The 121896-nt window shown below is 41.7% G+C and overlaps 3 protein-coding genes across 14 annotated transcripts; all 3 read right to left on the minus strand.

Annotated features, from left to right (window-relative positions):
• Nucleotides 1-30107: 30107 nt before the first annotated feature.
• Nucleotides 30108-40528, minus strand: LOC121180416 (retinoblastoma-like protein 2). Of its 4 annotated transcripts, XM_041035831.1 has the most exons (15): nt 40348-40528; nt 40066-40130; nt 36706-36828; nt 36062-36168; nt 35542-35645; nt 35169-35306; nt 34818-34982; nt 34510-34579; nt 34250-34359; nt 33948-34124; nt 33310-33381; nt 32964-33024; nt 32311-32471; nt 31991-32155; nt 30108-31903 (listed from the first exon to the last, which is right to left on the minus strand). In XM_041035831.1, exons 3-15 carry the CDS (start codon nt 36777-36779, stop codon nt 31670-31672), a joined length of 1638 nt encoding a protein of 545 aa, XP_040891765.1. In that variant the 5' UTR covers nt 36780-36828; nt 40066-40130; nt 40348-40528; the 3' UTR covers nt 30108-31669. The 4 variants fall into 4 exon arrangements, with proteins under 4 accessions (XP_040891765.1, XP_040891747.1, XP_040891755.1 ...); XM_041035813.1 differs by lacking the exon at nt 40066-40130 and having other exon boundaries at nt 40348-40527; XM_041035821.1 differs by lacking the exons at nt 40066-40130; nt 40348-40528 and adding an exon at nt 37688-40048.
• Nucleotides 40529-41220: 692 nt separating this feature from the next.
• Nucleotides 41221-109876, minus strand: chd9 (chromodomain helicase DNA binding protein 9). Of its 7 annotated transcripts, none has more exons than XM_041035751.1 (39): nt 109775-109876; nt 103985-105691; nt 86638-87047; nt 75075-75183; nt 72675-72821; nt 71787-71855; nt 71427-71482; nt 70411-70528; nt 69961-70047; nt 69563-69700; nt 68894-69015; nt 67505-67748; nt 64316-64492; nt 63958-64101; nt 63086-63341; nt 62285-62495; nt 60121-60316; nt 59573-59755; nt 58310-58495; nt 57986-58096; nt 57601-57800; nt 57133-57332; nt 56839-56998; nt 53831-53920; nt 52839-52942; nt 52364-52481; nt 52186-52243; nt 51940-51988; nt 51500-51752; nt 51129-51334; nt 49756-50631; nt 49434-49603; nt 49014-49244; nt 47936-48113; nt 47445-47593; nt 47041-47271; nt 46447-46596; nt 46253-46357; nt 41221-45388 (listed from the first exon to the last, which is right to left on the minus strand). In XM_041035751.1, the coding sequence occupies exons 2-39, from the start codon at nt 105581-105583 to the stop codon at nt 44390-44392; spliced, it is 9090 nt and encodes a 3029-aa protein (XP_040891685.1). In that variant the 5' UTR covers nt 105584-105691; nt 109775-109876; the 3' UTR covers nt 41221-44389. The 7 variants fall into 7 exon arrangements, with proteins under 7 accessions (XP_040891685.1, XP_040891693.1, XP_040891720.1 ...); XM_041035759.1 differs by having other exon boundaries at nt 109786-109872; XM_041035786.1 differs by lacking the exon at nt 109775-109876 and having other exon boundaries at nt 47936-48110; nt 49065-49244.
• Nucleotides 109877-111420: 1544 nt separating this feature from the next.
• Nucleotides 111421-117483, minus strand: LOC121184509 (akt interacting protein). Of its 3 annotated transcripts, none has more exons than XM_041042237.1 (10): nt 117327-117483; nt 116462-116585; nt 115042-115250; nt 114720-114784; nt 114403-114503; nt 114040-114128; nt 113541-113639; nt 112703-112810; nt 112465-112525; nt 111421-112282 (listed from the first exon to the last, which is right to left on the minus strand). In XM_041042237.1, the coding sequence occupies exons 2-10, from the start codon at nt 116507-116509 to the stop codon at nt 112175-112177; spliced, it is 888 nt and encodes a 295-aa protein (XP_040898171.1). In that variant the 5' UTR covers nt 116510-116585; nt 117327-117483; the 3' UTR covers nt 111421-112174. The 3 variants fall into 3 exon arrangements, with proteins under 3 accessions (XP_040898171.1, XP_040898154.1, XP_040898162.1); XM_041042220.1 differs by having other exon boundaries at nt 115042-115253; XM_041042228.1 differs by having other exon boundaries at nt 115042-115253; nt 116462-116588; nt 117327-117482.
• Nucleotides 117484-121896: the final 4413 nt, after the last annotated feature.

The following is a 121896-nucleotide window of genomic DNA, read 5'->3' on the forward strand; positions in this document are numbered from 1 at the left end:
ATTTAAGCTTTTTCTTAATTAACCTTGTTCTTTAATTCCCTCCCCTACTAATTTCCAGGAGAGACAATGGACTGCTCGCGGGACTGGGGCCTATTCTGACGACAGGGTGACAGAGATTTTGGTGTATCTGACTGTGTGCACATTAACCAAGTCAATATGAGAGAGATGGAGAAGATAATCTTAAATCATTAATCTCAGTAAATGTAAGTGAGTCTTTTGGTTCTGTAGAGTTCAGTAGGTAGACCCTGGCACTGGGTTTTCTGGATGGGGGCTTCTTTCCTATAGGGCAGTTACTACCAAGACTGAGCTGTTTATATGCACACTCTACTGCAACTACAGTATATATATGGAGATGTTAGACAGAACAAACCCTTGATGTCTAATGGATATCTCGATCTGGGTCTCTTAGTTTAAAGTCTGGCTCGCCACTCTTTTTTTTTTTTTCCTAGGCTAAGTCTATCAGGGCCATTGATTTTCACTGAAGTGGTATAGTAACCTCTGCCTGCTTAATATACACCAACTTGCAGTCTCTTGTTCCAAAAAACATTTATCTCTGCAGTGGCAGGCGGTTGAGCAGAAGAAAAATGGAGGGGGAGTGGCCAGTTAAATACCAAGACCATGTAGTGGCTGTCTGTTCATGAGAGGAGCTCTGTGCTCAACGATTCTGGGCTGAATAGCTGGAGGCAGGGCATCAGAATCAGGTCAGTCTGTTTACTGATCAGCCCTGAGCCTCCGGAGAGCCACTGGCCGAATAGTGCTGTGCAGCAGAGTGAGGAGTGGATACCCACCGCCCCGGGCCAAACTCAGCAGCATAATTTCTAAATGCAGTGACCGTGAGTCAGAAAACTTGATATTTGTGGGTAAAACTAGCAAAGCTGTAAGTATTCATGGTGTGCAATACATAGTATGAGTGGTGCTCATAGCTTTAGTGTGTCAGTGCTTCAGGGTACCATCCATCCATCCATTTTCTATACCACTCGTCCACTTGCAAACAAATTACTAGTACATTATTAAAAAGTTATGTGCTGTGGCTGCACAGCCTGTTGAATGGAGTAAGTGTTTAACAGTCAAAGTATTCTTGTCCTCCTGGGCCCTGAGCTCCTGTGACACAACACGCATGTTAAATCTCTGCCAAGTAACTTTTTTTATAGTGACCTTAAATCAGTACTTCCTGCACCGTGAAGCATGAGATCAAACTGTGGGAAGTCACTCATAGTATACAGGCTCAGGCCCATTGTAGGCTATGCATAAGAGCAGAGACCTAAAATAACAGGTGAAAAAACATTTAAGATCAGCAAACCTGCGGAAAACAAATGAGTGGAATGTTACAGTCACAGTGAAATGAAATATTCATTTTCCAAGTTCTAATCCTGTTTCCCGCTGTTAACTGCTCACTTATCTCTTGTTACATGCTAAATATGTATTTAAAAAAAATAATATTTTTTTCCTGTGGAAAGGCACATTAACATTGTATTGAACCACTCTGTGTGTAATTATGTTTTAGATATCTGTAATAGTGTTTCTTAATTCTTAAGTCAAACATCACTTCTGAAATTATTTTTTTTTAAAACACACAATGAAAATATTTTGGAGTGCAAGTATTTTGGTGATGTGCTCCTCTAACTGAAGGTATTAACAGACATATTAATAAGGAATAAATCCTTTGACACTCCCTCAGGTCCATGTTTTTGCCTGATCATTTTTCTCATCAGGTCCACCAAATGCACTTACATGACCCTACACACCAGACCACATTTCATTTCAGAAGGAGAGGACTGTGGGGCTTGGGGGCATTCTAGTGGCTGATGCGATCTGTGGATACAGATGAAGGCTTTACAGTTCCACCTGTAGATATCAGTAAGACAAGAAAGTGACGGTCTTTTGAAATTTAATGAATCCATACCTCCATTACTTCCACACGGGGCGATGCGTAGAGCCTGCTTTTTCCCACAGACTTTTCTCTGCTTTCTCACAGAGCCTGTAGCTTTTGAAGCTTGCAGCCCTTGTCTGCTCTTGCCATCTCAAACCCAATCAAATTTAGACTTATTAGAGGATAGCATGGGCAAATGAAATTATTTAAGTCAGACAGTGTCCAATTTAATTCTGCCATAGAATTTTCTCCGTCCACTGGTGACGTGTGTGCTGGTCTGCCTAAAAGAAACACAGGAAAAGAAATATGCACATTAGTAACATTTCCACAAGTAATAATAAAAAATACCCACTCGCTCATAGCTCTGACAGGCTGACTGAACATGATTTAGGGCCCGCTGCTCAGTGCTTTAATTATTTGATTCTTTTGGAAACAGCTTTAATGAATGATACATACGCTTCAGATGTCACCGTGTCTTGGCCCAACAACCTGCCTATTACAAAACAACCAATGGAAAAAAAAAAGTCCATCATAGGGAGCAGAGTTTAATTTAATGCCATTAACCACAGAGTTATCCTGTAATGCTCAGCACTTACAGTACAAATAAATATGACTGGGTAGTACAGATGAAACCTACTGAAAAATTACTGTATGAATATGGTAAATTTTAATAGTTGCTGTATTCCATTATATAGTTCAATCTTCTTCTTCAATCTAACGTTTACATGATCCATGACCGGCAAACTGCTGCAGATCAGCTGCAGAAGGGAGAATATGAAAATGCAGGCCAGGAAGGAGAAAGAGTCTCGGCTGTCAGGCAGACCCTAACAAACACCAAGTGTACATACAGAAGCTCTCACTTGTTCTTTGAATATTTTTACTTATGCAAATGGTGAACATCTTCAACTTACATGGACTGTGAAAAGAACAAACTGTTGAAGGCGCAAGCTACACTATAGGGAAATAGATGACATACAGTACACTAGCATTTGAATTCATTTATTCCAACACTTGCAGACTGCAAGGCATTTCTAATTTTGTTCCATGCAGCTGTGGTTTGGGGAGACTATCTAGCCCTGCCTGCCATATTTAGCTGTATGTGGATGCTAGTGGATAGTTAGCAGAGCAATATCACAGTAAGAGGCGTTTGTTTGGATTTCAGCTATTAAACCTGTGAAAACAAGGAATGTGGTTGAGATCTGTTCTGTTACTCTAACCCTTATCCTCCTCCTCCTCCTGGTCTAACAACTTAGGAGTGATGTGTGTATGGGCGTTAACAGCTATTTCTCTTCAGCTCCCTATCGCGCTGCCATGTTAAGGATTTCATTTAAATCCCTCTCGTAACTAAACCCCACCCACATATCCCGTTTCACATTACAGTACATAAAGATGATCTACCCTCCATTTCACTGACTCTAAAAAAAAAAAAAATAGAAAGAGAATTTGAATGGTATGCCCATGCTGTTCTATTTCTGTTTGATGTGTGTGTGTGTGTGTGTGTGTGTGTGTGTGTGTGTGTATACATTTTTTCCTAGTCTGTCTCAACAGTATTTGGCCGCTGCATCTGTTTCCACTTTTACTGTTTCCAGATTGAAGCTAATGAGATGGCCAACAAAATACACAGTCCTCATTCTGTGCAAAAATAAATTCTAAACTTTGACAGACTGACTAAACCAAATCAAGTGTTTTTAAAGTTACAGTGTTTTTAACCCAGCAAGGAAACACTGTCACACAGGAAAACACAAAGATGGAATTTGGTACTAAGACGGCAACACCACTTGATTAGCCAAACTCAGGCTGCTAAAGCCTCGTAGTGGCTTCGGCTGAACTTAATGATGCCTTTTGGTACAGAACGACTACTGTGTCTTTTGTCTACCATTTCTTATAATGAAACTGCATCAGGAGGAGATTTTTTCACAGCCACTGTGGACAGGAGGAATGATTACAGAAACCAATTACTGTGTCAGTGTACTACAGGGAATGTAAATATTATTTTACAACTGGCTTGTAGAAGTGCGAACCTGTCATTTACCGTGTTTTTATCCTCTCCCCTGCGACCATTTTGTAACTCAAAGGTACAGCAATGATATTTCAGCATGGTTACTTAAATGGTTTTACCACTGAAATGCTGTGACAGTGATTATTATGTAAAAGCAGGGAACTGCTATCTTCCCACACCTGCTGTGTCATATCAAGAATCTATGGCCATGAGAGCCCTCACAGTCCTAATTACTCTTTCAGGTGAGAGGAGCTGTGACTCATTGTCACGATAAAGATTTAAAATGTACATTTTTCTTTAAGCTCTATTTAGGGATTAGTTCATACTGGAACAACCCTACCTGGTAAAACAGTTTTCATCAACTAATCGGCTGAAAGTATGGATGTGTAAGTGTGTGTGTCCCTGCCCTGCAAGAAGGTGCTGATTATTCCTATTAGAATCGTGTTGTGTTTCAGGCACAGTAACAGCAGTGTCATCTGCCAATGTTATTTCATGCTCGGTTGGGTGTGAATCAATTTCATTCCGGGGAACAATTACTGAAGATTGCAGATTTTTTTTTTTTTCCATCCTTCCAATCATAACATTTGAATCAAATCATTGTGCGCTGCTCGACATACAGTGCCAGAATCAAATCACATCAGCTGCTCAGTGCTTTGATCATGTGATGTCTTTGACAGGACGATTTCCAAGAGAAAACCAGCTGTTTGCAAACCACTACGTTTGCTTTGGTCTCCCTCAATTTAAAACCATGGCAAAATATTCCTCCTAGGTTTTGTTTTTCTCCCTCTTCTTTTCTCTGGGTCAGTAAATACAACTCATGACCTTGGTGAACTCTGACTCAGAGCGTTTACATTGCTGGGGCAGGGTTGTCAAACAATACGCGGGATGGATGGGAGATAAAGCCTCACACATTCTCCCATTACTCACATAAAGAATGTCGACCCCTCAGCGATGGACAGAGAGTCTGGATTCCAGGAGCCTAGTTGGGCCGATGCTGACAGTTATTTCTGGCCTCAGACTCAGAATGAGGCAGGCTGGAAGAAGGGAAAGGGAAGGCTGAACGAGGAGCCATGCTTCAGCAGTTAAAGAGGCTGATCAGTTTGAGGTTGTGCAGGTTTCACTAACGTGGAGGTGTCATTCAAACCCGGCTACCTCTAACTGGAGGAAAGGGTCCATCCATGGATCACTAAACAACAGAGACAGGCCCTCTCCAATTAGACCTGGCTGCAATGTATCCTCTCCATCTTCCACTGGCTTTTAGTTAGACATGGATAGGTATACTGTTAAGGGTTAAAATCACGGTGAATATAATTAAACTGGCAACACTTTGAAAGAGCATCCATGTTTAAAGTTAGTTTAATTTTGTTCTAAAATAAGATGCCCACCTGTTTCCTGGCAGGGTGAAAACTAAAGTAACAGCGGTACACCTGGTAACGTACTTTGAGTTAAATTCTCGGTTGGTAAAACTTTCATAGAATGGATTATTTATATTTTAGCTATATTAAATGTTGCTTCACCATAGCTTTCAGTCAGATAGTGTTCAATTTTACAGTTGAGAGATAAAATGTCTGCAATGAAACGTTTACTGAAATCGAGTGAGGAGCCAATAATTGTCACAGTCCCTGCCAAAAAGATTATCTGTTTTAGCATCTTGTCTTCCCTTTGTCACAGAGAAACACCTGGGAGAGGGTGTGCACACGGCATGCACAGATTTCCCTCTTTCATGCCTTGTGAACTACTCATCCCTTTCCTGTCCATATCGCACAGATACCCGACTGCTTTCAACAAGGCTGCAATCATCAGGCCCTGATTTTTCACTCAGATCTCCACAATATCAAATTGACAAAAGAAGAAGAAGCTATTTCTGAAAGAGGCACAGGAGCATAAAAAGCACACAAATAGTAGAAGAACAAGGATCGATAGAGATTTTCTTTTTGCAGCATTGGGGATGTGCGATGTGGTGTATTGTACGGTACATCAACCTTCCACCCACACTTTGCAGATCTAAACAGACACCGCGCTTGTTGTTCGTCGTGTTGCCACAGCAATATTTCTATTTATCCTGTGAGACAGCTATACAAATAGATGAAGTGCAACAACATGACATTTTCTGTACTTCAATTACTTTGCGGGGCTGGGCCACGTGGGTTAAAAGCCAACAAACCATAACTTTCCCTGACATTTCCTCCCCCCACAGTGACCGTTGATGGATTCTCCCTGACAAAGCATTCATTATCACGGAGAACAGGGAGTGCACTAAAATCTCTTCTCTTTTCTTCTCCCCTCCATCCTCTGCCTCCCTGTCCAAATCGAGATGAACTCAGCTGCAGAGGGAGAATGGACTCCACACACACACACACACACACACACACACCGTCAGAAGGGAAAAGCGTCGATTCGCTGCAGGATATTCACTGGCAATCAAAAAGTATATCCTTATTGCGAGGCAGCCATTATGGTGCAGTGGGCAGAGGGGCATATCAAATGGAAACAACTGTTCTGTGCCAGCTCAGATTTGATCCTGCTACAATGAGAGAGGCTGCTATGGAAATGAGCTATGATGGCATGCCATTGAAGATTAGCTCCCTTTTATCATTTATCTCAGAGTTCAGTGCACGGAGGCTCAGCGGTCCAAGATGCATCGAGTCACCATACATGGCAGTGCCCCAGCCTCAGCTCCACTGGCCAAAAGCTCTCTGGAAGAATGTAACTATCAAATGTAATACTCCGCTCAATCAGTGGCACAGTTTGAACAGACGTGTGTAAAGAAGGAGAATCAGCTGTGGGTCAAAAGTAAAATCTGTGCTGCTTTTTTTTTTAACTATTTCACAATAAAGGATGCATAAGGGATCAATTTACATGCCATGAGTTTAATCTTAATCACATCTCTCTTACATGGATACAAAATACACAAACACACAGCTCAGACACACACACGTGTGTCTTATCCACCCACCGGCAGGGGACTGATTGTCTGATAGCATTAGCATTCCTGTCCAAGCCTGATAGAGGCAACACAGGAATCAGGCTCACTTCAAGAGGTTCACATCACAGACAGAAACGCATCCATTCACTGTGGACAGGCTAATAAATAAAAGAGTAACCCTGTGGCAGTAACAAGCCTATAAAGTATAGCTATGTTTTACAAGTGAATGAGATGGACGGCCGAGAAAGATGGTTACCTTGCGAGAGCCGGGCACTCTGTACTTTACAAGGCTGAGAGGAGTGTGTGACTCTATCCAATACTACACTCTGCTGCAGATTGACTCTGCTTCATCATGATATGAAAATCTCAGAGTGTCACACCATGAGTTATCATGTTTACACTGGAGAGAAGATAAACTGCATGTCTCCAAAGGTGACGTGCATTTTTCTAACATATGAATTGGAGCAGAAATAAACTGTGGTTTTAAAAAACACATTCAAACATTTTAATAAATTAGCTGCTCCTTTGCAATTTACACAAATTTTGTATGATGCATAGCAATGTATATATACATATGTATATATATATATATACATATATATATACATATACATATACACACACACACATTCTGACTGCCTTAACAATCAACAATCGGATGATTACTTGGATTCCTGGCATGTCAGAAATTTTGGTTGGCTGGCTTGCAGTCTGAGAAGGTCCACAGTTCAATTTCCCACATGGCCTCTGTCAAAATCATCCATTATGAAATATAGTGAGCTTGTTTAATGTTTTACATGTTGTGTCTGAAAGTATAGTCTCGAGACTGCTGTAACATAAAACTCAACTTCACTGCACATCTGACAGACCATGTTGTCTGCATCTTCCAAACATCCCTAGCTCCATTTTTTTTTCAGCTATCTCATTGTAATAAACTTTATTGGAATTGTCACTGGACTAAACGGGCAGTGGGTTCAGTGTTTACGTTTAGCGTGAGCACCACATTGTGGCCGGTCAATTGAACCGTACAGTGTTAGCATAAAAGCTGCAGATTCTGTCTGTGCAGGAGGGGAGATTAAAACGTGTAGTGGGAGTTAACACAGTGTACAAAATCAATAAAAACCCATAGTGTCTTTTACATTTTTGCTTAAAAAGTAACTTAAATAATTAATCAGTTATCAAAAGGACTTAATTTTCTGTAATTTGACTAATTGATTTATCATCTAATCATTTGAGCTCTACCAGTAACAAAGTACAGTATTGATCTGTCTGTCCTAGAGAAATAAATAAATACCTATTAAACAGATTTCAATTAAACTGAAATGTTGGTGTTGCAAGTGATTACTTTGACCAGTTTTCTGTTTTAAATCCTGTATTTAATCCTGTATTTAATGTAACACAGATCCAAACAGTTTATTGCCACACTAGGTGCAATTGTAGACAGAAAATAACTAAACCAGAAGTGGATACAAAATTGCTGTGAGGCTCCTGTCTGGCTGTCATGCCATATCCACGCCTGGTGGACACAGCAGCAGTGAATAAAATGACTCCATGTCAGCTCCAACATATGCACATCAAATACTGGATCAAAATCGCATCTGGTGGACACAGGCTTTTATATTTACACACCGTCTGTTTTACACGAAGAACCAAAAGCCAACCAATTATAGCAAGCTAACTCAGCAGCCTCAATTACAGGGAATGTCTGAGCAGCCAGAACAGTGGCCTCATCATGTCAGCGTTAGCCCTACGCCAGTCCACCGAGACTGCAATCAGCAACACACAACACAAATATAAACACATTAGCTTCAATTAGATTGTGGCCAGCGCTTTGACTCCATCAAATCTAATACATATTATTCTGGATGTAATCCAGCTGGTTGCTATGGTATTTTTGCCTGTGCAGAAGGGGGAGGGGGGAGGGGGGAGTGGAGGGGGAGGGGGGGTTACTGAGAGAATTTGTGCTGCTGGGGAAACAGTGATTTGTTTAACTGGAGACTGAGATGCGAGCATGCAAGTCTCTGCTGTGTGCGTTTATAGGTTGGTAGCAGTGTTTTTTGTGTTTGTGTGCACGCATGCAAGTATGTGTGTTAGTGGTTTTTTCCAGGTGGTTTAGAGAGTGTGTGGGTGTGGTTAGGGAGACAGGGGGTTGCTTTTATTTATTTATTTATTCTTACTTGTTTATTTATTTTTAAAATAATTTTTCTGCTTTTCTGTGGAGATAGTAGAGAGTCATATGAAAGGCAGGGGAGAGAGAGGGGATGACATGCAGCAAAAGGCCCGACCCAGCAAGGACTCAGGCTTGTTAATGGCATGCGCTCTACCAGGTGAGCTACTGGGACGCCCCAGGGGGTTGCTGTTTGTATAAATGCATGGCTACGCACATGTGTGTCAGTGCAACCATGTGTCACATCCAACATATGCTCCCCTGCAGCTCTCCCTTCGGAGGGAGGCTGAGCTGTGGCACACAGCAGGACACTCCCTGAGATGATCCAGCAGGACAACATGGAGCATGGAGCTCAGCCTGGGGGCGGACTTGAGAAGGCTGGAGATCTGTTTGTGTCCTTTCTGTCACTGTCTTGTCTGCTCACTGCCTGTGTGAGCAGAGACATGGTAAAAGCCACCCAGTGACCCAGATCTGCACCACACATATGGACACATGCAATCATGTCTACTACATATTAAAATGTTTGCACACTACTTAAATGCACATACACATGGTGATCTGTCTGATGGACTGTGTGACTATGTGCTTTCATTCAGTGTTACTTTTAGCATATAGGTTTTTGGGTTAACAACTTTCATGTTGTGTGAATATATGAACATGCTAAAAATCCATGTTTACAAACATTACTGTTAAAAAAATCTATATTAATACATGCTTACAGATGCACATGCTCAAGCAAAGCTGCATAGGCACATGTGCACATATACACATAATGTCTATGCACCCAAATAAATTAATGCATCAGTTAGCAAATACTATTTAGGGCTGCAACTAATGACTATTTACATTACTGATTAATATGTCAATTAATTTTGACTGTAAACACATACATAGTCATGTTTTATCCTGCCAACTTTTCAGAACCTGAAGACACTCCAGTGTATGACAAAGGAATGAATCAAATCCTTAGAGAAGCTCAAATTAGTTGCAGATTTTGTGGTTTCTGCTGATTTACTAATCGATTGATCGGGTTCACTGTGAAAGTGTTGCGTGCAGATCATCCTCTCATAACTCATAATTTTTAAACAACACTCAATAAATACATAGCAGGGTAGAGCCATTAAACAGTGACACCCTCATCAGTGACAGCTCAGCTTAGTGATGATAGGGCTCTGTAACCATATCCTGCATCTGCCACTGTTAACTTTACACAACACTGGGCAGTCTAACTGCTGCAGAGCTACCGCTGCTGACACTGACCAGCGGCTCTCCTGCCCCCATTAGAATAGAAGAGCCCTACGGACATCTCAGTCCTCTGTGTCTGCAATTTATTAAGACACCTCAGCCCGGCCTGTCCACAGCTCTGGTCATCCTTCTTATCCATTAGGACTTGCGGGAAAAACCTGTGTCCGGTTTAAATCTCACGGTCTGTGACTGCGTTATAATGCCATCGCTGTCACCACAACTCTGATTTTGCTTACATGGTGATTTAATACAATCAGCCATTAGTTACTTTTCCACTTTGACATGTTCTGTATTTTCAGTCTCTGTTATACAGTGAGTTGGACTTTCGACTTCTATGAAAGGGACATAAATAATTCATGTTAAAGATGCTGCACGTTGCATTTTGTGTTTCTTAAAATAAACAGTTTGCCCATTAAGCTGTTGCTGTCTGAGCAGGAAGAAGGAAACAAAGTCATTAATAACAGCAAATAACCTATTTACTGAAGCCTGTTACCCACTGTATGTTCTGCGTCTCCATCCTCTATCGTCTTACCAAGATTTTTCGTTTTATTGTCATTTAACATAATTCACAGAAACAATCCAGCTGCACTGAAAGCAGTTTCAAGGATAAAACTTCTTGGCCAAAAAGGGGGAAAGACTTTAAGGCTTAAGATGATCTTTTTGTAGTTTGGAATGAAACCTCAAATGTCACAGCCGCAGCCTCAGCAGATCTCTGGCCAATGGACACAATGAGTGACGTGCAGGGCTTTTGCCGCTGTAATGTGCAAACATCACTGTTTGAGCTTTTCTGGCTTTAGTCTACTCTAGTCTCTGTGCCTCTCCAAACTTGGAGAGCAGCACCCAAAGCTGTGTGCAGTTACACGTCTCTAATCCTGTAATTACTGGCCCATCAGCGCCTAGTAAAACCATAATTGGAACCAGCTGTCTATTTGTTTTGTCTTTTCCTCTCCCAATCTGCACCATGACCAATCTGACATTTGCAAACGCATCTCTGGACCTCCAATAGAGCCTATTTTTTAAACAAGTGGGGCCGAGTTTCGTCCAGATTATATTTGTCCAGAACCTTGAGCCAGAGAAGGGGTGGGGGGTGGGTTTCAACTATGGCAGCCTCTTCTCAAATATCCCGTGATTTCATGAGGCACAGTGTTTGGCTGAGTATGAAGCAGACATGGTGTCCAGCTGTACAGCAAACTAAACCTGGCTGAAAAAAAAAAGAAAGAAAGATGAAATCGATGATCAGACAAACAGACAAACACATGGACATGCTTAAAGGGCGATATAAAGGTTACTACAAACCAAACTGACAGAAAAGAAGAAGGCGGGAAGGTAAAATAGTGGTCTGGCAGAGAGAGATTGGAGTTTTATTTATGCTGAAATTTCCCAGAGCCAGCTGCTCTCTGGGCATAAAAAACCAAATTGGTTACTCACTGGTTTTACTGCTTTTATTTGCTTTTACTTTCTATTTGTTTTTATCAACAGATGCATGCCTGCATTCTGTCAACCATTAAAACCACAAATAAATCTTTGTAGATTAATTCATTTTTACTTTAGCTATGTAACCCAATTCGCCCAGTCGTTTTTCACTAATATAGATCACATTTCCTGGTAATAGATGGCTGGGTCTCTCTGCTGGTATGTCTTTGGCACAGCTAGTGTAAATGCCTTGAGCTTTATCCACTGGGTTAATATTAACCATGCCTATGTTTGTGTACTTTGGCCTTTGTCCTTTAAAATATGCAAATATATTATTGTAACCACTTCTAATTCTTTCTTTTCTTTTTTTTAACATAAAAAAACCCTGCGAAAACAGATTTTTTTTGGCCACCTGGGAGCATCAGAAATAAAGCAGACACAGAGCAAAATTTGCTTTCATTTGGAGTCATGCTTCTGACCACCTGATGAACACAAGTCCATTATTCATTATTCTTTTTCTGACACTGCTCTATTCTGGTAGCATAGAACGTTTTGCTGAAAACATCTGCCTGCTGTGGCTGAAAACTGTTGATGATGAGAGCAGTGAGGGTGAACCAAAACAATGAGCTGAAAGATGCTAAAATACAGAGCTGAGGGGAGCTGCAGGATTGGGTAATAACATACAATTCTGGGATCTATAATATATAATAAAAATATTGATAATAGCTGATTCAAATAAGAGCTGGATATGCTAATTTAGGTCTTCTGGAAGAAAAAAAAAGTCTTGATAGCAGTTTATTAGTTACACCTGTACAGTCTAATCCAATCCAGTACCGTTGACCTGTACCTTTGCACTGTTTCTGGAGCCTTCAGAGAGGTGTTGATTCAACCAAGTTAATGTTTTGACGGAGTAGTTAATGGTAGTTTTGGTTTGCTTTATATTGAGACTTATTACCTGTTATTCTGGGCCCCACGTGTAGAGCGTATAAATAAATTGATCCAAGTAAATTTCCTCACAAATAATTTGACTCATACACAAGTAAACATAGCAGCATGGAACTGTACAACCAGTTGATATTTTGGTAGTTATTTCGTGGACAAAGATAAGTGTTTACTAATCCCAGAAGTTTCACACAGCCATGCTAACCTTCATTTTCCTTCTGTTTTCCTTGTGAAGGTCATTGTTTGTTTTCCTCTTTCTGTATACATTACATTTCACAGTCTATTGCTTCATTCTCATCTAATGACTCGCAGGCTCCTCTATCTGATTTGCCAGAAATGAAAGCAGACATGACAGACTAAATGACTTCAATTCTACTGCAGAGCAGAACTACATACCCTCCGTGAAACACACACACGCACTAGATGAAAAACAGAGAAGCAGGCAAAACTATAAAAAATATAATCATGCTGCAATAAAGCTGCACAACAACAGAGAAGACATGATTAAAGTTGTTTATGGAGGCAAAGGAGAAGCAGTCATTATTTTATTTTTGAATTGTGTTTTTTAAAATTGCATCCTGAAGTGCATTTTGTCAAGGACCGTACATGATTATAAAAACTGTGTCTTTGTGCTACTCCTGCAAATGACTATATTTCCTCAAACAGTCACCGGGGCCTTTATTTACCTCAATTGCAGAAGGTAACAGGTTTTTTTTTTAATCTGCTTGATAAATATAAATCATAAATATGATCATATTTTAGTACAAAGGCTCGCTCCCATTTTCCCTGTTAAAGTCACTGCGCTGTGCTGTTAATGGAAACCCGACACTTCCTGTAAATGTTTCAAATTAAAAGCCCTCTTACATTTCAGTGGACAAAAAGCATTTCTTAACAGGGCTTTTATTGTGAAACATTGTACGTTACAAAGTAAAGTTGGCTGACATGTTAACACATATACACCCACGGTGACTGAAATGGGACATCAGTACTTTAGATGAGTAATCCAGAACAACAAAGTGTTGAACATTGTAGGATTATATTGTTGAATTTATTAAATTAAAGTAGTAGAAATGTAAATGATTCTTGATTGGCATATGTATTATGTGACATATCACACACAATTATCACATGTTTCTTCCGGGGGGGCGACCTTTATTTGTTCATGTTGACCACGTCCCCGGCCATTAGTGGAGACCCAGTTTTTAACTGACTACAGGTTTTTATTTGAAGACATATGGTATGTTCAAATGCAGCTGTTTCACACTGGCAAATTACATTTAGGAAGAACTTCACTGTATCAGACAAAACCTTCATAGTGAACATTTTCTTGCTAATGTTATCACTCAGATTGACCTTTGACATCTGCAAGAGGCAACTAATTAACTTACTTTCAGAGCCAGTTTATGAACTTTACATAGATCTAGACATAGAGCAGGATTAAATAAAAACAAATGTGAACCCGAGTGTTTGTCTGTGTGACTGAATTTCTTCTTAAAGGATTGCAAAGTTTGCCTTCTTCAAAGTGGAATCGTCTGTTTTGGAAATGTTAAATATTTTAAATACTTCCCAGCATGAATGTATTAACATTAAAGAAACAACCTTCTCTAATAACCAAATCAGAGCTCTCAAGATAAATGCTTTTCCATTTCGTCTTCTTGGCAAATAAAGTTATTTTGATTCTCGCTTATGATCTTAAGGAGGGTAAATTTGACGATGAAACATTTACCCTGTGATACGATGTTTAAACATTTCTCAGCTCCCCACAATGATGTAGTGTTGTTTTAATGTTCTATAAAACATTAATGTGGGATAATAGTGTTACTTTATCTGAGATTAAATAATAACATCATGTGATAGAGTTTGCAGACTTTCTTCACAGTGTTTGATACTGTACCTTCAGCCAGCGCTGCCTCAGGGCTCATATTTGAAATGCTACAAATGCTGTAGCAACACAGGATAATTTAATAGGCTTCTGACTGCCAATCCCCAGGAGCTAACATGAGACAGGGAAAAAGGCAGCTATTCTAATGTGTGCTTGGCTCTCTTCCTTGACTCGGATGCAACTAGCACTGATAGGAATGATGGTTTTTATATGTATCTCTTTCTGAGTGGCGGCAGATGTTCCGCATTCTCCAGCAGTGCTCTGTTCCGGGGGGAAATCAGGGAAAACTACGCACTATAAAATTAAACCACTGACACTTCACCGGCCCTGAAACCAAATAGCGCCTGCAGCATCGGCAAGCTGGAGCGAATCCATCATTTCTCATTTTTAGAGGGTTCCATCTGTGCTAACTTCTATTAACACTGGCTGTATCTGCAGTGAACCGCTTTATAATAGATAAACACCACACTACTTATTCACCAGGGCCCATTGTGTTTGATATCACATGAAAACATACAGAGTGTACAGGATTAGGAAAACCCCATATGGGTGAAAAAAAAAAAAGCTAATTTTGTCAGAAATCATTATGTACAAAGCAGCTATAATTTTTTTACATTAGTATGTGCCAGAGTTAGACTCTGCCTTACCAAAGAAACATTCACTGCATTCAAGATGTGTGTGTTCCAGTTTGAATCAGATATTTCTGGCTGGTACAGATGGATAAAATGATTTGCTGGATGACTCATTCGAGTTTTATAATAAGCCCACATCCCAGAAATTATTTGATGCTTTTTATAACAGAACCCCCCCCCAAAAAAAGAAAAAGAAACTTCTGGTAGGCAACTGCACTTCACAAAGCACCTTTGTGTGTGTGTGTGTGTGTGTGTGTGTGTGTGTGTCTGTGTGTGTGTGTCTGTGTCTGTTTGTGTGTGTGTGTGTGTATATATATATATATAAATTAATATATATACTTATGTATATCTATCTATCTGTATGTATACATAGTGCTTTGTAGTTTAGTTTTATCTCACTTACTTTTTTACTTTTCAGTTCAGATGTACTCTTCCCTTGTCACTCCATAAAGAGTGCAAAACAGTATAGAAATGTATTTTCATATAGTGCTGTGGGCCAATGTTTTTTTTTAAATATTTCTGTGAATATATAAGATCGGTTTTGCAGTTTAAGCCAATGCTTTTTCTTTATCTGTGCAGTGCACTAGATCTTTTTTTTTTGCGTCATGAATCCTCTACACTGTTAGCTTTCAAAGCTGCCTCCACCAGTAGCTGGTGACACCCAGTTGAACCTGGATAAGGGGATTAGACCTCAGGCATTATGGAAATGGTAAAGATCAGAAGAGGACCAGCAATGGTCATACTGTTCACACAGGTAGACTGGTGGAACAAAGCTTTTTTAATTACCCTTTTAATTGCCCCTTTTAACAGTATGAATTAGCATTTTAATGATGGGTATGTAATTAGGGTGGAAAAGGCTACGAGAGCTGCAGGCTGCTAATAATGCCTCTCAGCTCAGAGATCACAGCAACAGGAGACCAAAGCAGCTGCACCTGAGCACCGGCACACACTGCACCACTCAGCCAAAAATGAACAGATGCTACATGTACACACGCATACAGAGAGGAACTTTCTGCGTGCGCACACACCACACACACACACACAGGTACATCTATGGGTGCATGCACACAAAGATTTAGCAGTCACTGGGGTGAACATTTGGTGGACATCCAGAAACAGAAAAAACACTGTGACAAACATTTTCATAAGCACACACAGACATGCACAGATCCATGCCAGATCTATCCAAAAGGCTGATTAAATCATTAAACTGATCATTAAAACCAATTAAACAGTAAAGTTATTATATCATCAGTCACCACTGTATGTTGGAACTCATACTTTCTGTGGTCATGGCAAACACACACACACACTCACACACACACACACACACACACACACACACAAAGAAATGCCTCTATTACACAAAGACATGCACACTGGCATGATTGTGTGCACCTGGGTGCAGATATACATGCAAACAGACAGCTGACACATACACTTGTGCACAGACACACACACGCATACTCTCACACTGTTCCAAACACACTGGCTATCAGTGTAGCAGCCTCACAGAGGACAGCTTTGAGGACCTTGGCAATTACACCATTTACACCAGGCTCCCCTAACAGCTCGCATGTAGAGATTGAAGGATGGTAAAGGGATGAGAGTAGTTTGGCTAAAGGCTTTCCAGCTAATTAAAAGACTAACGCAGCCTCCAAATGACCATTAGGATTCATTTGGCTCGTATGCAAAAAAGGCAGAGATGTATATCTCATCATGAAATGGGCGCAAGATGAAAGCAGGCAACATCAAATATGCCATTTCTGTGTGCCAATCATTTGTCGTAACAGAAACCTTTATTTGTCTACATCCAAAGCAAATTGTTCAACTGCACAGTAATATCAAAGGTTTTCTAGTAATAGTCTGTTCTCATGAGGCAAACAGTTGTTGTTTTTTTTTTGAATGTGTAAAAACTTAAATAGGCCTAAAGAAAACACAACTTAGGCAGTAATTATGTGACATAATGTCACTATATGAAAACAGCGGTACATATCTCATTATTATCCAGTAATGATATCTGCAGCGTGATAATGGAAATCTTTGCTCATGCAGCCACCTAGAGGCTCATATATTGTGAATTCAAAACATTTTGTTTTGTACGTGATCAAATATAAATGTTCTTCCTGTCTTTGACCCCAGTTTTGTGCTTTATGGCAGTCATTCAGCAGCTTGTAGTATTTATGGTTGAACACTAATAGCATGCCGCAACAATGAGACGTACATTTATGAGCTGTAAAGAGATCAAACCTGACATGTAGCCTTTATTTGTGTGTAACCTGTAATCTGCCTTTGTGTTCAGTCTGAAACCTGCTCTTCTCTTGGCTAATTTTACTCTTCACTGCAGCTGCTCTTTTAACAGGCCACAAACTTCTATTTAGCACCAGCATTAAGATTATTATTATACGCCTATACAGAAATATCAAGGTGGAGCTAATATCTAGAACAGAGGACTGTTTTTGTGCAGTGTTGCTTCTGGGAGAGACGGGGGGGGGCTCTCAGTATACTCTGGACAGCTGTCCTAATTATTTTTTCCCAGAGATGAGGTCACATTCCTCATGGCCCAATCATGGAGAGGGGAGAGTCTGTTATTAACAATCTGCAGACAAACAAACAGGCTGGCCTAAAGGCATTCATTCACCACAAGCCCTCTGAGTTTTTTTTTTTCTATTCATAATGATCATTTCAAACAAACAAATGTAGAAACACAAGACTGTAAACAAATAAAAAATGATGTTTCGGCCATGAGACTTTTAAGTTGGAACAAGAACAGATTTCTCTCTTTTCCCTCGAGGCATGCAAGACTGTGGCATGATGACACAGCGGGCAATAATGCCATTAACAGACTATTACTGTTATTTGATGTGCGTTAAGCAACCCTTCTACAGATGGTTTAGTAATGTTCAGGGGTATTAAGCCTGTTGTCATGGTGAACACAAAGGGCTCCAGCAAACTGTCGGGGAAAATGATTGCGATAATAAGCCATTCTTATCCTAATGGATTTGTTTCGAGTGATGTTAAATGTTGAATACACCAAAGCAGAAAAACATGTGGCCAAACCAAACAGGCACACATTCAGCTAAACATACATTTGCTTTGCGTTCCCTTTGATATCTGGGATACATAAAACACATATGATTGATGATGTATCCTCATCAGGGTATTATCTTTTCTGGTGCTTCTCTTTCAATGGTAGAACAACAGTCACAGAGTTGGTAGGAACTCATATAATTAAGTTAGACGTCTTAGTAGATGACAAACATGAGAGCTTGATCATGTTGAAGGAGTTAAAAGATGATCTCCATGCCTCCAAAACCATCAACAGAAAGCTGCTGACCCTCTGTTAAAGCCTGCTCCCTTCAGCTAATGTTGCTGCAGCTGTCAGGCTTGATAATGGCAGCCAAATCACTACTCGAAATTCTTCACTGGGTCCTTGATTTCAGATGGAGTTAGTCAAGAGTAGCTTATTTCTAGCTGACAACTGTGGATTCTCTCGGCTGAAACGACTGCCGCTAGCAGATTTTACAAGCTATAGCTAGCTAGCTAATAAGCAGTACTTTCATGATTTGGCTGAAAATTCTGTCTCTGGTTAAATTTTTATGTTTTTTTGTTTCTGCTTACTCGTTTTACCATGAGAACCTTGTAAAGGGTGTAGTCTTGATGGCTGCATAATGCTGCAGGACTGAGGCTGAAGCTACATGTCCCAAACAAAAAGTCAGCGTTCTTATCTTCTTATCTTTTTTGTTATTCATCTGCAGTTATTTGTTAGTCTTAGTAATATTAGTGAAAATGTAATTAATGTTATTTTGCTCTAATGTCCATATTTATTTAACCTCTTACTATAGAAAAATATACCTAGTCATGCAACACAGGGCTAAGATTTATGCTTTGTTGTACTTTCACACAGTATGTTTCACTTTTACAACAAGATGTGAGGATGAGGACTGACTTTGGGTGAGGTAACGTTATCTCAGGTAACAAGCTTGGCCAAGGTTGTTGGAGCGAAAACTTCCCGAAACCAAATATAGAGCAGAACAGAGTCGCTATAGTTACTAGCTCTTTAATAGGAGCATCTGCGTGGCTCCCACACAGTAGATGTTTCAGTCCTAAACAGGGCTTTCTCTAACAAACTGTGACCCAGCAAACTGATGTATTTAGATGATAATATGCTGCTTGGCTTTGGAAGTAATGCTGGGTTACTACTGTAGGTAGTGAGCCAGTTGGATATAGCCTATAGATAGAGAAATTGTCAAAAGAACAAGAACAAAATTTAAATTATAACCAGGGCTGCAGAATTGTGGACCTGCAGATGCAGATATTGAATAAAAGTATAAGATACATGCAAGGAAAACATTAGCCATAAATAAAACAGAACAACAACAGTGTTCACATAAAAGAAGAGCATGCTGGTAGAAAACACACTGATGCACAGTGCACAGATAAGGACCAGTGGCATACAGATCAGACATTATGGTGTGCAATTTTAATAAAGGTTGGAGCGCAATAAGAGCTGTGTGAAATGACAGTGTATGATAGATACAGTATGAGTATGATATAGACCCTATGTACAGATTGTGATGCAGCAGTGTGTTCACCTGTCACACTGAGGTGAGCTGTTGTACAGTGTTTTGATGAAGTGCAGGAATGATTTCCTGCAACGTTTTTTTTTAATTAGTCTGTTAGAAAACGAGCGCCGCTGTCTCTGCTTTGCATCGTGGATGGGATGGGATGAATTGTCCATGATGGAAAGCAGTTAGTTCAGTGACCTCTTGCTCCTCACTAACTAACAAACACCTCCAGGTTCTGACCAGCGATGGTCCAGGCCTTGTGAATGAGTTTATTGATCCTGCTGGCATCTCTGGCACAGGTGCTGCTCCGCCCAGCAGATCACAGCACATTAGATGGCATCACAGACTGGTATAGGGTCTCCAGCATCTTAGCTGCATACATAGAAACGTCTGAGCTTCCTCAGAAAGTACAGTCTGTTCAGACAGCTGGTTAGTACATGACTTCAGGACCCTGGGACTGACCCTGGCCTGTTAGCCGTGCATGCTAACATCTGTAGCTTAGCCCTCTTAACTTCTCTTGTGTTTTTGGTTTTTCAAATGATTAAAAAAAAGACACCAGCTTCCAAACATTTGAGATAGAATTTTGCTCTTACTACTGTTCAATGCACACCTCCTAATGCGGTGGAGAAACCCAGAGCTCGACAGGACTGCCATGCTTAGTTATGGTCGTTTCATTTCATGTCACATTGGCAAAAAAGATTTGCATTTATACTACTCTAACCTCCTTGCACTTTGCTTTGTTGTTATATATATATATATATATATATTTTTTTTTTTTTAGTTTGAGCTAAGTGAGCTATATTATAGTTAAAGCTAAAACATCCGACCCAACAAAATTAAACAAAATCTATGTAGTGTATTGATCATCCTAGTTTTCGCAAAGGTTATCTAGGGAACAAACCACAGCAACAGCTGTAATTCACAATAGTATCCTAGATAACAGAGTCACGTCTGAACCCACACTGGCCATACAGTGGCTACCATCACACCGACTTTTTTCTTATCAAATTTGATATTTTACAGAGCCCACTCGTCCACGTTCACAATAGGAAGAGCTGATTCTGCTGAAGGTCACCCCGACACCCGAGCTGAATGAATGACATTTAGAGTACAATTTCCTATTTTTCACCATTTTCTTTGAAAGGCGTTACTCTACATGAACTCACCATGCACACATGGACACATTCATGCACACAGCCACACAGAAGGCTCGCAGCTGCCACTGAGCTCATGTATTACGACTGCAGTGAGTTAAAAGTACAATAATGACTTAGTGGATACCAGAGTGAGTCTCCTCTCACTGTGGAACACATCAGGTGTAGACAAACTGGACTGACGCCTCAAACATTTATCTGTAATTTAAAGATGTTACGCATGAGGATTTGCTAAAAAAAAATTAAAGGACATTGCTGCAGTTCAGATACTTGTAAGTCTTTGGTTATCCACTTAACTGCACTTAGTAATTCAAGTTGATGTGTTTTTAAAAAATGAGATGAGAAAATGATGAGAATTACAAAGATAAGCATTAATTTCTGAAATAATTATTGACCACAGAAACATTTGTATGGTGTGGTTTACATTATCAGAATTCTTTCTTTAGGAATTCATTTACTTATATGAACTAGACATTTATAGCTGGCGCTTTTGTTCTTGTTATTAGAGAATGGTATTTCTTCTAACCCTGTTGCAAAAGGACATGTCTCTTTGTGCTCCCATCCAGGATAATCAAGTCATCCTTGTCCACATGCCTCCCTGTATCTCTCCTCCAGCGCCCTGACCTTTATCTTCAGCTAAATCTTATTTGCCTTCAGGACTTTATAGGGTTTTCCACTCATTCATAATCTATTTGCAGTGTCCTACAGACTTTTCATTGCTATGACATTTGACAAAAAACTTAATGGTAAGATATTTCAGTCCCTGTATTCATTTGCGGTCGACTTGGAGTGAATCCTTTTGGAAGCTGTGGGTAGATAGATTGTGAGCAGCTTTGCTCCAGGGACATTTCCCCCATAGTTCAAGGAGATTACCTTTTTGGATGTGTGCTCCATTAAGCTCCTCCTCAAATCATAAAAATACTCTAGAGCCCCCAAAAAATTATGGAATTACAATTGTTTACCAGTATCTATGGACTACATAACAAACTGATAAATTAACCTCAGTGTTTCATGTTGCTTTTTCTTTCTCTTTAAATGACAGGATGACTTTGCTTTTTTCCTCAGCAGAGAAACTCTGATTGAGGAAAATGCAAAATACAGAATATAAATTGTTAATGATTAATACATGTATGATATATACAGAGTTTGCTGCCCAGGTGTCCATATGATGTTTTGCACTATTTTGCAAGTACTATTGGACATGAGGTCATTGGAGGGTCGTATGGTGTTGATCTGATGCAGCCTTCCATTTTTGGTTTGTTCCATTTTCCCATCATTCCTATCACCAGCTTTAGTCAACACAAGTCAAAAGTCTTGGTTCTAATCTGTTCACACAGCTTACGATAAAACAATTGTCGCATTTCGACAAATTCTGTTATGCATCGCACAATATGATCAGGGAGCCTTCTGATTGGTCTCATTCTGCAGTATGACCCCAAACATACAGCCAGACACGTCTTCAGCAACAAGAGGAACAAGGAGTCCTGCAACAGATGGTGTGTCTCCTGCAGAGCTTTGACCTCAACATCATGGAGTCAGTCTGGGATTACATGAAGAGACAGAAGACAATGAGACATCCTCAATCCTTACTGTCTCTTTACTGTGGCAAGTTCTCCAAGATGCTTGCAACAACCTACCTGCCCTGGCATTATTTTTGGAAGTATTCACACTTTAATTTTATTGCCCTCTGTTTGGACAGAACTGTATATACACATTCTGACCAGTCACTAGGACTTTTACCACTGCAGCATGACCGGCTGATCCCAAAGCAGTGTGGAAGAACTGATCTAGCTAGCAGTCGATGTTTGTCAGACTGCTGTGGATGAAAGTCTCTCATTTTCTTTGCTGCTTTTATAATATCTCACCTTTGACCATCATATGGGGAAACTGGTCAGATAGTTACTAAAATGCTGGTGCAGCGTGGTTACATACAGCTGATGTTAACCTACATGCGACACATTCCTATTTCTGTTACGGACTGGAAGTTAAGACAACAACAACAGAGTCGGAACATTTACTTGCTGCCGAAGGTCACCCTGACACCTGAGCCGGATGAATAGTCTAAACCGTGATATTTATCTTGAAACCAGTTTCTTCAAATCAGTGTCCTGTGTCATTATTGTACTTGGTGATTATAATCATTCTCGTTCATATACCTGTACAAACACATGGCATTAAGCTGACATGTGGTTAACACTTCAGGATCTGATGGTCGTGTCAACTTTTATGAAAATCTTTTTTTTCAACACATAATAAAGAAACCTATACCCTTCTAAACAACCAGAGATGTGTTGCTGTACCGCAGTGTGAATAATAGGACGGTCTCTGTAGCCTGCAGTCGTGGTGGTGGGGGTAGAGAAGGAGGGGGAGGGGAAGGGGGTGTGGTGGATGGGGGTGGGGTGGGGGGGGTGGTATGGTGGTTGGAATCAGTGACATTCTTCAAGGCCAGTGTAAGATTAAAGACCGGGGCTGTCGTGCCTCTGATCATATATTCACAAAAGATACCCTGTGAAGAACATATCTTTAAAGAGAGGCTGGCTGAAAATAAGACCACTACTTGTGAATATTTGTGGCAGCCCATTATACATGTCATATAAATGGTCTATTACTGAGTAAGGAGATTACACCCCAGAGAGTTTTTTTTAGTTGCCCTTCACATTTTCTGTTTGCTCTCTTTTTTTTTTGGCACAATCCGGTGAGCAACTGCCTCCAGTGGCACAAGTTTGTCCTCTGTTATGTTTTTATGTGTGGATCATGGAACATGTATGTGTAGAGCATGGATCCTAGGTTTGGATTTAGCTGGGAGAGCGCTATCTTTTTTTTTTTTTTTTCTTGATCATATTGAATCACTCCAACATTATAACACTGTGGCACTGGGCTCAAAGATTTAAAAAAAAAAAAGAAGAAGAAGAAAAAAAAAACAGCCTTGGGCATAATGTGCAACCAGGAGCATTTATGCACAAATGAAAAATGTCAATAGTACTTCCTTCCATAATATTGCCTATTTCACTGGCACATAACACTGGCCTGTGACTCATGAACATAAATTCAGCACACACAGTACAGTAAAACGAATAATGATTAATATAACTTTCATCCTGGGTTTGCTTCACTTGGTGTGGCCTTGGGTCCCTTAATAGTCGTGGCAGAGTGGAAAATTTTAATAGCTTGCTATTCTGCATGTCCTTCAAATAAAATGTTTCCATAATGAATTCTCATTGGTAGATATATTTATACATATACTGCACCATAAGCCTTGCCCTTTTTGTGTCTTGCACGAGAGAGTTAATCAAAAAAAACTGTGCTAGATCACAGGATTAGAGCCCCTGAAGAAGGACAGCAAATGGCTTAAGCTGCTGAGAAGTATTAATATAATAATCAAGTGTTTCAGGTTGCTCTTAATTCAATTGTCTCTCTTAACATTTCGCAGCTATGTCAATCAATGTGCCTGCCTTGTCTTTAAAGCAACAGAGGAGTTATCCATTCTGGCACCATTAAAACATCAATGTCTCATTTCTGCTAAATGGCAGAGGAAAGATAATTGGCATGTGTGCCTGCATATTAATTAAATGATAATGAGACGATAAGGCCCCCCTCTCTATCTGCAGGTGTGGAACCACTGATCAATTGGCAGTGAAATGGGGTAAAAATGCGCTTCTTTTATCCCACTACTGAAATTAAAAACCTATTTAGTACCACGTTTTCCAACAAAGTGCTTTTCATTTATCTTCTCTAGCACATTATTCAATCACACTTTCCATTTGTATAATGGTAATATTTTCATGTAATTTCCCACTGCCTCTGAGATGGGTATTTTTGATATACTTTGCGAAATGGCTGTTCCATTCCAGCTCCATTCACTGGCTGGTAATAAACTTACAACCTATATTTCAGATTAAATGTCTTCAGCAAATGGAGCCGGGCTCAGATGTTTCACAACAATGTGCAAAGATCACTTCTGCTCCCTGGTGGCGGCAAGAGGGAACTGCTCCAGTGTTTGCCAATGCCCCCTGGTGGCAAAGATTACAAAGTGCTGGAACATTTTTATAACCCTTGGCAGCATTTCATGATTTGCTTTATAAAGCACTCACTGTGTCTGACTGTCCAAATGAACTGCAGTAACAGTCTTCTGATATGCAGAGCATGCTATCTAGCTGGAGAGCTGCAAGGTACCCACAGCTGAAACATAAGCTGACTATCTTAAAGGCTTGCTGCTTTAGCCTGCAGCACAATTGGAAGCATTTGAAAGAGTGTGTTGTAACTATCAGCCCTGACCAGAGGTGTGTGAGCGCTTCAGAGGAGGAGGAGAGGAGAATGAACATATAACAGCTGTGGAAAACAAACAAAGGCAATGCAAAGTACGCCGCGGGGGCCTGTGCAGAGATCTAAATGAGGGCTAAAAAAGAATATGAAGGCAACACAGGTACACGGGAGCACAACACAGTGTTTCAACCAGTATGTTTATCACAAAGTAGTTTCAGGAATATGAACATGAAAGCTGAATTTCTTGAGAAGTTTGTGTGTTTGTGTGTGTGTGTGTGCGTGTGTGTGGCTGGCCCAGATGACACAGAGGTTGATGGACAGTAGTGCAGCGTCGCTCTCCTCCTGCTGACAGGCCCTCCTTCACCCCGGACAGGCCAATCTGTACACACTGCGACACAGACACACAGAGCCCATCTCAGTCACCACACAGCCCATTTGTCATGTCAGATAGCCTCAGAGAGACGTAGCGGTCAAGTTATAGAGGTGATTGTATCAAAGTGACCCCAATGCGATGGTCATAAATTGCTTGCTTTATGGGGAGGTGCTATATCCATGTTTCACAGATAGAATTGAAAAAAAAAAGCATGAGAGGGCATAGTCAACTGATTGAAGGAAAATGGCAAAACATTTTTTTCAAGCAGAATAACATTTAAGATTTTACGAAAACAGTGGAAACAATTTTTCAGGTAATTTATCATATTTCTTACTTTGAGAAGAATGTAGGGTGATGTGTTGATGACTCTCAGCTGGAGGTTTCTGTTTTTTCGTCTTTGTCTGTTGTTCCATTGGGTTCCTCTGCAGACGCCTCCTTGGTGGAAGTGGCTGTCTTTGGCCTTTCCTCTGGCTTTTCAGAGGGATCTGTCGCTGTGGTCCCCCGGCTTGTGTTGCAACCCATGATTTGCCAAAATCCAAGAGTCTGCGGTGCACTGTTCAGCTGATGGGAGTCCAGAGGCGTATAAAGCGTTAAAACACCGGTCATAACCTTAAAACCTGTATGAGTGTTGTGGACTCAGGTGCTTTTGTTCTCTATGGCAACCTTGAGACCTCCTTTTGAGTTTGGGCACCTGATGTGTGTTGGTTTTATTTCACAAGCCTTTGTCTGCTGGTCGTACTTCCTTTTTGTAATTACCTCCTAAGCAACCCAGGTTGAGAATTAACTCAGTAACATGCCAAAACATGGTTACTGATAAACACTGAAGGGGATTGTGTGTCACTCCCATGGCAGCCATGGTTACCAACTTTCCCACAATGGATGTGCTGGGAGTTTCTGATTTCAGGCAGTCAGAGGAATTTGCGCATTTTATTAATCACCACTCACTTTGAGTCAGATCAGAATCTTACTTACAGGCCTACAGAGTTTTAAGTTAACTAGTTTATGGTGACTGTACTGTTCTCACTCCGTGTGCTATACTTCTGGTATGTTTACGAAGTTAAACAGCCAGCCAAACTCGATTTCCATGAGCCAGGAGTTGAGCGTCCTGCTCCTTTATTAACAATCTTCAAATACGTCAGGTGAAAATTGCGAGTGAAACCGAAAAGAAACAAAGAAAGCTTCAGCATAACATTGCAATGAAGCTGAGCTAGCGCTAACTATAATGCTACGTTAACATACATTTACATATAAAGCTAGAAAATTAGCATTTCTCCGTTTTAACATGTACATCTACAGAGAAAAGTCACTCGACTCCACTTTATCACGTTCACACACATTCAATAATAAACACACTTACAGTCATGCTTTCTGTCGGCAAAAGAAGAATATAGGACACTGGAATACACCATAGACTGTATAAGACATGGACGTAGCACCCGTGACGTCACCCATTGGCTTCGGGGAGTCGGTTTTGTGACCAAACCATGGGCATTTGAGCTGCGCCATCTTGGATTTTAGTGGGAGTGTACTTTCCATATTTGGTGTAGAGGCGGTTACTCTACGGGTCAGCCGGGGTCAGCCGGCCGAGAACCCGGCCACTTAGCTCGGAGCAACCGAGCTAGTTTAAGGCTAATCAGCTAGACTAACAAGCTAAGCGGCAGCTACACGCAGCTACATCCACCACACGACAGTCCCCGAGTCCGACCCGACTATCTCGACTCCGTACGACCGCGACACAAAGCATACAACAGAGATCACAATGTTTGCTGCTGTGTTTTAAACATGACTGTTTCAGATAGAGGGGTTTTAGGTGGAGCTGCAGGGTTTGGTGGAGTTGTGGGGGGAAATTTATTTCTAGCCTATTATTTAACTGTGAAACAATCATTATTATTTCATATTGATCAAATATATTAAAAAGTTAAAACATTATTATTATTATTATTATTGTTATTGTCATTATTAATGATAATGATAAAAAAATAATGATAATAATAATATATTAAAATATTTAATATTTACCAGCTTTCACCGCTGCCTCCACCCACTATCCACTTACAGTTACAGCAGCACACAAACAACAGCAGCCGCTTACTGACAGAGCTGCTCTGTCCATGCAATGTCGGACTTTTTAAACAGAAAAATGAGACGAAATAAAATTGTAGCCTAGTATTCCCACAATAAACGGACTCTGAGATGTGCAGCAGCGTTCTTAACATTATCCACTCCGGTCCTCTATCTGTATCAGCAGCAACCATAAATCGGCAATGAAGTCATAAGCCAGCGGCAAAATATGCTGGTACATGCTAAGTAGTGCAAACATCCAGGTAAAATAGTGAGAAATTTACTTACCGAAAAAACTGCAACACAGACTCCTTAGACCAGGGGTGGGCAAACTGTTCCACGAAAGGCCAGTGTGGCTGCAGGTTTTTGTTCCAACCAAGCAGCAGCACACCAGACTTGACTCATTTAATCAACTGATCTCAGTCTTCAGACAGTTGATTGGTGCTCTTCATTGGCCACTCACTCCTTGGAGCTTGGCTCTGTTTTAGTAGCACAACATCTCTAGGTTGCAGATTGTGACGCGGTTCCAGAACTCATTCCCCAGCGCTTGAACTTGTCTCCACTGGCATCTTAGGAGATCCTTTCCTGTGAAGTTTCCAGGTGGGGCAGGTAAGCCTGGCTTCTGGGTCAAGAGCATGTTAGGGGAAAGCAAGATTGAAGAAGAGGGATCAGATGAAACAGGTATCAAGGGCCGTGCATTAATTATAGCTGACACCTCCGCCGTCAAAGTACAAAGCACATCATGTGTTAGACGAGTGTGTTTGTTTTCCAAAAGCATAGAGTCCAGGATTCTGCGTATCACACCAATCATGCGTTCCCACACACCTCCCATGTGGGACGCATGTGGGGGGTTGAACTTCCATGTGCAGCCATTACAACGGAGGTACCTCAGGACTCTGGACTGCTGTTCAGCTGGACATTCCATGCCCAACTCTGAGCTGGCCGCAACAAAGTTGGTACCTCTGTCTGACAAGAGCTGCTTTGCTGGCCCTCTCACTGCAAAGAACCTTCGCAAGGCGTTAATGCAGCTGGTAGCATCCAGAGATTCAGACTTCGATATGAACACCTCTGATGCTCATACACGTGAACAGAATGGCCCACCTTTTGCTTTGCGCTGCACCTCCTCGAGTGCGACGGGTGACCACTGTCCATGGTCCAAACACATCGAGTCCCACAAAGGTGAAAGGTAGGGACGTATCAGGACGCTCTGGTGGGACGTCAGCCATTTTCTGCACTTCTAATTTCCCTCGGAGCTTTCGACACATTACACAGTGATGCAAAACTGAGCTGATTAGCTTTTTGGCTCCAACAATCCACAGTCCAGCTGCTCTGACTGCTCCTTCTGTGAACTTTCACCTTTGGTGTTTCACTTTCATGTGCTAATGCTCTACGAGCAGTCTGGTGACATGACTGTGCTTTGGGAGGATGACTGGATTTTTTACCTCTGATTCAAGAGAGGCGTGTTGCAGGCGTCCCCCAACTCTCAACAGACCTTCACTTAAGAAGGGGTCAAGGTTCAAGATTTGGCTTGAATTAGGAATTTCTCCACTGGATTGGAGAGCAGCAAATTCATCGGGGGTATGCATCCCATTGAACAACCTCAAGGATGAGTTTCTTTGCAGCTGCAAGTTCTTCAGGAGTGTGAGGCTTGCTGCATTGATGCCATCCTTTGCACATGTGTGTTAACTTATCAGTGGAACTCAACTTGTGAGAACGGGCCTGATGAATCAAGAGTGCAACGGCTCTCAGCAAGGAGCAAGTCTCCTCACTTTAATATGGGTGGCAAGAGCAACTACGTGCAGCCTGACTTCCTTATCTTTTTCAGGGTTTATCAGTTCAAAGAGCTCCTCCCTTTCAGGTTGTGAAATCAACAATCCATCATTGGAGGATTGTTGACATGTGGGGAAGGACACTGACTGTATCACCTCCATGGGTCATTTGGTGGCTCAGGTGTGAGTGTATTAGCTGTGTTCATGTGCCCGTTCTTTAAGGGTGGAGAGGTGTACTCTTCTCCTTTGATTATTGGTGATATATTTAGAGTGGGATTCCTCACATGTGGCAATGCACCATTGTGTGCTGGAGGAGGTGGTGCTGTAATGTGTTTGGCACTGCACATATTCTTGAGTCCTCTGCTGGGCTACTTGAGGCAACAAAGTGCTTCTCACACTTTGTGCATCTTCATGTTCCATGGCTGCAGGTGCTTCCTTTTCAATTTCCAAAGCTTCTAGATCTGCTTCTAGTGTGGCCTTTTCTAGATCTAGCCTGGCTTTCTCCTTTTTAATTTGCAGCTGTTTTTTAGAATAGGCTGCTTTGGTGAGTGCAGCTTCAGCTGAGGCTCTAGCTCTGGCGACTGCTTCCATAACTGAGGATCTTGAAGAGAGTTTAGAGCTAGCTCTTGATGCTGACTTAACTGAATACTTGGAAGGAGATGAACTCTTAAGGCTAGCTTCTGACTTAGCTTCCTCATCTTCAACAATAGCTGCGAAGTCAGGGTCCATGGCGGCGACTGTATTTCTCTTTTCACCCACTGACGAACTGGCTTTTCACTGTACTGTTCTCACTCCATGTGCTATACTTCTGGTATGTTTACGAAGTTAAACAGCCAGCCAAACTCGATTTCCACGAGCCAGGAGTTGAGCGTCCTGCTCCTTTATTAACAATCTTCAAATACGTCACGTGAAAATTGCGAGTGAAACTGAAAAGAAACAAAGGAAGCTTCAGCATAACATTGCAATGAAGCTTAGCTAGCGCTAACTATAAAGCTACGTTAACATACATTTACATATAAAGCTAGAAAATTAGCATTTCAACGCCCAAGAATGGCTAGTCGTTAGCCGCTAATTCGCGCTCCGTTTTAACATGTACATCTACAGAGAAAAGTCACTCGACTCCACTTTATCACGTTCACACACATTCAATAATAAACATACTTACAGCCATGCTTTCTGTCGGCAAAAGAAGAATATAGGACACCGGAATACACACATTGATGTTTTAACGTTCTGAGCGCAGAGATCTCTCGTATCCCATAATGCATTTCGTATAACGTCCGCCTTTTCAAAATAAAAGCCCAAATTCAAGTACATGTAAAAATAACATCCATTGAAAAAACTTTAACTACCATTCTAAATATTTGCCCTGAGAATTTATAACAAAACAACTTCTATCATAACGTGAACTAGAGGGCAGAACAGTGACACACAAAGTATTTCAGTTTCAATTCTTTAAAAAGAAAAAGGTAAAATGCAGATTTAATTTAGAGAAACTCAGAAGATGAATAAGAAAACAGTCTTCTGTCATGCAAGACATTGTGTGCATCATTCAGTGAAGGTCAAACATCCAAATGAAGCAGTAACAAGCAAAACACTTTCCTTAGTGGAGGGGGACAGATTTTTTTTTAGTTTCATAAATCTGTCTTTATAATTCAAGCGCCATTGGCTAGCAGGTCTGAATGAAGTTTTAATGCTAACACACAAACTTCATTCCAGTGAAGAAGTGAAAAATCATGTTTCACTCTGTTTTCCACAGTCTCAGCTTAGCTTTTAAAAGTTTTAAATATATTCAACAAAATGTCATGACAGGATAAAAAACATGAAGAACACATTAAAGGTTAATTTAGAGTTGCTTGCACTGAACACTGAGAATTCCCCCACACCACACACAAACACACACACACCTAATCAGAATCAAGTCATTCAGAATAAGGCGTTCATGCAGGTCACAGACACTGGTGAAGCTTGACATATGTGCTCTGAAGGGCAGATAAGCTTGTCCCACACTAACACCAGTTTTAGGTAACATCCTCTCTCAGTCTAGCTTTTATTTATCCACCAGAAAGTCGACTGAGCACTCTGCAATCATGCACCCCTTCAAAGCCATACAACGTCACCCACTTCCACAATCTTCTGCCATTGGTCATTGAGCTGGAGGTCAAGTGTCTCAGTCATGGACAATTCTAGACAGAATTGCTGGGGTTAAAAAACAGTGCGGAGCAAAAGAGCAAAAAGGCGCAATTTCAGCACAGACTGCAGACAGCGCTTCCAGCTGACAAAGAACTTGGCTTGAAGGAATTCTTAACAGACAGGAAGACAAAGCTGCTCTGTGCTTTCCACTGACACCTGACATTGTTGTTACAGTTTCAGAAGTAGAGTGAGACCTCATGCTCCTCTCTGCTCTAGTGCAGGTTAGGCTTAGTAACTGGAGAAGTCTGGTCCTGGGTCTGATTTCTTCTGGTGACGTGATTGTTCCCCACATTCCTTAGTCGTCTCTGCCAGGCTGACTGATAGTCCAAACAAAGCCTTTTGGCTGAAGGACCATCTTCTCCTTCCTCCTGATCCAGTAGCACCTCATAGCATCTCCTGTTGGGCGTCCTGCCCGTTTTGATCATGTTGTTGATCGCACGCAGATGCTGCCAAAACAGGAAGGAAATCTAGATTGTACAAAGTTTAAGCAATATAATTTCAAGAAAACAATGACAAACATTACGTCCACAGACCTCCGGTGGACTTGAGTTGAAGTAGTAGCTCAGCCCGGTTGTACAAGGGGAGGGGGTTTCAGAGCTGTGCAGTGAAACATAGATGGAGGGGCTGCTGGACAGCTTGTGTCTGCGAGGAGATGCTTTCCACTGTTGAGGGTACGGAGACAAAGGAGGAGTATCACCCTGCATAAAAGTTACACAGCATGAGTTAGAGATGAAGTATTACATTATACATCTCCATGAATTGGCTTTTTGGGACCAAAGCATGTTACCCATCCTCTCTTGTTCAGTTTGGTCAAACATCAGCAAAATTCAGACTCCAAAAATGGTTCACTTACCCCAGGGGTCACGGCAAACTGCTTGGCAAAGTGCTGCATCTGTGTTGAGTAAACCTGGTTGTAAAAGTAGATAAGATTGCCCCTCTTCTCCTCACAGGGTCCTGGGTAATGTGCTGATGGTGTGTTGGGAGTCAGGATACTGTTCCCGTGGTCTCCATTATCTGTAATCAACCATATAATAAAATAATATGTGATAAAATAAATCTCTCCTAATCTTAAAATGACATTGTCTTCTCTTACTCTACCGATATCATGCAGGTAATATATTTTGAATTATTGTGGTTACTTATGTGTCTATTTTTTTATGCAGTGAAGAAATGTTATTTATGTAGCTCTCTGATTACATAATACTTGACTTATTGCTGACCCTGGATATGCTGTGTACGGAAGAGGTTCAGTAAAAGGAAACGTGGTGGTAGTGGAGCCAAATGGCAGACATGGGAAAATTTGAATTATTAATCCATCACTTGTTTTCCTGTGGCTGTGAAAGAGGAAGTGTTTCATTCGGGCAAACAGGGTGTGTCTATGTCAGCGCAATAATCTGTTACTAAATTAACTCATTTAAAAATATCAAGTAAAAATCCTTCAGTGACTAAAAGGCTAAGCATACAGGCACAGTTATATTTATGAATTCATACTAAAGGGCTTCTTACTGTTTGTTTCAGTGGGAGAATTTTCCATGTTTTCTCCTGATATCAGCACATTTTTGCAGACCTGAGGACAGAGACAGGCTGTTCATAGATATTGAACCAACGCAGCCATAAAACCTCAAATTAATTAACACGACGCTTAACATCTAGTAGTTTGACGACACAGTGTTAATTTTCAGTAACAACTTTAGGTCTGTGTATGAACCACTCTGTTTTGTTTATTGGTCAAAGGTGACAAGATTGACTGAAGTGGCTTGAGACACAGTTTTTGCAGTCAGGTCACACATGTTACTACAGGTTAAGGAGCTGAGCCGGCTGTGCACTGAAGAGATGGCAGGAATGAACTTACACTTTTTCTGGCATTTGGCTGAGACTTGTAGCACTTCATTATGTGCTTGAAGGGTATCTCCACCTTGGTAATCTGTAAAAGCAGTGCAAAAAGTTGATAACATTAATTTGTAAAGAAAGGTTATTGATCAGCAATAAACTTTCTGTGAGGGGTGGCAGTGTAATAGCAGAATAAGTAAAAGTTAATGTTATTATATTATATTGTTTCACTGAGCTCCTTATTCTGGCAGCTGAGATTTTAATAAATCAACATTATTGCATCATCAATGAAAAAAATATGCAGCAGGTATGTGAGAATATTTAGTCACTTAAGCACAACAAGTGTGTAACATGAACATGTTTTTCTGTGTTTCCAACTCATTGTCAAATAATCACAGTTATTTGTGCTGTTACAATACAACACCAATATTGTCTGCCTTGCCAGAAAAATCTGCCTGGATGAATAAATATTCATGCCGGTGACATTTATCACATCAGGGCAGCACACCACAGCAGCCAGACAGTGTAAAATCGTGAACTGGATTAACCTTTAAAAACCTGTCTGGCTCATTTTTAATACTTCTTGACCTCATAACACAGACAGAGAAGGAAATCCCTGCATATATACCCAAGTGATCTCTCGGTCATATCAAGGCCCACCTTTGCTATGATGTAGATGGCACACATGAGCAGTTGGTCCAGGTGACGGTCCAGCATGAGGAGGGTGCAGTGGACCAGAGAGTACTCAAAACAGGTCCAGATCTTCAACCGCAGCTCATCAGAGATGCCCAGTGTGGAACACATCTCTCTCAGACGTTTGCCCATCAAGCTGTAAACCTGAGGCAAAGAGGAAACATGACCACACCAAACGTATAACAATAAACATCCAATAACTGTTGCCATAGAACAGAAAAATCATTTAATACACTAGCAGACTGTTATGGTGTGGCTGAGCAGCTGACCTTGCGAGCAAACAGATGGAGGGGGTTGCTTCTCTGAGGCTTGTTTGCAGCTGACGGGGAACGCTGTTGGTCAGTGCTGGCAGAAAGGTCAGCTCCCAAACCGACATCCACTGGCAAAAACAGAGCTGACCAGTCAGTTGATAATAACAACACCGAAGCCAATTTGGAATTAAAGTGTCTAATAAATGAAGAAATGTATTATTAATGTGATAAATGTAATAGAATTAGAAAAAAGGAGCCTTAAAACACAGAGTTTATACCTCCTGGTAGGTTTGGATCAGGTTGCAAGTCTGTTTTCTTCGGCTCCTCAAGCTGTGCAGGAGGCATCACCTACATATGACACAAAGCCCTCATTAAAGCCACGTATGTGTAAAGTAACACTGCAGCGCTTCTGATGTTTTGATAGAGATCCATTTTACCTTCATGCCGTTGCAAGGAAAAAGAAAATTAAATCCTATTTCTAATTGAATCCCACTCAGAAATTAATTTCACCTTGAGAGAACCTTGAGTATAAAATCTTAAATAACCCCTGGTGCCAGGTGAAGAATTTTTGTGTGTTATTGCCAACCTGTTGGCAGGTTGGCAGATGGCCCTCGTTGGCTTTGATTTCTTCCCACAGCGGTGAGTCTCTGGTCCAGGCCAAGCTCTCCAGAACTTCCTCTTCCACTCGGGCGAGGTGTTTGACAACAGCATAAGGCAGTCCCACTTCAGCCCGCAGCACCAGCTCAATCACCTGTCACAGCACAGGAAAACAACTGTCAAAGTTAAAAGGGGCAGAGGAGACAAATCCCGGACCAGATGTTAAACTATCTGTAAAAAGGTGTGGTGGAATTTTCTCTTTTAATATGTACACATAGACAGGTATACACTAATTGTAGACATACAATATATATGAGGTTATCATTGCTGGGAAACAAACCCTCCAGAAGTGGTATGGTGCCATCTTTAAGATCTGGAGGAGCAGGGGGAAATCACATGAAAGACAGTTTGAATATATTGAAATCTCCAGGCAGCAGGCCACCAGACAGCACTGGATAAGGTCATTCTCCAAGATGCCCTGTAACAAACACATCACTTGTTTTACTTCAAAACAAGAATGTAAAAAAAATAAAATAAAAAATGAATAGAGATCAATACTTTGATTTTTGATTTTAGATTTTAGGCTCAAGAGGTATATATCATTACAAACTGTTCAAACTGACTGTTCATATAGAGCCCCTAATAGGAACAAAACCTTAATGTGAGACTCAATAGCAGTTCCAGATGTGGCCAGAGGAGGGCGGTACACTCACTGAGATGTCACTGACGCCCAGCCTTTTCCTCTCTTGACTGACCAGGTGCTCTAGGATCCTGTAATACCAGAACCTGGCCTCACAGCAGCACTTTGCTGCCAACTCTGTGAAAAATATCCCATGGATTATATGACATGTGTCAACAGAAAGGGCTTTATTCAGAGTTTGATACCTATCATTAAAAACAGCCTGCTCTGTAATTATGAGGGGATTTAAGGTACTGTAGGTGAGTAGACAGGAGTTTCCTGCCTTGCTAAAAGACTTGCTGTTGCTGATAGAACATGTGAATAGAACATGTGAAAAGTGTTTAGTGACTGGCTGATGCTGGCACTGCCCATTATAAAAATCTGGGCTGTAAACTAGTGATACAGTGAAGGCCATAGTTCTCTGTCCGTTTACTTAATGTAATAATGTTTCCAAAAACTGTAATGAAAGCCATCATTGAACATTTTTCCCCAACATTTAAGTGACCATCCCATCCCCCTGTCCCATATTTGAATCACTTAATATGTTTGTGTACCTTTGGTCTCCTCATTTCCTTCATTGTGCCTGTGGTGTAGCAGAAACTTGTGGAGCATATGTTTCAGCCTCTCTTTAATTGCCTCGGTTGGATCTGTGGAGCAGGCCCTGAATCAGAGGAATCGTGGCAGGATTAGGACCAGATTTTGAAAAAAAATAAAATAAAATGTACTGGAGTTGTTGGTTGGAAAACATTTTAAAAGTAAATAAAAGGCCACACACTGCAATTGTAAAAACTTTTAAAGAATTTAAAGAGTGCCCAGAAACCTCCTCAAATAAACATAATGTTTACACATAGTGAAACAGACCTTTGTCTCGATGCAAACCCCACCCTTTGCACCCTTTACGCACAATACACCAGATGTTAAATACAGTAAGTAAGTAACCCTTGTTAAATTTATGGTTGATGTCAGAAGCCAGCATACGTGCAAGAGTTAGATGGTAGACTGATACTGCAGTGATATTACAGACACAGTGTTCCCAACAAAGACAACGTGACACTGTTAAAATATCTCAGGACTGTTTATTACAACTATCAGTTATAGTGTGTGTGAGCCACTACATGCTGTATAACAACATACAACACACACACACACACACAAAGTGGCCACGGTACGATTAGTACTGTGAGACTGTAGAGCTAACCTAAACATAGCGATCAGGTGGTCACTGGGACCAAACCTCGGCTTTTCCGGGTTGCCTGGAGGCTCTGTTGCCATGGTGACCCTCACACTCGCACAGGATGAGAATCAAAGCAGGAACAGGCACCTACGCACAGATTGAGCACAAAAAAAAAAAAACACTGCAGTACAGTACAATATGTGATCAACTCAAGTCAATAAACTACTGATTTAATTAATAAAAACAGAAATAATCAGATAAGAGGTAAAGTGTGTCATTTTTTCTCTTTATTCAATCTAACACTATTTTATAATAAACTAGGCCTAATGAAAACAGTCAGAACAAGATTTTGTTGCATCAGCTTGCAAAGATCACAGTAGTTTAGCGGTATGGAAAGAAAAACACAAAAAGGTAAAAAATAAATAAAATAACATAAAATAAAATAAAATAAAATAAAAAAATTGGCTACCAGCTCGTCTAAGACTGTAATTTCTCCTACTTGGTCTAGCTTCACGTTTAGAGTAGAGAAATGGGGGCATCTGTCCTCTGATCAAACTCTCAACAAGAAAGTGAGAAGACAAACTGTTCCTTTTAGTCTGGAGTTTAGGTTGATTTCACTGCATATTCTAGAAAAAAAATTAAAATGTAAATGTTTAATGATGCCACTAGCTGTGTTGGTAGCCTTGCCACGAACAGCTACACGTTGCCTCGCTGCTGTTCATTTACCAAAATCATCTGTACTTCCTGTTCTCAGCTAGCAATTCGGTTAAGTCACACATGTTACTGTACATCTTAGATCATGTTAAACTTCACAAACACGGCCGACAACTCCACTCTGGTAGACAATTTACAATGTACAAATATAAAATACAGCTGACATGTTTACTGTTTAGATTAGAAAATGGTGACTGTTGACTGAGTTGCCACGTTGTGTCTAACAAAATGACCATTTTAGATGCCAGAGAACGGTAAACAAATAATATAATGAAACAAAAACCAAGCCTACCGTGACAGTGCACGTTCTAGTATCAGCTCAACAACAGCATTAAGAGAACTTGTCAAACAGCTTGTTTTAGGCTGAACGGACCACGTTATGTTCTTTGTCAGCTTCCGTTTAAGGGGTTTTTGTCCTCGTGCTGTATGACGTGAAAAAAATGATTGCACGTGGCTGCAGAAGTTATGTGTCACCCCCAAAACTTTCACAGAATTACAAAAAAGTATTTTTACAGCTGTACTGGTACTAAGCAAAAGTTTTTAATACTCCTTCTTTCAATGGTAGAGGCCCCCATTCTACCTCAACCATTTCAATCTACGTGTTTGTGTGTGTGTGTGTGTGTGTGTGTGTGTTTGCTGTCCTTCCTGAATGGAGACTCTGTTCCTCTAATCATTCCCACATGTGCTGTTTATCATTCTGAGTAACTGTCCTCACTGAGTCAGACGGACCTCAGTCTCCAGTGTCTGCAGACATGTGGTGATAGGTGTGTGTGTTTGTGTGTGTGTGTGCGTGCCTGAGATACGGAGCTGACACGCTGTAAGGAAGTTGATAGAGTTTGCAGAGTGTGGAGAAAGACTGAATAGTGTGTCTTCATCAAAATTCATGTTTCTTTTTTTTTTTTTTTACAACTGATGTTTTGTTTTTGTGGTTTTGTCCACCAAGCCTCTGTAGTGTCTGTATGGGGTTAGACACCATGTGTGCAAGACACTGCAGAGTTACAGCATGGCATTGTTGCAATGGAACTTGAACATTTTTTTGTGGCAGTTAACAAGATATTTGCCTGTTGTGGCCATTTTGAGTCCATCATTGTTTAAACATAGGAAAAAAAAAAAAAGGATTTTTCCAAATGAAGTCATCTGCCCGCCAGTTATTTTCTTTCTTTAGGAGATACTGGAAAAGTTACATCAGTCTTGTTGTCTGCTGTTAATAGCTAAGTAGACTTTCTTACTGTAAACATGCGTTAGTCCACACACACACAGGCTGGTATCCTAACCAACAACCAAGGAACACCTTAGGAATTACCATTTATGTCGAGGGAAAAAGTGGCCTCAGTGCTGAACTAGTTTCTTGATGACTCACAACTGTACTCTGTTGCATTCAAAACTCCAAGTAGCTTGTGTCTCAGGCTGCACCTATTGATTACTTTGTATCAGCTGCTGATTATTTTCTTGATTAACTGCAAAATTGTTTGGCCTATGAAATGTCAGAAGATAGTGAAAAACGTACTACTAAAGATACTCAGTTATTTATCATGTAAAATGCAGAAAAGCTGAAAGTCCTCGCACAGAAGCTGGTACTGGGTAGTGTTTGGTATTTTTCCTGACTCAAGCGATTAATCGGTTATCAAAATGTTGACAATTATTTTTTTTTTTTTTTTTTTTATGCCGATCAACTAAAGACTAGAATTAGTAGAGTAGCTGCTGACGCCCTAATTCTGACATTCATTTTAATTATTTGCATCATTTTCAGTTCAGATGAGGTGATGGATTTTTCGACTGCTGGTCTAATTCCAGGTTTTTCCACTAAGAAAAGAATTAACTGAGTCACTAAAATAAACAAGGCAGTGCCTGTAGAGAAGAGACACTGGCACTTATATAAAAGATACCTCATCACCAAAGCATCAGTAATTTCCAACAGATTTATCTCACGTAAAACGACAGCGTCTCACACTGAAGAAGTAACCAGTGTCTGTGTGGAAGTTTCCTGACTCGTTTCCACAGCTGCAGGTGTTAGACCAGTTATTTCGCTGTTGCTAGACAACAAATACAACCAAGACAGAGAAACAGGAACTTGGAAGTATCACTATCAGTACGCAGCTCCTCATGCATGTGAATCGTGTCGTGTTCAGCATGAACCTCCAGGCCCTGCCCCCTGCACTACTGCTTCAAAATGCCCTGAAGTGTTTATCCTCCTTTGACACCTGATAGATAAACGTGCTATTACAAAAGAGTTCCAGTGCCAGAAAATGGAGATCGCAGGAAAGTCTGTCAGCAGAGAGTGATAAACTTTACTAAAACAGCAAAAAAATAACTTCCATTGACTTTTTAACTCAACCAAATCTGTGCATGTAATCCTCATGATCTAACTCACTCTGTCTTTTGTCTTTAATATCATATGTAAAGCAGCCCGTCTGTGCTTTACACAAAGGAAACATCTTTTTCTATAATGCTCTACATGTCTGTTTGATGTTTTTGTTTGGCTGGAATCTTGATAATAAATCATAAATCTGAATGCATTGAGAATAATGTATAAACTGCGGCCAATTTATTTGGGTCACACCCACTTCCTGTTTCCTCCAGGCTGGTCTTCACTGACAGAAGTTAAATCAAACTAGGCCTTACTTTCACTTTTAGACACATGGTAGACATTTAAGTGGCACTTTACTTAACTGTGGATTCATTTTGTTGTTTTTGTTCTTCGATAACACTCAGCTGTTCAGGGCATCAAGGCCTGGCTACAACAGAGTTATTTACAATAGTCAGTTATTGAATGTGCAGATTGTCGTGCAGCGTTCAGTTGTAGCTTTTTGCACATGGAGATGATGTCAGTGTTACGTTTTGATTGAAGCTGTCAGCTGACAATTGGTGGCATTTGTCTTGTCACTTCATCTACGCTGAACCTTTGACATACTGTACACACAAGAAAACAAAACTCAGAAACACGTCACCTACCTCGTTACAGTGAGGCTTTAGGAGCCAGACTGAGGGTCTGCTGGTCTAAGACTCCTGCCACGAGCGTGTGTGTGTTCCTCTGATGTCCGGCTGGCAGCTGTGGAGAGGTGCAGCATAGTTCACAGCAGTCAACCTGCTGCTCTGCAGGCTGAGGAAGTTCAGCCCATTGGCCTCTGACAAGCCCCAACTTGTCATCTGTGTGTGGTTGCTATGATAAGCACTGAGCAGCAGTGGTGGTGACTCACACAGGCCACTGAGCGCCACCAAGAGGAGGAATGGAGGACTCGACAGCAGAGAGGAAAAACCTTGTGAACGTTTTGCTTTAACTTTGTAACCGTTTCTGTACCGTTCCTGTACCGACTTCTTACCAAAACACTGTATTTTTCAAGCTTATTAATCAGAGGGAGACTTGCTCCAGTGTTGTAATAATTCTGTTAATATTAACCACGAATGTGACTAGGCACATTTAGTGGATTTAGTGGATCACCAATATTTACAAAACTTTTAGGTCATACTTACGTACTCAATGTGCCATTACAACGGTTATAATTAGCACTGAACAAACCTGTAGTTCCCCTTTTTGCTGCTTGTACTTTGAATATTTATGTTGCATTAGAAACTAGTGTTCTCTGGTTAGATGAGTAGGGAGAAAGGAGGCATAACTGTTATGACTGCCAAAATTTAATTTAAGTACAGGTTATTTTGTGCTACAATGAAGAATTTTTTGCTAAGAAAGGCTCGTTCACTGACCTGAACAAGCAACAAGTGTACAGATGTGTGAAGGAAAAGTGCCACCAAATTCCTGATGTTGATGAACAAGCCCCCCACCCCCCCTCCCCCCAGACAAAGCAACAGGCAAAGGCACGCTTAATGGATAGTCAGAAGAATATGTTTAATAAAAATAATTAAACCTCAATTTCCTCTATAGAACTTCATAGAAAGTAATCCAATAAATTACAAATGACTTTTAAGACGCGTTTTCCTGCACTACATAAAGAATTATTTTGACTACACAGACCACAACTTGCAAATATTACAACTGTCCAATGAAAAAAAAAAAAAAAGAAAAAAGACAAAAACTGACCAGGGTGACATTTAGGATATTATCAAGCTTGAAATAAAAATACAAAACCAATGATGCTAGTTTTGTCATCTCAGTGATTACATGTATGAAAACTGAACGAACCTCCCTGTACAGCAGTAGTGTGTTTTGTCATTCCTCTTGCATATTGGTCATTGTTTACTTGTGTGTGTGTGTGTGTCTGACGCAGGTTTAACACTGCTTCACTAGCTCTACCAGTGCTTTGGGAGTCCTTGTACAGTACAACCTAGAAAAAAATAAAAAATCAAATAATAATAATAATGAAAATAGCAAAATTAAAACAAAACGTCCAAACTTTATGTTTACCATTTTTGCGATTTGTGTCCTAAAGAGGCTCAGCACAGTCATCAATCCATCAACCCATCACTGTGGGGCAACAAAAAGTAGCAAAAGTCGTTAGATCAGTCACCTACAGCAGAAGTAGCAATGGCTGGGTGTTTGCATAAGGGCACTACAAGTTTAAAGAGAGCAGAGGTGCAGATATACAAAATGACAGTGGCATGTTTAAGTTCATTGCTCAGACATAGAAAAATACCGTACTGTTAGCAATAATAAAAAAAAAAAAAAAAAAAAAAAAAAAACACAAAACAAAATAAATGCAATTGCATTGCAAGCAAACCCATGACGAGGTCTATTTATAACAGGCATACAAGAAAACCACTTTAAAGCAAAATCAGAATTCAGACGTGTCTTCAGTCTCTGTGTTAAGACCCCGCGGTTGTTCATGGTTTAACCCACTAGAGAACAATGCTACAGCAAATACTTGAGAACCAACCAGACTGAGTTATTTCAGTGGGTTTCTCCAGCACAGGAGGAGACCCTAACCCTCTGTTGTCCCCCAGTCCAAACAAAGACCTCACCTCAGAAATGATTTTTGAAATGTGTGTCTAACAGTCCACTGTGTAACAGCAGTCCTAGAGCGAGCACTGTTGTGCTAGAGAAAATTACAAAGGTACTTCGGCTTGAGAGAACTCCAGTGTTACAGCTTCAAAATGAACATGTACAGCGATGATGAACACAATGCACGAGCATGGAGCACAAATCTGAGCAGTTTCACTTTGTCAGACAGAAGTTGAATGAAAGAGTGAGGTACAGGATAAGGGCACTTCTACACCTAGCTGAAGCTCCGTTCGTCAGCAGAACAGGAGTCAAGGACGAAGTGAAATTACACACAAAACAACACTGCAAACTTCCAGCGACACAAGCTGCTATTATTGAGCCCTTCCTGAAGCTAGCCCATCTGGCACTGTGAAGAAATTTAATACTCAAAAGATGATGACGGTTACTACAATCCTAGCCAGGGTTTGAACTATTTTGTGCTTGTGCCATGTATTTTCTGTAAGACTTTGGTAGACAGGTGGTCATGCAACACAAAAAATTCCTCCAAATTTGTAATGACTCGTGTTCAAAAGGTCAATAAAACATCTGAAATGTTGTTTTCCGCTAGCCATAGCTTAAAAGGCCCCGTCCTTAATGCACAACATTCAGACTGGAAAGCATATGGAAGCAGTAGATACCAGGTGAGAGGAGCAGTCCAGCCAAACAGAACAACACAGTGGAAGCTCTCAGTGAGAAAAAAAAAAAAAAAAAAGGCCTCTGACACTCACACATTCCAGCAGAGACAAGGATATTGTGCACATGGATGGCGAGAAAACACACCCATGCACGTGTACATTTGCACAGAGAAGCCAATCCATTGAGCACAGTTGAGGTAAGATGCAGTCAAATACGCCGGGGCTGTAGTAATAATATCCATGTCGTCAAGAATCCTGAACTTTTCTACTAAACAGAGACCACAAAACTCTGTCAGGACCTCAGAGGGTCAAAGGGCAGTTTTTGGCACACAGTAAAAGGTTGTTTTGTTTTCTGTCCCCACAGCTCAAGGAGTTTATTAGACTCTGACACTGTAAAAAAAAAAAAAAAATCAAAAAAATCAACAAATGTGCAAGTGACACGTATGCCTACTGTGGGTAACTAAAGTGCGCCTTGGACATGTTGGAACATGTTTATAAGGTGATGTTGAAAACGAAGAGTTTGTAAAAGTAAATATTAATGTGAGAAATGGAACCTTTAAAATATCACAGAATTAAATAATGATCCATTTTAAGCTTACGTTGTTGATTGAATAAAATAATAATACTTCTACAGATCCCGCTCCCCCCTCCCCACCCCCAAAAATCAAAGTGATATCAAAGAAGGGGCTTCGGGTGATTCTGTTTCCAGAGTGGATGAAAACAAATGTAGAAATGAACTCTTCAACGTGACACGGAGCCAAGTGACAGGTAGGTGAGGCTGCGTGAGCTGTGCACTGGGGTGGAACATGGCAGACAGAAAATCTACAGCTTCAGTGACATTCATTAGCTGCCCAAGTTATTGCTGACATATCCAACGTATGATCTGCAAAGCATAAGTGTCAACGAACCTGTAAAAGTACTGAATATTTACAAGAGAAACCAAAGTGTTTGTCAAGTGTCATTCCCCCAACCCCCAACAATCAAAATATATTAATAGTACAGCTCAACGAGCATGTTGATGTAGTTTCACTTTTTTAATAAAATTAAATCCTGACATAATTACAATAATGCCTTTTTTGTTGCAATTGTACATAATCGTGTGGTACAAGTTCACAGAGTCCAGAAATCTACTAAAGTCTGACATGCAAAATGTCTCAAAACAAGACTGTACCTGGTGAACAAACACTGAAATTTTATTTCAGTTCCTTTTAAGTCAGTTTTTCCTGTTTTTTTTTTAAATTATTATTATTATTTTATTTTTTTTTTTTTATTTTTTGTAGTCTTTATTACACAACATTTTAGTTAGTTTTTGTATTTACATGTAAAGAAATCGCAACGTAAGTGCTGGAAAATCCATATATATGTGAATATATGTATACATTTCTAGGCGATACATAAATAAATTTATAATTATATATTCATAGAATCAGTCCTCATCACTGGAGTCTGAATCGTCTGAGGATGAGGAAGAGCTCCCGGACTCTGATGAAGATGACTCGGCTTTCCCCGAACCTTCAGGGCCACTGTTCTCTTTTTGTTCTGCTGACTCCTCCTCTTCCTCCTCTTCTTCTTCTTCGTCCAAAGCCTCTTCTAGCGCTTCGTCCTCCTCCTCGCCGTCCTTCTCTGCCGCCGGCCTCTCTGTCTCCTGTGTTGATGACTTGGAGGCTGCAGACGCAGAAGGAGCTGGAGGAAGGGTGGGGTCACTGTTTGAGCTCTGCGGCTGTGTGGCAGACACAGGAAGGTTAAGGCCTGGAGTGAGAAGCATCCCTGGGTAAAGCATACTGGAGAGTAACAAGGGGTTAAGAGACAGTGGGTGACCGGAGGCTGCAGAGGCAGCTGAAGCACTTTGTGGGGCGGTGGCAGAGGAAGCGGAGCTGGAAGTTGAGGAAGGAGTCGTGTTCGAGCCCTCTGTCCTTTCTCCTTTGGTGTCTGAGGTGTGAGAAGGGGCTTTAGAGGCAGGCGGCTCTCCAGATGCACCACTGGTGGTTCCCTTTGTTTTTTCCTCAGAGCCTCCTGTGCCCTCCTGAGCAGGCTTCCCAAGCAAGCTGCTCATGCTAAGCAGGTTTGGCAATCCAGCCATACCAGACAGCATCATGGGAAACATGGCAGCTAAGTTGCTTGCAGCCAGGTTGCTAGCATCGGACGGCAGCCCCATCAGGCCTGCGGTGAGCTGCAAGGACTGTAAGCTCTGGAGGTTTTGCTGGAAGGCCTGCAGGCTGGTGAGGTCCATTCCAGAGAGGAGGCCGTTGGCCAGCAGGGGGTTCAGACCGAGGGCAGAGGCCGCTGCATTGGGTGCTGCTGCGGCCGCTGCTGCAGCCGCCGCCTTGGCCAGAGGATTCTTAGGTCGACGTCCGCGCCGGCTCACCTCCTCAGGAACGATGGGTCCTGTCAGGATCCTGTCAAACATACTCTCTGGGAGGTAACCCTGGATAAAACATTGAATATATATGCAGGGTTAGCAGTATAGCCATAGATTATTCTTCATTTAAAATATCATAGTGCATATAACAACAGTGGGGTAAACATACAGTGATGAGCCGGAGCATCACAACCAGCATGGGTACGCTGATCATATGCAGCAGGGATGTGCGTTGTGACACATTCGTTCCATAATCATCGTTAAAATTTCCTGCAGCTTGTGTCACAGTCGCCCTTCTGTCCGTTTGGACCAGATTGGATAACATTCATTGGCCTCCGATGACGCACCACGGTTTACCATACTCACCACTGCTGACTGGGAGCACTGTATGGACCTTACTGCTTCGGTGATGCTCTAACTCAGTCATCTGACCACAATGATTTGGCCCTTGTTGTCGATTAGGTCTTTACACCTGCCCATTTCATCCACTATGTTGACTACGAGAACTGACTGTTCGCCTTCTGTCTTCTGTGAATATTTGCATTATCTATGACTGGTCATTAAGTTACTGGCGTACATATTCACCTGGCAAAAACGAATACAACTGGCCTGCAACTAATTCTACATTCATGAAGGGTATAACGTTCAGTTTTTCTTGAAACTGTTAAGCGAGGGGGAACAAAATATTAGAAACACTTATCAATTTAACACAATACTATTCAACAAACTACAGCCTCCAAAATGATCATTAGGTTGAATCAACACCTCTAAAACAGGATATAACTTTTCAAATAGGATTTACTGCTGTTGTTAAGTTATATTCATTGGAGCTAGGAGTACCTAACAAAGTGGCAACTGAGTGTATTATTGACACCCTTCAAAATGGCTTTCCTTCATTTGATCTGATGGGTGTGTTACTTTGCAACTCACCGACTGTTTGACCACATCTGCCCATTCAGGTGGGACTCCATACTCTGGGTTCTCCTGAAGGAACCGACACAGATCCTTCAGAGGAGGAGCGAAGGCTCCACCAACCTACAGGAAAGATGGCAGGCAACGTGAACCAAACGGCACAATGCACACATTTGGGAAGAATAGTTTTTTTTTTTTTTATACTAACACACCTTGCGTGCATTTCTCCTGTTGATGATTTGGACCCTTTCCTCTCCTGTCAGGCTGTTGACATCGATCTTGTTGGGGTTCCTGCAGCGGTGTCTCTTCTGCTTGGGCCGACCGTCTTGGAAGTGGAACTGCATTTGCATCTTATTTACCCCCTGGGTAAGAATGGAAAAATACTAAAGTTAAAAGAAAATTTTCTAACAGCAGGGAAGCTTCTTCACAAACTACTTATTAGTTTACTAGCTTTTGCATCTATTGCATTGTCAAACTGTCACTGTGGGGGGATTTATTTAACCGTCATGTTGTGTAAATCTGTTTAACATTCTGACACATACCCTTCTCAATAAATATTCAGCATATTTAATCCATGAAATCTTAACTTCAACTATCTGTGAACATTATCTCTTGATAACATTAACTGAGCATGGGGATATGGCTTTAACAAAACCATAAAAACAAATCTTTAATTAAAGAATAATGTTTTATTTGGTTAACTTCTGTAACACTACAGGAACCCTGTACCTTTGTTTTTTTTTATAATCTATGAAAATCTGAGGGCAGGACGAAGATGATCGAGAGGACAGAAAAAATGGACTCACAGGAATAAAGGCTCCTGTGTCTGCTACAAAGCCAGGGTGCTCTTTCAGCCACTGCTCTAAATCTTTCCTCCTGGGAGCATCGTCCCCAGCAAGCCGGGTGCCATCTTTAAGGTTAATGACAGGGACTCTGCTCTCTGTGTCTGAGGAGACCTGACTGGAGCTCTGGCTGTAGCCTGGTACAGGTGCCGCAGCCATGCCCACCTGGCCGATACCACCCCACCCTGGAGGCACCTGGAAATACATGGACACAAAGAATTGTTTTACAGTAGGAATACTGTCACTTCCTATAAAATACACAGTTATAGTCATTCATATATAGCAGAATATTTGTGCTTCTTTCTATTATTTTTTCTATTATGTATTCCTGCTATTGCAAAAACAAGGGACAAAAGAAAACTGCTTACCTGATCTGGAACAGCAGGGACTCTATTCCTGTTCATGAAGAGCAGGTCCATCCCCTCTACGTTCTTCCTCCTTCCCCTTCGCTTCTTAACCACCGGCTGGCCGTCCAGTACTCCGTTTAGCCTCATCTGACCAGTGAGCCCTGGAGACACTGCAGAAGAATCAGCCTATTAGCTGTGAACTACCACGTCCTACATAAAGTCTAATTTAAATGAAATGAAGCTTATATTTCAGTCACATTCACTGTCAGACTTAAAGGATTTATTTTTAAAAGCTAAGTGATATATGTCAGAGTGAATACACACATTTTCTATTCCACAAACAAAGCCAGAAGGGCTGCAGGAGATCACTCATGTCTTACTGAGTCAATAAGTCACCAAAATTAATACTTTGCTGCCATCTAGTGGTGGTAAAGTAAAACAGGGCAGCCTCATCTCTAAACGAGGTGCATGCACAGATCTCGAGGTATTAGCTGTATTTTGGGTAAACACACCAGTCTGGAAGCTGCACTGAGGCTTGGTGATATCAGCCAGACCCGTGTCCGAGGCACTCTGCAGCTCATGAAGCCGGGCCAAGTACTGCTGCTGGGCCTGGGGGGCCTCCTCGGACTCCAGGGGCCTCTTCAGAGGTAGACCCTGTTTCTGGAAGGTCAGCTTCAGACCTCCCTCCTGCTAAAAGACAGGCATAAAAGAGTGTCAAGAGGCAAACATACAGATTTATGAACAAGCAGAAAGGTTATGCTTGATTATTTTTTTTAGATCCTTCTCAGACTGTTTATTACACATGGAGGATTTCTCTGCCTGTTTGTTTATGCAGTAGTTAAAGGATCATAAAGTAATTTCAATTTACATAATAAAGTAACATCTCATGTGTAAGAAATTCTTATAATAATAGCAAATACTGTTCAGGTATTTTCTTGTTAGTAGTACTGGGACACATGGACACACAGTGGGTAGTGGCTAGCAGGGCAGTGGGTAAAGTCTGTTTATAGTTTGGAGTGTACTGGGAAGCCATGCCAAAGAGATAGCTGCTGTCAGCATATAAAGTCCAGATTTTAAAGGAAACCAGCAGCAGGTGCGTGAGAGTCTGTGGTGGTTAAAAACCATAAAATTTGGGAAAATGTCCTAATCGAAAAGCAACACAGAAGCAAGGAATAAACTCAAGCAAGTCTCAAGCCTGCCAAGTTAATTGCCACGTTGCCTAGAAGCATATTAGAGAACACCCACAGCCGAGGTCTACATTTCAGTCAGATTATACGAAAGACCCCTTCAGTCTGGAGAGGCTTCAAACTGAACCTTATTATATTCTTATGACTGAGTGATTTGTCCCGATGTAATCACAGCCTCAGAGCCCAATTCAAATCGAGTGTGTGGGAAAAGAGAGGAAGGCTGCTATTAAATTAATCTCTCCTCCAGTCAAAACCACTAATCATACCCAAAGGAAAGACGGAAGAAAACCGGAGAAACATGCTGAACGCGGCAGCTAACACCGGTCATGGCAGCAGAAGTGGTAGGATCCTACGATTAGGGCGAAGCGGAGGGAGGAGGGGAGGAAGGGAGAAATCAACATACATCGTTGAGTTTTACTGAGAACTCCTTGTTTTCTGCAACATGCTTGGTCACCTTTGACCCCTGTGGCGAGGCAGAGGGGTCCTCGCACAGGCTGTTGGCGTTGTCCAGCAGCTTGGTGGTGTAGAAGGAGGCCACTGCACCTCCAGGCTCGTAGACCCGACGTGTTCCTGGCCACTTGCCCTTTAACACTGCCTGGCAAATGCTGTCCAGGCGGTTGATAATAACACGATCCTAAATAAACAACAGCACAGATGATGAAAGATTTCCTTTGTAGCTGAATGCTGGATTTGATGAGCTACAGGGACGATACTGTTGACCAAGCTCATTTGGTTTAATAATGTTTAACATGGTCTTAGAGTGTAGATGCTCCATGTACTATCTTTAACAGTGAATCAATTGCACACATGTACAGCAATTCACCTTCGGCCAGTAGGATGCGGCAAGCATGTATCCTCCTCCCTGGAAAGGATGCGAGGAGTTGTTGGTGATGCCATTCTCAGCCACATGGGTGTCTTGTGTTTCATCCTGTGTAGTGCTCAGAGACGCCACACTGTCCTCATCAAAGCCCTTTACACTTGTTGCTGCAGGCACTGACCAAGTGACAGGACACAGAGACAAGACATTAAGACTTCTTCTCACATACATTTTGATTTCAACAGCCTTGCTGCTTTTTGATTCCCTGAAATGTGACTGTGGCCTGAACAAAACTTTTGATATTGTCTTAGACACATTAAGTGCTCACCTTTCTTCTTCCCTTCCTCTCCCTCGCTTTCGCTGTCATCGGAGGAAGATGAGGAGGACGACGATGATGATGAAGAGCCAGAGGAGCAAGATGAAGAAGAGGAAGAGGAGCTGGACCCGGAATGTGACGAGGAAGAAGAGGAAGATGACGAAGAGGAGGAGGAGCGTGATGAAGAGCTTGAGGAGGAACCATCTGAGTTAGACTCTGAGCCACGCCTGGTCTCCCTACGGCCCCTCTTGCTGGCCTTCTTGGGTTTCCTCTCTGAGGAGTTGGGTGTGAGGGGTTTGGTTCGTGCTGCCACCATCTGCCTCTCATTGTCCCTTGTCTCAGAAACAGGCTTCTCTTCCAGACCTGTGGGAGTAGCTGGTGCTCGAGGAGGACTCCAGCTCTCGCCCTGTTTCTCCCTGCTCTCCTCCCCCTCTGAGGCTGGTTCTACTTTGGGGACAACCCCACAAGACTCTGTGTCTCTCTGGGCCGCTTGAGGCAGCGGAGAGCCTGTCAACACTGCGCTGGTGGCCTGGTGCTGAGGGTGTAAGAGCGGGGTGGATGTGCGTGATTGCTGCTGTGCAGTTTTTGTTTGGCTGTAGTTGCGCTGGGCAGCCATGAAACTGAGCTCAGGGTCTCTCAGAATGTGGTAATCTGTGCGGCTAACGCCGTGCTTGGCAGCACCAATTAGCAGGTCACGGTCATGGGTACCAGCTTCCCACCAGACGGGTAAGTCGGAGCTCATCTGGCACAACGACAGGCGCTCATAGAGTAATGAATGTCGAAGGACTTGTTCCCTCACCTGGCGAAGGAGCTCTACTCTGTACAGGGTACGAGACGCTCGCTCCTCTGTGATGGGCTGGATGGTGAGAGACGGGTCCACCGCAGAGTCTGGAACACAGACGAAGAAGCAGGTGTGAGAGACAGTGTGTGAAAGGAAATAAGCTGTAGCTGTTTTACAGAAGACCTGTTTGTGCCAGGAGTTTAAACATCACACTGTTTGTCTTTCCACAAATGATTAACCTTATCAACCCTTCTACCTCAGCACTGCTGAGCCAGCTTGTTTACCAGGGCGCTACTGACCTCTCTCCAAAGGTTTACAGTGGTTTACAACCGGGAATAAATGTAGCACAACCTACCTGAAGCAACGTTAAAGTCAGCATCTTGAGTAAAGTGTGTGACATCAGGCAAAGCATCATACACATTGTTGTGACAACACCGTATCATAAGCTTTTGTATGTTTTGTTACTGAAAAAAAACATATGATACAACAGTGTAACAGACTTTCAGTGGACTACTGTTCAAAGTCAAAAGAAAAAAACGTTTGTATGTATGATATGTGTGTGTGTGCGCGCGCTCATGTGTGAATAAGAAAGAAAGATTCTTACCTCCCTCTTTGGGTGGCAGGCGGCACACCCGTCGGCACATGGCGGTGAAAGCACACAGGTATTTCTGCAGGCTCTCGTCAGTCTTCTTGTGCAGCCGAGCCATGGCCCTGAACTTGGTCCAGTCAAACCGACCAAGGTTCGGGTCAAAAACAACACCAAAAGTGGAGACCACCCGGTAGAAGTCAGCTTCTTCTCGTCTGGTCCACCTGAGAAATACGGAGAATTTACACTGTTATAACCGCTGACACAGACGATACTATATCTTGTAATAATATATTCTGACTTGATATTCTTTCTCAGAATTTCTGATAAAAGCCTCAGAGTGCCATTTTATCGCTCAGCCCATAATTGAATCTGCTCTGCACTCTGACCTTTGTTGGCGTTCAATCTTAGCAGCCATCTTGGGGTTGAGGGTGTCGTTGAGTGTGGGGGGCAGCGGGCAGAGTGGAGCAGACAGTATCATGGTCTGCTGGGACTGGGACTGAGACTGAGTCTGGTGGATGTGGAGGATCTGCCGGCTCTTTGTGTAGCGCTGGGAGGCTGTAATCAGACGCCTCAGCCTGGCTGTCAACACCGAGGAGGAGGGCCAGTAGGCAGTTTCACCTTCTGTTACTGGAACCGCATCTGGATCAGAGCAACATACAGTACACATCCACACACATTAAATGCCGGATTAATTACCTTTAAATTTAATAATTATATATTCTTAAAATTTCAGGACTTTTCCAGATTTCTCTGGCCTGTGGGAAGCCTGTTTACACTCATCATGATAATGATAATCCACCAGGGATTACAAGCATCTAATACTAACCTCCAGCATTGTCAGTGACAACTAAGTCTCCAGGAGAAGAGGCATCATCCTGCATGAGAGGACAGTGTGTGTTTAACGAAGGACGTGGCAATAACACCATATTTAAACAAGAAATTTAAGGTTAACAGACTGCGAGAGATTGGATGGTAAATCACAAACTACCTGAAATACACAGAGGGAATAATTTCATATGAAATAGGACTAAGTAGATGAACAATCATGGTCTTTTGGGGCTTATAGCCTTACCTCCATTTCGTCCTTCAGCACAGCTGGAGCAGGCTTGTACTCTGGATCATCCACATCCCTACACACAGGTAAAGTTTAATTTCTGCAGTGGACAACTTAGCTGAGACAGTTTTAGAAATATCTAAATTTTAGCCAAGCATGTTAAAACAACAGCCAAATAATGTTTTTCAGTACCCACCCATCCATAAAATCATTGCCTCTCTGTTCGGCAGCGATGGCCTTCTCATCGGGTCGTCCCACGCGGTCTAGGAAGCACAGGGTAGGGTCTGCACGAATTGTGTTGTACTTCTCATAACCTGGGAGTGCACAAGAAGATAAGCAAACGCCAAAGTTAGCAAAGTACAATGCATGGCAACTCTTAGATAGGAAACGGACACACAAGCTGGCTGATTTCCCACAATCACTTATAAATGGAAAACACACTAAAAAAAGGGGCACCAGAATTATCAGTTATAATCATTGTTTTGCTTTTTAAAATAATAAGTCAGTAAACTTAACTACTGTGACACAGCGGCTTGTTAATGTTTAATGTCAGGTAGACTTTTCCCCATCTGTAAAGTGACTTCAGACATGTTGAAGGTACAGTAGGGCACTTGTTATTTGCACTAGCAAACTGTATAAAACAAGTTACAGTAAGATCTGAGGTTTCTTACCATGCTTATATACACCCAGCAGTAGACACTTGTCAGAGATGGCATCCCACCACAACGCTGGCAGCTCTGAATGGTCAGGTTCTGGCACCCAAATCTTTATCTCACTGAAGAGCAAAAGAAGGAGATTTGGACAATTATTACGTGGGGGAACTTTTACTCATTTCATTCATTTACTGATATTAGACAGGGTCCTTCTGTTGCAACAATGTGAGAGATAATAAAGTAAATTTATACGAATGAACTGTGGCAAGAAGCCCTGGAACTCAGGAGCTCTGCAGAAGTTTATCCTGCTCTTATTGAGGTCTTTATATGTAAAATCCATTTTTTCAAAATACATATTCTCATAATAAAAATGATCATTTTCTGATCTGCTCCCATTTGCTGTATCAATTTGATGTTTCTGAAAACACCTTTTTTTGTGAAACAAGAACTAACAACAACTTTGTTTGGTGATTTCCTTGTTCCTTGAACAGTGGTTTGTTTAATCAACAGCGTTTTAATGTAGAAGACAGAAAAAAAAAAATCTTTCACCAGCAGGTGGAGCTCTACAACCTTCTTATTAATTTGGCTGATCAGCTGTTTCTTCCTTCAACAGGTTGTTACCATATGTTAATGACCACACTTGCCACTGGAGGAAAAAATTATAAGGCAGCTATTTCACGTCGATACTGAAACTCTACTTTTGCTGTTGTACGACTCTACTTGGGTCAGTGCTGCTGTATTAAGGCTGCTAAAGCCATCTGGCCTTGTGTGTATATCAAAAACCCACCTGTTTTCTTATCTGAGCAGTTTAGAAATTCCACAACCGTACTAGGCACAGAATTAGGAACCATCTACTGTGTTCTGGGAAATTTGTTATACTTGTTTAAGTGATTGTGTTTCAAGAGTCCCAAGAAGTGAAGGTTACAGAAAAATGCTAACAGTGATAATGGATAGGGGAGAACGTGTATGTAGAGTAAGGTAACATCTGAATAGGTCAAAGTTGAGCTCACCTGGAGTCCACGCCGTCTAGCACTTTCTGGGCCTGGTTTCCTATCACCTCTTGTTTCAGGTAGTAGAGCATTCTGACCCTGAGCAGCACCCTGCACAGAGAAAACCCAGCGGTCACAACAAAGCCCTGACAACGCACAAACGCTGAGCGTGCAGAACCACAACCCACACATACACACACGCAACAACCTGTTGAACACAATCCAAATGACTGGTGAATTGTGTGACAGTTCAGCTGTGATCCTAAGATTATTCTGTGTACCCCTCTCATTTCACTACTGTACACTCCACCAGCAAACAGTCTTATAAATGTATGTATAATACAGTACACAGATATTTTTGTGAGCAGTGTACAGCTATTAATCATTAGTTGTGCAGCCCATTCACAAAGCAGAACACACACTACATAGCTTGCCTTCATAGACCAGTATATACACTATGACTGATCAATTAGCCTGGTGAATTACTGTATCACTAGAGTCGACGTTATTGTGGCGAGTCATGAGCGGCTCCACAACTAGGCTCTTAGGACTGAATGAACAGACATGAGTCTCCCTGCAGTCGTCATATGGTCGTGCTCTGGCAGTAGATGAAGGCTGGGAAGTCGAGGCTGACAAGGTAGAGAGAGGCTGACTCACAGGGGAGACATTAGCTCTGTGATGCATGATCACACATCACAGCCAGCAGGCTTTGAGCAGAGATGCAGTGAAGTGGTGGGAACTGTGGTGTGCTGGTGTGCCAGGCTGTAACGTCTAGTATGCCTTGAGATTTTGCTTAATGTAGAAAGCGTTCTGTGTAATCATTTTGTATAAACACGAAATGATTTTAAATTCCACCGTGTAATGTCTGCCGTTAGAAAAATGCAGCACAGAGGTTTAAGGATTTCTGGCATGAAAGCAAATTCTCTATGGAGAATTGCTATTGCTCTGGAGTTATTAGCTGGCCTATAATTATACTTTAAAGAATGGTTACATCTCAGAGGATATCTGACATTATCAAATGAGCAGGGGAATTTTAGAAACACGCGGACCGACACATCCAGGCTGAGTAAAGCTCCCATACTGAAACATAACTTTTTCAAACCAAAATTAGTGCAAATTAAATAGGAAAAATAATTAAGCTGCCGAGAACCTACTATTAGTAATCATGGAGTGCAACTATCCATTACCTGTTGCCAGACTACTCATGACTGTCACACTGTCTACTTCTTTGTATTTGCAGCCACTTAAAAAATTATTTTACCATTCGTAAGACTTCTGCATTCATCCATCACTACATGTCAACCTGTGGACTCTCATGCCAAGGCTCCTCTAAAATGCAGCTCCTCTTTCGAGAGCACTGAAAAAAAATATGGACTGCTACTCTGAAATATAGAGTACCAGGCGTTCCATCTTTCTTCTGGTGTAACTCAGCTGAATATTGTTATAAATGAACCCCCAAATCCTTCCCCGATTCCCTGACAGGACCAGGAAAAACAGCAGGGCTCTGAGTTCTGCCTGTGTGTCTCACTGCTGGAGTGATGGATGTCTGTGGTGACCAGTCTGGACTTGTAGCGCTGGTAAATCAAAGTCTTGGACTTCCTCCCTCTCCCTCCTCCACCCTCCATCCTCCTGTGTGTCTGGACCCGCCCAGGAGCAGCTGCTGCTTCCTCTGCCTGTCAGCAGAGCCCTTCATCACTCTCCTTCCAAGCCTTTGTTAGTCAGTGTCTGTGTGTGTGTGTGTGTGTGTGTGTGTGTGTGTGTGTGTGTGTGTGTGATGTGGTTCACTTGGAGAGGCTGCAGATGATCTCAGCACAGTCACACACACACACACAGTCTTTCAGAAGCAAATAAGCCAAGAATGCATAACATGAGTGGCATGCAAGAAATCTCTCATGGTCTGTTAACAGAACACAATCCATCAAAAACCAACGTAACAGCGAGATCCTGAGCCACACATGTAATTCTGATTCAAAACACAAACACCAGGCAGCTTTTAGGCACTTTCTCAACTGCTGAGAAAATCAAGGCAGATTTAATCATCACAGTCTCACATCTTTACTACACAGTATGTAGTAAAGGGACTGCTGGACACAATCAGAGTAATTTCCCCACTACGTGCTATAGTTTCCATTCCTGTGTAGGAGCTTTGTCCTACATCTACAGTCCTGTTAAGGAAGCCAGTGAACGCCCCTCGCGCCCCCCACCCCCCCGACCCCACCAGTCACATTCCAGGTCCTCGGAGTGAAAATGCAGAAGTCAGCAAACCCTGTGGACTGTGTGTCCCCATTTGCCTGGCGTGTCACATATCAGACAATCCCTGGATTCAGCACTACTGGACCGGGAAACAATGGAGAACTTTCTATGGAAGCTGCAGTGCTCTGTGTCCAAAGCCCTATGGACACAAGCCCCCCATTTTAAAAAGAAGCAGTGATCTATTTGGCTTTATTTCTCAGCGGCCCGTGTTTTGATAGCAGCCATCTTTTTCCCTCTGTCTGTAAATAAGAGAGATCTATGATGGCCATTAGCTGGGCTGAAGTCTCATTAAGATTTGTATCAGTCAGCTGGTCTCGATGTGATGCACGTCCGGTAATGAATCAGTAAACTGTCGGCTCCAATAGATGTTTTAGTACCTCCTAATTATTGTGGCTTGGAGGTGGCACAGTGAGAATCTGAGCCGTGTGCAAATTGTATTTTCATATACTTAAGCTTCATTGTATTAAAAATAAACTGATATAATATGTCCCAGAAGAGAATAATGACCACCTGCCAGTTGCTATAACGACAAAAGGTTTACACAGACACAAGAACACACAGTTTCACCAACAGGAGATAAAATAACCCAACCACAGACCACCATGTGCTCTGTAAATTTACTTTAGCTGTAAAAGTTAAATGCCAAAAAATACAAGCCATTCTAAGAGTCACTTTAATCTGATAACACTATTTTAGATGGTCCAAAGCACTTATCTTTTGTACTGGAGCTTTATAAACATCTGTTTCTTATACTTGTTTCTTATACTTGCACCTACTTGTTGCAGTGGTGTTTGAGGTGTTTCTTGTAGCCGTCGTCCTGAAGCATGTGCTCTGGGTTGTGTTTCCTGAGCCACTCGGCTTTGTGGATGTCAAAAGAGCTGGACTGCGTCTTCATCTTTTTACCTTTCCTACCCCGAGGGACTGGGGCAGACAAACCTTGTGAAAGAAGAAGAGGTCAAAAGTCACAGGGGCAGTATGGGAAATGTGATAATTTTCTGAATGCCACTGGGTCCAACCTATCCATGTACCATTATCTGTTGAAAAATGTAGCTTAAATTCCCAAAACTCACCCAGGTGATTCTGCAGCTCCTTGGTGCGTCCGTCCTCAGTAGGGGCAATCAGGTCCCACATGAAGCTTTTGATTTTGTCATCTCCACGGTAATGGACCAGGCAGTAGGCCAGCAGGGCCCGGCAGATTGACTCTACGTCCCACTCTGTTAGCTGCTTCTTAAAACGCCCATGGTTGAGGATGTCCTTCCAACGACCCCACCTAGATAACCAAAATCAGAGGAAACAAGCTCAGGACTGAAAGTAACGTGTTCAGGTAAGCTACTAGAATAATTTTATTGTGAAACTCAACACACAACATGTTGCTCTATAATTACAGTCATGACAGCCTTGCTCATTTGTCCGTAACTTATATTAAGAGATTTTGGGACAATAAAAGACATCATATCTTTTGTTTCCTGTATCCTCTACAACACACTTTCTGTAGTTTTCCTGTGCTGTGTTAATCACCATGACTTCACACTTCTTACCCATATACAAGCAGGTTCTTCTCCACTCTGAAACACTCTGTGCGCCCATAGCTGTTGAGACGGTCATAGTTTCGCCTGAGCTTAGGTTTGGTTTCGTCATTGTCACTTTCGCCCTCTGAAAGCTCTGCCAGTTCATCCTTGGTGGCGCTGAACGGCCTCGTCTGTTTTCTTACACGAGGAGTGTCGATCACCAAACTGTTCTGTAGGGAGCAAACGGAGGGCAAACAGTATTTCAGCAAAGGGCGCTCAGGTCACCTATTGAAGGTTGCCAAACCTAGTAGAGGTTGAGGCATTATTTCTCTGTGAGATGCAACACGTCTTTGTCAGCAACGTCCTAATTATCCTTTGCTCTGTGGATTGTATCATTTGTGGTGACAGTACTTACTCTGCCATTGACCAGATCCATATCAATGTCAGCCTTTTTGGCCCACTTGTCCCAGAAGTTGGGGTCATCCAGAGCTATGTCTGTGCGGTTTCCGGACGCTACAAAACTGGCCTGAAAGCAGACAATCACAATCGCATCAAACTATAATCAGATTTGCCATTCCCGGTAGGCCTGTATCATGAGCTGCTCCTGGTCAAAAATCAGAAACAGCCAGTGATCTGTCAAATGTTAAACATACATCAAGTTGTCCCTAATTACATGGTGAGAACTGGTTACGAACCGAGTTGTGTTAAAGTAGTAGTTGTGGTTAACTATTGCATTCACCTTAGCAAAGGTGGATCCTCGTCCTTCAGACTCAATGGTGATGGTCTTTGTCCTGCGCTGGAGGATCTGGTCGATGTCCTCCTCACAGAATTTGGCCCCTTCGTCCTCCTCATCCATGATGGCCCCGTAAGCACCACGTCGCAACAGATCCTCAATCTCCTTCTTAGACAGCTGCTGCTGCACCGCCTGGAAGGTAAGGACAAGCAAGGGCAGACAGTTATGGTTGAGAAACTGTTTCCACCAAATAATAAATGATACTGGCCAAACAGCATGAAACATAATACGACGTAATGTGTGACCCAAACAAAGACCCACAAAAATTCAGTGTTAACAGAAATGCCTTGCTCAATTCATTCACACACATTGGATTATTAAAATCATAACATCAGCAACCCTGTATCCAACCCCAGCAGCTGTTTGGTATGCAAATACGTTCAGTCAGACCAGATGTGGAAACCTGCTAATAACTCAACCTCCTTATACTTCCGATAATTCTCAGAGGACACCAGCCGTAGCTAAACTTCCACCTACACACTTCACACACGGTTGACACACTCCCTCGCAAAGAGATTAGACTCTAATAGGATTGGTTACATTTCAAGTGGAAATTTTAAAAGTGGGCTCCAAGTTTTGGGTTTTTCCTCCGTTCTCTTTCTTCACTTGGCATCCTGTTTTTGTCTGCCATCTGTTGCAGTGTCTCTCTGATGCCATACAGGACAGAGGATATCAGACACAGCTGACAGGAAATAAAACATCAATCTTTTGTCTCTTATTTTTATAACTTCTTATAACATTTATTCAATTCACTTCACAGGAAGGTTTGAAATGTGAAGTGAGTATAAGAAACAGGTTGATTTGCTTGTCTGATTTTCTCTGAAACTGCTTCTTGATAGTTGAGTGACTACTTTGCTTAAAGCAGAGTCCAGTTTTAGTTTCTAGATCCAAGTACACAAAGAGGAAAACATGGATAACAAAATGAGCACCAAGGTTTTGTCAGAATAAAAAACTGTGCAGATGATCATTCCAGTGCCACACCAGGATTTAGCCATTTCCTGCTCGTTTGTGTAATAATTTGATGATCGGACAGTTGAACAGAGAAATTTCATGTCCAGCCAGGTCAACTTGTGAAAGGGATTATATTCATCATAATCACAGTTGAAAACAAACATCTCTTTTTGAAAAATAGCTGGACATAATTTAAATGACTTAGTAATTAAATTCAACATTTCTGTTCCAAATCATTTGGACAATTCTCAAATTTACCCCTCCCCCGGCGCCTCCTCCCAGGCTGTTATCTCGGCCACTCATGCTCTGCAACACGGCTTTGTCCAGGCCTAGCTTGAGACTGGCACGATCAAACATTTCCCGCTCGTACGAGTTCCTGGTGATCAGACGGTACACCTTCACCGCCTTGTTCTGACCGATCCGATGGCAGCGAGCCTGGGCCTGTGACACACAGAAAAAGTGCACAGTGAACATACAAAATAGGAGCTTATCTTTCATCACCTGCAGCTTCACTAAAGTAACACCTGCTCTTAATATGACTGGCAAAACTGAAAAACCTTAATGGTAACTGTAATTACTCAGTAAAATTTGCACATGTATTCCTGATCGGACACAGCGCGTGGTGATGAGTCTCGTTGGCAGGTGTTTACACGAGCAGATGTCAGACAAAGAGATAACTATCTGTGTGCCAAAATTCTCTAATGCACAGTGGCACAAATCCACAGCAAGAAATGGCATCTACTGTGTGAGTGTGAGTGTGTGTGTGTGTGTGTGTGTGTGTGTGTGTGTGTGTGTGTGTGTGGTACCTGCAGGTCGTTTTGTGGGTTCCAGTCAGAGTCAAAGATGATGCAGGTGTCTGCTGCCGTGAGGTTGATTCCCAGGCCACCAGCTCTCGTGCACAGGAGGAATACGAAGCGGTCCGAGTCGGGCTTACTGAAGCGGTCGATGGCAGCCTGCCGCAGATTCCCACGGACACGTCCATCTATCCGCTCATACAAGTACCTACAAAACAAGAAAAAAAGACCTGTGATGGATGTATATCACAGTAATTGAATGCACAACATATTCTATAAGATACCTACCTTGAGCTTTGAGTATTTATGGGCTTGATTTATGGGCTGGGCCTTTAAAATTCACTCAAAACTTTTCTTTTATTTTTCTTTCCCTTCTGACACCTGGGAAACGGCATCCTCAAAGATAAAATTGTTCTTACCAGGAGTGGTTATGCTCTTTCATCTTTGTGTCCATTCTCACACCCACCCACAATCTGACCCCCAGCCTTCCCCAGGGTAATCCACTTCCACCAAGGAGAAACCTCACAGAAACTCCCGCTTGTCTAATGTGGTGAAGCCCTGAGGGCTTCTGTAACCTGCTGCTGAACCCTGTCTGAGGTCTGTGCTGTGCAGTGCCTCACATGTTTACAATAGTTTATGGTTTGCTCCTGCTGCTGGTGGAAAGCCAGAAGAAAGAGAGAGAGGCAGAGGCAGAAACAGAGCCATGAGAGCAACAAAAGGACGTACGGAGAGAAAGACCCAAAAAAGTAAAAAGTGAAATGGAAAAGACAAAGGACTGATAGCTGGGAGACATGAGAGTAAAAATCAGGACAAAGATGAGAACCAGAAAGCTGAACTCCTAAATTTGACAACCTAAATCACAAGATCCAATTCTAAACTTAACGCCGAGGTGTTAAACCATTCCCCATGACTGTCCAGCTGAATGTTTCTGATCACTCCATTTCCAGGATTTTAATGGGATATTTGATCATTACCCAAGACACAGGACCAGACCCACACAGAGGGAGGCAAGGTGAGAGCTCATAATTTGATTTTCAACGCAATGCTGTACTTTGGCAGAGCCTTCAGTTGTACACAGTAGCTCCAAATCAGTGCCCATCATCTTTATCAGCTGCTCCTGTGCTCAGTGGGTGGGGAAACAAGGACTTGCTTTTCCCCTTTTCATTCACAACCATTGCAGATCTGAAAATCAGTCATTTAACACAGAAGTAGGAAAGCGACACACACTGCTTATAAAGAAAAAAAAATCCTAAATCACTAAAATCCTGTGACTTATTTGTGAAACAGCTCTGTTTATTATTATTAGATTTAGAACGCTTAAGGAAAGATTAAAATAGCATGCTAAGCATCTGTAAAAAGATTTGACATTATTCTCTTTTATATGCTGACAAAATGGTGTGATTTTGCGAGATTCGTTTGGATGTACAATTCAATGGTAGTGACAGATAAGAGGAAAATATTACTCCCAGTTTCCCCACAGTAACAGCTGCTTAAGACAGCAGTCAAAAGACACACAGGTTACATGAATTGGACTTTAAACTACCTACAGGTATGAGTACAAATGTTTACATGTTTGCCTATATACTGTATGTATGTTGTATGGGATGTACACTACCTATTGTCCAGTGTATGCTGGGGCATTTCCAGCCCCCCGAGACCCTGGACAGGATAATGAATGTCGAAAATGGATGGGTGGATCAATGGGTGTATGTGTCGTTTTGACTCATTTGTCCTGATCAAACATCGGACTCCATAACTGTACTTGCTAATGTTTCTGCCAGCTGCTCTCACTGACCACTGGCTGTCACATATTGCGAGCTAAAACACACCACTATAGAAATCGAAGTGCACTGTTCCTCACCACATGCAGCCCTGGAAGTTGACAAATGCACTTCTACAACATGTTCCTAATAAACTGTAGTAAATCCTTTTGCAATCTGCAGATGTGGTGCTTCCTTAGAATCATAAAGAATCTAATAATAATAATTTAAAATTGCATTGTTATTCCACCACTCATTTTTGTAGCTTTTTCTTTACTGCAATGCATGGTGTTCTTATTTTAAATGTGTCACATATTCAAAAGATTAATATTGTTAAAATCACTTTCCCAGTCTTGCGTTGGAATTATTTAGATTGACCAGTAAGTAACAAATCCTTCGTTATCCGTCACCATTACCTTCTCTGAATGAGGTAGTCTTCCAAAATGTCCAGGCAGCGCACCATTTGGGAGAAGATGAGCACCTTGTGCCCTCCGGCCTTCATCTTAGGCAGCAGTTTGTCAATAAGGACCAGCTTCCCGGCAGACTGCACCATGGCCTGCAGGTGAAAGTCGATGGCAGTGGGACTGTATACTTCCCTGAAGTCCTCTAGGATCTTCTCTTCTGCCCCTGACATTGTAAAAACATGGGTACGTCAGAAACACTGTGTGTCTCATGCTTCCCATTTGCCTCCCACAAGATCAAGATTTTATTTCCCCTAATGTCCATGGTCTATTCATCAAGATCAGGGCTCTACTGTACAGGTGCACAAAAAAAGATTTTTAGAACCAAATCGGAAACAAATGATTATCCCATCTCTGAATGTTAACTTTTAGCTGCCCGTTAAACATTTCCAGCACAGCATTTAATTTTCAGACAATATGCTAGCCGAAGTAACCCTGCCTTTGCCATTGGTGACACTGCAGTATAATTAAAAAGGGAACAAAAACAAAACACTAGACAGACTGAGTATCTAAGAAATCTGTTGAGATTTCCATGGCTATCTCAGGTTAATGTTATTATTATGCAGAGTTTGATGTAACAATTGTCTCTTGAGCTGTCAAATTATAGTGTTCAACGAGATCTGCTAAACTGAGCCGACAACGCCTCAAGAAGACTAAACAGGAAATTGTGTAAATTGCAGACCTACTGCAATCTTCAATTATATTTAAATATATTAACCTGTAGGTTAACCCTTAAAAAAAAAGGTACCATCCTACCTTTGATGAGGTAGGGGTGGTTGCAGCACTTTCTCAGCTCCATCATGGTGTTGACCAGATTGGGCATATTTGACTGGCCGGCTCCTTTAGCCAGGAAAGAGAAGTTTTTCTCTAAGATGGCGCGGTAGTATTTCTTCTGAATATTGGTGAGCTCAACCTCGATGATCGTTTCCTCTTTAGGAGCCAATTTCTTCTCCACATCCTCCTTCAACCGGCGCAGCATCATGGGTTTCAGGATACCCTGAAGCTTCTGCACCTGTGGACCACAAAGGTGAGGAGGCAGGACATTCAGAAACTGCTGTGGGATACTGTATACATGGAGAATTGCTGGTTCCGACTGAAACTAAAATGGCAGTGTCATAAATGTCATAACATATTTTACAACAGTTGCCTGGGAAACATCGTCATTTACTTTACAACATTAAAATATGACACAGTGAAATCCTGAACAGTAAACCAGACTCAACACCAATATTTTCAATATCATATATCAAAGGCTACATCATATTCTGTGTACTATTGACAGCTGGCTGTTAACACTGAGAATCGTTATTGTTTTTTTCTTTGCATTTGATGCAGAACCACATCATGATTTTACATGTAGCATAATTCTCCATTATCTGTTAACATTATTCACCATATGTTGTGTGTGTGTGTGTGTGTGTGTGTGTTGCACAAAATGTCACTGTGGCCTAGTTAAAAAAAAAAAAAAAGCCTCACTTCGAGGGTTCCATCTGTACCAGCAGGATCTTTATAACTGAACAATGATGTGTGTTGTGGAGCTACAATAATTTCACGGTCCTTTCAAATAATTTACACATACTAAAAATCACGTTTTCATTTAACAATTGTAAACATTTAGGTGTGGTCACCTGTTCCTCAGTCTTGAGGTCTCCAAACTCCTGCATGAAGGTGTTTTCTGAGGGGAAGCGTGCAGGCTCCAGGAAGTGAAGCAGGCTGAAGAGTTCCTCCACTGTGTTTTGTAGAGGAGTGCCTGTCAGCAGGACCTTGTGCTCCTGAAAGAGGAAAGTATTTACAATGAGTATGATCCTGCGGCAAACTGTTTGAAATCATTGCTTTATTAATGATACACCCCCACTTCATTAGACCTTATACTGTAGAGAACAACCAGAAAAGCTAGACACAAAGTGGAACTTAAACTCTGAACAGCTGGTTATTTGAAATCTGTTATGATCCTTGTTTCTTCTTCTAAGCTGACGGTTTATGTACCAGGCTCATGAGCTTGAAGCCCTCCAGCAGCTTGCAGTTCTTGTTCTTGAGGCGGTGGGCCTCATCGATGATAACACAGCGCCACTCTATGGCGTTGAGTTCGGGGCAGCCTCCCAGGATCATCTCAAACGTGGTGATAACAGCCTGGAACCTGTAGGCACCTCGCAGCACACGGCCCTTAAGACAAAAAGGGGAGACATGGGGGACGGAAGCATTATTAAATTGGCCCATAAAGGATTTCGGAAAAAACTATTCACAATTTTCAGAGAGGACATTTGTGTCACCACAATCAGGAAGTGGCGTCTGTAGAGGTATGTTAAAAACACCTTATTTATTTGTTTTATGAATTTGAATAATGCTGAATATTTAGTGTCATTAAAAATCATATACTGATTATTTTCTGAGAGAAAATAATCAGTATATGATCTTTACATAGGGAAATACAGAGAACATGCTGTGAACACATGTATAATTCAGGTATACAGTTCTCCAGCACTCCCTTGGAGTTGCTCTTCTTACCTGTTGACATTGGAAACCTACTAATTTGCAGCCTTGTGCTGTTGACGGCAAACACATGGCCGACCTTATTTTTAGATTTCACTGACAATCTATACTCCTCTTGGTTGGGAAGCAATCTACAGTGCAACCAGGACATGAGTGTGTGTACCCGCTGCTCGTGAGTCTTTATGCTGTTTGTTTATTTGTTTGTTTTTCTGTCTGGGGAGGCTTTGCTTCACCACGCCTCTCCATTTGTATCCATTGCCTTGACAACAGTCCTCAAGGGATACTCAGTTACCCAGTAACCCCCTCCCACAGCCAGCCAGCCAACAGACTGCTGTAGAGGAGCCTCTCTCTCTCTCTCTCCCTCTCTGATATGCCTGAGCAGCACTGACAGAGCGCTCCCCTTGGGGGCTGCTATGACATCACAGGCTGCCTGGGAGACAGCCTGTTGGCGGCTCCACTCTGTTCTGCTCTCGCTCGTCTTAATTCCTCCTACGGCTCGTTTGAATACTAAGAGCTCCTAAGTGCCTGTTGTGACACATCACGTGGCCTGCCAACCACAGAAAGCCTCTGCTCAAGGCTCACTAACTACCTACTAGTCTACTTATTGTCGGGCATGTGCCCTTCTCAGAATCTCGTTATATGGTATGTTAGTGCTATGAACCACTTATTCATGAAAACGCTCCCGTGCACCGAGGGCTTCGTAAACAATTGAATCCGATTTCAAAATCTGACAATTCTTCACGGAGATCTAACTCTGTGGCGTCGTTTAGAGAGGTCGACATGACTGAGTGACATAATCAATAAAGTCTGATTTCGTAAATCTCAGTAACACTGTTCCACAAATAGCATCAACACAGACCTTTTTGTCTAAAGAAGAATTTTTGTCTGGGTCACTATCCTTCAACCCCTGCCTGTTTTCCTCTTTCTACAGGCGAGTTTTGTTTATGAGACACTGTGGTGAGTGAGTGAGTGAGTCCATTGCATTAGTTAGAGTCTCAGTGTATCTGGGCTGCGTGTTGCACATGATAATCACGTACTGCCTGGCTTTTCAATATCCGACTCCCATTGTTGTATGCAGGTGTCCTGTTTTGAAACATATCATTAGATTACTCACAGGACTTCATGTTGCTGACACAGTGCTGCTGTTTTCTAAAAAGCACTGTGATTATTTTAATCAAAGTGAGTCACTGCTTTTCCCTCTAAAAGGTAAGCACAGTGAATTTGCTTTCTGCTAGGCTGTGTTTAAAACGGGAAAGATTAGGTATGTCAGGATGACCAAAAGGGCCTCTCAATCCTCACTATTCCATTTGTGTTAGATATGTGAGACAAGCTGTGTATCCACAACAGGTTTTAGAGGCTTTTCTCAGGCCTAAACAACTACTGAGGTGATAAAGCACATAGAACACATAGGGGAGAGCAGCTTTCTTTCTGAAAACATACAACAGCAATAGGTGCACTGCTATAATTACATCTGCGAGTCTACAATGAATATAATATTTATACAATATTACTTTGCAGCTGACAAGAAATATACATGTATCTAGAGGCCTACTACTGGGGAAACAAATGTTTACTCTTATTTATAATGATATAATAATCTCTCAATTGCAGACAATATGTGATCCCATAAAACAGAAATTCTCTTCCTACAAAAAGGCCTGCGTCTTCAGCCTCGAGATGAAACACTGCCAGAATAACAAAAGAGCAGAAAGCTTACTTATGGTGTTTGATTGTAATATTTCCAAAGAGAGGAACATACTAACAATGCTATGAAATCTATTGTGTGTGCTCTACTCCTTCTGTGCAATAAGCGTGAGCTCCTGTGCTGTTTTTGTGAAACACCCAGCAGACACAAATTTACACTCAGATGAACTGTGTAATGTTTCCAAATTAGTGAATAAATTGATTCTCAAGCTGGAAACTGATCTTTGTCTGTGACTGTACTTAACCTATCACCACCACTATGAATGTTATAGACAAAAGGCTATGTTCTTAAGTATTCTAGACTGTGATGATATTATTTACATACATGCTGTCTCCTCCGCACTACGCTGCCTCCACTCTGTGTACCACACTGTGTACAGTCGTTTTATATCCAACTCACTGTCCTGTCCACATCACTGTGTACTTAATGATCTGGTTTCCTGGCATTCCTCATTAAGCCTAAGGGGACAGCATCATTGGTATACTTATATTTATTGGGCCATACTATGGAAACTCCTTTCATGTCTGTGTAATCTCCCATTTCTCACAAACCTCTGCTACAGCTGCTCTACCAGGTACCCAGGATTTGCTCAGAACAGCTTTTCCACCCTGGTCATGAACTAACCTCCAGAACCCTCTGCAGCTTCATGATTTTCTCTCCTTTGGAGAGTAAAAGCTCAGATTAAAAAAAAAAAGAAAAACTGTGTAAATGAGCAAATGCTATTCCTAAGATGGATTTTGTCTTATCATATGTCTCTTGCCTGTTTTTAACATGCTCTGTTTCCCTTCAGTGTGCCTCATCTGCTTCTGATGTGCTTTATTCTATAAATTCTGTAACCTTGTAATGGTATACTATCTTGGCCAGGTCTCCCTTGAGAAACAGATTTTAATCTCAGGGGACTTTCTGGTTATGTATAGGATAAATTAATTAATAAAAAAAAAAAAAAAAAGAAAAGATCTCTGTGCTTCGTGCCCATTTACCTGTGCATCCCTGAAATACATCTCATACTGCTGGAGCATCTGCCTGCTGACCATGCTTCCATGGTAGACGATTACATTGAGATGGGTCCAAGTACGGAACTCGCGCTCCCAGTTGGCGATGGTGGAAAGAGGAGCAATAATGAGGAATGGCCCCTTGATGCCCACACGATGAATCTCCTCTAGGAATGTGATGGACTGGATCGTCTTTCCCAGGCCCATCTCGTCCGCCAGGATGCAGTTCCGTCTGAAAGGTGAAGATTTAGCAGAGAAAAAGTAGAGACAGAGTTGGGGTAGAATGAAAACGGCAGAAAACAACTAAGGCAAAAGTGTAGGAAAAGGTGATGAACCCTTCACAAATCAATGACATATGACTATGTTGCTGCATGAGGATTATATCTCCCTATCACCAATAGTAAGTAGTATGTTTTTAGTATTTCTGTTGCATGTAACAAATCTTGTACTGCTTCAGAGTCCCCACAAAAAACGTGTGATAGGATAAAAAAATACGGAGGTGAAGATGAAAAAATAGAGGAAGAAGAAAAGGAGGGAAATAAGGAAAATGCAATAAAATCCCATGATACTAAAAGAATAAACAGAAAAGAGCAGAGGGAGAAAACAACATCATCAGCAATAATAACAGAGCAAAGAGATGAGATACAACATAATGGCAAATGCGACTGCCTCTGCTGTGTGGTGTACTCCGGCAAACCATTTATTCAGCTGTCCAGTGGGTGGGGGTATTATGTCTTGATGCTAATTGCAACGTGCAGATATTCCCACTGGCCTCTTAAGCAGCTCTCTACTTTTGATGAAGCTTTCTGCGTAGGCATACTCAAACTCCTGCATGCTCACACATAACAAAGCCAATTCCCAGGGTTAATGCAAGCACACTGACACCGTGTACTCCAGATGTACTGTGCAGTGTTTCTTTTGTGGTCGTGGGCGAAGAAAAAGCAATTGTTGTTGCAGCAAGTGTGCACCTTGACAGGAAATTTGACTCTCCTCGCAGGCCCAACCAAATAATGTGAATACAGCCAAATCACAGCAGGGTCCACACACGCATATGCACAACAGGAAAAGTGATTCATTATTCATTATGTGCAGGCCATGTACAGAATATTGGTATCAGACAGCATTGCAGAACATTAGCAAATAACGACCCAGAAACTGTACATATTGTGTGCTGTGTGTGGTTCTGTTAGAGGTCTAATTAATAAAAAGTTATTTGCAACTGCAGCATGCCTTGGTCAAGATCAGGGTTGTAGAAATTGGCCAGATAACCAACATACCAATTCACCCCAGAGGCACACGTGGGTTTCTCTTTTTTTTTTTAAATGTGTAAGGGCTATATGTGTGTGAAGGTATGCATGTACAGAACTTATAACTAACCTGTTGTACCAATTGAAGAGGAGCCAGTTTACTCCCTCTAGCTGGTAGTCCCTGAGGCTGTTGCCATTCCTGTATTCCCTCGACTGCTCCCTCTTCTTCCACAGATTAGCTGGGGGCCGCTCCTGGGTGACAAATTTACAGGGAGAGTTTATATGAAAGTTTGGAAATTAACTATACATTTAGATTTTGGATGAAAGCATTTCTAAAGAATTAAAATACAAGTAGTAACGGACACTGGGCAATCTCTGGAAAACTCAGATGAAACGAGTGATGATGCTTTTAAAAATGTACAAGTAAGGAAATGCAGAAGGAAGATACATGGTTACAAATTGCTCTTCAAGTGATTGACAGCAGACGTTTGCTTGTTTCCTAAGTATCAGTGTGGCCTGTTTTACACAGGTTTAATGTTTAGTTAATGATGCCTATTAATTTGGCCATACAGTACATTTGATGGGTGAACTGTTTCTCACCACAGATTCGTCTAAAAGACATTTATATCATTACACAAAAACAACAGATTGAAAAAAGTGGAGTTTGCTTATTAGTCCTTAAACATTCCTGCAACAAATATATCTATATATACATACATAGATATATATACAGCATGAGGACAATAGAAGAAAATGGAAGTACAATGATAAGTGAGGAATGTGGGTGGGCATGGCTTACCACCCTGCGCGAGTCTGGCTTAGCTGCCTGCAGCTGCTCAAACTCTTCAATCTTGTTCTGATCTACGTCGTCCTTCAGCTCCCAGGTGCTGTCCTCATAAGGCAGAGAGCACCACTTCACCAGGTAGTACACCACCTCCTGCACGAGGCAGAGAAGAATTAACACTGGAAAAGACTAGAGCGAGGCCAATCTCTGCTTTTATAATATTAACAAAGGCTCCGAGGAAGCCCATTAGGAAGGCCTTGGGCACTTCTGAGATACAGACATCGCTAGAGTGGAAGATATATTGAAAGGAACAAACTGAAAAAAAGCACAACGTGTTCAGGCACGCAGACACAAATAAAAACATGCACGCTGCTCACAGATATGATTACCGAATGAAAGGGGATTCACTTTACCTCTCCTGTGTCTTTGTCTACACAATACGACACCTCCAGCACTCTGTCTACCTCTACATAGTCAGGGTTAAAGGGCTCCTCTTCCATCTGAGAGAGAGAAAGAAAGACAAGAGGGAAAGGCAGAGGGGGAGAAAAGGAGAAAATAAACCTAAGTGCCCACTCACCATCTGGAATCTGAGACAAGCATCACTACTGTATCAACTGAAAGAGTAAAGAGATTCAAATATATGCACACAGATGTGCCTGCCCACGCGAACAAAACACAAAAAGTGTATTGAACATCCACATCCACAATATTTATATGCATGTACACTAAACACACACGTCCTAGAAGGCACCATATTGTGAAAACACACACCTGCTCGTACCTAATGCCCATACGTGTGCATGCGCACAGACAGTACACAGTGTGTCCACACACACACAACAAACACAGTCACACAGCCTTACATCTGCAAAGAAGAGTGCCCTCTGTGCTTGTTTCATCTTGAAGCGTTTGATCTTCTGCTGAATCCTCTTGTCCTTCTCCAGCTGTTGCTCTGTGGCCCACTCACAGTGTAGGTAGGAGCTGACACCCACGCGCGTGCGCACACACACACACAAACACAAACGTACACACAGACACAAACACACAATCGCACTAAGGTGAGAAACCCTGAAAAACACCTTCTAAATAGCATTTGGGGAAACCACTGAGGCCTACAGGTGTGATCACAGGCTGCAGATGTGGTCACAGGCTCTTTTACTGGCTCTTTACACAAATATGACTCTTCAGCTGTTCGTGGTTTCTAAAAATTTCAAATGTGAAATTCAGATTTCCATCCTTTTCATCGTTAGGCTGAGAACGCATGAATACAATCTGGCTGCTGACAGATTATTTGTCAAGTGAAAGGAAATTATTTCTCTGGGAGGCTGAGGTAGTAAACCTATGGTTCATAAATCCACATTTCCAAAACTCTCAGACATAGATAATTTGCTGTGGGAAGGAGCTACATTTTTTAATAATGTCCCTGAGCACATAGAGGAGGAATTAAATCACTGTTGCAAAAGCTGATGATAACATGCATGGCAATACTGAAAGCTGTCCCAAGGATGCCTGACATGCTTGTATGTTTGGGTAATCACATAGTCCTCATTCAGCATCCTATCTCAAAGCCTTCAGGACATCTGCTCTGAGGGCATCTAATTTTTATTCTAAGAATTTTTGCTATATAATGTAGTAAATTAAGTCCAACGGCAACATCAGGAACAGACTTACTTATACAGGGATGATTACAGGCAATGTACAACTGAGAATCTATAAATTTGGTTTCATTCACTGCTCAAAAATGATCCAAAAAAGATCAGTGATCCAAAATGAAATAAAAATCTAACCACAATTTTTTCTGTCCTGCTTCACAATGCATTTCATAACAATATAATAACAGTGCTGACACAAAGAAGCCACAACTGAACAATGAACTTACTAGTTTTTGTATTTTACAAAAAACTCTTCCACTTCAACCACGACTCCTGGAGAGACCTATAGAGAGGTTTAAACCAACAGAAAATTATGTGATTACATAGAAACTTGGCTGATTTATGCCAGATTATAAAGTAATTTCATTTGGAACCAAAGCTGCAGACATTTAAGATGTTGATAAAAGACACCAAATATCAGATAAAATAATGTTGTGCAGCAACATTATTTATAGTGATAAATAATTCAGATCTCACTATCAAGCAAAATAATTGCAATGGCAACCTTAATCATAACTGTGCAGCAATTTACTGCATCTTTTACGATAACTTAAAATCAGGAAAAAATAACAGCAAATCATCATTACCTCCTTCTTAACGATACGAGAAGACATGATTTTGTCAACAACAGCAGCATCCTCCTCACTGGGATTCTCCTACAAATGCAGTGACATGAATTAATTTCAAGTGTGTTCACAGTCTCCCAGAGCTTTCACCTGCATGAACCTAAGGACAATTAATGCAAAAACCACACACCAGTGTGTAATAGTAAAAAACTGTGTGTAATAAAAAAACACAAGTGAACAGTCCGCACACAATTGTGCTCTTCCTGAGGTTTCAACTTTTTTTGTGGAGTTTGTTTCTGCAGATCAGTGTCTAATTTTAGATGTTGTCGTATGTTGTAGAAATTTTATAGTAACCACATAAATAAAACTAAAAAGGCACTATTAATTTATAAAAACAGAAACCACGGTGAAACTTTACATTGCTAGAAAAATGTATTTGGCCAGAGCAGCATTCACAATAGTCCCCTGCAACTTTCTCTGCTGTTGCATCTGAATTATTAAAACTGGGCACTGAATATGTATCTTCCCTCTCTTTGAACAGGCATACTGCAGGGCTCCTGGTTTGCACGTCACAATGTGGTGGTGCAAAGAACAGGCTGTGCCGCACTTTACTGTAGTCCTCCTGTTCTTAAACATGATGTATTCTTTTTTTTCCCCCAAATTTTATGCACATCATTGCCACAAAAAAACAACCAAAAAAACGCCCAAACCTTTTGGATTATTGCAGGATTATTGCAAATATAAGCAAACAAACAAATATTGTTAATTGTGAGATTTATCAGCAGTGAAATCAATTTGGTTGTACTCTGCACTCTGGTGCAGTATATTTCATGTTTTTTTTTTTCTTTTAATGAATGAATTTAAACTAGACTTCTAAGCTACGTGGGAGGAAAAGGCAGAACTCCTTACAACAAAGAGCTGAAGAGAAGGCTCCTTCGATGCTGCAGTGTTGGTCTTCTTGGCTTTGACAATAACCTTCACTTCTTCATCTGACAACCTGGCCTCCAGCTCCTCAGCATACTTCTTCCTCTTCACCTGCCGATTAGATCTCCTCTTCTAGAGAAGCGAGACAAGGAAGGAGAGGCGCGTTTACCAAAGTATTCGCCTGATTTGGATTACGTCATACATCAATCAACAGCTTTCGTGCAGGAAGAAAGGTTGGCTACTTTGCCAAGGTGATTGTGGAAAAAAGAAACGTACCATCTGTTTGTCAAGAATTACAGATATTTTTGGATTTTGACATTTCTTAAACTGACATTGTCCCAGATGGCTCCACTAAGTAAGTAAGAAGTTGTGACAGGTTTGATCTGGACTAAGATGTGGACACAGCTGAAACTAATGAATAGCTGACGATCATCTTGAACATGTCCTGTACTGCAAAGTTTACTTATGCAACGCTTCATATTTAGTACTGTGAAAAAGTTTTAGGCACTTCAGATGTTTAGATTTTATCCATCACACAGCACTGCCATCAGGGAGGTGTCCGATCGGTCCCAGACTCATTCTGCAGCACAACAACGAACCCAACCATACGGCCGGAGTCATAACAAACTATCTTCAAAGACAAGAACAAGGAGTCCTGAAACAGATGGTGTGTCCCCCACAGAGCCCTGATCTCAACGTCATGGAGTCAGTCTGGGATTATATGAAGAGACAGAAGACACTGAGACAACCTAAGTCCACAGAGGAAGAAGTTTGTATGAAGTCAATTGATAAATAAAATCTATTCATGGCATTATTTTTAAATGATCCACATTTTACTTTTGGTGGCTGAAACTTTTGCACAGTACCACACTGATGAATACCCCCCCCCCCCCCCCCCCCCCCATTATGTTTGTTAACCAGTACTGTCGGACTATATAACAGCAAAAGCATCAAAGTCACTGCCTTACACTTGTGCCAGTGAACTTACCGGAGCTTAGTAAACCACAGTACCCTGTAAAAACCACACAGCACACACTGTTCCTTCAGTCACGAATAATGACTGATTTGGTATCAAGTTTCAGAGTATGAAGCAATATTTCCTGGTAATGGATGAAACATGTGAATGACAAATTCATTTAAAATTTACAGTAAGCTATTTTCGAAATGATAATATGGGTTTTCCCATCCTCAATAAACCCAAGTGAGAAATACAGAAAAACATTACACGCCATAAGTCAGTAAAAGTGAGCGTTTTAAAATCCAGCTTCTTTCTGTTCCTTCCTGTCAAGCCTTTATAATTATCATATGCGTGGGCTGCTGTATCCTGCATCAATACATGAGCCCCTCCTAATGATAATATGTAGTTAATTAGGAATAAATGCCACTGAGCCAAAGTTAATTAGGTGTGGAGTATAATATCCCCATGGAGATATACCCTCACATCCCCAAACCCAAGCTGACCAGAAGCTGGAAAGTCAAACCTGTCATACACCACAACAATAGGGCTGAACCCCTGAGGAGGCCATGCTACTTTTCTAGCTGTCGGCCACGCTACTTTGACTTCTTCCACAGGATCATCCTAAATGAGTCATCAACAGACTGTTTTAATTAAGGCCAGGGGCGCCATTAAACCAGGGTAATTATATCATAGGCAGCAGGCCGGATAGGACACAAAAAGGAAAGACAGAGGTGGTGGGGGTGAAGGAGGAGACAAAGTCACATCATATTACTCTGGATTTGATAAAACAATGTGATCATTTAATTTTGTTAAGTATTATGTTGTCACAAAAAAAACTGAAAACAAAAAGCCCGCAGAATTTCACTCACTGCTGTGGCGACGACGTTTCCTTTCAAATGAAAAAATTAAGTAACGCTGAACATCCAAATTAACTTGTCATTAGAGTTATATTTAGGTGTGTGTGCACAGGAAGGTGCTATTGTCGATGCTTTGACCTAGATAGTGCTTCTCCGCTGTCAGCTGGCTCCATCAATACAGATAAGAATGTGTACTTGAGGGTAGCCACCCACTGCACGACCTCTATGTGAACCACAGAGTCAATCCTCCCTGGCTCAAACTAAAGCTGTGAAGCCTTCCTCAAGGCTAAGCTCACTCACTGCCTTGTATTGCAACTGTAACAGAAACAGAGTCGGCCACAAGTAACTAACATTACATCTGAACAATGCGGGGAGTTAAAAGTCCAAGTTCCCACTTACAATGCTGTGTTGTGTCACAGTTTAGAGTTCATATATTAATTTCATAAAGTGAGATGAAATATACTCCAAGTGCTCCTAAGCATTACAGCCCCAGTTCCAATAATAGCAGCTTGTGCTGTATGGTTATATGTCTGTGCGTATTTGTGAGTGTGCGCATGTGCTGGATCTTACAGAGTCGTCCTCTTTAGAAGTGTGTCGAGGGGGAGGGTCATCATCCGACTCCTCCTCCGAAGACTCCGGCTTTCGCTTTTTCTTCTTTCCAATCTTGATGACAATTTTCCTGAAGGAGAGGGAAAACAATACGCCATGAATACGATGAGATGAAGGCCAGGGTAATGAAAACCTGTTCAAAATAAATTCAGCACTGTTTACTGCGTTGTGTTTATGAATGCCTTAAACATACAACCAAGAAGTACCCAGTGAATGCATCCATAAACAGTCATTAAGAACTGTCCATGGATGGAATCAATTCAAACATTTGCAAAAATGTAGGAATATTTAAGTGCTACTGAATTTAACAATGATAAATAAAAAACATTTGCAATCCAGTGAACCCATACATGTGTGTGTATAAGGGCTTACAAAATACTGTACAGCAATGTGTTTACTGTGTCAGTATCATGAGCAGCAATTCTGCATGTACAGATCAGGTAAGGCATAATGGCTCATAAAGGGTTTTACGCTCTAAACTTACAGTAACTCTGGAAGACCGTTTTTTTTTTAACTGCTTATTTGTGGGTCTACAAGGAACAGCTTGGGAGAAATGCTGTCTCTAATGGATTACACAGACATTGTAATGAGGCTTACAAACTGAAGCACTATGTCGTCAAAGTTGTCTTGCAGGAAAAAACAAACAAACAAACAAACAAAAAAAACCACATAGACATCCAAAGCTATTTGTTCATTTGATTGTCGACTGCACTTCCGAACTGTAGCCCCCTGCAGGTTTGCACCAGTATGCAAGACAGAGTGAAATAAGTGTTCATGGATTTACTTCTGCTGCACTGCAGTCCGAAAACAATAGATCCATTTGCAGCAGTAGCCTATATTCTGTAAAAATGCTTCTTTGTATAGCAGTCAGCGTGTGGTTTTTAACCCCAGCATATATACAACAACAGCAGTGGAAGGATTGCAGGAAATTCTTGCATGTATTAACATGCTTACGATGGGAGCTGCCCGAGTTTATTTTATAAGGAATTCAGGGCTTTGCTAAAGCTCCCTGCCAGCCTGCAGTTTAAGACCAACTTCATTTAGTTATAATTTGGCAAATATTTTTCTCTTTAAGCTATCATTGTTAGTTTGTAAGTGTTGAAATTCTCACCATAGCGTGATATAGAATCGTAGTATCGAGACAGACTGCTGGGATGTTATGATACTAGGAGCCCAGATAGCAGCAGATTGCACAATGAATAGACGCAAGCTTCTACTTTTCACCAGTGTTTCATACTGCAACTCTCTTTTCTCTCTTTCACACACAGTCACATATTATTTCAGTGACCTTTCTCCATATATTCTCTCACCACATATGCACACACTTCCTATCTTGCACCTCTCCACATGTATTATCTCTTGGAAGCCACAGGCGCCAAATCTCTGCCTTGGTGTGATGTTAATGGGAAAAAAATGAAAATAAAAAACACTGCTATTATACGGACACACAACAGCATCTTCCCCCTCTCCCTCTCTCTCTCTAACACGCTTCCGCACACATAACAAATCCACCTCCGCCTTCCCACAAAGGCAAACATGCTTCGTACTCCACATATACACACACACACACAATCACAGGCTTATTCAGATAGACTGGAGCATGAGCAGGTATGTCTCTAGTGAGAAGGATGTCCCTGTGGGCTTGTTCATATTAGATTACATTAGAGACTTATACAAAGATTCCCATGCTGGCAATAACGTCTCCTGTTATCCAAGAAGTCATTCTGTTAGACAGCAAGTCAGTTCTTCAGACACCGTGTGGGTCCACTAGACAGGAGGTCAGCGTGCTCAACAACACGCAAGTTCTGTAAAGGTCAGCGAGGCAACTGGCAAAATAACTTGTTAAACAAAATCATCCATACAAAGAAACACTGCCTGTTTCTTTAGAGGCAGTTACCACTTCCTAATTTCATCCTGGTTTATGCCCGTCATAAATTGGCATATTCAGATGTCAACAGATTGTGACAAAAGGAGGCGTGTGACCGAGATGTTCTCTTCTTTTCCGTGTCTCTATCATATAAATCTTCATACAGTGTGAGGATAAAAGAGGAATAATCACAACAACGCGACATTCACTGAACTGTAGTTTGTGTGATACAGCACAAAAAAAAAAAAGAAAATATTCTTAAATCCAGCTTTAGTCCAATTTTAAGACCTCTGTTCTATTCTTGTCAGCTCAGTTGACTTTGGCTTTGATTGGCTCTAAAATCAACTCAGATGGAGATGGAGGGTGTCGATTTCTCTGTCGGCAGGAATGATACTGTAGCGGTTGTAGCTAATACCAGCACAGACACTGTGTATATGACTAGCAACTCATCGTACCACTTACAAGAAATGACTGGTGCACAGTCATGAAATGACTGGTGGGTAGTACAAACATGCACACAATATGAAAAGCCGTGAAGGCCTCTACATTATTTACTGCTTGTCTATAGATTTCAGTAATTAAAACACAAAGAATTCCCTTAAAATGGTGAGTCATTCTTCAGACAAGATGAGCTTGTCAAACCAACTTGACCAGTTCGCAGCAGACACCTCGCCAAAAGAGGCTGCAATGCACCACTCACAACAAGGAGAGGGCCAAACTGGGGAAACTAAAGCAAGCCCATACAGACCAAGTGGTGACCTGTATTAAAGACATTCAGGACTCAAACCCTCATACACACACTTATTTTATTATCTGACTGTGCCAAAGTAGGAAACAGCAGGTTCCTCTAGCAGCACTGTGCTGAAGAGCTGTCCCTTCTTTGTGGTGTCCCTGCCCCCTCTGGATGATATTACATTTCACAAATCCTCTTGACAATGACACTTTATGGTTGCCATGCAACGTGCCCCGGGGAGTGTATTTGACAATGTGGGCGGCAATGTTCACGGTGACATCACTTCCCGTGAAAAACCACACCGGTACATGTCCACTGACACTGTGAATGGCAGAGAAATGTGTCAAGTCAGTGTGACACAATGATGGAGGGAAAAAAAAAAAACCAAACAGCTGAAACACCCAGAAGAATGAAAAAAAAAATACATTATAAAGCAGCTGAATGGGACAGAACACAGTGTTCTTCCTGGACCAAATAAAAGCTGGCTGGGATACGGGCCTTGCTGAACAACAGTGTCACTTCACCAGGCAGCAGCTCAGCAGCTAACAGCAAGTAACAGGGCTAAAGCATCTCTCTGATCCCCATATGGGAAAACCTGAACTGTGAAACGAGATGCTTGAGGGCTGTGAAATCATCAATTGAGCCAGCACAGACAGGGAATATTGATGGTGAGGTGGCTCTCTCTGTGGTACGGCCATCTATTGCACGTAAGCGTGGCCATTTACTAGAACAACGTGGCATAGTAAAAGCTTAATATGTTGAAAAGTATATATGTTACATACCCACACAGAAACACACAAAGCCTAAGCCACATCTCAGTGATGGTTACAGCCTGTTCCACCCTGCTGTGGTTGATACAGAGGACCACCCAGGGGTTTACTAACACCAGTGCTAAAGCACACGCTCTCTTTGACTGGATAGCCTCCCCACAAGCTGAAATATATTAACTCAAATGACAGGGAGAAAACGCAGACTTTGAAATCAACCTCTTACTGAGAGAGAGGTATGAAAGCAGTCAGTTCTACTCTTCAGGGTCACAGTCAAGTCTCCCTGATGTGAAGAACTCGGAGCAGAGCGTTTGCGCAGGCAGTATAAATGCCACAGAAATCATATCCACTGATCACTGGCTTAAGCGTCTCAAAGTGGCAACGGTCTGGCCAAGCTGACAAGCTTTTCCCCAAACCTAATATGTCTTGCAGAAAAACTGACCAAAAAAAAAAATTACAAACGCGTATCGCTTTACAGTATTTTCTATGTTCCAGCAGAAGGCTGCATAGACTGTATGACAGACTGAAAATGAAATGAACCGGCTTGAGTCTGATTTCAAGAAGTCTGTTTCATTTATTTCACAGTTCACTAGAAGTTGTTGACTCTTACGGTCTTATCATCTGAGTAGCACAACACCTGCATATTTAGAAAGAACCGCTGTTCAAAATAACACATAAAACATGTGACAAAGAAATACACGCACTCCTTTTCATGTTACTCAACATTAAACCTCACACAGTTCCCACAAAGAAAATAACCCCCATGCTGTTCGATTCAGGTTTCTCATCAGTCCAGTTATTTTATCCACGCGGTACATCAGAACACATTAGTAAATGCCAAAACATTTGGCGAGGAGATTTGTAAACAACTGCCATGTCATTTTTGTTGAACTAAAAGAATAAAAGAAGAATAGAACTGTAATCCATTCGGGAGCAAGGCAGAGACTAAGTGTAAAAAAGAAAAATTATTTCATTTCATTTCAAAAACAAATATATAAAATGTACAGATTTAGACAAGTGATGGATTATCCAAATGCTAAGCAACAAAAATTCAGTTGTGTGTTGAGGATTAAATTAGCAAACTATTACTAATATTGTGCAAGAAATACTGGAGGAATAGTCCACAGGCGTTAGGCATCATTTAAATCTTACGTGGCTTACAAACCTTGTATCTAACAAAATCTACACCCTGAGAAATGACTCACCAGATACTAAATGATCCAAAACTTGACACCTTTATGACGTTAAGGCTAAGTATATAACTATAACTATAATCACTTTCCTTTTTCTGACTTTACGAAGCGACAAAATGATTGCTTTTCTATAACTGAAACGGCAGCGCTGACAGCGCTTAAGCTGTGCTTGATTTACATTTAATCATTTTGACACCAGAAATAAAACAAATATTTCATTTTAAAACCCGTTTGTATGTTCAAAATACACTGTATTTCATTTTCTGTTAAACTTTTAACATTACATTATCAAAATGACTTCCTCAGAGAAATGTCCTTTAACATCTTACTTTGCTGTTACAGATATCACAGTAAATATCATCTTTCAGCTCTCACTCCTCCTGATACCTTTAGCCCACGAGAAGCCTATCTTCTCTAATTTCACAACTATATAATCTTCTGCACCACACTGTCTCATATCCATACATTTAGATGCATCTTCATCTTGATGATATGGGCTGCGTTTAATGTTTGTTACTCATGGAGCATAAAGTGATTTATTTGCCTGCCCACCATGATTCAAAAAGGGCGTCCTCCAGACATAATCTTGCATCTCTAATTAGTCTACAGCTGCCCCTGATCTGACATTTCAGATTGATCCCTGATGATAAGCTACCACAAGCTGTTTCCTTAGAGTGATAGGCTAGTTGCTGTTTGAGGCTTACTTGGCTTCCATCCTCCTATTGTGCCAAATAACCTCCATCCCTTGTCCCCCCAGTGTTGTCCTGCCCTACTTGGCATGCCACCACGGGGAGAGAATGTGTGAGGGTTCGATTTAAATAGCATCAAGATATGATAGTGCTTTGCAGGCCAAGATTGCAATGTGGTGCTTCTGCATCTCAGAGCGGCCCTCATCAACTTTAAGCTGGTCTACCTCAGGAATTCTGATTGTGTGTGACTGAGTCATCCTCAAAACTGGTGTTAAGTGTGTGTGTGTGTGTGTGTGTGTGTCTGTGTGTGTGTGTGTCTGTGTGTGTGTGTTTCTCTTCCTGAGGGGCTTATTGAGACAGTAGTGCTGGTCCTTGTCAGGAAATCCCCGCTCTTATGAATGGAAGGCTATAATCTGAGTGCCACACAACACACAACTGGAAAAGGTAGTAACAGCACCGTCAAGCCCCCTCTCACAGACATGTGCAGCACAGTGCACTTGGCCACACGGGAGATTTCTGCTTTATTCAGCAAACACTTTCAAAAAATGGGCAACACACTCACACACATAAAGACACACATATAACATATAAACACACACATACATACACTCACAAGATCGTGTACGTTTGCATGACACAAAGCACACATGTGAACATGCACACGTCCACACCCTTGCAAGGGATTAAACAGGAAAACACTCAATTTAAAAAACAGCTTTAGCTTTTCCTAATGAAAAAGTGAGGGAAAAGAGATTAGACAGCAAGCAGGCAAGCACTGAAATATGAACAGCTATATGCTGCAGCATATACGCTAGACTTAAACCTCCATTTTCTATCATGTAATTGATCTCACAAGCACCATTTTGTTTGATATTTTCCTGCTACCCTGCTGCTTTGTACTATCAGCATATTTAGAACATGCCTCCTCACAGGAAACATTGGATGCACAGCTTTGAGCGAGAGGAACAACCAAATTTATATTAGAGGGGAAAAAATGTAAAGGGAGGAGGGGGATGGAAAAACAAAAAAGAAAAAAAAAGAGAGGGGGGGGGGGGGGGTGAATAAGCGGCACAGTGCTTTCATCTGATGATTATATGAGGTTATTTTTCAGCAGGTAGGCTGCCTAGAAAAGCAAATTCCAGCCTGCAGAGAGCTGTGATCAGCCAAGCCTAACCTGTAAAAATAACCCTTGCCTCACCCAAGGATAGATTTTGTTGGTAAATATTTAGATACACAATGGCCTAAAATCTACCAGTGCCTTTGTTTCATTTAATAAAGAAGAAGAGAAACATCCACGCTTTTCCTACTATGACAGTTCAACATGTCTGCTATGAAAAAGGCCATAGTATAGCACGAATTAAAGGGATGCAGTTTTCAAACTGCAATATAATAATCTGCTATATAATGAATTTCACATATTACCCTGAATTTTATGATATTATATAACATAATCAAGTTTTGAAACAAAACACTGTGAATCACAATCTGAAGCTGTAGGAGAAGGAGCGACATCTAATTTTTTTTTTTGTAAAGATGATGTTGAGTGATTCCAGTGGTTATTTTGCCTTCCAGCAGCAATGTACAGCAGCTTCCATGCTGATGTGTTTTGATATGTGTGAGGATTATTGGATCTTACAGTCTATGTTTAAGCTTTGATGAATTTTCATTACAAATTATTGTCAAAGTCATGATAAAGATTGTTATCAAGCCAAATTCAAAGACTTTTAAATAGGAGTTTTCTGTAACCCCACAAGAGCTAACTTTAATTAACAGTAATGGAAATTTCATATATATATATATATATTATTATTTTTTTTTTTATTTTTTTTTTTTTTTGTAAAGGCACCCGGATCACTTGATGTAAAAGCACTTTAATGTCCAGGAAAAAGATTGCCGATAAATACATAACATTTTCTCTTGGATGTGTGTCATATTGCTTGTCCACCTGTCACAGCGGCTGGTGCTGCTTTCATTTATGTTTCTCATCAGTCAGACAGATTTTCCATATGATGATATGACCCCCTAACTTCCTTGCCAAGCGGCTGGTAGAGTAAACTAGCAAAGCTATCCAGAAGGCACTTAAGAGCAATTACACAGAATTGATGATTCTAGTAGAAACCCAGGTAGTAATGACAGTATAGTGGTCACAGAGTCTTATCTCAAGCCCCGTTCATTGCTTAAGAATGGTTGAGATGGAGTGTGAACATATATACACACACACACACACACACACAACCTCAGGCTTTCTGAACACGAGCCTCCACAGAGCCGAGGCTGAAGTAATGACTTTAACGGAAGGATAGTACCTCTGCAGCCGAGATGCATTAATATTTCATGGGGAGATCCTGGGTGGTGCATGCATATGAACAGGACTCTCCTCCCGTATGAATCTCTCACCGGAGCTTATCGTCATTACGTGCGCAGGCCATCTCCACCTCCCCACATTAGCAACAGAACAGCTATCCCTCACTGTAGCTGTGCAGACACAAATTTCTGCTACATGTATGCAAACAAGCGAACACCAGGTCTCATTGTATTCGGTGCTTCGAGCCAAGTAGAGTAAGGTATAAGCCAACCTGCCAAAGGAGTCAGTGCCCTGCCAGCACGCCATCAGTGATTTTGTCAACTTTGTCTCCCCTCCCACATAATAATGTAAGGGGCTTGACAGGTAAAGAGAACACGGAGGTGTAGTCCAAGATAGAGTTTAAAACATAAAACATGCAACACACTCACGGCCTTGTTGCAAGCTCATTAGCTCAAATCTTTTTGTATTTATTACAATTTTTCTTTACAATTATTACAAATTCACAAAAATAACCTCTGTCTTTCGGAGTGAGCTGCCATGAGACGTGTTTCCATATTACACCTGTCACGGCCAAGTCGGTGTTGCATTACAGCTAGAGTGTTTGTTCTGCTAGGCCTGCCTGCTTCCTCCTGTCTGCCTTGTGTCCACACGCATTCAGTCCCACAGTAAGATGTCATACTGATAAACATTGCATGTGCTCGAGTGTCTAATCAGCTCAGTTCCACTTTTGGGAGTTATGTGCTTTTATGGTTGTATTGTATTTTTATTCTAAGAGTGGCAATCCGTTTTAATGATGTTAAAAACGGTACATCTCTCTGCTTTGTTTTATTACAGTTTTTGCTTTATAATCTTAGCTGCATAAACAAAAAAGAAAGTGTTGAAAAAGAGAGAGTATAATCAGGCGATGTGGTATTCAGGCCAGTGCAGTAATATTTACATTTCAGTTTTTCTGTTTACATTACAGTGCCACAAGCCTGTGACTGACTGTGATCTGACTTCTCATGATTTAAGGCCCCGAACCTGCCTGACTGCCTTAGTGAACCCAGGCTTTCTGAATTTGTCACTGTCCTTTGAGGAACACAACAGGTTTAAAGGTAATTTGTTTTGACTGATAATCTACAGGACAACACAATAAAAAGGCAAATGGATATCCCTGTCCTGTGAGAATATTTTTTTTCCACACCATTACGGTCATCAAGAGTCATATTTATATTACTTAATGAAACCTCAAGCTTCGCCACTAAGTACAGCTCTTCAGAAAAAATCAGCCCAAATTGTCTGTTCTTTATTGTGCAGTTTCTAATTAGTAGAAAAGTAAATCTCTATTAGCACGAGCATTTGCCAGCTATGAATCTTCACACCTCAGATGAAATATTCACACACTCCTACAACCCTCTTGTCATATACAGACAGAACTATACGTCATTGCCACATTTGCACCATGGGCCTGTGTCCCTGAACTTGTTTTCTCAATTAAAATAAAGCAAAAGGAACACATGGAGCAGAAGCTACAACTGCAAATGATGACTTCGGCCACCTCCTAAAAGACTGAAGAGATTCTGCATCACACATATGTAACCGCTGAAGATTTGACTCCCAGCATCACACCAGTCAGGCAGGATGACATTCAGATTTGTCCTGATTTAGTTTCTTAATAAAATCTAGCGTATGTGGTACAATTTAGACAGTTCTGACTGGTCTGAGGCGCAGACTGTCTATGGTGACATGCCCTGTTTTGTGCAGGCCAATGTGGACTCTATCTTGAGATATTAGTTGTCATGGCAAAATTTGGGCTGAGAGAAAAAAAAAAAAAAAAAAGAAAATAAAGAAAAACACAAGCAAAAACACAACTTTTCTTTTTTACAAAAGCTTTCAAACAAATTTAAAAGGCCATTGCTTGTATAGAATTTTCTGTAAGATCGTGCCAGTCGATCATCTGACCGGCCTGAATTAGTTTGACGTTTAAAAATGGCTGGAATGCATGACGTAATGAGTGCTATAAAAGGATGACTGAAACAATATTAGGCTACATAAGCTGGCAATGCTTGCATGAATCCTGATCTCATGCTTTTCCGCATGTAGGCCAAGTATGGCTACACTGAAAATGAAATGGGTTACACAGCTCATTACCTCCTAACAACAAGGATTGTTATCAGTGACACATTTGAATGACAGACTATGGACTAAGCCTTTGATTGCACTTGATTAAATGCTGATGGTTTTATCAACTCTTTGTCTCTTGGATGTAAGGTGGTTAGGACGAAAAAGGATCTCGGTCTGCGCTGACTAACCAAGCTAGAATTTAGCATCTTGATCTCAAAAAGTATTCTACCTCAAAGTTAAATTACACAATCAAACGAAACTTTAACATTTAACATGATTAAAACTGAGCTTGTTCAGTGATACCACCAAATCAACAATCCTTTAGCTGACTACACAGCTGAGAGGCCTGACTTACAGTGAGCATCACCAGGCAAGTACATCCAACCAAAGCTGGAAAGCTACTGGGACTGTATCACCGTGACTGATGCCTCCAACATCTAACTATTGTCCCAAACATCAGCACTGCCACAACTTTCTCATTATATCTCACAGACACACACACACACACACTAAGCAAAATCCATTATCTGCTACAGCTTTTCTTCCTCTGCCTGGCTCATCTAATTATTAATCAACACAGCTGCCAGACAGATATTATTGTTGACCGTTGTCAGTCATTCTCACACTAGGTCTCAAAAATACAGACCTTCTCAATGATGGTTTAAAACTAATAACACACAATTTAGTTTTGCTTTTTTTTGGACAATCTGACAAGACAATATTTAAACAGTCCCCTTTTCCTTGAGCTCCCTGCCTCGGCCCTCACATCTGCACCAGCTGATATTTCAATAGCTTGCGTTGGGTGTGGCTTATAGCTATACACTGCATATAGCAGTTAAACAGGGGGATGGGAGGCGGATTACGGTATCTATACATCAGCACTATTGGCCTGAATATACTAGGCAGTACTGTCTCACATGTAAATGCAGCCTTTGTTTGCTCCTCCCATGTCTATGCTGATGACTGAGCCTGGTTTATTGTTATGGCATGCAGTAAATTCTGTTGAACTTTGAGCTTCCATCTTGGCAACCGCAGGCAGAAAATGTACGCTAGTAAAAATGTACCAGCAAAATCCACCGGTACACAAGCAGGCTAAATCAGTAAAATACTCTGCTGCTGCCACGTAGCCACAAATACAAAGAAAAGCTGTGACATTATATATTCCAAGAGACAGTCATGTACATTTTGAAGGGAAGTCCAAGACAAGTACAGAGATCAGGTGTTAGAAATCAATCCAAATATACTACAACATATGCACTGGTTAATATAAGCATCCTCCTAACAAGGTTATCTCAATTACCAAGCAATTGAGCTCACTGTCAGCTCAAACCCAATGAATTTAGACTCTTAACGTAATGGATTTTTCTTAACAATAACAATAAAAACCAAAAAACAAAACCTCAACTGTCCCTTTAAACCCCCCCCCAACTCCTCCCCAAATCAGAGCAAGTGAAACAAACCACGGTGTCAACACTACGCATCTGCATATCTGGTTCTGCCAGTGCTTTGTGACATTTATCAGTTTGCCCTAGGTTGTGCAAATCAACTACAAAAATGGATGCAGATGAAGTGAAGAGACTTCAAAGACTCAATTGACAAAACATTTCTCAGAGCTGACAAAATATTAGTGAATAATGCTGAAGTTATTATTTAATCTACATGACATAACTAACGCTAAATAATGATAAACTCATTTGGTCATTTGCTGGTTACAGCTTCTCAAATATGAGATGCGACTTGACTTTCATTCTGAATTGAATACTTTATTTTTTTGTCCATTTAAGACATTAAGACACTGGTCTCCAGGAACCTGTAATGCGTGTTTGCATTTGTTTACAGAACAGTGATAACGGTTGTGACTACATACCCAATCTTGGCCTTCTGCTTGGGCTTGGAGGAGGGTACAATGCAGGCCTTCCTACACGCCTTCTCTTTGGGCCGTGCTTTGCCATTTCCTTTGTGTTCACGGTCACGGTGGGCCTTGTACTGTGAGGAAGAGCTGGGGAAGCTTTCGGGGCTCATCACTCGTGGGATGTTCTTCTCCCCACGCTGCCGGGCCTTTGCAATAGCCTCTGATATTATCCTATTGGCCTTCTCCTGCTTATCCTGCAGAGTTGACTCCATCTGATGATGCGTCCTCCGCGGCGTCCTCTTCTCCGATGAAGAGCTGGATGAGGATGAAGATGATGAGGAAGAGGAGGAGGACGATGAGCTGCTCTTCACTGGGGGACTGAGGACCCGTACCTGGCTACCAGGACCATTAGCGTTCTTTCGGGGCTAAGGAGAGAGGGAGAGAAGTAAAGAGAATAATAATTAGTATTTAGGATTAATCCTCTTATTAATCCTCCTATCTCACAAATGTCGCAGACATAATATCGTCTATTGTCAACGACACAAATCCATACTGTGCTATAGAGGGACCCAGAAACACAAAGAATATAATAGAAAGTTGACCTTTAAAGGGAGGTGATGTTATATGGAGACAAGCTTTAGCAGATTCTCCCACAAAACTAGGACAAACAAAACAAGAAAGATCAGACGGATCTCAGTTTATTTAAGCACATTATAGATTCTGCAGCCAATCAGGTGCCACATGCACAAGTCTTCACTCGCCTAATCAATATGCATTTCTTCACATATAGAGGTAAATGCTTCCACCCTCTAAGGTTGCTGTTTTTATGTACATAAAAAAAAAAAAAAAAAAAAAAGGTCAGCATAACATATTGTTCAAAGCACATCTGAATGTTTTGTAACATAACAAGAAATTATGTTAGAATGAAAAACCATAAATAACAAGGTTGTTATTTATGGCTGCTGTGAGCATTTGAAGCCATCACAGTGTCACACAGATAATAGTGACATACAGAAGCAAATCTTTGTTTCCTTCTTAACAAATGGAACCAGCACACTGAACACAGCTGAACAATAAGAACTGGGTGAAATAATTAATTCTGGCTTTAACAACACTTAACACTGGCTTAAAAGAAAAACTAAAATGCTGTAAACTACCGTAATGCCTTCATGAAAATAAAATACAGAGTGATACTGCGATGTGACCACTGCAAGTTTCACTCACTCATTCAGAAAAACACAACCCTCTGGAGACCGTGTGAACCACTCAGATAGCAGAGCTTGTTGATATCCCCATCTCAGATGCTGGGAGTGGGGAGTGGACCTGTCTCGCTCAGCATGATGCTCACTTCAACTCTCAGCCTCCTATCTAATTCTACCAGTAGATCCCTCGGCATGTGAAAGGTCAGTGTTTCCTCCAAGAATGCTTTTAGATCAGGCGGAGAGAGGACTCTGAAACTCTGAAACCATGTGACATGGAAACTCTCTGATCTGAGTCTGACACAAATGAAATTCTTTTAGGTGGAGTAGCCTATTCAAAGGTAGCGTAAACACTGGCTCAATGTAGCGGGTTACAGTGAGCCTTGCAGACATAAATAATCCAGCCTGCCTGATACGTGATAATATGTGAATAATAGATGGCGTGACTGCAGTTATGCCTACACAAGCGCCTTGTGGTGGGCCTTGAGCCCAGCGGAGAGGGAACCCATAAATGGATGACCTAATCTAAAAATGTGTTGCGTATGCCTACATGGCCCAGGCGCGGCCGGGTGCTTTTTTTTTTCCACACTGCTAGCTAAATAAAGAGAATTAGCTTGAACCTCACCAACAAAGTGGGGGCAGGGAGTTGAATAATCAGCAATTCATTTGGAAGGAAGGGGAGAAAAACACACACACACACATACACATACACACAAGAGCTGCATTATGATTTTCACGTGTGCAACGCTGCTGAGGCTATTAGGAAGAAATTTACTGGATCATGCTGGAATGTTCTCATTCAAGTTAATGGTAAAAAAAAAAAGAGGGGGAGGGGTTGAAAGTAATGCTGAAGAGCGGAAGAATATAAGGGCACATGAAAGAGGTAGCAAGAGGAAGAAAAAATATGAAAACAGGCGTCTATCAAAAAGAGAGGGAGGGAGAGGGAGAGAGAGAGGGAGAGAGAGAGGGGGACAGAAAAGATAAAATGCACCAAAAGTGAGAGCACTGCAGCTGTGTAATACATCTATAAATAACCGAAATTACAGCCTGCCAGCACTGCAGTGATTTCAATCTCTCTAGCAGCACGTAGTCCCATGAAAACGGTAGGGACCATTACAGCCCATGAAAAGGTAGAGTAAGCTCCATTTGGGCCAGCAAGCTTTTCCACGCTCTCACCCCCTCATTTCCACATGTAGTGAGCTCTCTGGTGACTGACAGGCTCAACTCATGGAGGACACACACACACACGGACACACACACACACACACATCAGACACTGTACATAAACTAGAGCACAGGGCAGGTTTAGGAGACATTCACAGGATGAGGGGAAAGCGATGTATGGAATGAATAGACAGTGGGGGTGGGGAAAAGAAAACACTGTAAATCTAGTGTGCCTTGATAAGGTCTTGCACAGCAAAGCAAATAAGTACGGAGGGGAAGGAAAAAAAAAAAAGCAGCAATGAGTTCAAGATGGCGGCAGTGCAGCATGAGCCAGTAGCAGAGGAGGTTGTTCAGTTCCTGCCGGCCCCTCCTCCTCCCCCTCGTCCCTCCTCCCTCCCAGCTCTCAGAGCAGCTCACTTACCCTTCCTCTTGGCCTCTTCACTGTAGACATGGTGTTTTTTTTTCCTTCCTCTTTCCTCCCCCTCTCCAACCGGCTAACAAAAGCCTTGCCCTTTCGCCGTGTTTTTTCTCTCTCCGTTGCTCGCTCACGCTTTCTCTTACAAACACACTCACTCTTTCCCTTTCAACAGTCGTTTTCTCTCACTCTTCCTTGAGCCGTGTGTCCCCCCCTCCCCTCCCTCTCTCCTCGTTTGCCTCCCCTCCTCCTCCCCGGTCAGCTCTTCTCCTCAGGCAGTGCAAGAGCGCTGGAGCCGTTCGTCTCCTCCTCCCCCAGCAGGCAGGGCTCAAGAGGAGCGCATGGGAGCTCTCTCTCTCTCTCACCCTCGTTTGTCTCTTCACAGGGTGATGAGGGAGCAGCGCTGTGGGCGGTAGAGGAGGTGCGTGGCAGTCCAGGAAGCTCTCATTCTGCTGTTGCGTGCTGCTTTGCTGTCGTCCGGCTTCACCCAAGTCTCCCTCACTCTGTGTGTGTATGTGAATGTGTGAGTATGAATGTGTGTGAGTGTGTGTGTGTGTGTGTGTGTGTGTGTGTTAGAGTTGCCTTCTCCTGCCTCCTCTCTCCTCCCCTCTCATTGATTCCTCTTTCCGCCTGCCTTTCGTGTGCGCTCTCTATGACTTTCTGAGCCTTCTCCCCCTTATTTCTCGTTCTTTCTTGCTCTTTCCGCTTTGCCGTTTCTCTTTTTGCGCCTGTCCTCGTCTTCTTCACCAGCCAGGATAAGGTAGGTTACTCCTTTTATTACACACAAAAAGGCTTTTGTGTTAGCTTGCTCGCTTGTTTGGCCGGTTGTTTTTTCCTTCTTTTTCCCCACTTGTCTTTTTCCTCGTTCTCTCTTGCTGCCCTCCCCTCTCCCTGGCTGGGGCGTGTATGGCGAGCTCGAGATTCTGGCAGGCAGAGCGGTGGAAAATGAAAGCACAAAGCAGCAAAATGCATCAGCATGAATATTAGAGATGTCGTTAAAACCCAGACTCGTTTTTCTCTCTCTCTCTCTCTTGCTCACTCACTCACTCACTCACTCTCTCACTCTCTCTCTCTCTCTCTCTCTCTCTCTCTCTTTGTAAGGAAGTAGGCCAGCAGATGGTGCTAGCAGTTATTACATTAACTTTCACAACTTAACCCCCAAAGTACTGGATTTCTCCCACACCAAAGACTGTCAACATCGTAGCTTTTTTTTTGGCCTCATGTAGGTTACTGTGAGTGACGCGCAAATTTATTTATGGAACAGCATCATCCAAGAAAGCTAGATGAACAAACAGATAAACAAAATCCCAAAGGCTAAAATGTATTTCTGATAAAAAAACAAAAAAAACAAAACTGCTCACAAAGTTGAAGACATTAAGATACTGAACACAGCAGAGCAAAGCAGACTTTTTACTCGTTTACCAAACCAGACACGCAGCCCTCACTGCACTCAATCTACAGTGGTGAGTTCAAGCCCTTGTGAGGTCAAGTCCTGGTCACCCTGGTATGATTTTTGGAAAACAAATTCCAAGAGAGGAAACTGGGATGTGTCCAACACACACAGCTCTTCCTCTGAGCCAGAAGAGATCTTGGAGGAACGAGCCAGCCTTTCAGGGGACTCTTGTCAGCGTGATACAGGGGCCATGTGCACCGGCTGGCACATGGTATTGGGAAGTATGCAGAGACACACGTCTGGCTGAAAGCCAGGTACAGTGCACCGCACTACTGGGTCAGGCCTGAGTTACTGACAGATACCCCATCAGCTTTTAAATCTTTATTTACTGTGCAAAATCAGCTGAACAGGCTTCTTTCCCAGCCAACACCCTGTTCACTTTTCATGCAGCTGCACACACACAGGCATTTGAGAGCTGCCCATCAGACGCTGGAAAAAGATCTAAACACTGGAAAAGGCACTAAGCACTGATTTTACCATATCAGTTGTGTTTATTTATATATGCCTAAAATACATAGGTTTCATTAGGGATGGATGACGATAACATTCAAAAGATAAACACCTTTTACAACACACTATGTCACCAGGTAAAACTGACTATATGCCGACTACAACACACCCAGCAAGACATCATCGAGGATCTTACACATTATCCTGAAAAAGCAAAACAACAATCTTAAAAAATCAAATATCTCCAAGGAACCCTGATATTGAGTAAACGTTCTCTACGCCTTACCTGACCTCCAGACAGGACTCTGAGGTTGTGGGCCATAAATGTCCCATGAAAACGTTATTTTGAAGTGTTTATTTTTGTATAGGTAATCATTTTGTAGCCCATACCAAACTACATAACTTGCTATGACTTTTAAAGTATGGTGTGAAACGTGGATGATCGTGGATGGACTATAACACAATATGGCATAACACTGCACGTTGTACAGATAACCTAAATAAACATCTATGCAACTGACAAACTGGAATGGTGTGGACAGCTTTACTCAAAATGTGCATGTGTGAGTGAGTGTGTGTGAGCAGAGAGGGAGGGTGGGTTGTTAAGATCAGAATGATAAGCCCTGCCTACATACAGGTAAGACAGTGGCACTGAAAATTCTCTCTCTTTATCTGTGCGGTTTGTGTAGTTTTACATGTTACAGCTTTATATCTTCAGCAAAAACAGAGATGACTGCCATATGTCTAAAACAATGCCTGTGTGCAGCAGCAGGCATCTGATCCACCTGCCAGGACAGGCCTTGGAGTTTGGACTTTAAAGAGAGACCACATGCTTACTGGGAGCCAAGCAACAGCGTCCTCTCCAAGCTAAACAAATCCACTGTCAGATAATGCCCACCAGGGTACAGCGGCCTGGGGGTGAGCTTTGTAAACACACACATCAACAGTGCGATGGGCGCTAAAGCTCATATAGATACTAGGTCTCTCTAAAATGAACAAAAACATAGTCTCTCCTAACTGATCCTTTATTAGTACGTCTGCTGTAGGTGTGTATGTGTTGTTTCAACTGATTGCATTTGCAACAACACAGACTTTCCACCTCAAAGGCCTAATGAATTATACTAAAAGAAACATTCAGCAACAATTGCCAACTACAATTCAGACAAATCACGAACAACAGCTAACAGACTGTTTGATAGGTAAAACAGGCAAGAGAAGACAGACAGAAAGAGGATCTGAATAATATCTTATTTAACACAGACAGACTTGGACATGGATGTTAGTGGTAATAAAACATTTTCTTCTTCACTGGAAAGATTTGTATGTGTGTTTCAACACGAGAGCAAAGAAAGAAAAAGAGCAGAGAATAACAATCAATAACATACACATGCTTCAACGGTCACATGGCACGCAGCCACAGCTCCTTGGCAACTAAACGGTTAATATGCAAAAAAGCTTGGCAGCTCTGTATGAGGGGGAGTGGCTTCCTTTAAGAACAGACGAGGGAGGGGAGAGGAAGAGGAGGGGAGGGGAGTAGAGGAAGGGGAGGGGAGTAGCAGAGCTTGTGAAAGGAAGCAAGAGAAAAAAAAAATGTGTGTGTGTGTGCATGTGTGCGCACAGAGGTAGGGTGGCTGCAGAGGCACAGGTGTCTGAACACTCCATTACTTCCTCATCAAAGAGCCTGTATTAGTGCACCACTGCTCTCATTTCTTGCCTGTACCACCGTGAGAGTCTCTACTAACTCACCATTAGGGAAATGAGAGCTGAGAGCTAGCAATGCACTGACTGAAAATGACAAGATGGCTAGCAACCACCAGTGATTCAGAGTCTACAGCAAGCTGTTTCACTCATACAGAGACCGAATCCATAGCAAACTGGAACCTAATGTCACCATAGGGCCAACATGATGCACGGACTGACAAAAATGAAGGCTTTATTGATCTATTGGTTATCTAAGCCTTTAACTACTTAACATTTTTATAGCAAAAAAAGGGTAAAATCATCCTAGGTGGAGATAATTCTGCCTACACTGTTGATTAACTATGAATGTTAAGGAATCATCACCCAGGACCCAGGTTCAGGTCCAGGTTCAGTACATTGGCACAGACACCAGCCTGCTGTAGAATCCTGGAGCAAGTCATCAAATACACACAAATTCAAGGGAAACTGTTCTGTAGCTGTCTGTCAGACAGTAATGCTGTAAGTTTAATTAATGCATTCATACTATCATAGAATTTGTTTTGTTGGTATCAGATCTTCTGTTGTGTAACTTTTCTTCAGCCAACAACATTTTAGTAACCCACAGAGCTCATTTTTCTAATATTAGATTATTAAGTTATTAACATAACTTACTAGTGTCTTCAGTTTACTAATTTTTTTGATCAGTGGCAAATAATCCCAAACTTTTTCATTTAACAATGAGTGACAGATGAAAATCCAAATCCTGTGTATTCAGTTTCAGAACTGACATTCTCAGATTTAACTATCCAACACTTGAAAGATGACTGCAACGTATCGAGTCGCATTCATAACTTAACACCTGAATGGCAAAGTCATTTTTTTTTCTAATTTGCAAGACCGTGCATGAATGCTGCATTCTGGAAGCCATTTTAATCCATAGAAATGCAGTGAGAATGCAAAAATGCAATATGTGTGTATATTTTTTGGATGTTGTCAGATATATTTGGGTGAGTGGCCCAAAACAACAGTATATGGGAAACGAAACCAAAAAAAGGAAAACATTTGTGATCAAAGGGCAAGTGTGAGTTAGTAAACATGAGATGCTGCAGTCCTCTACCACTCCACCACAAAACTACAAAGCTGACATACAAAAACCATGCTCGATCATAATTTTCACCTCCAACCTCAGCTGAACCTTTGCCTCAGTTATCGCTGAAAATACGTTTGGCCTATAGGGTTTCTCAGAAATAGAAGTATCACATATACCTCAACCATCACCAGTTTACATACCTATACCTCCTTTAATGAAACTTAGATTGCACTGTTAAGTTTCATTGGAAAAAAAACAATTAGGCCCTCTACTAATTAGGCTACAGGCCAGTTTGCAGTCACACTGGAGTGTGAGGCAGCAGCAGGGTTGATAAATGAAAGGAGACATGATGCACAGCAATGCTTCCCCAACCAATTAAATACAGCACCATGCATTAATGATCCTTTACTCAGGGCCAAGAGTAACAGTAGCTGGGCTGAGCACGGTGCCCTCTAGAGGAGCTGCTGAAAGTCTAACAGAGCATTATTACTACGGTCTGGACTGCTCCACCGTGATCAGACAGCTTTACTGAGCCACACAGAAGAACTGTGCAGGTAGACACAGGATAGCACAAGGTCACAGTACAAAACTTCAGTTGCAGTGTCATTGTAATTAAGCAATTACATTACATTTTTACACTTTCTTTAAATGTATTTATCAGCATCCATTTCCTAAGAATGTCCGCTGTTTTTTTTAAACAATGTCTGAATATAAATTCATACAGCAACAGTCCTCAGCACCTGCCCACCATCCTCTATTGCTGGCCACTAGTAGGCAAGCAGGGATTTACTCCTCTGCTGCCATGCACAAAAATATATAAATATAATATAAAAATAAGTAGTAAGTTTGTTCCAGTCTAATAACTGCATTGGCCCCAGATGACACAACACTACTAGCAGACTTTCATTCCTTGTGTGCGCGCATGCGTCTGAGATATTTATAGTTAACACACACATAAAGCTCAAAGGACCATGATCACAAAGACAGACAAACAGAAAACAAGTTCACACGCAAACACTCCATTTCCTTCCGTCCTTCCTTTCACACCCAGATTTACTCTCTAACACACATGCACAATCATCTTTAGACCAAGTTCATTCTGTGCCAATACAGCAATTAGTGCACTGCAAACAATTAATTCACGGGTCCAGCTATAGCTGGGACGTGCCTCGCTACTGTAGCCCTGCTGCTCTCCAAAGCAACTCCCCTCCAACAGGCTTTAACAAAGACAGCCTATTAGCTCGCTATTATGCAGTCAGCTAATTGAATGTCTTAATCAAGTTCAGCACAGACAGCCATTCCCACTGCTGATAAGAAGATTTTTTGAGTGCGGACAGATCCATGTGAAGTGTTACAGGAACAGCAGGAACAGTTGGACCTGGTCCTAATCTGGATTGGACAGAACTGAACACTAGGGGGTGACTGTGAGGATAGAGAGCTGGAGCGCAAGGTAAAGAGAAAAGCGGTCTGCCATCATCTTCATGCATGCAGCTGCAGTTATGTCTGACTCATTTCACAAAAAATACCAGAACACTTTTCTAAATTGCACTGACAAGAAGCCAGATTAATACAAAAGGGAAGTTAACAGAGTATGAATAACCCACAGTAATGTGATAAGCAGTGATGTTAATGTTAACCAGCGCTTGGGCTGTGTTAAGGTTACTTCACATGCTGCCAATTACAGTACAACGCCTGTAGGGCTAACAAGTTACTCAACAGGTTTCTGAGATTTCCAGATGATGAAAACTTGACGCACAGTGTGTTACTATTTGAAACCGTTTCCTCTCGTCAACTGGCTGCTCAGTGAACAAACAGAAGCAGTGTCTCTGCTGATTTTTACCGGCCATTTCTATTTTCAAATGCATATGTGCCTGCCCCTCAGTAGTGTTTCTGAAATCGCTGAACTCAACTGCAATAAAAGTGTGTTTTATAAAATATCAGCTATGTGGATGGCAGCGAACTGACAAACTGACATTCACTGAATTAGTGGAGGCCTCTCAAATCTCATTTTGTTGAAGACCACACAGATCGCAACAAAACACCCTGTGGGCAAACTCTGTTTTGTGTCTTTGTTTAGTTTGGCTTTCACATGGTGTTCATTTTCCCACTGACCACCACAAAAAAACAAAAACAAAAAAAAAGAAAAAGCTGTGACTTCCATTTGACGGTTTGCGAAGAATACAGAGCATAACCTAGGCCTGGCTCTCTGTCAATCTGGCTCAATAACTGAGAAGAGCATGCAGTGATTCTAACTAGGGCATCTGCCCTTCTTGCATCTTTAAGTGTCAGCTCAGAGGGCAGTCGCTCAGCAAGATTTAAGATGATATTTTAAGGGCTAGAACTGTGTGCATGCACTAGCGAGTATAAGCCAAAGTGAAAGCAAGAGGCCATCCATCCACAGAGGGATACCCTCTGACTCCCAACTGACTCCCAGATTTTACATACCAGCTCCGTCATTGTGGATATTTTCCTATTCAAACTATTCAACAGTCAGAGCTGAACCAGGATCAGCTAAACTGTGATGGATGCCATTTTTTTGGTAACAGTTTATACTGGTAGAAAAATTATCATAACTAATAGAAGATCCATGTTGTTATAAGCTGAAATTATCCTTTGAACTGTGTAAGAAATTGGCCAACTGTTGAATTCAAACAAACAGGGGGCAGCTTAAGATCAGAAAGTTGGGGTACCCCCCCTCCCCCCATCATAAAAACAACTCAGTCTCATGTTGGACTGAGGGCAGACTGGATCCTACACTGACTCACTATTACCTCTTGAGGTACAAAGTGGTGTTACAGGACAGGACGAGTGGGTGCTCGCTGGTTAGCATGTTAACATCAGTAGATATTTCTGCAAAACAATACATTTTTTTTTAGGTCAAAAGTGTTATTGCTTCACATTCCTCAAACAGAAATCTGTACTAATTAAAATATGAGTAATTCAACAGAATTTGTTTGTTCTCTTGAATGAGACTCCAGTAACTTGAATTTCTTTGGAAGCACAGGTGGCTTCCAAAGAAGTGGCAGCTGATTGTATCTGCACAATGAATCTGTATGATTCATCAACACCAGAGGGATGTAATGCATTTTGCATATTGAATTGCACAAGGTTTTCATGTCGTTTTACATGATGTGTCACAAACAAAAATGTGAAGCTTCTTCTTTAACTCTGTATTTTTTTTTCTTTTTTTTTTTTTTACAGTGGTTGTTCTGAGCTGTTCTCTGAATCAGAGATGGCACAGCAGGTCAGACACCAGGCAGTGAAGTGAAGCCGAACTGTGCAAAACAAGCAAGCCGGATGATGCCATTCATTAATGGGAACAGCGGTGCAAACCGAAGAGTGGAGCTGAGAGCAGGTCCCTTAGGATGCGAAAGAGAGAGAGCTAGATAGAGACAGAGGGAGGAAAGGAGAGTGTGAAGGAGGGATGAGGTGGGGCGGGTGGGGGGGGGGGGGGGGGGGGGGGGGGATTCAGCAAGGGGCTTACTGCCAGACCTTTACAACTCCTTCATTATTGAAGCGGTGGCAAAGGGAGAGCAGGGTCTGTGTAAAGAGGAACACACACAGAGGCAGCTACGTACATCCGCACACAAGCAAGACAGAGCGAGTGTGTAGTCGACCTACAGCCTTCAGGAATTGATGAAGTAGGGATTTTTTTCATTCCCTGCTCTGATTTCTACCTCCTGCTCAGTTCGAGGCAGGTGTCTGCCGAGTCAATCTCTGCTGGAATGGGAGAGGCCGGGCACAAAGACTGTCTTCCACCAGAAAAAAGAGAAGATAATTAACAGAATCACCTCTGCCCCACTTATAAGAAAAGAAAATTTTATAAAAAGAAAAATATTCTGAGCTAGAAATGTGAGTTAGAAGGCTGATGTGAGGAATGTTGTGTTGCACATTAAGAAAAATTTAGACGTGAAATGGCTTTGACCATTTTACTTGATGAATTTATTCTAATTTTAAAAATGGGCAAAAAATTCCATTCAGGTCTTTGATCACCCCTTGTGCCATGACTCAGACTATCATGAAAAGCTGTTGTCAGAGTTTGATTGTTTTGTTGACACAAGCACAGACAGATGCTGTAGTATGCAAGAGTTTGATGTTAGGGAGCAGGCTGTCAGAGGTAGGCTGGACTGTTTCAGTTTCTTTCGGTTGCTGCATTTCATCCAATTGTGGCTGCAGATATTCATAAGTAAATAGCACAGCCAATCATGGTGACAAACAGAGTGACTGCAGGGCTGTGACACAGAGCAGACAAAGAGCAGTGAGTGATGACAGAGAAACACTTGATGAAAAATAAAAGTTTATGTTGTTCATAAAAGCAACTGTGCTTAAAAACATGACCAGAAAAAAAAAAACAGATAACCTCTGTCAATAAATGGAAAAAGTCAGTGGATGAAAATCAGAGTCTGTATTAAACCTGAAATATACTATATACTGTATACTATATACCGCGGCACATACATGTAGAAACCATTTAGGTCATTAACTGGTTTTGGTAAAGGCGGTGGTGTGTGGTAACACTACTTATTAGGTATAGGAGTCAAGCCACATTTTACTCCTCCAAACCAAGTAGACCTGCACAATAACAGGAATATCAAGATGGGTATAACACTGTATGACTAACACTTCTCAAAGATGAAAATAAAATAATACTGTGAAAAATTTTGCAACATCCTGTGATGAAAATACAAAAAAGAAATGAAACAAACTACTTTTGATGCAATGGGTGAACTGAAACATATGGTTAAAGGCCATCCAAGAAATCAGGTATTTTTGAACCTCTACAACCACTATTAATTTTTCATAAATGCTTCTTTAAAAGTTGCATTTTTGCCTGTAGCCTGTATGACGGCACCATAGCCTGTCTCTCTACAGAGGGAGTGATGATCTATCAATGACGTACCAGTTTTGACAGTGAACTTTCTCATTCAAAAGTAAAAACTGAATTGAGAGAATCAATTGCCCTGTCAGCAGAAACTGAATGCTGTAAAATACATGCATAACCCTCAATAAACAAAGTCCCGCCTTACAACACTGGAATCCATGGCAACAAACTAATGACTTCCTAATGACACAAACCTGTTTGCTGAACTTACAAATCAGTAACCAGGCAGCCAACCGTCGTCTCTGTGGACAGCGTGACCGACATTAAGTTCTGTCAAAGTCAAACTGTGGTACAGACAACCATGTATCAACTGGAACAGAAGGACAGACTTAATGGAGTCACATCAACGTAAACTAGCCTTTCTCTACTAAGCTTTACTTGACAGATCTTCACAGTCTCTTGTTCCTACCACAAAATAACAACCACTGTGTCAGTTGTAAACACAAGGGCAAAGAGGTCATTACCCCTTCCTGCCTTTTCTAATTTCCCCTGTTGCACCCTACACTTAGGCTAATTTACAAGTGGTTTTCATGCGGTCTTCCTCAAACTCGTCTTTCTGTGCCCAGAGACACAGTGGTAGTCTAACCTCCAGCTTTCCCATCTCCGCCAGTCAAAGGTTAACACGAGTTCAAGGAGGCTGCCTCACGTCACAACCAAGAAGCCTCACATTCCAGTCACAAACACACACACACAAAAAACTCAACATTTGACCGCTGAGCAAACACTCACCCACCCATTACCCCTGAAAAATATTCAAAGCCATTTAATCCCTAAGAGAAGGAGACAAGAGAGAACGAAATAAAGAAAAGCAGAATAAAAGGGCATACTTTAAATTCAGACCTACTGTGCAGTTTGGGCTGGCAGCGTTCCCACATGCCTCTGACACAGGCAATCCAAGTACAACTCCCTCCTCCCTCCCCTCTCCCAGCTCCTCCCCCGCCTCCTCCTGCTCCTCCACTGAGCCCTCCCCTTCCGCCCACAGCAAAGACCGGCTGACTTCCTGTTTACCTCTGACCCTTAGTTATCCTCCACCCCCGCCCTTATCTGGCAGGCCTCCAAAACAGACAGGCCAATGAGGCCGGATGCAAACACACAGAACACTTGACAGAGCGAGCAAGAGAGGGAGAGGGACGGAGGGATGGAGGGTGTGTGTGCGCGCGCGCGCGTGTGTGTGGGGGGGGGGGGTTGTTGTGTGTGGAGGCTGGGGGAGGTAATCAGGGAAAGTGTGTGAATGAGACAGCCTATCACCATGTGACCACAGAGGCAGCAGGTTTCCCAGGGGTGTGTGTGTGTGAGTGTGCAAAATGTGCATGTGCATGCGCCTGTTTGTGTGAGGCGCATGTGGGTGGTGGGGTGAGTGCTGGGGTGATGCATGGTGTCAAGTTACAAGGCTGATTATGGCATTGCCTGCCCAGTCTGGATGGCTGATAGGCTAGCAGTTATATAAACTTCACAGAGGTCAGAAAACCAACAAAGCTAGCATGTCACACATGCAAATCAACCCTGCTTGCAAGTGCACACATACCCTAAGTTGCTTACTGGCGATACAGCACTGGGGCCATGGCAGGGCAGAGACGGGTGAGCAGTGATACCCAGTCAGATAATAAATCTAATCCAGTGAAGCGGTCGGGCAGGCAGGCAGGCAGGGAGGAGGCACCTGGTCAGTGTCACTGCCAAAGGGCCTGTAGTGGCTGCAGCAGCCCAGGCCATTAGTATCCACCAGTCTCCACTTCCATCTCTCTTTCTATTTTGTTCAGCAAGAGACCCCTTTGTACCTTTATGTTAAGCATTTAGTCTGATGAAAAAAAAAAAAAAAGCAGAGTATACAAACAGTGAAAAACTTTGCAAAGTCAGTCATTAAGTATACAAGTGTCATGACAATGAAAAAAGGGCTACAGATCAACCGGAATAGATTAAAATGCAGTGAGACTGATATGACTCTGGAAACACCTGATTCCACAAGAAAGAAAAGGCTAAACGGCAAATTACAAAAACTGGTAACTCTTCATTTGTCCAGTTTTTATATTTATTTGTCTGCAGAATCAAATCACTAATAAAATTCTAAGGGGCAGTAAACCAGTAGATGAGCTACATACAACACAGATTTTAGAGTATCCTGCAGTTCATTTTAACATGTTCTGGTGTTTCTTGATTTCTCCCAGTAAGCTGGATTTGTGTACTCAGAGAAAGGTGATGGACCGTGTCAGTTTTGAACTGATAATGGCTCCTTTGGTGCCAAAGGGTGGGACTGAAATCAGGGTGTCAAACATCTTCTTTCAGTTTGAGTACACTGGGAAGGGGTGTTTTGAATATGCTGCTTTTGCCCCACAAATCTCCAAAACCAGTTTCCTTTTTGCCTTTGGGGCAGAGTTTAATTTGTACCCATTTATAGGTCTATCAACTCCAAATTAAGACACATTAAGATGAAGAATGAAAAAAGGAAGACACAATTCAATCCCATTGAAAATACACTACAACTGGATGTCCAAAGTTGAATTCGCCAGAAAAAAAGGTTCAAAATCAAACAACAAATCAGAACAATAACTACTATGCTGTGCAACATTTTCCAGTGTATCCTTAAACAGCTGCACTTAAAAAAAACAACAACAAAAAAAACATATTTGCAATATGTATGATATGTAGTAAAATTTCTGGAAATCTAATTAAGAAACTATTGACTATGCAGATGAAATGGCCAAATGGACAAATCTGTTCTGGGCTTATCCATATCTCAAAATTAAGAAAGTTGTCTGCCACTTTGGCATGCACAGAGAACTCAAAGATGTCAGTTCCTGAGTTCCTGAGCAGTCACAGCATACAGACCGACTGCTGACTCACTTTAGTACTTGCACGCGTTACAGAGAGGCATGCAGCTCAGAAGGGTCTCACTTAGAGTGCTTGATGCCTGTGAGCTTGAACTACCTCCTCAGAGAAAGTCCCTAGAAGTCAATAAATATTGCTGAAATGATTCATGGGACATGCAAGGGTTCTACACACATCTGTTCATTTGAATTTAGATCCATTGCAACTGGGCCCAAGACATTATTTTTACTCAATTTAACCTCTGAATACAGCAACCTGGGACAACTATTCAATCCTGAACCCTGGGTGCTCATCACAGCTGCAGCTGACCATTACAACCATTGGAAATCCTAATTAGCCACATTCACTGCGGGGGAGTGAAGAGTGGGCAGCTATCCCCTGATGCCTTGCCTGTTCAGCAAACTCACTATCAGCAGGCTCTTCACACATCAGTGCACATGAATAGCACAGTCAGCCTGTAAGCATCAACACAGGGCTGGATGTTGACACAGACAGAGAGAGAGGCTCGTTCGTATGGCTGTGGTTCACGGCCCAATTCAATCAAGGACCTTTGCAGATGGGCAAAAAGCCTGTGTGGATGAGCTCCGGTTTAGGCAGACCACCACCACCAGTTTTGTTGTCACCTGCTGCCTGTTGGGGGATAGTTGAGGCAGTACTCAATGCACAGGTTGTGTTTTGGCTCATGGGCGTAGGTTTGGTCTCAGAAGTTGGGGGGGGGGGGGGGGGGGGGGGGGGGGGTATAATGGGTCTCCTGCCAGTAAGAGGACACTGTTCAGAAAGATTTAAATTAGTCACTCAGTGTCAAGTGTTACTGTAAAATTGTTATGTGTTAACCCACACAAGGGTAGGTGCAGATGCAGAAAAGGTAGGGTTGGTAAGATAATGTCAAACAAACACTTCTGTGTTGCCAGTGGCAATGAGACTGTTTTATTAGTAGTGAGCCTTGAAAAACACAAGTGCCCATATGAAAAAAAAAAAGTGTGAATTATTGACATGTGCATGTGTTTGACATAGTTGTCAAACGCATGTGTAGTTTGACACAATCTGTTTCTACCGCCTTCAAGAAAATATATTTAGTTGTTGGTAAAACATATGATGCTTTTGTAATAACACTGCTGAAATCGAACACAAATGTTATCAAAAAGGAACACATTGATGTGTTGAAATTCACGTCCTTTTACGTGAGCAGACCATGAGGAAACGTCTGCTGCTTCTGCTGCTGGTCATGTGTCACTTGTGGGCCAGGCGGCTGTGTGGATGCTGCTAAGTTACGAGCCAACTGAGGTCCAGGAACCGCCTGAAGCCTGTTACAGCCAGCTAATGCATTCTCCCAACCTCCCCCTCTGCTTCTTTTCTCCCTCTCATGCTCTTCCTCTCTGTCTCTTTCCCTCCCTTTCTTTTCTAAGCTCTCTTTTTTTCCATGAACTACTGCTCTCTCCATCTCCCAAACCCCCTCCCCCCTCCCTCAAGTGCTAACCACTCTCCTTCACCATGCTCTTTTCCTCCCGCCCGCTCTCTCACACGTGCACATGCACTCTTACACACACACACACACACACACACACACACACACACACAGACAGACAGACACACAGAAACTGTGGCAGCTACCACAACAGCGTGCAACCTCCCCCACACTCCAGCGAGGCAGTGTGCAAGTGCCTCTGGCTTGCCCTGACCCACATCTTGATATAGCCCTAAGTATGCTTACAGCTAAGTCCTGAAGACACTCCTGCCACTCTTAGCCTAATCAGGCCTGACCTGCTGTCGGCGCACCGAGCAGGCCAGGCTGGACAGACCATTATCATTTTCAGAGGGCTTTCAGATGGCCCTAGGTACCGCCTTTCCACCTTCCCCCACTCCACCACTGATTGCAGGTTTCTTACTAGACAAGCACATGTTCTATCTGGGATAGTTAGTTAAACATTACAAGAGTGACTGGATTTTGTGCCATGATATACCAGGAAAAACACATAAAGACTCTTAATGTCAGCATAGAAATGTTCTCCATTAGTAAGGCAAAGATCAAGTATTTCAGCATAACACCTAATTTCTTCAATTGTGCAAACAGCCTATGCACAGACACTATGCACAGCATCATATAAATTAGAGCAGGACAGCCATATGTGTACGATGCTTTACATTTTTTAAGAGACCCCCCCCCCCCCAAAAAAAAGAAATCTTTAGGTCTGAAACATTGTTTTACCTTCTCTTCTTTGTACTCAACAGGTGGTGGGTTCCTTTGCTCGTGTCCCCTCTCGAAGCTGGAATCGGCCCAGGAACAGTTGGATTCATCCTGTTGGCTGAGAGCAGCTTCCAGCTGGGGCAGCAGGTCAGGCAGGAGGTCAGGAGGCTCCAGTCCCTCCAAGTCCCCATCCTGAGCCTCTGATGTCAGCAGACCATCTCCCAAAGCCTGGTATCCATTAGTGTTGATAGCCCCGCAGCTCTGAGGCTGCTCAGAGGGCATCTGGCTGGTCATGCTGGGGTAGCAGCTCATAGAGTCCCCAAACATCTCAGATGACCTGCAGTTTCCCTGGGTTTCTCCAGAACAACGCAGGGCCCGGAAAGGACATTCTTCTGCCTGGCTAACTGGGATCCTAGTGTGCTGCTGACTCATAACTCCTGTGGATGGAAACTGACATGCTGTCCCTGAGAGCTCAGGCACTGTGGAAGTGAGGGGTGCAGTGGTGGTGGGCCCAGACACTGAGGCTGAGGACAAAGACTGCTGATCGAGACGGGGTATTTCTGGCTCCCCAGGGTAAGCAGGATACTGAGCCGGTTGGTACGCAGTGGCAGAAGTGACTGAGCACGCGGGCAGGGAGTGAACCATAGATGATGAATGCATGGGGAAGGGCAGGTTAGGGTCTTCTGGCCCTGATCCAGAGAAGGTTTGGCTTCCCCTGGTCAACTGGTAGCTACCATGCTGCTGCTGCTGCTGCTGCTGACGTTGTTGTAAGCAAGTCCCACTCAGAGAAGCATTCTGACTTTCCAAATAAGACTTAGTTGGCAGAGATCTTGATTGGAACCTTGGTCCTCCTACAGTTAATTGGTGCTGAACCTGCTGCTGACTATGGTGAACTTGCTGTTGGCTCTGAGACTGACCTCCCTGATGAAAAGAGAAATTGTGATGCTGCTGTTGCTGCAGGGACATAGTCTGCGTGTTAATTTGTTGGTGCTGGCGCTGGTTTAACAGCTGTTGCTGATGACTTTGTTGTTGTTGCAGCTGCTGCTGCCGCATTCTGTGATGCTGCTCCTGTTGTTGATGATGACAGGGGTGGTGTTGTTGCTGTTGTATTTGTTGTTGTCTGACATGAAGTTGCTGGTTGTGCAGTTGCTGCTGCTGATGACAAAGCTGTTGTTGCTGCTGCTGAGATATGGGGTGGTACATATTCCCATTCTGGTCTTGGTTGCCCCACATTGGACTGCTGCTGTTACAGAACAGCCCATTGGATTGAGGTACTTGGCTCATGGTGGCATTGTGGTACTGGCCATGTTGCTCTGGCATCATGCCACCGCCTCCACCGCTTGTGCCCCCAGGACCAGAAAATGCCTGCCCTGCAGGATTCTGTGCCTTAATGCCCATGTAGTGACCCATCTGCTGACTGTATGTGGGTATGACCTGTTGAGTAGAAACTGGTGGCATTATATCTTGGTGCTTCCCTGGGCCTAGAGGCTCCACATGGAGGGGCTCAAAATCAGCACTGAGATTTAGCTCATCCACAAGTGACGGCGCTGAGGGAAACCCATCCTCGTCCAGCCCTTCCAAACCTCCCACAAAGAGGCTGGGATCATCAAAGAAGTCCATGGCAGAGCTCGGAGGGTGACTGGAAGCTTTGGAACACCTCTGGATCCGAGCTGGTCCCAATGAGCCTCTGTTTCTACAGAGCTACAGCATGTCCATTATACTGTGTCCCTGTACAAAAACAGAGAAAAATAGATGGTCTAGACAGTTTGCAAACACACATCAAGCTACTCATTAAGATAATTCAGAAGAAACGCCACCCACAAACATGCAAATGAATCCTTTTCAGTCTGTGATTATATGACATTTTATCAAGTATTTCTTTCCTCACCACGTCTACTTTTTGCAGGTAAGTAGAATTGTATGCAAGTAGAATTGCATGTATTCTCATCCAGTGTCAAAGCTTTCAAAAGTAAGGTAATGGCTAGATCAGAAGAGTGTAGGAGAAGTTTAGTATTGTGAATTATCTATCAACACTGCCTTTCATGTGTGTAGCAAAGCAGCTGGTGCAAACCAACCGCCAGCCACCAGCAGGTGCCTCTTCCTGTACCCCCTCCTTTAACACAGACACAGACACACACAGACACACACACACACACACACACACACACACACACATAAAGACATACACACCTCAACCCCCCACCCCCACCACCAATGAAGCTGCTTGCCCTGCTGCTGCAGAATGTGTGGGAGGTGCAGACAGCTGATAGAATTTCAACAGCTAGGGACAGAGGCAGATGAAGCCCGTTGAGTGTGTGTGTTTGCGTGTGTGTGAGTTCTGAAACCACAGACCAGCGGAAGATGACAGAAGCTTACCCAGGTCAGTCATTATATGCTGACTTGCTATGCACAAAGGCGCACAAAAGCACAAATAAGCATGGACACTTCTCCTGTGTCTTAGTCTAACTTGTAGGGATAGGCTACTTTAGTTGTTTTCATTAATATGCATTTGAAATGACCTTTAGGCTGATGCACGGTTTAACATATTGAAATGTGTTATTTTTTTAAATACACCATTCCCCTATATACACTCTGCCTGTGGTGTTTCTGTCCAAAACTATGGCCTATAGCCTTAATTATTGCATGTGTGATTTGGAATCACAGACCAAATAAATCACTAACAATGACCAACACTGAAAGCAAGTAATGGGTTCATAAATTCACACGAGAGGTCAACATCCTAAAATCCCAATACACAACCCGAGGCACAACGTTAATGTATTTATTCAGTCTGCAAGGGATTCTGAAAATGTAAACACTGTCAGGATTGTCATATTTGACAAACATAAGCAACATGCCTGAGATGTTCCATTAACGTCATTCATGGGGAAGGCCAGGTTACTCTGATTATGTGATTCTAATTACCAGCTCATCAACATTTTGGCTAAGTTGTTAATGTAAACTGTAAATTTGCCCAGTTCGTCTGCTAACCAATACACCAACATTAACTGTCTGTATCACTTTTGGTTTTACTGTTTTAGTTTCCATTCATTTATTATCTATACCTATTTATTTTAACAGGGTCTCGGGGGTGAAGCCTGTCCCACCTGACACTGGCTGACAGGCAGGGTACAGCCTGGACAGATTGCCAGCCAATCACAAAGACAACACGTCACAGACAACCATTCATGCTAACATTCACAACCACAGGCAATTCTAGTTGCCAGTTAGCCTAACCTGCATGGGTTTGGACTGTGAGAGGAGACCAAAGCACCTGGAGAAAATCCACACAGCTAAAAGGAGAACAAGTCGGCAGGTTAGAACCCAGAACGTTCAGCTAACCACCGAATAAGTGTGATGTCCTGGTTTCATACCCATCACACTGCGGCTGATTCACACCTTGCGAGCAGGTTCATGCAGTCTATGTGAAATTGCTGTCATTATTTGTCACACCTGTGGTAGTTCAGGTGTCATATCACATATCTAGTCAAGAAGCACGCGTGTTTTTTGCACATGAACTAAACTGTTAGTTTAGTGTTGCAAAGGTAAAATGTTAAACCAATATAGATTAAAAAAAATATCTTGTTTTTACCAGAAATTAAACTTAAATTATAAACAGAACAAAGAGAGACAGAAAAATGCTATGGTTTACTGGAATATAACTGCAAACAGTTCCTGCTATAGCTCACTGTCATGCAAAATACATTATTACTCTCCCCAACAACTACCATCAAAAGGTTCCAATAAAATCTGTCCACACAGGCATGAAGCCATTCCTGTTTTCAGTTAGGGTTGTGCTTCCAGTTTCAGGTTCATATCAGTGCTTTGTTTACTGTCATGTTTATTGGGGAATCACGTGACAGTCCTAAAATGCAACCTTCCCATTTGCCTATATTCATTTAGGCAACACAATGATGATTTGTTTCACACTATTTCAACAAGCAAAATGGGAAGCATGTGAAATCAGTGCCTAAGAAGAAACAGACAATACTGTTTGAGGAAGAATTGGACATAATGGCCACATCTGAGCAATTTAAGAAGAATAGAAAGTTACAACTTTTCCCAGTCATCCTCAAGTGATAATTACACCATATCTAGCTCTAGTGAATGGGGTTTTCAAGTAAATAGTTTCTTTTTGTTTTATTCAGGTTCTTGTGAAGTTCTTGTGTTATTTCATTTAACGAACATGAGATTAAACTCATTTGATTATTTGAAATGATTTCCAACACTTGTCCGGCAGTTTTTCTCTTACTAGTGATATTCAAAGTAAGTCTGACGCACAGGTGCACCCAAGTTGAAAGCTGAGGTAAGGCAGAAAACAGTCCACTCAAGCTGGATTTACGACAGTAAACTGGAGGCACGGCAGCATGTACCATATGAAAACTGAAGTGCAATGTGTTTGAAAAATGATTCACGATTATATCACTTTGCCATGTGCCCTGAATCTATGCAGCATATTCCTGAGCCTGCTAGCCAAGCCACTGCTAACCCTGTAAACATCCCCCCATCTGGTCCAAAAGCACACGCCAGTCCCCCTCAGCCTCTGTCGACTTCCAGCTGTTTCCTTCATTATCGTGACGCTGTAAGCACCATCCAGGCACGTGCAGCTCGGGCCTAATATCAACATGAACTGTGTACATAACTGTCCCGAGGTCGCCATTGAAGCCAGCGTCATACAAATGGCCACTCCTGCGCACCTCGGTCAAACAGCATCAAACCAACCATCAGTAGCGAAAAGAACATAAAACAGTTCCCTCAATATTACCTGAAGATGCGAAAAGTTAAGTACGTTGAGATTAAAAAAAAAAAAAAAAGTTAGTGTCGCTGTCACTGAGAGCGCGTTTCGTTTAAGTCCTCAAGACTCTTCGGATGTTTTCATTGCTGCGACGGTATCATGCAAACGCTCAGCAACATGTTCGTCAAGATTTCACAATTTTTTGATAAGGAGTCTTACTTTCATGAAAGAGACACCGGGCTCACCGCTGAAATCAGCCGCATCCCTCTCCTCTTCACCCGGCGATCGCTTCAACTCCTGCGAGCACGGTGCTGGAGAAGGCAACGAGGCGGCAATGTGTTGCGCCACTTGGAGCACAACTGCTCGCCAAGTGGAAATAAAATGAATGCACGTGGGACATTTGATTTTAAATTTAAAACGTTAGCACCGAGTTGTTGAGATGAGTCACGTGCTCCTAGCCCAACCTCCACTTTGGAAACCACAGGATTCAAAAGGTGTCGTGACGCTTCCTCACTGAAGAAGAGGAGGAGGGTGGTGATGATGATGATGAGGAGGAGGAGGAGGATGAGGCCGAGGAGATGGATGGAGAGGGCGACAGTGACGGTGTCCGTGAAAATGCGACCTGTTTATTATCATCGACCGACTTTCGTTTTCATTTCATGCGAGAGCTGCTCGGGTACTGGGCACTGCTAACAGTTACCGCGTCCACATTTCAAGTACCGTGCTGACTGCGCCCGGCTCGTCGCTGTCAGTTCAGGACCACCATGGCCGAGAACCACGGAGGACTACTTTGGAACCACGCACGTTTCCATTTACCCGGCAAACTGTGAGAAAGTACGGTGGCGTTTGTTGTTTTAAATGCCAAATACGCAAAACTAGTACAGACAAGTTTGGCAGGATGGGTCTAATTTCTACCGGGAAGATACACACTCAGCAAGACGGTGTGTCATCAGACAGCTGAGGCGAGCCTCGCTGACTGACTGTCAGAAATTTGACAGCTCCGAGCCTGAATGAAACGGAACCCCTCGAGTCTAAAACATTTCTCAAGAAGCGTCAAAGGACGTGTTGTTTCTTACCTGAAACGAACCTTAAAGCGCAACTCCGAGCGTCAATGTTGAGAGAGTGTTAACGGCGAAGTTGTGTCTGTGTTGTTAGTTGTACTCCTGCTGGCGACCACGGCACAGCGGCTCTACCGCTGGTGCTGACGTGACTGTGATAACACCGCATTTGCATATTAGTGACCTCCTCTGTGATTGGACCACTGACAATTTGCCACAGTGTGTCCTCTCAGTGTGAATTTAAACCGCGCTTTCCGCAGTATTAGCACTTTCGGTACGGTGCCGTCCCCAGTCGGTCCCAGAGGGCTGCCGGTTAAATCATGTAGTCATTTGTAAAGTCCCCATGTTGACAGAGTGCATAAGATGGCCGCGTTCAGGCCAGAGCCAATCCGGAGAGGTTTTACTTTCGCACATGGAGCAGAGTCTCTGCACAGTGCAAACATGACAGGAGTGGGAGTGCTGCTCTCCACTGTGGGTACATGCCGACCTCTGGTGGCTGACTGAGCAACATCACAACTGTTGTCCTCAGACTTTATAAAATTCATGACATTTTTAATCTCCTGTGGGACACATGTATGATAAAACTAATGTATCCTAATTTTGTCATTGACCCTACTTATATTGCAGGAGATCTTCAGGGTCTGTGCCTAAACTCCATTTTCCAACCAATTAATAACAGAAAATCAGGGAATGATTCAGATGTAGTCTCCTTCCTTCTGACAGCTGTGGAGGATAATGTGGAATCTAGGTGAATATCATTTGTGATTATGTAGATTATCTAAGACTGACACTTTATTACTATATTGAGCCTATACTAATGTAGGCCTAACTTCATAGTAATCAAAGCAGATTTGAGTAAACTGCCCAGAGTCAGCATTTGATCCGGGGACACTTGGTGAAAAATCATGAAAAAGATATTCAGAAACAGATGTGAAATATCTGTGCTCTGTACTGGTGTTTCAAACCAGTAAAAATCATTTATGGCAAACTCAAGTACAAAAATGAAAATACAAAGTCTAAATTGACTTTTTATCATTTTATTGATTTCAGAGAAAAGCATTTAAATCTCATGTCATCTATGCAGCAATGTCTTTCACAAACTGGAGCAGGAATGGTTCCATACAGAACACATTAAAACTCGTGTTTGAAGATGCTGACAGCCCGAGTGGCAGTGTGTGAAGTACACTGAGATTTTGTAACGCCCCTGCCTTTCACAGCAGCTATAAATAGATGTAACGGGTTTCAGCACCATATCTGCTATTCTAATAGAGTCCTTTACAAGTGGGAATCCCACACATTTTTAAAAATGTCACATTTCTTCCACCTCTTTAGTAATATTGAAAGTGGATGGGCACTATTACTATCAATTAATCCAGAGTCCGTTACTGGCGAAGACATCGCATATAAGGTGACTTTGGTCTGGCACAGAAGAAAAAGGGGTATTCTTATAGCTGGATTTAAATCTGTTTTGTGCTGTCCAGAAACTAGTTAATAACTAAACCTTAACAAATTCCATATGATTTTTTTTAGACTTATGTAGGAATCCTGCAGAAAGTATGGATCTGTAAGGGTGCTTAAGTAACATTTGGAAAGAAAGAAAAACCAAAATACTCACTTAGACTGATGCAGACATGTCTCTTAAAGTCAAACCTTAGCACAGCATCCAGTATTTACACATCAAACCTTTAATAGCCAAATAACCAAAGATATATAAAACATCCAAAATGATTTAAAATAGGACAAAATAAAATACATGAACTTTAGCGTCTCATTTAAAACCACACTTGCCTGCTCTGCTTAACATATATATATATATTAGGAACTATGTAAGACAATAGAGGACAGACCATAGAATTAAAAAGAAATCATTGTCCAATAAGAAATATAAAACATATCATGTTAACCTAAGTGGGTACTGGGAGTGGTAATTAGGATGTTTCACTCACACAACTGTGACTGACAACATTCCAAGTCTGACAAATAAACAGTCCTGAGCCAGTTTCAACAAGTGGTACAGATCATATAGTCCACTGTACTTACTGTATGAAGGCAAATTGCTTTGCTCATACTTTTCAGCTCCTTTTGGGACAGTATGTTACCACCTAGCCCAACATGTGCATGGATCCGAAAATCTAAATGAGAAAGCTCTTTGATTGCATCGCAGCCTAAGTGATGTTGTTGAGACATCCATTTGTCATCGTCGATTTACATATGATACAAACTTTGTTTCCTTATTCTAAAGCTGTTTGAGGAGGTGCCTACAAAGCTTTTAAAGCCGAGCAATAACGTGGAGGTTTAATAAAAAGTTCTCCCAACTGTTTCAAGGATCCACTTCACATAAACAGCTGAGGCAAGCAGCTGGCATGGCATCCGATACTTGTGCCTCCCTCTAGTGGCCACTGCTGCGACAGTGCAGGTTCAACTCTGGGGAGGACTGTCGTCTTTGCTGAAGGGCTGTGTCGATCCAGGCTTAACCCAAGACAGACCTGACACCTGCGTTCCCTTGTGGTGATCCTCAGGCCGTCTCTAGGGCAACAAGGCAAATTAGAAGTTACATAGCAGTTACATAGCAGGAACAGCTCAACCAAACAAGGTGCTCTTAGCTCACACTGTAGCTTAACCAAACCCTTTCGGTTTTAATCTGAGGTTAACAGCAGCAGACAGCACTCTCCTGCTCATGTACAGTTTGAGGCGGCAAACTCACGTACTTTGTACGTGAACATCCGCTCTTTTGCTTCCTCATGGACAGCTGGGTTCCATGGAGAAAAACTGTAACCAGTGGATAAAAGTGGCAAAGTGAGTGTCCTAGAAATCATCAACTTTTTACTCTTCAGCGTTTCATCACACGCATATACATATATGCACACGCACACAGAATCACAAGGTGTTCTTTTCATGTAGTGGCACGGTGGTGAGGGTTGTTAAATATAGTAACAGTTTACCAACCTTATTGCGTAAGGATCATCTATCTTGGGCTGGTCGAAAAGATGACTGTTGCATAGTTTCACACTATCCACCACTTTGCTTTTGAACAACTGCACATCCTTTTCATATCTGAAAGGGGGAAAAAATGTGATGTTTTCAATGGCAAATCAATGACCAAATAAACTGTTGTGTTTCCATGGACTTTTTCTCTCCTTTATTAAAACCATGTACACCTGCATAATGAATTAAGAATAGGCCTTTTTCACTGCTTTCTTGACTAACACTGACTTGTAGCAATAATTGGCAACATTAATAATGGCTGAATTTAAATTACTAGGGCCAGTTCTAGGGTCCCATTATTGCATATGCTCACTCATGGACACTTAAAATGTCACTTAAAACTTTAGTGGTGTATTGTGTGGTCATATTTCATGAAATTATTCCGATCTAAATGAAAACTTGCTTCAACATTACATGATAAATGTTGGATATTTGTAACAATACTTCCCAGTGCCATACAGCTGTTTAGCCAGAAGAAAATTTCATTCTACTTTGCACTCAGCCACATCAGCTGATAAAAAACACAGTTCTTAGGTGTAGATTTGCATTTTTAATTCTATTTACACTTAAAAATATATAGAAGTATGTAGGGATGGATGGAGAAAAAAAATAAACTACTGGTCTGTACAATTAAATGGAATTTGTCAGGCTTGTTGATGAAAGTTTTTCAAATTATTCAGAAAGAAAAAAAAGAACATTTTAAAAAGTGTTTGCCAAATCATTCTTTGCACAGCACACAACAGATATGTCACCTCTTACATTAGAATAAAAACAGCTGAAAGGATGATAAGACACTTACAGCACAGCAGCCTCTGGGTTGAGTGGTTCTGTGGTATTGATTTTGTAGAAAACTGTACGTGCGTACATCAGGACTTGCCAGATGTGGTTGTGATTTCGTCTACAAGAACACAACATACAGGTTTGGCAATGTTATTTAATATTTTTACAAGGAACATGGTGTGTTACCTGACCACTACTAAAAGTGAACACCCTGCCATCACATTATTGTTCTTGAGATTAGGTTCATAATCCAAGATAATCTGATTTAAACACCATACTGAATATGTTTTCTTTTTATTGTTCTGGAAATCAGTCTCGAACTTTGATTCAAAATTAACTTTGTAATGAATGTCCTACTGAGTCCAACAGTCCAAGGGGAAGCACAGCCAGGTAGGACTTGCTCAGGGCACACAAAGTTAATAATTTAGTTTTCACTGAAGTTTGCATTTTTTGCTACTGCAAATACTTTGAAGAAAATGGTAGAGTAAATTACACAAGCATAAAAGCAAAGAACATGCCTCCATTTGGTGAAAGCTCTTCTGACATCAAGCTCTCCAGACACGGGGTCAACAAGAGGATGGAAGACTGGGATGTCAAATACTAATTTCTGAAATGAAGCACAAAGAAGAAATGATTGAAATTTTCCCCAACAATACATTGTAACTGTTCCATAACACAAAGCATAGTCTCCTTTATCAAAGTTCAAATTACAATTACAAAACTGAGGACTTTCATATGTTAAAATCCAGCTATAATGTTTTAAGATATGCATGATTTTCCTTTGATAATTATCCTTTTTTCTTCTACCAAATATTCACTCTAGTTTTCATGTTGTGTAAACAGTCAAAAAAAATCATTACTGTCAGAATTACACTACTCACAGGACACTCTCCATCTGGATAGTTATCAGGGATATACACAGTGAATTTGAAGACTCCATCCTGGTACAAGCCATGTCTGATGAATATGACCCCAAACCACACTAAACACAGGAACACAAACAGAACCTTTACTTTTAAGAACACAAATAAGACTCATGATAAACACTGAGCAGTGTAAATATATATAAATGAGATTGGTGAGAGCACAGAGTTCAACCTCAAATTATAGATAAAACAGTTCTTCGAATTTAAATTGGCATTTGATTGATGTAAATATGAAACATTAAATGCATGAGCTTCAAAAAGAGGGTTCTTACTTAGTGCTGACTTGTAGGATGGTTGGACATAAATTCCAGGGAGTTTCTGCTTAATCACTAGTGTGCTGCAGGTCACATGGCAATATGTTAGATCAGTAAAAGAGGGAGGAAAACATTTATGCAACATTATTTATTCTTAGGTAAATGAAACCAAAGGGTTAGTGTAAGCACTATCTAAGCATGCCCTTTGGTTTTACAGGAAAATGCTGCCAACATTTTAAAAATAACATTAAGCATGAACACAGGACACATCATGACAAATGCCAAGTGAATAAAAACAAACCAAATGAACTTCTGATCCTCAAACTGGATCAATACTTACAACTCAGCCAGCAGAGAGTACTCCAGGTAAAAGGGGCCATAGGAAGCATGTGTGCCATTGGCTGACTGGGCTGGAGTGCCCGATGACGGAGGCTTGGTGATGGGGGCAGCATTCTTCGGAATAGGTGGAAGCTGCTTTTTACCAAAGGGCAGCCGGGCTGGGCTCCCTCTCTGCTCCCCGTGCCCACTCTGATCCTCGCTGTCAGGTCTCTGCTGTTTTGTATGAGAAATATAACAGGACTCTCAACACTTCATCTGTAAAAATCTCTAGCCATGTGAAAAAGTGGATAGAAGGATGACCTTGATAGCCATATTAGAGAAAGCTACTGTTTATGAGTCACTATGCACACTCGAGAGTAGAGCTATTGCCCAGGGTAGTGATCATGTTACACTGTCCATCTGGTTTGCAGCCATTCTGCCATCAGGAAGCAGCGTCTAGACAAGAGCATGCGCTAAAGTCCAGCTATCATTGTATCTTTCCGATGCTGCTGAGAATGATAAGAGTAGTTGTACAGTGTCACTGTACAAATCGATCACACGGCAGCTTGATGCCAGGAATGCATCAGGAAGCCACAATGATCACTGATGATGACTACTTCAAGTATGACAGGAATGTTTCCTGCAAATTATGCATTAATACAACAGACTCAGTCTGCACAGTCACTGAAGACAGACTTGACCACAGAATGGTTTTGGAATGTTGCTCTGACAAGGCAGGAGAAAATTAAACTAACACCCATGTTCAAAGTACATTGTTTGCCTCATCCCTACCTCACCAGGGTTACACCAGCATGCTAAAATGTACCTTGCCCCTCCCCTTTGTAAGCCGAAACTAAATCTATTACGACCTGTTTTAAACCACTGACACAAGTAATGTTCACTAATAATTATAAAAGTTCACAGTTTTCAGCCATATACTTGATTTGAAGAATGCAGCCATTTTAAAAATGTTTTTCAGCAAACATATAAACATTACATATGATCCTATAAGACCCATAAAAAGCATTATTCCTTCTGCCAATAAAGTCATCACAAATATGATCCCAACCCCAACCACACAACTTGTGTTTAACTTTGGCACATAATTAAAAAATGATGGGCACAAATGGTCATCTTTTTCAAAATGAAGCTAAATGTCTAAGGTATGTCATCTACGTGTTCAGCACCTTTGCTTAACTGTAAAAACTTTGAGACGGATCTCATGTACAGCACCATAAAGCATACACAACTGCCAGGTGAGTTAAATTTCTGAGAAAGGCTTCCACACGTTTACATGTATTTGTGCAGAATCATCTAATGCAAACTTTAAGCCACTAAAGACCCTGTTTACAATTAAGTTTGAAATCATATGCTTTCCCACAGTCTAATGGTTACAGTTCTGTTGCAGCCACCACCTTGTAAACCAAAGTATTTCACTTTACCTTACGACTTGTATTGGCAGACATGCTCCAGAAAGGGTTTAAGTTCATTACTCATTCAGAGGTTCAGAATGGTTTTCCTCTTTTTTTATGTAGGTGCCACGACAAGTGCTGTCCGGGCCATCCGCTGCTATGACAGAAAGAAAACACATGAAACTAGTGACAGTTTCACACAGAACACCCATCACAAACAACTTGTAAACATACACACAATCAGGTACGTAATGTTGCTCTAATGTCATCTAGGTAACACAATAACCATTCATCGTTGCATCTACATGGTTGTTATTAAAACACGCCTGACCTTAAGTGCTAACTACCAGCTAGTTAGCTCCGGAATTATCTAAAATGAGGGACTGTTTGGGATAGCTTAGCTTCATGCTAACATTGCTGCTTAGTGAAGTATGCTAAGGTTAGCCGTGATGTTGTTGTCCACATTCAAAAACTCTGTTGTGTAGCTATAAAGGGCTGTCGCAAGGTGGTAATGGAGACTTGTGATTTAATTTCAGTAAAATTAGCTCCTAGTGTTGTTGCATTTCTGGTAGGATATCGAGTTATCGTGTCGCTAGCCGCAGCCTGGGGTTATAGTGCTAAGTTAGCAAACGATATGGGCCAACGTGAGGTAGTGAAGACTGAGGTAATATCAGCTGACAGTCGGAAATATGATCGAATTCTGTCTCGAGGTAGAAGACTAGTTATTGTTAATGTTCACACATTGACGCTGTCTCACCTGTTTACTTGACTTACTTTATATCTCTAGCATTAGCTAGAGATATCAAGCTAGAAGCTACCTTAGATGTTGCTAACAACTCGACTATGCCTTTAATTTTAACCTTTGCACGTTAGCAAGCTTAGTGGTGTGACTCACCGTATTTGCTAGAGTTCTGTAAATAACCCTTTAACAGAGGTGTTACGTATGTCCCGGTATAATTTCCAGAGAAACAGCTCTCAGATACTCGCCATTCCATTGGGTGTCATCCCAGCTAAATAGCTAACGTTGGCTAGCTAAGTAATTTGACAGACACAGAAACCGGAGTTCAATCTAACCTAATGAGGGGCGTTTCAGTGTATCAGTGCGAATTCTCATTGGTCTACAGGACAAACGACCTCGTAGTTGATTTGCCGGCGCTTCCGTCACGTGAAACGGAAAGTGTACTTTACTAAGGAAAAGTACTTGGGACATTTAAAAAGTGAACGAACCAGCAAACAAAACAGAAGAGCCTCGGAACTGTGAAGTTTAAATGGAGTACGGTTATTTTGGTTATTACATTGATTCCACTTGTGTGTTTCCTGATATCCTGTGAAGAAGGACTACTGGTAATTAACTTTCACTATTAACTACCTGTGGCCAACCTGTCATGTTAACAATGAACTGACTCACGAAAAGCTAAGCTGTAGCCTAATTCAAATACTTTATGTGTATCTGTTTTTTAATTGCTAATTGATGATTCATGTTTAATCTTTGAAATATTTCACCTTTTATCACCTGTATGGGCACATTAAAGGATGAGTAAATATTTTTAAATACACTTTATGTCAGACCTGTGTGCCCAAAATATCAAAAATTAGCTTTCTTGTATGGAAAGTCTTGGAGCTAGATTTAGTTTTAAGTAGTGTTGACAATAAAAATGTCTGGAATCACAGTGTGTGTGTGTGTGTGTGTGTGTGTGTGTGTGTGTGTACACACAAAGAAAAAAATGCATTCTAGTTAGGCCTGCAAAGTCACACTATCTGGTCACTTCCTGTCTTTTCATCTTATATATTATTTGTTTCATCACCAAAGAAGTTAACGAAGAGTCCCCCCTAAAAGTGTTTCGAAGCACTTTGATAAACATGATGCACACTTTTCTATTGCCTTCATTTTAATGTTTGGATGTACTGCACGAAAGTCCCTTGAGGGTAAGGCGCATCCAAGCCATCTGTGTCACACATTTTTTTTTAAGTTTTGACCACGCTTCATTGGCAGTTCATTCTGTTGATTGATTGATTTCCTAACAATTACACCTAATTATTTTTCTGGGTGAGAAAAAAAAACTAATTTAATGCATGGGTGATTGCATTAATTGGGAGAAATGACTTTGTCCAAGTTTCAGAGTAAATACAAATTATTGACTCCATTATTGTTATCTGATTGTATATTGTCCCAAGTACACTTCACTGACAAAGGTAATTAGTGTCCTGCTTCTTTATTGGGGCATTCAACAACGCAAGGTCACCATCATTCTTTTGACATGTACAAATCAAAGACCACCTCAAAACAAATAAGTTTATGACTGCTTTACCTTCGTCGACATTGAGATAAACTATCTGACACAAACAAGGGTGCAAATATCCACCATTGCTTTTGTAATGAGTTTTTTGTTTTTGCCATTGATTCTTCATCTAATCAACTATTGTGACCTTGTTTGGTCAAACAAATATACTAATGAATGTAATTAAAATGAGGAGATTGGATTAACTAATTGAATATGTGACCCTTTGGAGCTAGATTGAATATTTTAGAAGTTAAATTTTATATCAACTGAATTTAAACATAAATTCAAAGAAAGGCCAAAGAACATATATAAGCTGCATATGTATTATACTTTAAATAAATTAAAGTATATATGATTAGTAAAGATTCATGTCTGTGCTGAGGAGTGCAAAGACAGATTTCACAGTGACTGTAGTGTAGCTAAGAGTTACACTACAGCAAATCTAGTGCACACATTTGAATAGGGAGCATCATCTCAGCATCAGATCCTTTTTTTAAATATTTGCCATGTAGATCTGTGATGTAATGGGATATTTTATTCTCCAGTTTTTCATCTGAAAGATTTATATCTTGTGGTTTCAGCAGCATTTTACAGCTACACTCACTCGACTGGCGCCAGAATTCAAATTTAAGATGAAATATGTTCCCTGCTGTCAGTCCATTCCTTCAGAGAATTTAAGGCGCACAGATTCACATATACAATTTGGTTTAAATGACAGTTAAAAATTACAATTGGCAGCCCCTGGTGAAAAGTGTCTTGACAGCACAGACATAAAAAAAGTGAAAACAGATGACTCCATGTCCAGATAATATGTAATAACAATGTTAGTTTGAATAAAGAAAGCCAAATCTAGATTCAAATGTAATATTCATTTTAGAAATATGAACAACTGGGGAGTAAAGGTTAAAAAAACACCAGCCAAATCTTTCATATAGCAATAGTCTTTCCTTATCCCTGAGGCTATGGCCTGGCCAAAACCTCAGTGCAGCAATTATTTGCTGTAATGACTGCAGTTCAAATAAGCCTGGAGATTTTATTAAACCAAATGAGAGAATCATCTGTGTATTATCACCTCGTGATTGACAGTGACAAGTGTTGGGCAGGCACGGATGTGAGCATGATGAAGAAGCTCTCGGCAAATCTCTCGATAATGTTACCCCTGATAAAGTTGCCTGGAAAACCTCAACCAACAAATGGAGAGGGAAAGCTCCACGCATATTAATTCCAATTGTCAGATCCCTTCTGTGGGGGAGTTGGGAGGGTGGGGGGGTTGTAATCTGGCAAGCAGCCTCGGCTGCCCCTCTATTCACTGACTGGCATTTTACACAACTAATGAAAAAGAAATCCATTGTGCTGATCATATGCATAGATTTCACTCTATAATAATGATGAAATAGAAATATTCATAATAAAAGTAAAGGTCACTCGCTGCTGCAGCTAAGCTTCCTAAGCTGCAACCTTTGCAAGAGCAGTTGTCAGGTAGCAGCGATAAAATAGGAAAAAGAGAGAGGCGTCAAGTTTTAACCCTGCAGAGGCCAAGAGGTGAGACACTGCTATCAATCTGCTGCTATGTACTGTAGCCCGTTGGTCATTTGTTCAATTTCTTCCCACAACAAACAGTAAGGATGTTTGTTCTAAGATGGATCCAGCAGGTCAGTCTCCCCCAGCGTTCAACAGATGTGTCAAAGGTCAGTCACATGGTCGTGATTTACATAGTCTCCTTTCTGAAGTACAGTATCAAAGCTAGTGTATACATTCTTCAGGGATTTGTCTAGTTAATAAAATACAGGGAAATATGAACAGCCGCCTCTCCTCTCTTCAGCACTTCCATCCTGCCTATCTCTGTATGTAGGTCACCTGGGCTTCTTGAGGCATATGAGTGGTGGAGTACAAGGGTGGAGAGAGGTATGCCTCACCTCTGAAGGACATTCACAGCATTATTATTGCCCACCGCGACTTCCACGCTGAGCCCCATCTTCATATGCATCATACACTGGCATTTATTAGTGCCATGCACTAAGTACAGGCCATGTTATTGAATTTGAATATCAGCTCCTAGCCACATTCGCAGGCCCTGGAAATATATTAAGATGAAGCAATCTCATTTAATAACACCCAAACTAATAAAAGGAGAGCAGATTGAAAATTAAATTTATGAATATTGCTTGGCAGCAGGAGTGATCCAAAAAAGCTCAGCTTGGTCTGTCATATGCAGATATTTCTCTTGCTGTAAGGCCAGGTGTTGGAGAAATTTCCGACTGCCTTCCCATGAGTATCGTGTTGAGAAGGCAGCAGGTATTTTTAAGTCCTTTTGTGTTTGTCTTTGTTCAAATGCAGAAAGCCATACTGTTGGCTACTTCAGTCTGGCTGGACAGAAGTATTTTGATCAAATAAAGCAGCAATGATGTGATGGGGGCTGTGATAATTAACAGAACAACTTTTTGATGCTCTGATTGTGCTGTATGTGAGTTCAGCCTTTGTTTAGCATTAAGCACAATGCTGCTCGGTTTTGGAAATGATCATTTTTTTCCTCTTGTTAAACTGAAGGTGTACTTCCATTGGACACAGTAAGAAAGCCCCAGTACCACAAGAGTTACTTTAAGCCCGTGACAAAACATAAAAAATGTACATTGCCAGTAATTTGAAAAGTCTTTCTTCCCTCTTTTTTTTCCTGAAATCTTGAAACACTGGCTCTCTGAAGTGGCATTCATCCAACAGTAGTCATATCAGTCTGCGCCAGAGCTTAGCAGCTCAAATTATGGAATGTCACTTCTTCACTTTATTGACTCCGTTTCACACAAGCCCGTAATTTTCCCTCTTGTGTCGTTGATGGACAACATTCTGTCGGTCAGTGTTTCACTGTTGAGTGTGCGTGTGTGTCAGTGTGTGTGCGTACAGCAGCCTTTTGCCAAGACATCCGACGGGCCTGGTCCATCTGTGTGTAAATGTTTACTCCCGGTGGAGCTGTGACTGTCACTCATTGCCCAGCCAGCCTAGTGCCAGGCATTGATCGCAACATATATCTTGCTCTGTACTTCCCAAACCTTCATCAACAGATGCGGCTGCAGAATTGATTAGCAGCAAGTCAATGACCAAATCTCTTTGGAAACATTTTTATTTATGTGTGTGTTTATGTGGATAGCTTAGAGGGCCATTAGCGGGATTACCTTTGAGGCTTGGCTG

This window comes from Toxotes jaculatrix, chromosome 1 (assembly GCF_017976425.1).
Source record: "Toxotes jaculatrix isolate fToxJac2 chromosome 1, fToxJac2.pri, whole genome shotgun sequence".
Taxonomy (NCBI): domain Eukaryota; kingdom Metazoa; phylum Chordata; class Actinopteri; family Toxotidae; genus Toxotes; species Toxotes jaculatrix.

Bases quoted from the DNA above. Each gene is read 5' to 3' on its own strand.
- LOC121180416 (XM_041035831.1), bottom strand. From the start codon at position 36,779: ATGGCAACAGAGCCTCCAGGCAACCCGGAAAAGCCGAGGTTTGGTCCC. The intron at 34,983-35,168 runs GTTTGTTTCCCA...GTGCTGTGACAG, and splicing joins CACCATACCACTTCTGGAGG to GTGATTGAGCTGGTGCTGCG. The intron at 34,360-34,509 runs GTATAAACTCTG...TGTTTTTGCCAG, and splicing joins TGATCCAAACCTACCAGGAG to TGGATGTCGGTTTGGGAGCT.
- chd9 (XM_041035751.1), bottom strand. From the start codon at position 105,583: ATGGACTTCTTTGATGATCCCAGCCTCTTTGTGGGAGGTTTGGAAGGG. The intron at 87,048-103,984 runs GTAAAACAATGT...CTCTCTCCTTAG, and splicing joins TTGAGTACAAAGAAGAGAAG to CCCCGAAAGAACGCTAATGG. The intron at 67,749-68,893 runs GTTAGTTATAAG...TTCACCTTTCAG, and splicing joins CTCTTCAATTGGTACAACAG to ACGGAACTGCATCCTGGCGG.
- LOC121184509 (XM_041042220.1), bottom strand. From the start codon at position 116,509: ATGAACTTAAACCCTTTCTGGAGCATGTCTGCCAATACAAGTCGTAAG. The intron at 115,254-116,461 runs GTAAAGTGAAAT...CATACAAAACAG, and splicing joins CTGCCAATACAAGTCGTAAG to CAGAGACCTGACAGCGAGGA. The intron at 112,811-113,540 runs GTAAGTGTCTTA...TCCCCCTTTCAG, and splicing joins AACCCAGAGGCTGCTGTGCT to ATATGAAAAGGATGTGCAGT.